The following is a 142392-nucleotide window of genomic DNA, read 5'->3' on the forward strand; positions in this document are numbered from 1 at the left end:
TAACTGAAAACAACTGTGTAAGAAGTCACTCCATAATCTACAGAGGGTAATTTTGTTTGGCAACAGGAGGAACTAAAAAAAATCATGACAAGACAAATCTCTTCCCCTTTCATGCGTCTGCAGTGCACTGAAGGGTTAAAGCAACCCTGTAACTCTGGGATGCCTCAAGACATCAAAGGCGGGTGAACACAACCAGGTAGTTCGAGACTGAAGTGAGTAAAATGGTTGTAAGGCTTTTGGAGGTGAGATGGATATCTCATTCCCTGCTCTCTTTCAAGTAGGATAACGACTGTTTACTACTGTAAGTGAATTCCAAGGAGAGAGATCTTAAATCTGACCAAGGAAGCTGTAGCATAATGCAGTTCCTTCAGTGCAGTATCTCATGGCAGAACATGATCAGTGTTCACCCTTATGACTCAATGGAAGCAAACTGCATTTTACAAAGACATCTGTCAGACATAATTTCCTGTAATTCAACCTAGACTGCACATGGAAAGAATATGTGGTTTGAGTCTTCTACTTTCTTAAGAAACTTCCATCAGGATGCCTACTGGGAAGGGAAACCTTTCAATCCACGAAATACAGCTTTTGTGAAAAACAACAAGTAATTCATATATGTTACTGGCCATGATTTCAAATCAAGATATAGATTAGGTTTGGGGTTGTTGGTTTTTTTTTCTTTTTTAACAGAGCCAGAAATTGCCCACTGCTTCCTGGCATCCCCTGACATTTTTAGAAAATAAATCTCACTCCAGAAGCAGAAATTTTACCTTATCAGGTATTGAGGTCATATTATATGCTGCCTTTTTTTATTTTTTTTTCTGGGAGTGGGGGAGGGTATTTCCTCCTGGTATCAGACTGATTAAAACCATCTGTGGATGCCATTAGTGTGCCTCCAAATTCAGGTACTGACAGAAGAAGTTTGCTTCACTTAACCCGTGAAACCACTTTAATAGCCAGGGATCATTGGAGGAAAGAGCAAGCTCCAGGATGAAGGTTATTATGTTACCCTGTCTGTAGGTATCTTTGGAAAAACCTTGCTGTAAAAAAACAAAATTAATGTAAACATATATAATGATCGAGAGGCTATAAATAAGTCTTAAGAATGTCTGATAAAGTCAGACTATTGTAAAAAGTTTCAGAGAAAAGCAGTGGGAGACCTTAAAAATAGAACATTAAATCCTTTATTCTTAAGAGTAGCATCTTGAATCCTTTTATACAAACTGTGATTCAGTATTTCTGAGTTTTCATTACATTTCAACAGCAGGAAGGCATTTAAAAATCTGATTTTAGACCCAGATCAAAGCTGTACCATGCCAGAAACACCCCTGCATGCTCCTGGTGTCGTCTCTCACACTCCAGGAGCACTGTGCAGTGAGCAGCAGTGTTTGATTTTTGTGTGCTGGTAGGAGCCAGCTGACCTGGGGCTGCCTTTACACACCTGCATTACACAGGGGAGCCCCAAAATTCACAAGTACCACGTTTGCAGAGGCAGTCTTTTCATATTAGCCCCCCATGGCAGGTGTGCACAAACCCTTCTCTTTTGGGACTATGACAGAAATGGAATTGAACTTGCTCCTGCTCCTGCATCTCCAATGGGCTTGGAAAGCTGTGTCCTCCCCGGAGAGTGGTGGGCTCACAGCTGGTGTTTTGGTGTTTGGGGCAGGTATTAGAGGTTCCTTGCCACAGCAGCCAGACCTTGGCCAGTGCAGAACTCAACAGTGCTGCAGTTTGAGCACTGAGGTTGGCTCGCTGGTGGAAACTGCCCAAAAATTAAGAAAAAACAAAGCAGAAAGTTTAAGAAAAGCCTTTAAAAACCTGACCTGAGGGAACAGGCTGACAGAAAGAAGTTGGAGTTCTGCTCCTGCCATGAATGTTACTGCTGGAATGCCCTGAAAGCAGTGCTTGATGGCAACAAAGTAAGGAGCCCTTAGTTCCTATGGGGAACTGAGCTTTTGCCTGAGTAAGCAAACCCCATGTGTGACATAGACACTGATTTGTGAGAGAGAAATAGCAAAGTGTCAAGGGCCATGTCTGTGGAAGAGGATCTGTTTAGAGATTTGTATATAAGGAGAACTGGAAGGTGATGGAGCAACTTTTAATTTCTTAGGACACAGCAGAGTAGCCAGCACACGGCTCCTTTGGAGGCTGCTGCTCCAAACACCTGCCAGTGCTGCTGCCCTGCTTCACCAAAGGGTCTGAGCTGCTTCTCACAGCTGTGTCCAGTGATGTTAAAGTGTTAAAGTTAATATTGCTGCAAGGTTTTTGGGCATCTTTTCGTACACGTCAAACACATTTGCTGTTCTAAAATGATTGTGTTTTGTTGGTGACATGAACTTTGTAAGCATTTGGAAAGAAGTTATTACACTCTAAGTATGGTCATAGAAACAGCTCTTACTGCTTGAAGCCTCAGCAAGCAACTTTTTATTTTAAAAATGTTTGAACAGCCTTCAGGGAGAAGAGACTTAATTATGTTAAAGGACAACAGATAAACGCCTGTAGTTTTTCCAGGCAGGAAGACTGGACATCAAAGCAAAGTGATTCCTAAGCATTGAAGCAATCAGAATCTGCTACAGCCTCTCAGGAACAACATTTTTTTTTATGTCCTACATAAACTACTTTAAACTTAATAAGTACCACTTTAATGAGGAAGAGCAGGTGCTGTGCTGGGTAGGATGACAAGAGGACATGATTGTAACTGTGTCTTACTGCACTTTCCTTTTTTAAAAGCCGTAAAAATCCCCCAAATGCCCTCTGTGCCGTTGACTCCTCAACTGTTCTTACTACATTGGTGTGATCTGACTTCCTCTTCAACTGATGTGCCTGCAAATAATTATTTTTTGTATAGTATTTAATAACATTTTTACTGAGGATTAGTCAGCTATTAACATAGCAAACTAATAAAAAACCTGTTTTATGTAGAATCCTGTTATATGGAAGCTTCTGAGATCCTGTAAATAGTTGTACCTCCTACCTTCTCTGAGGTGCTGTGTTTCTAATTCTCCTGACTGTGTGGTAAGAGCAGCTGTTGGCAGATAGAGTAGATTTAAGGGTTGAGGCAGATATGCTACTTCTGTAATCTTAAGTCTGAGAGTGCTTTAGAGCTTTCCTCTGGAAACAGACAACAAAATTGAAACAGATTTTAAAAACTAAAGGACGCCACAGGCAAGATGATGTGATAGCAGTAAAAATAAAATGGATTTTGAAGTCCTGTTCCTATAAGTGTCTGAAGCTTTTCCTGTGATGTACAGTCATTCCTGTGGAAATTATCTTTGTTGCCTAACCAATGCTGTGGTTCTCCGACACCCTGTGTGATGGAGGTACCCACTGTAGCTGTGCATTCACACAAAGTGAATTTTCACAAAGTGAAAAATTGGCTGAAGATTTTTCTTGACTTTCCATGTGTGCAGTGGCACCTGCAGTTGCCTTTTGGCTCGATGGTAGTATTGAGAAAAGCAAGACTTTGCCTCTTGAAGTGGGCGAGGGTGTGTATAAACGGAAAATGTGTCCAAGTGCTGCTGTATATTAAGAAAAATGTGATGGATATAATGCAAAGTGATCTCTGCAGGCTGCTCTTTCAAGCTTGCTGGTTGTGGTTAACTGAGGAGGCAAAATTGAAATTAGCATAGCTTTAGCTGAGGCAGTTGGTGCACTCCCATTGCCCAGGTGTGCTGTGCTGTGGGCTCTTTATCCCCAGGCTGCTGCAGTGGTTTGTGCACTGCCAGGGGAGTAAAGTATTGCCATGAGTGATGGTTGGGGTATTACCTCGCCTTCAGGACACACTGCTTGGTCCAGCATGAGTCCAGTCAGTGCCCTGGTGTGTTGCAAAGGAATATGATACTCCTGGGCATTGTATCCAAACCTTAGGAGTATTTGTGAGACACCAAATCTGTTAAATAATAAAAGCATCATGCTCAGGAATCTCTCATCAGTGTTTGAGGTGGAGCTGACCCATCATGTTCATGACAGCAGACTAGCTGGACTAAAGGTGCTCTCATACAACTTTTTTTAAGGGAGTAGGGAAAAAGAAATACATAAAATTAAGCCTTCATTTTTGAAGGGGAGATCTGTGTTGTGAAGGCTGTCCCCATTGTAGGAGCTTCTCGATGCCCCTGCACTTTTCCCAGTGGGGGTGGCAGCACATGCTGGAGCTGGAGCAGGGGCATGAGCACCACAGGCATTGCTGACTGGACTAGTCCTCAAGACCAAGTTAAAGCTGCTCTCTCTTCTCCTTTAGCTCAGTGAATACCTTTATTTGGGGTGCTCATCTTCTGGCCACCTGCTGATGATCAAGCCTGTAGGAATAATTTACCACCAGATTCAAAAGCCACTTGGGCAGGAGAGAGTGGCACCGTGGACAGCATGACTGCGCTAACTTGACACTGTATCACTAATAGTGTCATTAAAATGCAAAAAAAAAAAAAAAAAAAAAGCATTTCTAAAAGTGATGATGAACTCTGGTTAAAAATCAATTACTGCCACAAGAAATTTTGGTTTAAATTTAAATATCCCTAAGTAGATTATGTCTATGATCCTGAAGATGACAAAGGGGTTTTAGCATGATAGTAACCATTTCTCAGTGCAGATTTCCTGGCTATGGTTCAATAATGAGGCAAAGCTCCTGCCCTCCTACCACCGAGGACAAGTGGTGTGGCATGACAGCACAGTGAGGGGCTTTCTGGGCATCCCACCTCGGTGTCCTGTTTCAGGCTGGGTACTTCAGAAACTTCTTCACATAACACACTCTCTCTTCAATTCAAATGATTCTTTTTTTATTGAGGGGATAGAAACAAAACATAAACTACCATTTTTAATGCACATTTTTTAGTTCTTAATTTTCCAGCATTAGTCCCCTCAAAGCCACATCAGCTCTAATTCTAATCTTAGGAAAAGAGATTCTCTTCTCTTACATTTCTTCTTCTGGTAAGGGAGGAAACTAAATGATCAAAGGATTGAAATTAATTCAGGCTTGCAAGAATACTCACTTGCAGTTTCAAAACCCTTTCCAGCTCTTTCTTTGCTTTCACATTCTTGTCAAGGAAGGTGTGGGTGTATCTGCTCTGATTTGCTGAAGAGTGTTTAGCCCTCCAGGACACAAACTTAGCATCTCTTCATTCCCCCCCATTCTTGCACTTGCTACATCCTAACATTTTTACTTGGGATGCTCTTAACTGGTGATTGATTGACATCCCTTTTGTTTACATGTCTTTTCTAGATGTAAGCAAGAGGTAAAGCTGAAGCTTTGGGGATACATCAGCATCTCCAGGAAAATCAGAACTCCTTAATATTCTCTTCCAGACTAATCTTATCAAGACTCTTTCCAATGTGTGGTGGCCAGATTAATCTGTTGATAGTCTGGTTTCACAGGGTATAGAGCCTGGTTTCCTGATTATTTTCTTCCTTGTAGTGGATGATTCATATTGACAAAATGGGTGAACTGTAACATCACTGGGTGATGTTGCATTTTGATTTAATAGGCCCCTGTGGTTGTGTCAGGAACAAAATAAAACACTATTGATTTCAGAGGCTTGATCTGTTAATGCCTTTGCAGCTATGACAGTTGAAAACCCAGTGCATTCCTGGGGAAAAAACTCTACTTTGTCAAGGCGGTTTTGTTTTATAACTTGTTTCAGGGCAATGTGGTAATGTTACACAGTATCTGATTGCCATGTGTCTGTAACACCTTAAAATCCTTGAGTTTCTCACACCTGGTGTGTATGTGAAGGGGAGCAACCAGAACAAAAATGTCTGTACTCATAGTGCTACTTCTGATCAGCTCCTTCTGGATGACAGGGGAAATCAGTGCTCTTTGACTGACCTCCTGTTAGTCTCCAGACCATATTCAAAGCTGCTTTTTTAGGGTTTTGGTCCTGAATTGATAAAATCTGCTCTTTGTAACTATCCTTCCATTTATGCCTCTCTAGAATTAGAGCTCTGATCTATGTAGATATAACCTGGACTGTTTTTTCAGCATGATTGCAGGTTGCTTCAGTTTTAGTTTTGTTTACTTGCATGGAGCAAACAGCTTCAAGTCTGAAAATCTGAAATAAATGCTGAGGGCCTGAAGTCGTGAGCCAGGTCTCAGCTGCAGAAAGATATTCCACCCTATAGCTGAAGTTTATTATCCCTGCTGCTGTACTACAGCCCTCCAGGTTTGGCTTCATCCCATGTTTTTCCTTTCATGTGCGGTGCTGGATATTTCTAGACTGTCATTCACTCCTTTTCTCACTTGTCACCCTTAAGCAAACAGCAAAGATAAAACACAAAGTCTAAAGAATGTTTATGTTAGAAGTTCCTTGAAGCTGCAGGGGAATGAATGACATGTGGACATCTATATCTCAAAAATCGATGAGATGCAAAAGCTGAAGGGCAGGGAGATTAATGTGTGATGGAAAGGATTTAATAGTCTTGCTGGTTCCATGCCCCTGCCTAGGGGCAGGTTTTGTCACAACAAAGCAATTGCCAGCAGATATTTGTCTAGTCAGGTCTTAAAGATCTCAGTGATGGATGTTGTCTCACCTCTCTGGCCACTGTCAAGGGCTCCATTGTCCTTACGAGTAACAAACATGCTGAGAGATCCCACACCAAACATCTAATGCCAGTCTTTTCCTTCGGAATGAGACTTAGTTATTTTTTGGTTTGCAGGTTATGGAAAGCTGACTGACTTCATACCTCAGTCCTCCAACCTCTTATATCATTATTTGCATGTCTCTTGCAGTCTCCTGAAAATCTCCAGGTCTTTTCACGTTTTTTGAAGGGCATTCTTTCTGGTTATGCTCTTGGCTTTTGTCTGAACACTTGCCAGCTGGTCCATGTCTTTCTTGAAATCCAGCCTCTAGAACTTCAGTTCACTGGATTGCCCAGGGAGGTTTTGGAGTCTCCCTCCTTGTAGATATTCAAAAGTCTTGTGGGTATTTTTCTGAGCAGCCAGCTCTAGGTAGCTCGGTTTCAGCAGAGAGGTTGGACCAGATGATCTCCAGAGGTCCTGCCCTGCTCACCCATCCCATGAGCCTGTGATCTGAGGCTTTGCTGAGTGTCACAATTTTACCAAGGTTCAGTGAGGGCTGAGCATGAACCAATGCATGCCCAGGTGGCCAAAGAGGCATCCTGGCCTGGATCAGCAATAGTGTGGCCAGCAGGACCAGGGCAGGGATTGTCCCCCTGTACTGGGCCCTGGTGAGGTGACACCTTGAGTGATGTGTCCAGTTCTGGGCCCCTCAATTCAGGAAGGACATCGAGGGGTTCTGGAGCGTGTCCAGAGCAGGGCAATGGAGCTGGGGAAGGGTCTGGAGTCGCTGTGAGGAGCGGCTGAGGGAGCCAGGAGTGTTTAGACTGGAGAAAAGGAAGCTCAGGGGTCACTTTATTGCTCTCTGCACCTGCCTGAGAGGAGGTTGTAGCCAGGAGTGGTCTCCTCTTGGAGTAACAAGTAATAGCACAAGAGGAAATGCCCCAAGTTGTGCCAGGGGAGGGTTAGATTCGATATTAGGGAAAAAAATTCTTCACAAAGGGTTGCCAAGCATTAGAACAGGCTGTCTGGTAAAGTGATTGAGTCACCATCCCTGGAGGTATGTAAAGGACCTGTGGCTGTGGCATTTAGGGACATGGTTTAACGGAATTGTAGAATTCTTAAGGTTCGAAAAGACCTTTAAAATGATCAAGTACAACTGTCAACCTAACACCAGCACCATGTTCACCATTAAATCATGTCCTCAAGTGCTATGTCCACACGCTTCTTCAACATTTCCAAGGATGGTGAATCTCAGTTGTGAAGTTGGCAGTACCAGGTTAATGGTTGGACTTGGTGATCTTAGAGCCTTTTCCAACCTAAACTCTTCAATGTTTCTATTTAAATACACCTTCTATAGAGAGGGAAGGTGAAGTGTTTGTAAAAGTCCAGGAAATTATGGTTAATTTAAACAACCAAATGTTTTCCCTGTCATGCTGTCCTCAACTCAGTGAAATTTGTTCCCTTGTCTGTCTTTTTAAAAATGTAATTCTCTGTTTTATTGCTGGCTTTCGGTGGATTTCACAATACTTACAGCAGGATTAGGACCTCATTATTGATTGATACTTAACAATTGGATCGCCTACATGGAGCAATATTAAGAATAATCTGTAGAATTATAATTTTTAAAATCATTCTTCAGGTTTCACTAAATGGGAAAAATACTTGACTAGATATTCAATCTCTGCAGAAATTAGAACTGCCTGAATTAGACCAATAAATGAACAAAAATATCTTTAAGTGCTCATGCCTACAAGTTTTCATCCCTTTACTAGCAAAGTAACACTGTCTGTAACTGGCTGAATTAGGACATGTATTTCTCAATCCTCTTTCTTGGCTATAGATAAAATAGTGACTGCTCCAGCTGCTCTTATGAGCTACTACCACATGCTATGGGTTGTGCCTTGTCCTACACAGTAATACAGAGGAAAAAAAAAATTTAAAAGTGAACCAATGTTCTCCTGTATGCAGTGCTGGTACATGAGTAAACCAGAAACCATGTAATCTAAGGAAAACTAAAGAAACCATGTCTTAAATTTGATTTTAAATACTTTAAAACCCCACAAAACTTCAGTTAAGTTTTTTCCTTCCTGGGAATGATTATCTCTGGGAAATTTGTCGAGCATGTATTTTTACTGTGGGGTAAAGCAGCTTGTAAGCACAGGTCTGGTGTGCCAGGGAATGTCTGTCTGTGGGCAGCCTTTTATTTAGTATCATATCCCTGAGACATACACTTAAAATAGTTTGGAATTTCCAGCTTATTTCTTGCCTTTGGTGCTGGTTTTGTCCACATGCTCCTGTCTTCTTCCATTCTGTGTGAAATGGCCTTCTTGAAGGCAGAGATGAAGATTTTCCTCTATGAGACACACATACACCTGGGTGGGTGTTTGATTTTCTACTGGTGTAGCCCTTAACAGACCTGCAACCTCAGTGCAGTTTGTTGAAGTATGTGATCATATTTTAACAGGCAGAAGACGTGCATTTCTCATATGTACCTTTCTACATACCCCCCTTTTCTATATTTAGTTTCTCTTTTTATTCAAATTTATTCTCTACATTTAATAATACATTCATTTTAATTTGAAGTCAAATCTTAAAGCCACTATTAGAACACAAATGTGTTTAGGAAAATTTCTTCAAGAAGCCCATATATACCTTTAGCATCTGTTAGTGACTTGCTGTGAATTAAAAAGGCTTGAATATGGGTCTCCCTAGAGGTAAAAATACTGTGATGAAATCTCTGCATGTCCTTTGCAGTGGAAGCTTCCTTCTCAATTTGTTTAAGATATTAATGGATGTTAACATTCCTGACTAAAGTCTGTGACCCAGCTGTCTAGAATCCATGTGCCTTTTTCAGATGATGAGTGGTACCTCTGCCAGGTGACACTCCTGGCCCCAGAAGAGGAGCTTCTGTCCTGGGGCATGTACCCGTACCCGTACCTGGCACGCGTCGATCCCGATGCGCGCAAGGGCGCTCTCATCTACCAGCTCGTGGCCCGCTACAGCAGCCATGGAAACACCACCTCTGGCATCACTTACACACTCGTTGCAGGTAGGGCTGGTCTGAACAAAAAGGTACAATTCTCTTTACTTACAGATGTTTCTTACAAGTTCCCATTTTATAATTTCATTGGTAGATTTTTTCCTTGGGGAATCCTTAAAGACCCAGCAAGTAGGAGCTGGAAGTGCTGGTAGTAAAAGCAATGTGGATGGGAATCTTTCTTGTTGCTATTTTCTTTGCATATTTTGAAATGGATGGCAGCTTTACTATTAACTTAAGGCTCTATTTCTTACTCATTCTTATTTCTTTTACACTGTACTGGTCAGCAAAAGAGTGTGAGTGAAAGATAAGGTGAGCAACTGGAAAGCTAAAAAGAAGTGCATACAAGGACATAGGTGGATGAGTTGGGGATAGCTTACCTTGAAATAGTGAAGCCACAAATGTTCCTGCTGTGGGGCTTGTCTCAGAGCAGTTTGTGCTTGTATTGTAGGTGGTGAGGAGCGATTCCGAGTGGATAAGGACACTGGCATTATCATGACGACTGGCTTGCCTTTGACATGGAACAAGGAGTATGTGGTTACTGTGGAAGCCTCTGATGAACATGGCAACAAGAGCCCCTACGCCTCCGTTTCCATCCTGGCAGGCTCCCGACCTCCACAGTTCACCAACATGTCCTACAGTGTATTTGTCCCTGAAAACACTCCAGCAGGAGAAAAGTGAGTTGTGTTTGGTTAGGTGACTCCCTCCATGCAGTCTGAGAGGAGCTTCACAGAGCACAGCAGAGTGAAACTTCTGTGGTTTTACTTCTCGAGGCTAATCATATGCATTTGCCTATTACACTTTAAAAATAATGTTGTGTTTTCTAAAAGAAATTGCACCTCTTCTGATATTTGAGTCTCCAATGTGACATGAGTTTCCATGTATCAGATGTAGTCTGGGTGCTGGAATTATTTTAGTGCTTTTGGGATCTTAGTGCATTCTTATCATGAATTAGAACAGCTAAACTACAGGCTATGCATCTCCTGATGATTTAAACAAATACTTGAAAAATAGTATTTTAACTAACCAGATCTGGAGTTGTTTGTGTCCTGTTTGACTTGTATTTCAATTTCTAGAAAGACAAGTCATTGCCAGACTCTTGAGATAACAGCACCAGTGTGAAGTACAATTAGATAAAGCTTCATCTCCAAGGGGCTCTGCTGTTGCATGAAGAGCAGCTAAGCCAAGAGATGCTGGGGAGATGCTCTCAAGCTGGCTCTGAGTTTATTGTCACTGTTCAGCTACTTGAGAGCAGAATGGGCTTTAAGGGCTCTAAAGAGCAGGTGGAACAGTGCCATAAGGCCTCTAAGGAGCAGGAAACCTCAAAATAAACTGATGACCTAGGAAAAATTGCTGGAGATGTGCCACTAATCCTTAAGAGAGACTGAATGAGAAGGAGGAGGGAAATTTCTCTACTTCCCAAGAGCTTTTAGTGAGATGAGCTAAAAGTGTATTATGCTGGTGAAAGACTGGTGTGAGGGGTGGAGCTTCAAAACATAAGTCACAGTGGGGAGGCAAATATTCCTTTGATGTCCTGCCAAGGTGGACAGCAGGATCTGGAAAGCCCTGTGCTCCATGGGTTTCCCATCCATGTCTAAACCTGTTTTTCTGAATATACAACTACAGAGAAACTCAGAAGTTTAGTAGGTCACTTACTTGTGAATAACTGAGAAACTGGGGGTGAACCAGTAACTGCTGTCATGCGTTTAAAAGGCTAAAATAGGGTAGAAAAATATGTTTTAGTGTTAGTGGGGGTTGAAATGTGTTGTTATTTCAGCACTGCTACGTCACTGAATGAGTTTGGTGAGAGAAGAGGAGGTAGATGGGCTCCCTGTAGCAAAAGGGTTTTCCAGTTTGAATACAAAGCTGAGCCAAGCATTGACAGAGAGTGAGCAAGACATCTTTCCTCACCCTACCCTTCTTCTCTAGCTGCTGAGGAGACAGCTTTTGTTGTTATTGTTTCGAAGCAAAGGTTGTTCTCTGGTTCTTTGCAGAGTAGCAGTTGTTGAGGCAGTTTCTTTCCAGAGCCAGCCTCTTTCCTACACTCTGCTGACAAATCCCTCTGGGCTCTTCCGAGTGAGGCAAGAGAGTGGAGAGCTCAGCCTGACCCACCCCGTGGACTACGAGAGTGAGCACCACCTCTACCACCTCCTCCTGAAAGCCATGGAAGTTGAGAGCACTCTCAGCAGTGTGACTGAGGTACATGGATCTCTTCACGTCCTGCCCATTGTCTGCAATCCTTGGTAGGATTGCTCTGGGAACAGTTACACAGATGGATAACCCAGGAGACTGTGAGGATGCTGTGGAGGGAGGAGGCCTTGGAGAACAGGCAGAAACCTGGGCTGTGATCTGAGTTCACATCTAGGCTCTACAAATACCCCTTGTTGTTACTTTTTGGCTTTGCCTCCCATCTCGGGAGTAGAGGAGAAAACACTTCTCTGTTACAGGAGTAGTGTGAGAAGAATAGCAATAGAAATAGAAAGAGGTGCAAAGATGGGGCAGCAGCAAAAGCACTGACTGTCACTGCAGTGTCCTGAAAGAAGTGCTCTTTTAGCAGTGCAGAAGCTAAAATCCATTCTCAATGTGTCCTTTTTCCTCAGGTCATGGTCCATATCACAGATGAAAACGACTGTTCCCCTGAATTCCAGCGCTCCATCTACAGCAGAGACAACGTTCCCGAAACCATTCCTGTTGGGACGTCTCTTCTGCAAGGTGGGGACCATCCTTTCATTTCAGCCCTGCCACAGACCTGTTAGTTTGTTACCTTTCCCTGTTCTGGCCATGAGGAAGTGCTCTCATCCACAGGCACTGCCTTTGTAAGATGTGGATGGCAGCTTTCCTGGCCGTCTGTGCATGACTTTTAGGTATCCTGGAAGTAGAGTTGTGAGTGTCTTTACATGAGGATCGCTGTATTGTGCCCAAGGAGAGATCCAAGGACAGTTAAAGCAGCTGATAGGAAGTGGCTTAGTGTCCTTTAAATGTTGTAGCTGTCTTTTAACTCATCTGGGTAATCTTTTTGTGTCCCAGAAGCTGCTGCAATTAGTTTTTCTCTTCTTAAGGTGTTAAGAAAAAAACAGGGCTTTTTAAAATGGTCAGCTAGTTTTGTCAAATAGGCATTAATGTTGTATAATTGACTTTCAAAGTGTTAAAGGAAAAATGTTTTGAAAGCCTGTGAACTTATATTTATGGTTGTGGCTTACCAGTCATCATCCCAAGCTTGTTGTTTTTAACATGGCCATGTGTCCCTTCTGTATAAACCCTGAGTGCACAGATGACATTTTTAGAGGCTAAAATAGTATCCTGATAAAAGACTTCAGGGGGTCTGATAAGCCCTGAGAAGTGAATATGTGCCAAAGCAAGACTTAGCAAAAAGACAAAAATGTAAATTTCCCAAAGCTGGAGCTGAGCTCTGCAGGTTGCAGAGGTGATAAGAGGCTTAGCTTCCCTTGTGTAAGGGGGCTGCTTTCTCTAAATATTTTCTAAGAGAGTTCAGAACTTGTAATAATTTTTAGATTTAATTGCTCTTGGGAGGAAAGAAATTGGTCAGAATAACCAAATCTTAAAATTTTCCTTAAAGAGATCCATGTTCTTCTGTCCAGAGGACTTGCAAAATTCCACTTGTGGGAGAAAAATAATGCCCCATGTCTAAAGCAAGCAGAATGTCAAAGCTGTGCAATTGCATTCCATGTTGTTGTCTGGCCATGTGGGGTACATTTCAAGAGAAAGAGCCATCTTAGAAAAGAAAGTGTGAGATGGACGTATAGTGACAGTCAGTGGGAATGGGTGTGTGAAGGCTGGCCTGCTGTAGAAGGGCTGAGCAGGGCTGTTGGTGGCTGCAAGGAAGCTGTACTTTGTGCAGCATGAGACCTGTGCCACTAACTCCGACTGCCAAAGCAAGTATCTCAGGAAAAAAAAAGACAAACAGCTCTTACCCTTGCTGTAGTTCCTTGAGGTGTGGGATGTTGCAGCCTCAGAATGACCCACAAACAAAAATAAATGCAAATATGAGACAGCTTTTTCCATTCTGGGTATGCCTGTAGCTGTTGGTGTCAGTGAAAAAGGTAGTGTGATACATGCTTTTGTTAAAGATGTGGATGATATGAATGCAGGTTTTAGTTATTAGCCACTTTTATTTTAGGACACTTGGAATCTGAAGCACTGAGGGTGCTCTCAGAAGGGTCCTCAGCCTTCAGCTGCATTGCTGTGCCAGCAGAGCATGGCTTGGAACTTTGACTGGCATCTCAGTCAGCTTTTAAACCAGAGTTAGCTTGCACTAATCTAGTTCAGAACATGTGCACAGACAGCACTGAGCTGCTTGTGGCTGGCATATGATCCTTAAAATATCCTTTGCAATGCACACTGGTTTCCAAGATGGAATGAAATGGAGGGGAATAGAATTCCCAGTTGCTATTGGGAAGTAAGGCATGTTTCTGTCTTGTACAAGTAAGCACCACATTCCTTATTTGCCAAAAAACATTTGGGGGAAAAGAAGCATATCATTTAGCACACAGAATGTGTTTTTGTGAGTGGTTACAATGGTTCACTAATAACTGTAGATTAAATCAGAATTTTTCAAATCGAATAAGTTTTTGACGTTCTGCAAGCCTTTCTAAAAACAATGCTTAACCACTGTATTTGACAGATTTAAATCACTGTCATTTTAGTCTTTCTTGAGTTTTTAATTTATTTTGTCTGTCAGTGCAGCAAGAGAGTGATTAACTCTAAAGCCCTTGATTTTGTAGTCTGTTACACACACAAACATTTATTCACAGCAGGATTTGGAGAGATTTTAAACAAAATGTTGCAACCACTCTAAACATCCTTGTAAACAAAGATGAGTAACTTTCCACAGACAGATGTAGTTGACATTTTTTGCAACTAAGTAGAACAGCTCTTCAGTGTACGTTTGAAATCATTATCTGCTCCTTTCCTGTTGTGAGTTATGATTCTGATAGAGATGTGTTATTTCTGCCATCCCTCTGTGGATGATGCTGCAGCAGTTTGCTGGGATGCCCACGCACTGCAATCACTGTTCTGCTTCTAGAAGGCTGTGAGCTACCACAGTGACTGGATCCCATTGGTAGAATAAGGAGTCTATTTATTATCAGTATGGGTACGATGTGAAGCCTCATTGTTAGGCTAGAAAAATTGCAAGGTAGTTGGAGAGGTGAGCTTCTGCTCTTAAAAATCACTTTTGATGCTATGCTGTGAGCTCTAGGTCTTTGTTGTGCCAATTTGCCGCTTCTGAGCAGATGGGACACTCAGCATACTGAATAAACACTTACTAGGGAGGAATGTTTAATCACTCTTGGTACCTTGAAGCACCAGGTAATTAAAAAGGATATAACTAGCTGGCAGCTAATTAAATTTGAACATGGCATTCCTGCAAAGAGCAGGAATCAGTTTATGACTGATACTGTTCAACCAATGTGCATACTGATTGTGTGCTAATTACCAGTGTTGACTGCTATTTGTACAAAGTGTTTTGTGCAGTGCTGGGATCACAGCTCTCTTGCAAATTCACCTGGCTGCGATCAGGTTGGAGCAGAGGGAAGCCTTGTTTTGATTTCTCACTCCCAGCATCCTGCTAAGTTCCCAGACTCTAACCACAAAAAAAAAAAAAGAAACAAACAAAAAACAAAAAACAAAAAACCAAAAAGCTTTTATGGATGAAACAGCCAGTTCTCAAAAACTAGCAAAAAATTAGAGTTGTCTTGGTGGGAAACAGCATAACCACACCTCCTTTGCAGTATGACTGTTCTGTTAAATGTGTTCTCTAATAGTGCTTGCAACAGACTGCGACTCTGGCTCCAACTCTGAGATCTCTTACTTCATCCAGAGCACTGATTTTTCCATCTCACGTCACGGGGTCATCAATTCTAACCAGAGGCTGAACTTTGAGCGAGCAAACCACATGTACGAGTTTGTGGTGATAGCTGTGGATAAAGGACACCCCCCCCGGACGGGGACGGCGTCGGTGCGCATCCGAATGGCCAACGTCAACGACGAGGCTCCTGTCTTCTCCCAGTCCGTGTAAGGCACCTTGAACACCTGCCTTGGCTTTAAAATAGGCTGCTCATACATGTAACCTTAATAGCACTTGGCTAAATGGTCACTTGTTTTGTGCAACTGTAAGCACCAGGGAAATTGAGGGGTGATTTCTATACAGAAAGGCTTTAGGAGTTGGACTTTCATTTCTAGATCGTATATTAAAAAAAAAATACATCATTTGTGATACCAGTATATTGACTTTATATAGAGAGAACAGAATGCATCAAAGACCTATCTATACGGGGAATGATTTTGACTGTGTTGGCTCCTTGGTCTCACAGTGATTTTCCATGCATAAGTAGGTGACAAATAAATATGGTACTTAGCAAACACTAAAACATAATTTTAGCATCAAGAGATTGTAAGTTAATTTCATGAGCCCCTGCTTGTTTAAGACTCCTTTTTCTTTCCTGTCCCTAATCAATACAATTTCTATTCTTTGCACAATTTTGAAGTATGAGCATGTTTTAAATACAAAACATTCATATATTTATTTACAAAATTAGGTACTTTTTTACATTCATCTCTCTAGTATCTGACGCTTTCCATTAATATATAGGAACATAAGAAACACTGCCTGGCAAATACTAGTCCTTTTTCCCAATTTTAGGAGATATATGATCCTATTTTACAGTACAATGTATTATGGTGCATACTGTTATCCTCTGAAGGATCCTTCAAAATTATGTATACCGAAAGTACAGGATTACAATCCTAAAATAAGTACCCTATGTTGAACAAAGAAGACCTAAGTCATATCTTAAACCAGTTTAAGATTCCATGGTTGGATGCCCAAAGCTTTAAAAAACTATTCATAATGAATGCATAGTCTTTCTGATGGTTTAGCATGGTGATGGTTATTCTGATACTCTGTGTGCTGCCATTGCTCCCTTATGTCCATCAGTTACAGGACTTTCCTTTCGGAGGATGCTGGTCCTGGCACCTTGGTGGCTACTGTTCGGGCAGAGGACCCTGATGGAGATGGGCTGCTTTATTTGATTACAGGAGGCAATGAGGAGGGCAACTTCGAGCTGGATAGACAGAAAGGTAAGGAAAGAGGTTTAAGAAAACAGTTAGTTACTGTCTATTCTGTATTGACTTTGCTCCATCTGTATGTCAAAAACCACAAGAAAACACCAAATTTATATAATCCACAAATGGGGGTGTTTTATATTGGTGAGGATTAGATCTTTGATATGATGGTTGTTCTTCAACTATCAGCCAAAACTTGGGACCCTGGTCCAAGGCTGTGCAGACTAAGATGACAGGTTCTTGTGCTTTGCAACCAAAATACAAACTGAGCCAGCAATACAGTGACAGAGAAATGTCATGCTCACTTGATTTTGTGTATTTACGCAGTAAATTAAGATGACACTTTATGTTTCCAAATTCAGGTATCATTAAACTCCGCAGAAACCCAGCACCCAGTCTGAAAGGCCCACAGTACACCCTGAATGTCACTGCCATAGATGACAATGCCTCGGGGGGACCCACTCCTCTCAGCAGTTTTGCTGAGGTTATTGTAGGAGTTAACGACATAAATAACAACAAGCCTGTCTTTAGAGAGGTAAGATGCCTTTCTGCAGATACTCTTCTCCCATCTAAGCTATGACTGGAGTAATAGAGTCTCCATAGCTACTGGTGATTGCTGGTGGGCTGAAGGATCTGTGTGTGCAGAGCAGAATGAACTTGTAAGTGAACAGCAGTCAGCTTTCTTCATAGAGGAAGTGTAAAGTCTTCATTCTCCTTTTTCCTTCCCCCTCCCTTAAAGATTGATTTCTTTGTGTGTATAAGTAATAGCAGTGACTTTCTTCCAAGTTTTTCTCACACCTGCTGGAAAAAAAAATATTGACACTGTGCAGCAAATTCATGTGCCTCTGTGTAATATTTAGGGTCGGATGTTTGGGTGTATTTTTAGTGCGCTTACTACAGTGGCAGCACCTGGGTTCTGGAGAATCAGCCTCCAGGCACGCATGTGCTACAGGTAGAAGCCTATGATGCAGACCTCGGCATCAATGGAGAGGTGAAGTATGGGCTCATGCACCGAGACGGAGCTTCCCTAGGCTTCAGCATTGACCCAGACACAGGTCAGTAGCTTCAGGTTACTGAGAAAAAGTGAAAATGGCATTGTGTTGTAATGAAAATGCTGCTCTAACAGTATGTCCATGTGGGTCCTGCTTAACAATGTAACTGCAGGGTTAGCTGTGGCAGTTTATAGGGTAAACTCTGGAAAATGCTCAGGGTATGTAAATAGCCATGCACTTTAGATTAGATTAGATTAGATTAGATTAGATTAGATTAGATTAGATTAGATTGGATTAAGGTTGTAGTGATTCAAATCCAACCTGGCCTTGAACACTTCTAGGGATGGGGCTTCCACTGCTTCTCTGGGCAACCTGTGTTGGGCAGTGTCTCACCACCCTCACAGTAAAGAATTTCTTCCTCATCTAAACCTGTTCTTCCTCAGTTTAAAGCCATTACCCCTTGTCCTATCACTACATGCCCACAGACCCTCTCCAGCTCTTGTGTAGGCCACCTTTAGGTACTGGAAGGTGATGTAAGTTCTTCCTGGAACCTTCTCTTCTCCAGGCTGAAAAATTCCAATTCAGTTTGTCTTCACAGGAGAGATATTCCAACCCTCTGATCATCTTTATGTCTCTCCTCTGGATTCATTCCAACAGATCCACATCCTTCTTATATTGGGGGCCCCAAATACAAATTAAATAGGGAAACAAGCCACAGTTCAATAAGAAGATAGAAATGTGTTCTGTATCACTTACCTTCCTATTTGGATCATGGGTAGCTATAAAAGTGCAGAGCAGAAAGTGTGATTTTTACAGGTTAAGTTTATTCTTCCCTATAATGTGGCCACAATTTATTTCTCATCTCATGCACAAATAGGAGATCCAGTGCACTGCAGGCAAAACCCTCATACCAGAACAGGGCAATGATGTCTTAATATGTGATTTATTTCAAATGAAGATGTTCTATACTTGTTGATGTTTCTATAGTCAAAATAGGAAAATGGGATATTGTTATGTCCAGGACTGTGTAGGAGACTGGAAGCGACTACAACAGAGCTGAAGAGCTGAGCGTAGCAGAGCAATAGGTCTAGAAGTAGCCTCAAAAAGGCCAGTTTGAAATCTGCTAACCAGAAGAAAATAGCTGAGGTAGGGAGAGACTTGATTAGTAGGGAGGAAAACTTGAAGATTTAGAGAAAATTGTTTGATTTATCCACTATATGATTTTACCCAATTTTAATCTGTTCAATGAGGCAGCCTCCAACTCCTGTAGCAGAGGTCGCTTTGGTCACATCATTTGTGTTCTCTGTGGTGTGACTCTTCCTCGAAGTAATAATGAGCTGGTTCAGTTACTTGGACGACCACTGGAGTAAACCTTAGGAGGCCCTTCTGTGAAAAGGAGAAATTCCTGTGCTCCTGAGCCATGAGATAACAAGATATTCAGACTGAGCTTCTTACCAGGGCAGCAGGAGAAAGGTGACATGTGACATGTGAGGAGAGACAGGAGAACTGGAGATGGTCTGGTCCAAGACATGCCTTGCAGGGTCAGTGAGGATCAAGCTCCAGGGTTGTACTGGGTGCCGTCAGAGCTTCCTTTTGCACAGGAGATGTGCAGATTCCTCTCTGCAAATTCAGTCCTGAGGCTGCGACAGGAGGTGACAGGCAGGCAGCACAGGAGGTGTCTGTGTTTGCAGGAGCCATCACCACCACGCAGAGTTTTGACCGGGAGGAGCAGCGGGAGTACACTCTGTGTGTCACTGCCACGGACCAGGCGCAGGAGCCGCTGATCGGTGTGTGCCAGGTCACCGTCCTCATCGCGGACGTCAACGACAACGACCCCAAGTTCGAGAACAGTCGCTATCAGTGTGAGTGCTACCTTGTCCCACTACTGCCACATGAATCTTGTCAGAAGGTTATTCCTCGTAACAGCAGTCAGCTGGTTAGGTGACCAGTCTTCCTTTGTTGCCCACTAAGCCAGTTACTGTTTAACCCATCATCAGTGGAAATGTGCAGAATTAACCAGTCCTCTTTAGTCATTCCAGTTATCTTAAAACATTGACATAATTCACTCCTACAGATGAGGCAGATCTGATCCCTTCTCTTTGCAGCTTTTCTCTGCTCAGCTCTTTTCCACACTGAATTTTTATTTGATGTCCCAAAACAAAACATGACATCCTAGCTGGAAAATCATCAACCCTGACTAGAATACAATTGTCATCTGTGTCTCTGTAGCACATCACCTCTGTTTGAATAGACTGAAGTGGCATTTATGTTATGTCAAGCAGCACAAAATCCTTGGTTTCTAGGCTGCCTTTGGCTGGGAGCCAGTGCCTGTTGTATCTGTCCTGCTGAGCTAGATTTTCCCATTTGCCCCGGTGCCATTCCCTTTTTCATCCCCACATGACATGCTTTACATCAGTCTTTTGTTTAATTTGACTTGAGGCTTCTCCAGTAGAATCCTGCATTTCATTACCCTTGGACTCTCTACATTTAATGTCATCCCCAAGTCATGAGCATTATCTCTAGTTGTTGGATTAGAACAGGTCCTTCCTTGAAAAATTGCTTGAAAGTGAAAAAAAAAAGTGTTGCTGATATATCTGCCAACAACTTCATTTTGGAAATTTTTTGCCACTTGTGTGGAAAGGTCATGGAGGGCAAAGCAGTGACCAATGCCTTATTAAAATGAAGATGGCTTATAAGAAAATTGTCTTTAACATCACAGATGCCAGCATTTCAGAAGGATAAATTGGGTGTTTATATTTTAGGACTTTAACATGCTGGGAAATGAGCTAAATATACATCCACACTTCAGAGTTATGTACAAGGACAGAAGGAAAATTGTGTTGCACCTTTTAAAGAACCTTGTATTGACTAATTCTAAGCACCACATACATTAAAATGTGTAGATTTGGAATGGTCATTTCTACATTCTTACCAGCGTCTTCTGCAAGTCTGGCCAAAGCAACACTGAGAAGTTGAATAGCAATGATCTTTCTGGAGAGAAATATTTTTGAGCACAGCAGGCAGCTGAGGTAAAGGTAGTGTTTGTGCAAAGATTAACCTTTCTATTCTATACCATGATACATGTCCTTCAGGTGAAACTGCCCATGATTTTTCTTTTTCAAAAGCTGTGAAGTTGAGAGGTTGCATTTATAATTATGGTGGCTTCAGCACTTCTGAGGAACAGGCAGATATTTTTTCTTTTTCGTGAACAGAGTACCAGCAAAGGTTCTGAAGCAAAGGCAGCTTTTTGAGATGACAAAACTGCAGATAATGAGGGCACGTTATGCCCAGCACTTTCCCAGCATCTCTACATAAGTAATCAATGCTTGAACGTCACAGAATTAAAAATAGCTTCTTTCCTAACAAGATCAAATGCCATTAGTCATAGGTTTCTATTCGTCCTGGAAACTGCTGGTTCTTTACTCTCAGAACTAGGATGTTGGTCAAATTCCTGATTTAGCCATGCATCTTATCATCTGTCTGCAAAACAGACATTAAAGAAATGCTTAACTGTAGTAGGGATGGCACAGTAAATGTTAAAGTTGTATCAGCAGCAAGCAAAGCACATGAAATGAGAGTACCACCCTTCCAAGTAACTTTGTCTATTTTCTTACAATGCAATTTAACAGATTTTGAATGCTAAAGACAGCATAAACACACACACATAAAAGCATAAACACAAAAAAAGAGTATTTTACAGTGTTTTTTTGGCAGTTAATTCAATTTTCATTAATCTATCTTAGTGCTGGTAAATCTCTTGTGAGATTAGCTTTGTCTGTTACTGACATGCCAGAGACAATTAAATGACACAGGGATGAGTGAAGCCAATTAAATCTCAAATTATTGTTCATGGAGCAAGTGGTTGCTGTTGTTTAAACTTGTACTGCTCCACTACTACAGACTGTAGACGTTTAAGAAGACCAAAACACAAAATATGACCACTCCATAAGTAGCATGCAGTTCTGATTATCCCACCTCAAAAATGCTAAAGGAGACACATGTAAGGGAGATCAAAGGTATCAAAATTTCTGAACAAGACATGAATTAACAGTCTGACTGAGTTGCCTAAACCCAACTGCAACAGCCTTCCCACTGTCAGTTTTAATACACTGAGCTGATGGAGTCTTAGTATAAGGAAACAGCTCAAAAATATAATCAGGCAAGTACACATAGCTAGGAGGAAATGGGACTGGATGGCTGAGGACAGAGGGAAGAACTGGACCAAAAATCAATGTAATGTAAAGACTACTGTGAAAGAAAGACAGCTGGCAGGGACGTGATAGCTTCATATAAAACTGTGCCTCACAGAAGTGGAGGGAAGCAGGAAATGTCTGCTTATGATTTCCCATCATTTGGTTGGTGTCTCTTCTAGAAATCAGGTTTTAGGAAGACAAAATTAATTACTCTTCTGTGCAGTGGGCTCTTCAAATGTGTGACTTTGCTATCAGATTTTTAGATGACAATTATCTGAGCAGGTTCAAAGAAGGATTGGTGTCTCTAGAACTATGGGGAGAAAGACAGGTGGATTTCTGGGAACAGGGAGTGAAACCTAAGGAAAGGGCATAAAATGAGCTTGTCCTGAGCAGCTTCTCCAAAGCACTGGTGGGGTTGGAGACATCTTTGCTGTGACCTGAGTCTTTATGCTTTGCAATTACCTAGTGCCTCCCACTGGCAGCGCTGCCAGCACCACTCATAGTCAAGATTAATTCAATTCACACAGAATTCCCTTTGGTGCCAGCCTGTTTTTATCATCAGCTGAGCCCAGCAGGCTGGGCTGTGACCTGAAGCAGGGGGCATGGAGCCACTGTGGGGCTTGCCAGTGGATGGGCACAAGTGCTGGCAGCAGCAGTGTCAGTAAATCTGCATCACCTGCAGCTCACTTAACAACTCAGCATGGCACGGGAGAGGGAAGGGGAAGCTAAAAGAGGACTACAGACACTGTTGGTGACAACACTTTATAACCTGCCTCACTGCAGAAATCTTTAATCTCTCATGAAGGCAACAATGATATTTTACAGGGGTATTTCTTTACAAATACAGCCTGATAAACCAGAGCAGACCTGCTGACAATACTTCTGTCTTTTCACAGACTTCCTTAGTGAAGACACTCCAGTGGGGATGAGTTTCCTCCGAGTTGCAGCTCACGACAGTGACCAGGGTGTGAATGCTGCTGTCACATACTCAGTGTTAGAGCATCAGCTGGAATACTTCCAGATCAACCCCAGCACAGGCTGGGTGTATGTGAATTGCCCACTACCCCAGGTAATGTGAGACTCCAAACCCTCAAATCCATTGCAGAGGGTTAACTGCAATCCCTTGGTTTGTACAAAATGGTTTTCAAGCGTCCTCTGTGTTTGTTTGGCAGGCAATGCGCATTAGCCGCTACATTGTAGCGACAGATGGAGGGAACAGGAGCAGCACGGTGGAGCTGACGGTGACTGTCACCAGTGCACTGAGCCAGCCACCCCGCTGGGAGCAGAGCACATACTGGGTAACCATCCCCGAAAACACCATTCGTGACACCAAGATTGTGGTATGTTCAAAGCATGATTTCTTACCTCCCTCTTAATTTCCACTTCCTTCCTCTCTTGTGCTCCAAGTCAGGAGTACGTGGATGCCCGCTCTGCAGCCTCACTGCGTTGCACTGTCCCTTAGGAGCCTTTACTACTGTGTACTCATTAAATTTGTCAGGTGCACCTGCCACAGAATAGGCTGCCATTTCAGCTGGCAGCAGTTTTCCCAGTGAATTCTTGCACAAATGGCCCTCAAGGTGTGCTTGTACAGGAGCAAGGCTTGTGTGCTGCCAGAGAAGGAAATTCTTCAATGTTCCCACCAAGAGCCAGCTCCTCACTCCTCCATCCTCAGTGGGCTGTGCTACCTGCTTGTGTCTTTCCTAAAGCTTTTCTCAGTTCAGCACGAGAGCATGCAGTGACATAGTTTGCTTCAGACTCTTCTAACTCAAAAAAATTCCTTTTTAACTCATAGAGACTTAGTCTTTAAGGACGGTGCCTTCTGTATATTGCTGCATCATTCTTGCTTTCCTCCTCCTGTATGTAATATTCAAGCACTTGCAAAAAATTTAGGGTTAGGAGTTTTTTCTTCTGTAACTTGCTGGGTAAAATGTACAACTCACTGAAGAAAGGATCTCCTTATGGGCCAGCTTTGCTTTGGAAGGACAAGAGAGGAGAGATTTCTTTTAGCTATGCTGGAGCTCTGGCTTGGCACATTTACAGGCAGATAAATTTCCTGTTGATTTAACACTTGCATCAAATCTAGATCTTGTAAAATAAGACTCAGCTCTGTAAATGTTTCTGTTTTATCTGTTACCCAAGTCATACAGGCATGTGTGTTCTTGGAGAACATACACGTATGTATGCTTCTGCCATATAACTGAACACGTAACACTTGCAGCCCTGTGCTTCATGAATGTATGTGGTGGCTCTTTTCTTCTTCAGACCATCAAAGCCACATCCCCTCTTGGTGATCCCAGGGTTACGTATAATCTGGAGGAGGGTCAAGTTCCAGAGACTAACATGCCAGTTCGTTTCTATCTGAAGCCAAACAGAGCTGATGGATCTGCTTCTCTTCTAGTCGCTGAACCACTTGACTTTGAGACAACTAAGTTTTTCACCCTGACAGTCCGGGCACAAAATGTAGCAATGACTCCTTTAGCTTCCTTTGCCACTGTTTATGTGAATATAACAGGTAAGCTTTGCTGCTGTTCAAAACAATATTCTTATTATTTTTAGTATAATGCCACGAATTAAGGTAACATCCGTGAAATGCCAAGCCACCTCAGAATGCTTTGTACATTTCTATACTGTAAAAAGTTCTGCAGTCATTAATAAAGGTCTGCCTGAGACAATTCCTAAGTACAACTATCAAATGTGGAGATGTGATAGTGCAAAAATGGGCTGTCTGAATGTTTAGGCAGCACTCGTGCCTGGTTCTGTAAAGGTAATTAGAAAGATTTTCTTTCAAAAGGAGGAGAAATCTAGTACTTGTTCCCGAGCTATTGAAAGGAGATGAGTATTACTGGAAATAGTCTGTGCTATAGAAAGAGAAATAGCCCATATAGGCTGGGTTTATTTTGGATATCTGTTTAGGGGGTTTTGTTACGTTCAGAGTTTTCCATTGCATACTGAGATTACAGCTACAGAAACAAAATTGCAAGGATCCTTATGACAAGTGAAATTTTCAAAAATTTGATCCAAACCTCCTTATAGTAGGATCTTTTCATAAGGCTCTGTTCCAGTAGATTCACATAAAACTATAACTCTGATATTAATCGCTGCTTTTTGCAGGATTAATGGAGTTACTTTATTTAGGCAAACATTCAGATGAAAATATGAATAAATGGAGTCTCCAGCAAAAATATTTGTCTTGTCCACTACCCTGGAAATGAGAATGGGGTAGTAATTTGAAAGGGAATCCAACTTTACTGCTTCACTTTATAACGGCATTGTCCTGTCTTTCACAATCCACCAATGCAAAACCCCTTCAGGCTGTAGAGCAGAGTCTGAGCCTCATGGTAGGTTATGGACTCTATCCCAAAATGTTTTTCCTGTAGTGCAGTTATTGGTACCAGAATTTGGCAGAAACTTCATTGTGGTCGCAAGAAAAAATCCTTTTTCAGTAACTTTGCTGTGAATGAAAACCCTCCTGGTCCTCGCATTTATGGACTTAGTATATCTCTGGTCAAATCATTAGCCAGTACCTCAGCTGGGATTAGGCCACTGTCTCCCAAAAACTGCCCAATGTCTATAAAATGTCTCCTGACTGCTACCATGAGAATGGGAAAACCCAGAGCAGGATTGCTTATTACTATGAACAATGTACATTCTTCCTCCAAGCAAAATACAACTGCAGGGGAGAAAAACCAAAGCACAGTAAACAAAAATGTCTTCAAATATTTTCTTACCATGATCCTCATCACCTCCTTTTTCAGATGTCAATGATAATGTTCCATTCTTCATGTCTTCTAACTACGAGGTGTCTGTGCCAGAAGGAGCTGATGTTGGCACATCTGTGGTTCAGGTCTTAGCTATGGACTTGGATTCTGGCCTGCATGGAGAGGTTTGACCTTAATCCAGTTCTTTTCCTCACAATACTCAAGTGGTAGTATTGTAATTAGTGAGAATGTGCAGTCAGCAGATGGCAGGGTAATGAGCCACCAGCACTTCTTACAGCACTTGTCAAACACTTGTCTATCTTTTGGATGATGTTTTATCACATGGGATGCAGGCAGAGAAGATGCTGTTCGTGATCTCAGGGTCCTGCAGCGTGGCAGCTCATCCTGATCCAGCAATTATGACAAAGCACTGCTGCAGGATTCTCAGGGCTGCTCTCAAGACAAGTGCATGTGGCTGCAGGACATGTTTCCAAACTCTTGCCTCTTTAGCTCATTTTTAAATTGACCATTAGTGATTATTGTCAGTTATTCACAGCCATTTAAATATAGTCGATTAAATACCATCATTGGCCATCATAGTAATAATGACCCAGCCCTAGGAAAAAGCAGAATTAGGAAGGGAATTGCTCATTTTCTTTACATTTTCCTGAGTGATTTCTAAAAATCCTACTAGCTCTTCTGTGAAGAAACTCTAGCTAGTGGAGATCTGCTCTTCTGGAACTGTCATTTTTCAGCTTCTGAAGAGTAACCTGTGTGTAAAACAGTGGTGGTGCTCTAGGCATGACTTGGGGGTGGGGATGGAAATGGTGTTTTTTCAGAGAATGACCTTTATTAAACAGAAAAACGTGAATATCTTTCATTGGTGGAAGTTTTCATTTATGCAGTCTTGTTGAACAGGATCCAAATTATTAGGGTTTTTTTGGTGTTGTGGTTGTTTGGGTTGGTTTTGGTTTTGGTTTTTTATTGTTGGGTTGTTGGTTTTTTTTGAGATCAGAAGTACAGTGGATTACTAGAAGCTGAGGAGACACCAGGGAAAATGCCAGTCCATACATTATCTCTCTTTCTGTTATTCATGATCTTTCTTAACTGCTCCCACTGGCCACTGTTGGAGATTAGATATTGGGTTTGATGGGCCTTGATATCACTAGTACAGATGTTCTTCCGTTTGAGAATTCTGCACTTTTTACATCCAAATGAGCAAACGACTTAGAAAAATTGTGTTCAGATGATCTGCCTTTCCTCAGAGTGTTGCTACTTTGGATACAGAACCAGGTGGCTACTGAGGAAGGGGGAGGTCACAGCACTTGGACATACAAATGAAAATTGAAAATGTTTTAACTATTTCCTTTTTAGGAAACTAAAAACTTATGTTTTAAACGTTTTAACTATTTCCTTTTTAGGTTCACTACTTAATATTGAAAGATGCTAATGAGGATTATCAGTTCTTCACCATTGAACCTGAGACAGGAATTATTTCCACCCAGGCATCTTTTGACAGAGAGAAAAGAGCCTCTTACTTGATTGAAGTTCAATCTCAGGACTTATCAGAATCTGCTAGACCTGGTGTTCATGGGCAGCCCAACACAGGTAAGTAAGAAGGAATTCTATATTGGGCTTTTTAACTTTCATAGGCTTGCCAGGTATGTCCACCTCTGCCATTTCTGCTCCGTGTGTTCCTCTTGCCTCTCCTTCTTAGACACAGCCTACGTGAGGATTTTTGTCAGCGATGTGAATGACAACGCTCCAGCATTTCCTCAGTCAGTGTATGAGGTCAGCATAGATGAGGACAAGGACGTTGGAACTCCTGTTGTGACAGCAACAGCAAATGATGAAGATGAGGGTGAGTGGACCCTGCATGTTTTTAAATGTCCATTTAGCGTTAACATGTGTTTGTGTCTTCATGGACAAGCAGTTGTCTGCATTCAGGAGACAATTCCACAATTCAAACATTTGTAAAAGTGGGGAGAGAAGTTCTGTGCTCATGTGAATATTTTCTTTAATTAGGTGCTCAGGCTTGGAGTGCAAAGGTAAGTGAGCTGGCAATGTCTTTGGGGCAGAATGGAATCACCTGGAATCACAACACTGCTGTAACTTTATACTCACTCTTTCTGGAGCACATTTTGCTGACTCCTGTGATTTCCAGATCTCCCTAGGACTCAGTTCTATTTACCACTATTGTAAGAATATCAAATGTGTGCTTTTTGGTGTTTGTGGGTTAAATACACTTGTGGAAGAATCTGACAAACAGTGGAAAATGTGGGATGACATGGCCAGAAATTAAGTCAGGAAGAAAGGGAAAGTCAGACCTTCCATTTGGGCTCATACTGACACCAGCTGTGATGGTGTGAAGCTGCCCCTACAGTCTGGTGAGACTAGATGGGCAGAGCCAGTCCAACAGCCTGTGCCACTAGTCAGTCCTTGTCTTTGCATTTTGTTTACTTTTGTGAGCTGATCCAGCTCAACTTGCCCAAATCTATTGATTAAAAGAAGGCCAGCTGGTGACAGAGCCCAGATGAGAACCAGAGGAATGTGCTGCTGGGAGCAGGTGAGAGCTGGCTGTTCCTTTCTGTGGCAGTGCTGCATTGCCTGTGCCTCTTAGTGCCCATAAGGGAGGTGTAAAGAGGCCATTTGAAACCAGCTGCTGCACTTGGGAGAATTTGACTATAGCTGCTAGCAAGTGATGCTCAAACTCTTGCTGCAAATGTAGCCGAGTCCTTCCAATCACTAATGTGGAGCCCAGCCTTTTCCCTAGCCATCCCTACTCCTCTTGTCTTCTCATCCACAGCTGACTCACAACTTAAAAAGCTGAATATTCTTTGCCCCTAGCAGTTCACTTATTTAATTTAGGAAATGACTTTTTATAGTGGAATGCAATGTTTTTTTACCTTTCCAAATAAGTAAGCAGGAAGCACTAAACTTGTTGTTGTTTCTAAAAGTTTTGTTGTTGTTCCTAAAAGTTTTGCAGCAATCAAACAACTGCTGTTGCAGGCGGAATTTTCTAAGATTAATTCTTGCTCGAAATGGAGGACTTATGTTATATTTTAGCACCACCCAGTGGTTTAAAAAAAATAAAGGAATAGTAGCATTTGAAATGAAAGGCTTAGGAAACATTAAGTAAAAATAACTTCTTATATTTTCATTGTATGTTACTTTATTATTGGCAAATGAATGCACAATAATTTGGAGGCACACAATTTCTCCATTATCAATCAACAAGTGCTTGTCTGTGTCTGTAAATTATATTTGTAAATATAAATGCAAACCTAGCCTCCCATCTACCACACAGAAAACCTTCAAATTACATACAGAGGTCGTTCTGTGTATGTTCTTATGTTTTATCTCACACACATACACACACACACCACAACAGTCTGGGCAAATAAGGTTTCTCTTGGATACAGGTCCATTGTGCATAGCTGGATTGAGCATTCATAGAGTGAACAGGGGGCAATTGTTTCTTTCTCTTATAGGTGCAAATGCCAAACTAAGGTATCAGATCACTTCAGGAAATGTGAAGGGGGTTTTTGATGTGGAACCTGAGATTGGAACTGTCTTCATTGCTCAGCCTCTGGATTATGAACAAGAACAGCATTATGAGCTGCAGCTTGTAGCTTCTGATGGAAAATGGGAAAACCACACTCTTATCATCATCAATGTTGTCAATAAGAATGATGAAGCACCAGTCTTCACTCAGAATGAATACCAGGGCAGTGTCTTGGAGGAGCTCACAGATCTGCCCATACTTGTCCTAAAGGTAAAGCAGTTTCCACAGAGCAGGGCAAAACCTGCTTTGTTCAGCTCAATCCCATCCATGCACACAAATCCAAAAAGATAGTTATTTAGGGTGAGTGAGGCCTGGTGTTAAGAATTAGCTAGCAACTTTCTGTAAAGAATAGAATAAAGTAAGCCTGGTAATTTTGCATGTTGGACTTGCTCTCTTGACCAACATAAATAACACTTGGTTTTCATCTTAAGGGTCATTTCCAAACTGATTCTGAATTTATGTGATTCAAAGTATTGAAAAATGTGATAACTTCCCTTTACAAAGAAGATTTGGCACATTTTGAGTAACTGTATAAGCACAGAATAGTTGGCATGTGTACATCATGCATGTAACAGTTAAATTTATGGTACCAAATAAACATTACCAGAGATTGTTCTTTGACTTCAGCTGAATCATCTTCATGATTTTGTTGTTAGAGCAGTTCTTGGTAGGCCCAACCAGCAATCTCCCAAACAATCCCTGGATGCAAATCAGGAGCTGGGAGTACTCTCTGGCCTGGGCTGAATATCAGCTTGGAGATATGGGCTGTTTTCACAGCAGTCTCTTCACTCAGACAGAATCAGCCTCTGCTTGCCTTTGTATTCCAGTGCCAAAGAATTTCACAAGAAATATTTGCTCAGCAGAACAGTTATTATTTTCACTTGATTCTTCCTACAGTTTTTTTCTCTTTCCAAAATATACTGGGGAGGAAAATGTATTAGTCTGTCAAAATGTCCTCTTTTTGTTTCTCTAGGCTGTGTGTGATGTTTATTGAAAGAGTACTTGAATGACTCAAACCAATAGATGCTGGCTGTTAAAATGCACGCTATTCATTTAGCCTGCACTGCAGTAGCTGCCGTCAGTAAGAGACCTGTGATTTCCCCTTTTCTTTAAACATAAACACTTGCCTGCTGTGGCTTGTTCCAGGTTTCTGCAAAGGATCCCGACCAGGCAGCAGATCAAAATGCCATTAACTATTCCCTGCACGGACAGGGAGCCAGCAGCGAGTTCAGCATCGATGAGAGCACAGGTGAGATCAGCGCACACAAAAGGCTGGACCGAGAGAAGCGATCGATGTGGCGCTTCCTCGTTCTTGCGACGGATGAGGGCGGAGAGGGACTGACCGGCTTTGCAGATGTCATCATAGAGGTGAGGGACGTGAACGACAATGCACCCCTTTTCCTCTGTGTGTCGGACGGCTGTTTCACAGGCCACATCCCTGAGGACTCTCCGGCTGACACTCCTATCATGGAAATGACAGCAGTGGACCTCGATGACCCCAAGGCTGGCATAAATGCTGTGCTGACATACAGGATCATTCAGAACGTCAAAAACGAAATTAATTTGAACTTGTTCTCCATTGATTCAGTTAGTGGCACCATCTCTACAGTGCTCGGGTCTCTGGACCGTGAGAAGGAAGACAAGTACCTAGTGGTGGTTGAGGCCAGAGATGGAGGAGGGCTCACTGGGACAGGCACAGCCACGATTGTGGTGACTGACGTAAATGATCATGCTCCAGTCTTCCTGCAAAGCATTTACACAGCATTCGTCTCTGAGAATGCAAGTATAAACTCTGAGGTGGTGGTGGTGTCTGCTGTGGACAGAGATGAGGGAGAAAACGCCATGGTGACGTTCAGCATCATTGATGGGGACAATGACCACAAGTTCTCCATAGAGACAGATGAAGTCAACAACTGTGGGTTTATCCGACTACGCAAACAGATTGACTTTGAGAAACCTCATGAGAGGGTGTTCAATTTGACTGTGAAAGCAGAGGACATGGATTTTTTCAGCATCACTCACTGTGTGATCTATGTGGAGGACTCGAATGATCATGCTCCTGTCTTCTATCCCCAGTTCTATGAAGTGGCTGCACTTGGGGAAGATGTACCAGTTGGTACCAAAGTTATTCAGGTTTCTGCTGTGGACTTGGATTCTGGCCTGAATGGGAGGGTTTTTTTCCACCTGTTAAATAAGTCTGATCCAGGTGGCCAGTTCTCTTTGGATAGTGATGGATGGCTGATGGTTGCAGGATTGCTGGATCATGAGACAGTGGCTCAGTACCAACTAATTGTGATTGCCACTGATATGGGACAGCCCCCTCTGACTGGCAGTGCCACTGTTTTGGTGACTCTGCAGGATGTAAATGACAATGGGCCAGAGTTCGAGGCACACTACAACCCGGTGGTCTGGGAAAACACAGCTTCTCCACAGGTTGTCCAAATGAATGAGAGCTCCACACTGCTGTATGCCAAGGATCGAGACACTGCTGTGAATGGAGCACCTTTCTCCTTTCGCCTTCTCAGTGACCTCGATAGCCTGACCAGCTTCAGCTTGCAGGACTTCCACAATGGAAGTGCCATGCTCACTGCACTGCGTACCTTTGACAGGGAGGTGCACAAGGCCTTCTACCTGCCCATCCTGATCACAGACAGCGGGATGCCACCCATGAGCTCCACCAACACACTGACCGTGAACATCGGGGACCAAAATGACCACCCTCATTCTGCTGGCTACATGGAATGTCTCATTTACAGCTATGATGGTAAATCACTCCCTGATCTTTGCTTCCAAGCGTGACATAAGGCCAAAAGAGGCAGCATTAAGTTTTACAGGAGGACTCTGTCCTGTTCCACATAAGCTGATAGTGGAGTTACTACTGAAGTTTGCTTAAACCCCAACAGAGAGCAGTAGGTATGTGGGGCACAGGACTCTGTGCTACTTATTTGTGGAAGAAAGTGAGCCAGCCTTGAAGAAGGAGCATAACTGGCTACTTTACTTGGCACCTTTCTGTCAAACTTGAGTAATGGTGTCTTGGTTTCAGATAAAATTTTTCAGCAGCATTAACATATCAGGGGAGGAAAAAATTACTAAAGTTCATAATGTTGTTGAGAAATGATGAGTCTGAATGCTGAGAACCTTCTGTCCCTCCTTAAACTTTTTTCCTTCTCCAGACTGAATTGAATTTTAGTGAATACACCTAAACTGAACTTATATGTAAACTGCTGAAACATTCATCTAGGTCTTCAGGTGAAAAATACTGTTAGGGAGGAATTTTCTGTGAATGCCACCTGCACGCAGTGTGGGAGAAGTTATCTGTCCCTTCTTGCTTTGGCAATTAGGCAGCAGTATTCTTGTGATCTGGTGCCCCCCATATAAGCCCATCAGGAAAATAAACCACACAGGCAAAAATATTTTCGGATGTTTGCATCCATGTTGGCTCAGGGCATTCCTTCATCTTCTACTCTGCTCTGTGTCCTGTGGTTTGATAGCACATTAAATAGATTGTCTGTTGTGACACACTAGGAACTACTTCTGAGTAGATGCTGAGTAGATTCACGTTTATTTGTACTGAAACGTTGTACTGCCTGTTGCATGATTACTCAAGTTTAGGTTATTGTTAAATGGAAACCAAGCCTATTTCTATTTGCTGAGAAACTCCACCTGTCGCTTAAATACCAAACATTTTCATTAAGCCTGAATTCCATTTTAGCTGTTTCTTTAAAATCATCAGTACATCGGTTGATTTCTGGGAGGGAAAATTTAAGACCTCAGATCTTTTACTAATTAAAATATAAAGGAGAGACAGAATCAAAAGGATCAAAAAGAGACAGAATCATTGTATGTTACATTCATGTCCTGTGGGAATCAAATACCATGGCATCCTGTGTACTGTCTCCTGCAAAATATCCAGTGAATGTCGCCACAGTTGCCATAGATGTACAATTTTCTCTCCTCGCATTCAGTTCCTTGGTTGTCGGGGTTTGTGCTGTTCCTTGTCACAAGGTGAAGTCCTGTATTTATCCTCTGTATATCCTTGATTCCTTACTCAGTAGGTTTGTGAATTCAGATAACTATGGACCTTTGCTTCAGAACTAAGTTTTGCAAATCCAGAAAACAGTAATTTGTCTGTTTTACTGAGAGGATGCAAAACCAGGAGAATATCTGCTGCTTTCCATCTCACCCCAGTCTCATCGTTTACTCAAAACAAGCCTGGCCTCTGTATTTTGGACATCTTCTCTATCTTGCTGTAATTTCTATCTTGCTGTAATTGCCATTGTTTTTTGCCCTTTATAACCCAGTCAGCATTTTGTTTGTTTATGCTGCCAAACACCAGTCCCTGTCTGAACCACTTTGTAAGTTGGTTGGATAATGCAGATAAAATAATGAAAGTTCTCAGAGGTGGCTTTTCATTTTTCCTTTCCATTGCTTTTCATTGCAGTCACCTGTAGAAGTAAATCTATGTAGTCATACAGCAAATATGTGATAAGCAGGGCACCATGTGGCATTTGAAAACTGGTGCACATCTCTCAAGAACTTCCACAAGTATTTTTGTAGAGGTCTTAGGCTTACAACACATGTGCTTAGACCAGTACGTGTGAGAGGTCTGACTGTGCCACTTGTGTGCTGTGTTGTTCTAGGTATTCTGCCCACGACTGTACTGGGCCAGGTCAGTGCCCCTGATGCTGATGACTGGGATCACAAAATCTACCAATTTGAAGGGAAAACATCAAGGTATTTGGAGAGAAAAATAGGAGTTGTGTAAATTTGATGGGGAAATTGAGCACGCACTAAATCATAGCAAATATTTACACTGACTTTTCTTTTGAAAACAAGAGTACTAAAGCATTTTGTTGATTAGCCACTTCTGTGTGTAGGTCTCCAAAAGCCCTTCTGAGTGTGAGTAAATAACAGTGCATGCTGAACCAGTCTGTGTCGCTCATTGCCTCATGGGCCAGAATTCTAAATTCCTCTTCACAGTCATATCCACAATCTGTATCAGTGAGCCACTACAGGAAATATACCTACTAACTTCTAAATTCCTCCATCCAAGCTCCTGGTGTTTCCACATCACCACTGGTTTTAAGACCTTATTTATACTAGATAGATAGACTTGGAAGTGTCTGGATTGTGACTGGGGCTGAGATGTACGTGTGCCACTCAGAGGTTTTGACAGAAGTGTCACTCTCAGTGAATGTATCTGCACTAGGAGTTTGCACTGTTTCCAAAGTTATGACTATTGCATCTTTAGTCTTCCTGTACAGTTAACACAGCATAGCAGAAGGAAGAAACCTTCATGATACACTGGTGAAGAGTCATTAGGAGCCAACAGGAGACAATGTAAAAAAATTCTGTTCTGCTCTATCCCTTCATGAGGGAACACATCTGCTTTCTTTGATAAATAGGAAGTGGTTTAGAAAAACCATCAGTGATGATAATTAGTACTTAGCTTTTGAACTTCTCATAGCTTGTTCCTTGGCTTAACTCTTATTACAGGTACTTTATCCTTAATGATAACTCAGGTTTGCTGACTATTAAAGAAGGAACCCCACCGGGAACATACAACATAAGAGTTAGAGTCATTGATGGAGTCTGGCCAGATGTTATCTCGACTGTAAAGATTATAGTGAAGGAAATCAAAGATGATGCCCTCCAAAATGCTGGTTCTGTACGAATAAAAGGTAAGCAGTATGCTCAAGTACAGTCTATGTATTTAATGTTACTGCTGTGATACTTAGAATTCTGCTTAGAAAGCTCTTAGACATGGGATGAGAATTAATAGTTTCCTAGGTAAGGGTTTGAAAATGCATCTTTGCATGGTCGTCTGATGCTGCATTTCTACGGAGGAAAAAGACAGCAAGGGCATGTCCTGATTTCTATACCAACTTTTCAAAACCCCAGCAACTTATATTTCATAAGAAATACTTCATTAGAACAAGTGAAATTCATCAAATTCTTTCAACCTCTGTGGAAAAGTAAAATCTTCTTAAACATGTTTCTGATTTAAAGAAATAATTTTTAAAAATTGGAAATTAATAAAAGTCAAAAAAAGTTTTAGAACATATAGATTTAGCAGAAGCAAGCACCAAAAATGTCAGAGTCTAAAAATGAAAATACTCCTGAATTGGCAGTTGAGTCCATTTTCTACAACCTTATGATTTATTCTGCGATGCTCCTCTCTTCTATCGCTGCAACAGTTGCAAGAAACCTGTGTGTCAAGTTTTCAACTTCTGTTACAGGTATCACACCAGAGGAGTTCATATCCCAGTCCCCTGAAAAACAAAGTAAATACTACCAGATGAAGAAGCTGCTTTCAGAAATTCTCTCAGTTCAACTGGAAAATGTTCACATTTTCAGTGTACTGAATAGCCCAAGTCCAATCCAAGGGGTTGATGTTTGGTTTGCAGTTTATGGTCCACCTTACTATAAAGCAGAAAAACTTAATGGCAATGTAGCAGCTTCCAGAGCCTGGGTAAGTACCCATCTTGTGTGTGAAGCCACAGCATCTTCTCATTGTGTCTATTCAGGTAATGCCCATTGCCTAGTGAATGTGAACAATTAGAATGTTGAGGGAGTAATGTGTGAGAAGAATAGATAGTTTTGATCACTGAAATCAAACAATCCTTTTGCACTTATACTAGAAGTTTCAAATACAGATGTTTTGAAAGTCAGACTCTAAATTCTTATGAAGTCACCTAAACACAAGACACTTTTAAGACTCTAAACATGTTTTTTCCTATTGAAAGGACTGTGAAACACTGTATAAAGAATGTGTTTGGCTTTTGCCTTTCTACATGATGCCTTAATGTTACAATTTTTAGTTCTCTAGTTGCAACTCCCAAACCAACTCCAAACGTTTCAAGTTTCTAGACTTAAGAGTAAAGCAAAGTAGTAAAAGCACCACTCTCCAGTACAAAACCGGGTCGGAAAACTGTTTAAAATTTTGTTAAGTTCCTTTCCCCCTAGCAAAAAAAACCAAAACAAACAAACCCAAAAACAACAACAACAAAAAAGAATCCCAGAAACGTTGAAAAGAGTTGAATTATTTGCCCTCTTGGAAACATGTTGGTGGAGAGCTGTACCAACTCATTCTTGCCAGAAAAGATTTCTTAGCTATCCAGTGCCAATTCCCAGTATCTTTAAGTTAGAAGTTCAGATTAAAAATATAGTTCAGATGCCGTGTAAATAATGCCTCAGAACCATTAGTGATAAAAATTTTTCCACTCAGTCTCTAATAAATATTGACAGTATTTTTGCCCTCGAAATGCTTATTTGCTCTGTATCTGACTTACACCAAGACTTTGGCCTTAACAGATGCCAGACTGAACTGCCTTTGGCTGTATATGGTGAGGTAGACATTGGAAGGAAATGGCACAGCAACCAGTTTTGAAAATAAATCAGACTTGGGCTTTTCTTTGCTGTCATTGGTGAACTTAGTGGAAAAGTCAGATGAATGCAACTAATTGTTATTGTTCTTCTTCAGCTGGAAAGCATTCTGGACATAAATATCACCCAGACTGGCATTGATGAATGTGTGACTGCAGACTGCACTCATAGCAGTGGATGCATCAGTAAGCATGAACAGAATCATGTACCAACCATAACCACAGCTGGAAGCATTTCACTGGTGTCTGTGACAGTCCTGAGTCGTGCTGTGTGTGGCTGTGCTGCTCGGGAGAATCCTCATCTTTCCTGCTCCTCATACCAGACAAACCCCTGTCTCAATGGTGGCACATGTGTGGATACTGTTTTGGGCTACAGGTTGGTAAAGCTTCATAAGGTGTGCAAACAAAATCCATGTAGTGCAGACTGTAAGGAGGATGAGTTGAAGCTTCAGGAATCATCATTGCATGTCTTCCCACTGTGGCAGATCTAAGTTTTGTTACACTTCACACACAGGTCTTGCAAAAGAACATCTATTTTCAGGTTCATATATTTTATGTTCAACGTAGTCTCCAGGAAAACCTTGGGCATATTCCAGGCTGCACCAGTTCCATTAATGCCATCCTGCAAAATGCTCTTAGTTTGTGCAGCTTGCCTTAAACATTTTAATGCTGTCAAAGGTTTTAATTATATCTCTTACATCACTTCATAACCTTTTTCCCCCACTTCTTGCTTCACTTGTTTCTCCAAAAAATGAGATCTCATAGATAATACAGTATAAAGATGAGGAAAATTATAGGACTGTACGAGCTCAGTATTAGCCTGATCCTCTTCCAGAATGTGGTCTCCAACAAATTTGCTTAAAAATAATCATCCCAATATGGGAAAGCAGGAACACTGGCCAGTCTTTGTAGCACCCTTGGTAGGGGTGACAGGACCCAGACTGAAGCTGCAGAAGCTCTTGTCATGCTAAAGTTCTCAGTTGCTGCTCAGGTATAATCAGAGAGGGAAATTTTGCTGCCCAGAAACTCCAGGTAGGCTCTGTCACCCATCATTTGTTCAGCTCTGAGGTTTCTTTGCTTCTGCTCCATTTTCAGTAGTTTTGTGTGCCATCTTTTCCTGCATCCTACCCCCATCACTCTGCTCTCAAAGGTACTAGCAATCTATGGGAAACAGAAACTAGGGAACAGGAGCACAGCTGATCTCCCTTCCTGTCCTTCTGCCCATTTCTGTTGTTCCTTTTGTTTCCCACGTACAGGTTCTGTTACTGTCATACTGTAGCTACTTTTTTTCTACAGAGTATTAAGGAAAGAACTCCAAGCCTCTCATTTGATAGTGTAAAAGAAATAAACTAGCAAGTATCTTGCAATAAGAGTGAAGACACCAAGATCTATGACTGCCACACCCCACTTTTTCTGGGTGATATTACCCTTCCTGTGGAGACTGATTGGACGCAAGCAGATTTTTTTCCCAGTGGAAATAATCAACCACTGCATTAATCTCTCCAGGGAGGTGGTGGTTTACCCAACAGTGGACACTTCTGAGCTTCGACTACCAGGATGCTAGACCATCTCGTCTAGATCATTCTTTTGCCAAGAAAAGTTGGACCAAATTATACTTGAGTCCCTTTCAACCTGGCATTCTGTGATTCTGTGATTCTATGATTCCTTTGCTTTTCCTGTCAGCATTATAAATTCTTCAGACAAGCTGATAAGTAAGCTTAGTGAAAAGTGTGTTTTTCTTTTTTTATGCTGAAGAGGTAAGAGGTTTTCATGGGCTTTATATATTACAATAAGTCCATAATTTACTCATAGAATATCATTGCAGAGACATATTATTATAATTTAGACTAAATTTATATTGTATTTGTACAAGCAAGTAAAAAAATATTGTAACAGAAATTTTGCTCGTACTTTACCTGTACTATGGAGTCCTGTGTTTAAAGTGGAGAACCTTGTTGTCGGAAGAGACCTTTGCAACTTCTGTTTGAATGATGGATATTTGCTTTTATTTTTTTAATTAAATAGATGCAAATGTGCTGCAAATTTTCATGGACCAGACTGCCAGCAGACAAAACACAGCTTCACAGGCCACGGTTATGCCTGGTTCCCTCCTCTTCAGCCTTGCTTTGAGAGCCGCATCTCCCTAGAGTTTATCACTGAAGTTGTTGATGGCCTTCTGTTGTACCATGGACCAGCAACACAAGGGCAGCCTGGAGAACGGGAAAATTTCCTTGCTTTAGGTTAGCACCTTATAAAGTGTTTGTGGTTGTGTGAAGGTGAGATTCCACTTAGTCCATAGGTTTGGGGCTTTTATTTTTTTTAAGGCTCAGAAAGTTACTGTTGGAGAATGAGGAGAATGCACAATAGTTTGCCAGTATGCCTAATTCATATCTTTGTGTCACTGTTAGAAGCTGGACTTTTTTAAGCTGTCTGAAGATCTTCTCCAACTAAAACCTAACTGCAACAGTCATTTTGACTTCATTTAAATGAGAACATGGTTACTGCATATCCAATAAGAGTCTTTCCCTTGCAGAACTCTCTGGTGGTGTCCCATCGTTGACTGTGAGCCACAGCTCTGGTGAGCTTTTCCTGAAGCTGTCACAAAAAGTTAATGTTGCAGATCGCCGCTGGCACAATATTAAAATTATAAATGATGGAAAGGCAAGTGTAAATATGGGCAGTCCTGTATAAGCATTAATTCATGTACCTAGATATTCCTTCCAAATCCTTCCTCCCTTCTGTAGACTCTTATCAATCAATCAATCAATCAATCAATCAATTTTCCATCATGTCTGAAACAGCAGGGGCAGAAGTTTGTTAGTTTGGACATCCTCTTAGTCTTGAAGCAGCGAAGCAGAACAAGGCCTGGAGAAGTCAGTTATGAAACTGGCCATGCTATTTCCTTTGTTTAGTTATCCTGCCTGCTGCTTAGGCAACAGAGTTGTGATAATCCAGGGGCTTAATGCTTCCTGATGTGATTGAGTGAAATATTTATGCTTTATCTGAGTGAGAAGCCCTGCCCCACCAAGAGACTTTATATGTATAGCACAAATGAGGTAGATGCACTTTTGTGTACAGGGAATATCTTGCTGATATAACACTGCTGAAGGCATCTGCTCAGCTCCCCCTTCTCTCCCACACAAGACAAGCTGAAGGGCAGGTCAGGATCTGGGATGCAGTCTGATGGACCTTCTGCTCTGCTAGGTTATCTCTCTGTGTTCTGATCTTGCAGAAAACTCCAAGAATGTCCCACACTCCCTCTACTATGTCAATGACTTGGCATGGTCATGGCAGAGTCAGATCTTTCTTCTGTGTGGCTCTTTAGTTATATGCCATGTGCAATAACTTTCAGATTAGTATGTGGAGTATTTTATTATTTTAACAAAGTTTCCTGCACTGTAACTGCTAGTTACTATTCTACCTTCTGCTAACTGAAAGAAAATATGTAAAAAATATATGCACATGAAAATATATGCACATGAAAATATGCAAAATATATGCACATCTCTGGATATAATTGTTTTAAATAATACCTTTTTCTAGGAAGTGAAGTTGATTCTTGACAACTGCATGAATGTCTCGTTTAGAGACGACAGCAGTGTCACTAAGAGGATTTCCCAAATGGATCAGTCTGCCTGTGAAGCCTCTGGAGAGATTGTGGGATCTCAAAGGTAAAAAAACCGCCAAAACAAACAAAAAAAAAGCAAACAAAAACCCCAAACAAACAAAAAACAAACAAAAGAGCTCAAAAGAGCTGCAGAAAAAGGCAGGGGTGGGGTGGTGAAATCTTCCAAGCTGTTGTATTTTGTGTTCCACTGATTCTTTCTTTCCCTCCCTCCTGTTCAGCATGGGTAAGCTCTTCAGTGGCCATCAGCCCCTGCAGCTGGGTGGAGTTAAGAAGACCTTGCTTTACCACAACTCACAGAGGCACTTCAGGGGGTTTGTGGGCTGCATACGCAATGTCATCGTTGATAGTAAGGTAGGGCCACAAAGATCAGTTCTGGATTGACTGCTGATAATTGTAGGCACCTGCTGTGATGGTTTTCTTTGACCTTTTCCAGGTCTATGATTTACAGCACCCTGCAGAGTCCCTGAACAGTGCTCCTGGCTGTGTCCTTATGGATGAAATGTGTCAGAGTGGTGGGATGGCCTCCTGCGGTACCCATGGCAAGTGTGTTGGTGGCTGGGATTTCTTTCACTGTGACTGCTCCCCAGGATATGCTGGAGTAGCATGTGAAAAAGGTACTGCAAGTTCTAGGGAGAAATTTGTGGTGGGGATCTGTGGGAACAGCATCAGACACACTGCTCCAATGTTCAAAGTTATACTGCCATGACTTTGAACTGAATAGAATAATAATACCGTGCTCTACTCTGGGAATGATTTAGATCTTCAAAGATGTCAAGATCCTACAACTCTTGCTAAATAAAGATAGTGCCACAGATGAGGGTTATGTTAAGAACTGCTTTATTTTGCAGGGCAGGGAAGTGGTCAGACAGGTTGTTTTGTCCTTTTTATCACCATCTTATTTGTCAGTGGTGAAAGGGGAAATATTCTGCATTGTGCCTTTCTCCTCTGTTCATGCTGATCACAAAATGAAATTTAATGAACATGTGGGCATAACCCTCTTGTTATCTTCAGGCCCCATTTCCCATTTATAAAATGGTGATAATTGCATTTGCATCTGTCATTGGAATGAATTGCAAGTTCAGCAACACCCTTAGACCACAGCAGTGGGTGTATGTGGGGGCATGATATCAGGCTGCCTGTAACAAATGTGTTATCTTGTACAAAATCAGCATGAAATATGTATCAGAGAACAAAAGCTTCCCATGGTGGATAATGAAAACCTCAGAGTTGTAAGAAAGTGGAAAATTTTAGCACAATTCAAAAACTTAGGAAATAAATTATTTAACTCCTAGTAGCCCACACCTGTGTTCAGGTGTGGGATATGCACTTGAAGTTGGTTCTGTTTCCTCTATCTTAAAACCTTCATCAGCCAAGCAAGAATCAGAAGGGAGTGACAGGTGTTTATTGGGACTTTACCTGCCTGCCTGCAAGGTACAAATGATGTGCTTGATCATAACAGTCTGTAAAGAGCACCAGTGGCCCATAAAACTCTGGGGGCTTTTGTTGGAAGAGAATTATCCCCTCAGTCCTGTAGTTTGAGTGAGCTACAGGTGAGGATGAGCAGCAGTGAACAGCTGGAAAGGAGTCCTTGCAAGCTAGTGTTGGATTAATATGTTGGAATTTATGAATAGGACAATGGTGCATTACACATATCCTTTCAGCTCAATGCACTTAATTTTCCTTCTTGTATACAGAAAAATAATACCCTGTACAGGCAGCCAGACCCTCTCTTCTTTCTCCATCTGCCACACAAGACTTAAAAAGTGTGACAGTAAATTACTCAGTGGAAGCTCTGTTCAAGGAGGGAGAGGACTGGAATTGTAACTGGCATGGTCCAGGCCTGGAGCATTCACTGTGTAGGATGTTCATAATGACCACAAAATTGGTTAATATAGTTAAGCTTTTTCTATTACAGACAGATGATACTGGTTTATAAACATCTGCCTGGATTCAAATCCTACTCTGTTTTGCATTATTTTGCTTCACAAGCCCAGCTGCTGTATTGGTTCTACCCTTCATTACTGTGGGACAAACCAAGGGCTCAGAAAGTAATTGTTCAAAATCTGTAAGTCATATCCTGATGTAACAGAAGAACTTTGATTGGCGCCAGCTTCTTCTAATATATTGGGCTGCAAAATGCTGGTATGCAGCTGGTGCTTTATGAATGACTGTGACATGATCACAGCAAGGAGCAGACAGCTGAGGACAGGAGTCACTGGAGCACCCCAGGAAAACCCATCCCTGCTCATCAGCTAGAGCCTGTAGCTACAGAGACAGTGAACAAGAGAGAACTGGGCTAGGAACAATAATGTTGAGGGGAAAACCTAGCGGAGAAGAGAAAACATGCTTCAGGAAAGGAAAGAGAGAAGGCAAACAGTGAAAGAAAAAGAGAGTGCAGAAATTAAGTCTCTTGATCATTTAATATTTCATGTCCTGGGAACCAAACTAAATGCCCCAGGATGAGCTGGGTACTCTTTGGATGTCTACTTGCATGACACTGATGTCTGATGAGCCATTGGTGACCCAGCATCTGTTCTGTATATTAACTAACTTGAACTAACTCTTTATTTGGTGAAAAGAAATTCCTTTTTTTCAACTAAGCTTAACCCAAAAGCAGAATTGCTGTCAGCTAATGAGATTGAAATACGTGCCTTCTCTGCAAGAGCATCAGGACTTGGGTAGTTTAGTGATGTTTGATTTCCACAGAAGTGTGCAGTGCAACTTCATCAAACTCTGTGCTGGACCCTGGGTTCCTCAGAGGGATAGGGAAACAAATAATTTCAGTGCATTTTCCCTAGTTAAAATAGCAAGCACTAACTTAATCTCTCTTTATAGTTAAAAAATCTTGTGCCTTCCCTGAGGCTTTCTCTTGTACCAATTGAAATAGGAAGTAAAGTGTGTATTTTCTAACAGTGGGGGTTTTAACCACAGGACTAAACTACTGAAAGAAACATTTGATTCTTTTCTTTAGTTGTTTTTCTGGGGGGTTGTTTGGTTTTTCTTTTTTTTCAGAACAACATGAGCTACTTTACTGGAAGATATGATTCAGATTTTTAAAAAAAGTGTTTGGGCACAGTGTAGGAGTGATTGGGTAGAACATACAGCTTGTAACAGGCAGATTGCAAGAGATAGTATCTAATTGTCCTTTTCCTGCCCAAGTTCTGAATCCTGAATTTGTCTATTTTCTCTTAATTGCCTTTGAAGTGGGACAGAGGTTGCTTTCCATGGTGCTTCATTGTATTGCCAAAATTCCTTAAGAACTTAAACTCTGGCATTCGGAGCTAGTAAATTCTCAAAGAGCAGAAATCTGAGGCAGCAGCCATTTCTGAGGTTTTCCCTTTGATTTGGTGTGCTGTGCTCAGTTCTTCCAGAATGGGCTTTTGGACGGGACAGCTGGATCCATTACGAGCCAAGGAGCATCCTGAGCACTCGAAGCACGCGGATCCAGCTGATGGTGCGCACCCGGCTCTCACACAGCACCCTGCTCAGCCTGGCCTCTGCACATGGGAGAGGACACATCCGACTGGAGGTGAGCAGAGCTGCTCTGCTGCAGTGCTCTTAATTTGTCATGGATACCACAGTGAGGGGAAAAAGATGCAGTTTCTTATTAAAGACACCTGTTCCGTAATGTAATAAAGAGTAAGAATTTTCCTTATGAGGGTAACTACTATCATTTGTGTTGTCCTTTTCAGTATTACTCTTTCGTGGCATAAATTCCAGTTTGCACTGCCTGTAAAATGTCCATGTGAACGAAGAAGATTCTTCTGCTTGTCCTACTTGCTTTTTCCCTTGGCTTCTATTTCTCCCTACCTGTAAAACTTGCCTCTAAATTTTTGTTGCTGTTGAAAAAAGCTCTCTCTGGACTATATAAGCTAGAGAGAGGCTAATTATTCTAATTGGAACAGGAGTGTCAGCTGGGAAGATTTAGAGGTAGATATCATGTGAGTTGAAGAGTGGCATGTAAAAAAAAGAGTTGATAATTCCTGCACCTGCTTGTGGTAACTTTTATCTGGGAATAAAGTACTTAAAAACAAGAGTGCCATTTCTATTTTAAAAACTCACATCCATTTTTTGAGGCATGACTGTAATAACATTTAGAAGTGCATTTCTGTTATTAAAGGTCTTTATCATCTTCTTTTAGGTCGTTGAGGGTTTCTTTAGTGTTAACTTCAGTTTGGGGGACAAAAATCACTCTTTGAAAATGAGAACATTACGTATAAACAATGGCCAGTGGGTTCTTCTGACCATGGAGCGCTACAACAATGAATTTACCCTGCGTGTTAACAGTGGTGGAGGTGATCAAGAAGTCACCTCTGTCTTGGGTGTGAATAGATGGTTTGAAATGGATTGGGCAAGCATTGTGCTAGGAAACCACCTTCCAAGTCATTCAGAGAGTGATTTCCAAGGTAAGTGATATGATGGATTCCTAATAGGGGGGAATTAAAACCTGAAAGTGGTATCTTTGAGTGTATTGGATAGTCTGAAACCCAGGTAACAATTCCCACATGGACTACTATGCCCCTCCCTTACTGGGGAATTCAGTGTTCAACCCTATGTGCCATTTTATCTGGTTCTAGTGAAGATGTGAGATTTCCTGTAAATATTAAAAAATAGCACTTCAGTTTTTTGTTTCATAGAATCATAGAATGGATTGGAAGAGGTCTTAAAGATCATCTCGTTCCAAACCCTCTGTCAGGGGCAGGGACACTTCCACTAGATCAGGGTTTCCCATTCCTCAAGCAGTGTACTCATGGTGTCATCTTCACTCCTGTTTTTGCCTCAGAAGTATTTAAGGAACAGGCAAAACAACTCTTGGCAGGAGGAGAAAGAATTGCAAGGCAATTTGTGGTGCTCTCTCCATTTCCTGGGGTTGAGCGCTGAGACTTTGCGATTGTGGTTCAACAAGAAGACAGCTTTTTCCATTCTGTTGCTTTTTATTCAGCCTCACTTTTAAGATTGTCTTAAATCTAGATTAATTTAGTGCAGCTGTTCTGATTCATAGCAGAGTTCTGCTGAACTCTTGTATTGGTACAGTGCAGCTCTCCTGGAAAAGTATTGTTGATCTGTAGATTGACCAGAGCAAAACAGACACATGCTCTGTAGCTCTCCTAAAATAAAACTGAGGAGTATAAGGATGTTTTTACGCAATGTTTGGAGTCTTCTGCACAGCTCTAAGTTTGGCTTATTTGCTGGGGGCAAGGCTTGAGGTGCAGAAGTAGCTAACAATGTACTTTTGTGCATACTCCTGTGCTTTGTTGCAGGTTGTATGCGTGATGTCCAGCTGGACGGTCATCCACTCTTGGTGGAAGGCAGAAGCACAGAGTTTGGATTAATTTTGAGGCGACAAGGGGTCACCATGGGATGCCATTCCAGTGCCTGCAGCAGCCAGCCCTGTTACAGCCCCTTCCTTTGTGTAGACCTTTGGAGAAAATATGAATGCCGGTACATGAAGCTTCTGTTTTCATCCAGGGATGGCTGGGAAGCTTTCTTTCCACCTTTGACCAGGCAACTTGCTTCTAATGGTGAAATTCCCTGTGGCTGCTGGCCAGAAGGGCCATTCTGAGAATAAATCCTTCACTCCATCTTATATCCTATCACGGACTAGACTTGCCTTTGTCTGCAAGTCTGGTATGGAGCTTAATTACTCCACCTTTTTTTTCGTGGTGAGATCACCAGAAAGCCAGTGAGAAAAAGAAATGTCCTTTGATAAAAGGTGGATGAAAAAGCTTTGGTCTGTCCTCTGTATGAAAATAGTAATATAGTGTATATATACACTTATAGTGTATATGGACAGTGTGTGTGTGTGTGTGTCTACACATTGATATATATGTATATATATGACATATATAAAAATATATAAATATATTGTAAATACAATACATATTTATATATATTTTCTGTAAAGAAGTTGAAATTAATCATAATTTGTGTGAAGCAATGAGACTTTCAAAATTAGATTGTCACAAAAAACTCAATTCTAAAATTGGCATCCCAGAGCCAGAGCCAAAGCCCAACAGCTGTTATCCTACACTGTGTGTTTCTTCGAGAAGATTCACTATTTATACAAAAATTTCAAAATATTTATTAAAATATACAAATCAAAATACATGCATTTCTGTTTTAAAAACCCAAACATAAAATACACACAGGACTGAGAGAGTCACTTGAATTCCTGGAATTCAGACAAAATTTGGCACTTATGAAATCTGGTGATTCTTTGCTAGAAGAGGCTGTGAGTTGGTTTTAACTGTACCAGGGGACACTCCATTCTCGGGACTGCTTCCGAAAGAACAATATGAAGTTTTTGCCATTTTTTCAGTATAATTTCTTCTTTGGATTGCAGAAAGGAAGTGACCTCACACTGTACCTCCAGGGCCTCTCTAATTACACACAAGAAGAAATCAATCATAAAAGACGAGACTAGTCATTTTGAGGAGGTCAATGACATTTCTCCCCAGGGTCCAAATGAACATTACTAAACTTATACCACATGCTTGCCAGCTCTTTTCCTATTGACCTCAGCTGTCCATTTTCTTTTAGGAGCTTTGATTAGAAAATAGGTGTAAAAAAAAGGGTTAGCCAGGAAGTGATGGCTCCCTCTTTTAAGGAAAGAGTGAAGCTCTTCTGCATATCTTCTGGATCAGGAAACCAGAACATATGTTCATATTTTCATAAGTCTACTAACTCACTAAGTTAGATTTTCTATATATTTCAAACTGTCAGTGTGTATTTGTGGGTTGCTTGAAAATAATTGAGCTTTAAAGAAACAGTAACAAACATTCAGCTCCAGATGCTTTGCTTGCCTATAAGATATCATCTGCTTTGGTTGTTCAGGTGCCCAGCTGGGAAAGTAGAAGTGACTGACACCCTTACAGGGCTTAGACACTGTACTTCATCCCCTTGTGGACACTGGACCTGTAGGAATGGGGGTACCTGTGTGGCTCAATCCCAAGACAAGACTATCTGCCAGTGCCCTGAAGGTTACAAGGGAAGATGGTGTGAAATTAGCCAGGTGAAGGCTGGAAGACCTGTTGGACTAAGCTCTGGCTCTATTCTGGCAATCAGCATGTGCCTCCTTGTCTTCCTAGGTAGGAGATCATGTACCCTTTTTCCTTATTTTTAATCTTGTACCTGTTCCAGTGAATTAAGTCTGATTTACCTTTAAGTGTTGTGATCAGCGTTTCGCCTTTTCTGGACATCACTATTTGAGAATGCTAAGAGACAGACAACAGCACATAGTTAGAGTTTACTTGTTTTTTCAATTAAAGTTAGGATTTCTCTCTTCCAGAGTCACTTATTTTCAATCCTTCTTAAGTAAGAGCTTTCCATCTTTATGTGCAACTCTGTGTGCAGCCACATCCATTTGAAACTCCCACCTACCCTGAGCCCTTACATTTGTAGTAGGTAGGACCTACAGCTACATATGCTCTTCACATATTAGGAAGGAAGAGATCTTCTAGAAAGTTCACGGTCTTAAAAGGCAAGCCTCATTAAAAGTGTGGGCAGAGAGAGATGTTCATAGTGTGTCCTTTTTCAGCTGCACTTTGGCTGAAAGATTAATGACACCATAAAATCGTGTTCATGTGGCTAAACTGCACAAACATCTTGTAATAGCAAAAACTCCATGATTATATTACACTTGTAACCTTCATTAAAACAGTGGTTTACTTACTTTGGGTATCTTATTTACTCAGGATTGGTGAAAGGCCAGAGATTGGCCAAAATGCCTTCTATTTAAATGGATCCCTTTAGGTAAGTAAAATACCCTTTTAATGAAGTTTATGATGTAATATACATAGATTATTCTTTACATTCATGAATTTAAGTTGTTTATATATTAACAATACTCTTTTCTTACCTGAAAATTTAGTTGTCAAATTAAGAGTTGATTTAATATCTGAGGAATCATATAACTACATGTTTATCATGCAACATACTTTGTCATACATCATATAACAAATATGTGTCTTTATTTCTTCCAGCACTCTTGGTTTCCTACACAGTGTGGAGTCAGTGGGGAAGTTCAGGGTTTCGGAAAGGAGGAATTTACCACATTCCTGAAGAGCGTGAAAGCTGGGAGGATGTTAGAGAAAATGTCTTCAATTATAATGAAGAAGGGGGTGGAGAGCGTGACCAGGTATGATGCAGCTTCAATCCAGCTTTGCAAATCCAACCTCTCCTCACTTTCCTTTCCCAGACCTTTTAATTAACTTATTATCAAATTGGCTTTTTTTCTTCTCCTTTTTTTTTTTTTTTTTTTTTAATGTGAAGTCCTCTTAAGTGGGAGGCTTCTATTTCAACCCAGTCTGTACTTTTAACGATTCTAGTCATGTGTGCCCACTTTCAAGGGAGCTGCTCTAGACACATCATGTTGCTTTAGCTGAAAATTGTCATTGCCTGGAGGGATTTGGTATGATCTGAAATTAGTCCTCCAAACTAGGCACTCTCCTCTTCAGATTGTAGAAAACTCAGAGAATTCAGTCTTGTGTCGCCTTGTGTTGTAAAACATTTTTTTGAATCAGTTTACTTTTGAGTTATTTCTCTCTGATATTTGCATTCTCTTTGTTTCCAGAATGCTTATGATATAGATGAACTGAAGAAACCTCTCCAAAAAATTCCCCACTCCTCCTTACGAGAAGCTGCTCCACACTCCAGGACACCAACTGGCCCAAAAAGAGACTCACTCCCAAAACATGCACATCAAAAGCAATCAATATCAGCTGTTACCAGCATCCCAGACTTCAAGGAATATGTTTCTCAAATCATACGGGATGCAGACAGTGATCTAAAGAGCCTGCCAGCTGACACTATTCATTTTTACTGCTTGGAAGGGCAATGCTCTCTAGCAGGGAGCCTTAGCTCATTAGATTCCATTAGTGGGGATGAAGATCTAAATTATGATTGCCTCCAAGAGTGGGGGTCAAAGTTTGAGAAGCTTAAAGAACTCTACGTGGTCTCAAATGAAAATTTGTAACCGGAGTTAAAGGAACTTGACACATTGTCATGACATATGGAGACTACTTTTAAAAATGCCCTTTTTTATATATAAGTTACATCAAGTAACTTACATGATGCAAGTTTTTAGTTACAATAGCATGACATACTCACTTTTCACAGGAGTGATAATCTGAATGATCTTTTTATATGCACTGTACAAAGTTATTTCATTACATAAGCGCAAAGACTTTTAAAGCATGAATTTTCTTGAAAACCTTGGAAAGTAGGATATCTATAGAATAGTATTATAATATCCTTTTTTATTTGTGTAGACCACAGTGACTTACTAGAATTATCCTGGATGCAAGAACTTGAATTATTTTCTCCCTAGTGTTAATATGAAACCTATCAGGTGGGTAACAATGTATAGAGCACTCTTTTTTAAAATTGAATTAATTTTAGAATGTGAAATAATTATTACCAATGTTAAATATAAAACATTTACAATTTCTGGTTTCTTGTCAGCTTTTGTTGTATCCTCCTAAACTCTGCTCTTCCGCGACATGACACACACCACCTCACTCACAGGCTGCCCAACTCTGTGGGACTTTTTCTGTCTGACCATTTCTCCAATTACCTGTACAAAGGGGAAAAGAGTAGCGAGATCCCACCTGTGAACATGACTTTGTGACAATTTTACACTCTTAAAGGCAGTTGTGGGACCTGGAAAAAGTTTCTCTTCAGTAAACTTTTATGTCCAGCTTTGCTTTTCACATGGAACCCTTCTTCAAAGAGTGCAGCTGGAAAACAGGAGAGCTGATAGCAGGTGTGAGGACAAGCTAGAAGGGCATCCAGGCAAAAGCTGGAACTGAATTTTTTCAATCAGGACAATCATTGTAAAAATTGGGATCCTCCAAACAGAAAGCATGGGAAACCTGGCCTCTACTCCTTTGCCTCCTCTCGCTCTCCAAAATATGACTGGTTTTAGTATGGAAAAAAGGGAATCAGAAGCTTCTGAAATCTGACATTGACTTAAACACTGAGTTCTGTGACTGTGGGTAAATCACCTTGTTCTTTCCCTTTCTCTCTTAACCTCTCTGAAGTGGGCAGCTCCCACTGCACAGGGTGGTGTGTGAATGTTAATAGTTGCTTACAGAGTGCTTGTAACCTCTGAAGCGCCGAGGGTTGTTTAATTGTTTTCAGCTCAGGGGGATTTTTTAATTACCATGATATTCGCCATTTGTTTTTTATCAAAGTCTTGACATTTGATTTGATTTATAATTAAGGTTTTAAAATTTGATCTTTCATCACGCTTCATCATTTTACTTGGAGTAAAGAATGCAAATGTAAATTAGTTTTGTACCTAGAAGGAAGATTTTACTCTTAGTGGAACAAATAGTTTACATCAAAAATTGATTGAACAAAAGTACCATGTGAACTGAATAAAACAATTTCCATTCATTTCATAAAATTATTTATATTAATGATACTAAATTAGTAACATTTATTAGAAAGATTTGGAGAATGAGTCACCATGAGTCACTCCTTCATGCCAAAACCTCACATGGCTGGGCACTGATTGCTCTTACGAAGTTATAAAAAACAAATATGGTGGATATATTAACGTACAGCCACATCTTGTTTAATGTAAATTATTCCTCCTTTCTAAAGATATATGTGTAGTGTAGTAAATACAACATTTACAAGGGATATTATGTATGTTGTTGCTGAAAATGAAAACTGCTGAGCCAGAGAACTTCAGTAAGGTGACTCTTCCAAGTGTTGAATTCTTACAATATTTTCGTGAAGTGGATACACACTTTTATTGCTCTTTATTAAGTTGGCTCTTCTGAACTCGGTATCAAGTAAAGCTTAGCATAATTATTGGTAAACTGCCTCTTCCAAAAGAGACTAATTTGAACAATGTGCTACAAATCATGCTAACAGACTGTGATGTCCCTGAGAGTTAATTTGTAATTCATATTCTGAAACTGAACATTTTACATATGGATGCATTAAACAATAACTCAGGAAAGCTGAAGCAGTAGTTAATTTTTTCTCTCAAATAACTGAACACACAAAGTAACATGCACAACAGAAGATAAATTGAATTGAGCTCAGAACATGTAATGGACTTCTGTCCCCATGGAAGATGAGAAAGAACTTTCCTCTATCTCTTTGTATTACTTAGAGAAAAATGCAGAATGCTTACAGCTGAGAGCTGCATGTGACAGCCCCAAGAGTCACACCATTTGCCTGAAAGCATGGTCCAAACATTTCTTGAACTGTCAGGCTTGGTGCTGCAATCACTTCCCTGGGTAGCCTGTACCACTGCCCAACCACCCTCTGGGTGAAATACTTCTCTGGTACTGTAATATTATTGTACTTAATCATAAATCTACGTTGTAAACCTCCTGTTCAGCCTTTGTGAACTCTTCTCTTGGTAAAATATTAGAGAAACTCAGCCAAATTACTGAAATAGATAAAAGCTTCTGCTAGTCATCCTGCTTGTCCCCAGGACACATATGTTCTAAGAACAGGGATACCCAAAAAGCTTCAGAACCAGATCCTGGCTAGTTGCAGTTGAGAGAGTGGTGCAGTCGAACATAGACTATGCAAATACTGACACCTTAATAACATTGGAAGTTGTTACTGCTGAAAGAGTAGCTCTTCTGCCACCTTCATTCGTAAGATGGACATGGACCTGATGGAGCAAGTCCAGAGGAGGGCCATGAAGTTGATAAAAGGACAGGAGCATCTCCACTATGAAGAGAGGCTGAGAAAGTTGGAGCTGTTCAGCCTGGAGAAGAGAAGGTTGTGTGGAAACCTCCTAGCAGCCTCTCAGTAACTGAAGAGAGCCTACAGGAAAGCTGGAGAGGGATTTTTTGTCAGGAACTGTAGTGATAGTGATGCCTTGGGTTTTAGCTTTTATATTTTTCAGAATCTCTGCTGCTTAGTGTGTAACTCTGAAACTTCATGTTGGGTGTTGGTTGTTGGTAAGTTCTCTTTGCAGGGTAGTTAGACAAAACAGTCCCTCTCTAGCTAGAGAATCAATGACAACCAGTACTCAAAAAGCATAAACAACAGCGAGGGCAGGGGGCAAGCCAGAGGGCTGACACTTCATAGCCTGGGGCTGTGAAATATCCCATCCTATTGTTCATCCCAATATGTGAATGAACCAAAACTTATAAAAGTGTAAAGGCTGGTGACTGGGAGCCGTCTTGGATTTGATTTGGGTGTATCTCTGGCAGGCCTCTTGCACTCCCCAAAGTGTATCCTTTCAATAAATACCTATTTTATCCCTTTTGCTCTGTCTAGTCTCTGTTCCAGGTCAGCCTTTCCAGGCATCAGTTCTGGCATCCCAGAACGGACCTCAGGGCATCTGGAACACCCATCTCCTGACCACCCCCCCCGCCCCCCACCCCAACCCTGCACAGGAGGAGTGGATACAAACGGAAAGAGGGGAAATGTAGGTTAAATATTAGGAAAAATTCCTAACTATGTACATAAAAGCCACACTATGAAAAGCCAGTGTCCATAAAGGAGGCAGAGAAGTCCTGCAATTTTATTCTAATAAAGGGAGAGTCCACTGGGCCAATCCCCTGCAGAGTCTCTCTTGAGGTTTTGGAGGATGCAGCCTCGTTTTATCCTAAATTCCTGACCACATGTTGCCCTCTTCCTTTCCACACTGAAGAGGTACTCAGAAAGTACAGCCTTCCCAAACCGCATACCACATATTCCCCCAAAAACATGTATTGTCATTTTCCCCTAAAGTTTGGAAGTTCAGACTGTGGTTTCTGTGGATCCACCAAATGTTCAGAACATTTGGGCTCTGCAATAGACTTTGCACAGATCCATTTCTCCTGATATCCTAAAGTCCAGGAATTCAAAATGCCTGGTCAAAACGCCTGGGTTCTGTCACAAAACTGTACAGTTTGATGTTCCTAGAGACCCATTTCAAAGACAGTAACACTCATTTCTCCAAAATCTCCCAAATCATCTCCTCAGGGAATCATTTGTAAAGACATAAGCACCCATCTTTCCTATCAGGAAAGGGTGGTGAAACACTGGAACAGGTTGCCCAGGGAGGTGGTGGATGTCCCACCCTGAAGTGTCCATCCTGGAAGGCTGGATGGGGCTCTGAGCAACCTGGTCTGGTGGGAGCTGTCTGTCCATGGCAGGAGTGGTTGATCCTTGAGGTCCGTTCCAACCTCTTAGCATTATATGACTCCATGATTTAAATCTGCCTCCACGGATCAAGGTTTTCTCTACCCTTTCATGAGGCATTGGGGTGCATGGGCAGGAGCACGGAGGGTGAGCCATTTATCGGCCTGAATGCCTACAGGAGACGCCCTGGAGGGACAGGACCGCCGTGGACGCAAAGGGAAAGGGACGGCTGCGGGGCGTGGCAGGGGATACCATCGAACTAGTGATTTCGGGAAGAAAATCACCGATTCCACAAGGGAGCCAGGCTGCTCTGCCGACAGGCCCGGCCAGCCGTGCGGACCGCGGCCAGCCTCGAACCCGCGGCCCTCACGCAGGGCTGCGCCGCCGGCGGGCGGGGCCGTGCGCGGGCCGCCTGCGAAGGGCGGGCCCGGCGGCCATCTTGTGCAGCGGCCGTGGTGGTGGGTGCCGAGGGGCCGTGCGGGGCCCCTGCGGAGCGGCCGGCATGAGCGCCGAGGCGGCGGACCGGGAAGCCGCCACCTCCAGCCGGCCATGCACGCCGCCGCAGACGTCGTGGTTCGAGTTCGTGCTGGAGGAGGCGCTGCTGGAGCAGCATCTGCAGAAGCCCTCTCCCGGTGCGTGCCCTGCTGGCCGCCGCCTCCCCGCGGCCTCGGGTTCGGCCCGGCCTCGCTGCCCGGCCCCTCCTGGGGCAGGATAGTTCCGAGGGCTCGGAGCTCTCGGTGCGGGGTCTCTGCTGGGGAGCGGCGGCAGAGGGAGCCAGGCGCTGCCCGCGGCCGTGCGGCGGCATTTACCGCCGGCAATAATGCTGTTTTTCTTATTTCGCATTACCTTTTTTTTTTAATAACTTCATTTCTATGTCTCTCTTGTCTGGTAGATCACTTTTCCTTTCGCATATGTGACTGTTGTGTGCGGAAGTGCTGTAGTTTGTTGGGTGGGAAGTGCTGCTCATGAACATCATTGCGGTTCGCATCTGGTTTTCTCCCATTGAGTCTTGTTAGTGGCAGGAGCTGAAGTCCTCCAAAAGGTTAAGTGCTGAAATTGCTCTCTGGACCTGGAATAAATAGAAGTCTCGTCGGATGTATATTATAGGAAAGTGACCATATTTAAGAGCAGCTGATCTTTTGACAGTCATGAATATTAGTCATCTGTTTCAGTACCCGAATTCTGCGAGGAGGTGGAGGAAACAGGAACACCTGGGCCAGTGTTGCCGCTACAAAAAGTCAATTTAAGCATAATCTGTCTTAGATCTTATGCTTAGATCTACGCTTAGAGTTTATACTCTCTTTTGTAATTGATTAAGTAAATTGGTAATACACATTTTATGTTTCACAAAGTTCACTGAGAGTGTAATAGTTACGGTTTGGCCTCTTTTCAAAAGAGCTCAAAGGTATTGGCTACCTTATTGTAAGGGAGACATTTCGGTGCTTTTTTGATGCTGTTGTTTAACCAATCTGAAAGTATTTTCTAAATGTATTCAGAAGTAGCAGCAATTGCTTGTAAATATACTTTATGTGCAGAGGAGAATTACAAGGAGATATATAGTTTTTACAACAGTTCACTTGTGACTTCATTAGGCAGCATTTATTTTCAGTAGATTCAAAGTATTGAAACATAATTAATACAAAAGAGTGAAAATAAATAAAAGTGTGAGAGTGTAGCTACCATGGTCAAGTGAACTTTAATGTTAAGCAAAGATATTTTAATAGTCTGATTTGAGTCAGCACATGCAGGACAGCATTTGGGATTAGAATCTACCAGGTAACAATGTCAGCACTATAAACACCGAGGGTAAAAGAACTGTGTTCATAGCTAGGGAAAATAAATATTTTTGGGCTTATGAAGAATTTGAGGAGTGGCTGTGTTTTTTTGCAGATCCACCACCTGTGCAGCTGATTGTTCAGTTCTTGGAACAAGCTTCAAAACCATCAGTGAATGAACAGAACCAAGTCCAGCCACCACCTGATAACAAAAGAAACCGCATTCTAAAACTTCTTGCTCTCAAAGTTGCTGCTCATCTGAAGTGGGATTTGGATGTATTAGAGAAAAGGTACAGTCTGTACATCTTCATGCTAAGTTTGCTAAATTGAAGTGGCTTGAGATATTTTCTTTAAAAAAAGGAACTCTGTCTCGCTCCCTTTTGGGTGTGACAGTTGAAATCAAGTTTTATTTTAACTGAAAGTTAGGAAACGGTTTTAATAAAGGCAGTGTATCTAAACAAATCAACTGTATTAGAGAGGAAAAATAGCATGTCTTAGACATTAAGATACATACATGTGAGCTTCATAAAGATGAACTGGAGGTTATGTTTTCTTCAGTGACAAAAGTAGTGTAAGTTTCCTCGTTCTGACATGGTCAAGATTGGGAGGTCTTGCTCCAGTTTTGTTGATGTGAAGAATTCCATGTATCTGTGAACTAGGTTACTGAAATGATTGTGGTTGAAATAGACAAACCCCAGCTTTGGATCTTTCCTTTAGAAATTTCAGCTGAAGAATGGTCTGATGAGCTAGAACAGTTGAGAACTACTTCACTTTGTGCAAATTAGGGAGCTGCACTTCACAGAATCACAGGATGGGTATGGTTGGAAAGAACCACAGTGGGTCATCTGGTCCAACCTCCCTGCTCAAGCAGAGTCATCCCAGAACACATGGCACAGGATTCTGTCCAGGTCATTCTTGTTTACACTTGGCTTCCTGTTTACACCTAGGTAATGGCAAGAGTTCCTTATTCATTCACACAGGTCTCTTTCCACCTTTATCTGTAATTTAATGTGAAATCTTAAGGGGATAGTAATTGCCCTGGTTCTGACTTGCATGGAATTGTAGAATCATTTAGGCTGGAAAGGAGCTTTAAGATCATTGAGACCCTTGCCAAGTCCACCACTAAACTATGTCCCTAAGTGCCACATCTGCATATAATTTAAATGCCTTCAGGGTATGATGGTGATTCAACCCCTTCCCTGGGCAGTCTGTTCCAATGCCTGAGCACCCATTTGGTGAAAAACTTTTCCAAAAATTCAATATAAACCTCCCTTAGCACAACTTGAGGCCATTTCCTCTCCTGCTGTGACTTGCCTGGGAGAAGAGACTGACCACTCACTTGCTACAGCCTCCTTTTGGGGAGTTGCAGAGAGTGATAAGGGCCCCTTGGAGTCTTCTTTTCTTCTAGCTAAACACTCCCAACTCCTTCAGCTGCTCCTTGTAGAATGCTTCTGATAGAGCACAAGACCTAAAATTTGTTAAACAGAAATCCTGGCTTTAGCTGCTACAAGTGTAGTTTCACTGCTTGTTTTCAATACTACTTGCAAAGAATGCAAATTTTTCACAATGTCAAAGTAGTTTGGCAGTATTTGATCTAATTTCAAATAATGTCTAAATTAGTAGTAGTATTTTAGTTGTGTTAAATTATACCACAAAAGCTTGGAGCAGTGCAGTCCAGCCTGCCTGTCTTATTTTATTAAATAGTTCTGTCCCAGCTAAGGTATATTTTACTTCTCTCTATTAAAAAAGTTCCTGGCCTTAACTTCGCTATTCACCTTATGTGAGTGAAATTTCATTTGTGATGGAAATGGTAGTTTGCCTTCAGGGAGTGTGATCTGGGGCTGCTTTGAAAGAACTTATTATTAGCTGGGTCGTGCTGTTATAGGTAACTGGATTATTCTGGTAAGGTGCCTGTGTGGGCTAATGCAGTAATGCAGAGTAGTAGTTCAGTTGTCAGGGCAGCTAAAATACTACTTGGGCCCGTCCACTTGGGCTTAATTTATGCATCTAATACTGGTAGCTACTTTACATACTGAATCTCAAATGCTGAACAAACATCCATGTGATATTAAGTAATAATCCAGTACTAAATAGTAGTGTATATTGTTTAATATTCCATAAGCAGATTTACTCTGTGGCATATCTCATACTCTCTCTTTTATTTTTTCATAGCTTGTCTGTTCCTGTATTGAACATGCTACTGAATGAACTTCTGTGTATCAGCAAAGTTCCCCCAGGGACTAAACATGTGGATGTAGATCTGTCCAGCTTACCCCCAACCACTGCAATGGCAATACTACTTTACAACAGATGGTAAACTACTGCAAGGCAATAAGATAGAATCATTACAGAACAAAGCAGTGTTTTCTTTTATCTGTATAAATTCTATGTAGAAGGGGAAAGAATCCTAAAGTACTAATAAATATTGTGATCTGTTGCTTGGTTATAGTGAAGGAGCTGAGTCTGAAAAGCTATTCTAGAGTTGGTATTATTCCCTAAAAAATAGTCAAGATAGTGATTTGAAATCTGTCCTTACAAATACAAAAATCTTCGTCTTTCAGCTTTTTATGGGCATAAGAGCATTTCTTTGCTGGTAGATGTGCTCTTGAGTAAAGGATGTATTCTAATGGTGTAATGTTTCTGAAATGGTAAACTCTTGTTATCAAGAGGCCTGTAATCTGCTTATTACACTTCTGAAGCTAATACCATTCTTTGTTTAATTTTTTCCCCTGTGTAGGGCCATAAGGACCATCGTTCAAAGTAGCTTTCCTGTAAAGCAAGTAAAACCTGGTCCACCTCAGTTAAATGTGTAAGTTACAGATATAATTCACTTGGATGTTATGGGTATTTTGTAGTCAAGAATGTAATTTCTGAGTGGATTAAATCATGTTAATAACATACAGTTGCTTAAAATGTCTAGTTGTGACGTGGAAAACTTGGATTTAGTTCAAGTATATTCTCACTTTGCTATGAGACACACTTGATACATATACTTGTCTGTTGTTCCACTCTGTCAATGTTATAATCTCTGTGACTTTGTCATGGCATGAAAAATCATGGGAGGAATGGAGATGGCAATTTGCCTTAGCAGAATGTTTATGCTCTAGTTTAGGTAGGGTACATTTCTTGCATTCTTTTGCATTCCTAACTTAGAGTATCTTGCATAATATGGTTGGTTTGAAGCATTGTGTATGATAATTTAAGAAATAATAAAGTATTTTCATTTGCTTTATTAGGCAATAATTTGTAATTTAAAATCGGTTTTGCATTTTGTCTTCTAGAAGCTGTGAGGCTTTAGTAACAACTTGTCCATGACTTTTATGTTACAGATTTCTCCAAAAGTTGGAAGTATTTATATCTAAGTGGTGCTTTTCATATGTTTTACGTTAATTTTATACTTAATCATTAGACCATACTTGTTTGACAGAGTCTGTTAAATATGTTGATTAAGCACACTCCTCTTCCTCCTCCTTATTTTCCTATAAATCTTATATTGTCCTCTATGTAAGGGTCTGATCCTGAATTTAAAAAAAAAAAAAAATCTGTGTGGGAAAATAATTTTAAAATACTTCTAATTTTTTATGTAAACATGTGAACACACTTCTGGCCCTGACATGTTTGAGAAGATTTAAATGTCGAAGCTTCATGAGGCTTGAAGCTGTGGAAGCTTCCTTCATTATTGTTTTGCTATTGAATTGGTATTAGCAATCTGGTCTTTAAAAAGGCATTGATAACTTTGCAACTTTTTCTTTCATTGAACCACATTCTCATACAAAGCTATATTTTCATTATATAGTTCTGTATTTCAGGTATAAATAGATAAGAGCAGTCAGTGGTCCTGCATAATGATGTTCAAAATGTAGTTAAGCAAAACCAAGCTATTGAATGAATGAATTATTGTGATCTAGAACATGAAATAAAATAACGTGCCTAATAACTGAATTCTTTACTTCTTGTGTCTAACTTGCAGTATGAATCATATTCAGCAAGAAAAGGAACTAACTGAAAATATTTTGAAAGTGGTGAGACTCTTTTTCCTTATTTTTGCTCGAATTTCCATGTAAATATGAATTTCTCTGTTGTACAAGAAATACAAAAGCCAATTCTACGTGGCATAGAACAGTAGTGTAATAACTTATTTAAAATCCTTTTACTGAACTGTTAAAATTGTAGCATTAACTTAAACCCAGAGTTAAACTCAAAACCAAGAGGTTAATTCTTTTAATGTATTTAAATGTATTACAGTTGAAGGAGCAGGCTGCTGATTCCATCCTGGTCCTAGAAGGAGCACTTAAATTAAACAAAGATCTTTATGTTCATACTATAAGAACTCTGGATTTATTGGCCATGGAACCTGGTATGGTGAATGGAGAAACAGAGAGTTCCACAGCTGGACTGAAAATCAGTGCAGAGGAGATACAGTGCCAGGTAGCTCACATTTTGTACTAAAGCTTAGAGTTTATATCTGTTTCTTTAGAAAAAGTGTTAAGTAATGATTTCGAGGTAAATTGCAGTATTTTTCTACCAGTGTTCCCTGTGTTGTTTTGAGGATTGTCTTTTTTGGTTTTTTGTGGGTTTTGTTTGTGGTTTTTTGTTTTTTTTTTTTTTTTTTTGGTAGTCATGAAATAATACTGGCTTCATTTTTGCATTAGTAGAACTTTTTAAAATCATTGTAGATATTGTGGCTTCCCAGCAACCTCACTTTTGTCCCCTCAATCCCCTGAAATAATCTATTATATGACAAGGACAACTTACTGCGTTGTTTTCAATGATTATGGGAAAATCGTTCTTTAATTTTGTAATGTTTGTACAGAATTACTCAGACTGAGATTGCAGTTAAAGAGGAAGCAGTTGAAGTATGTGGGGTAAGGTGTGCAGTGTATGTTGGTAAATTAGATAAAAATAGGAATAGCTTAAAGTATATACAACATTTGAGCTGAAATACTTAATCTTAACTCAAAACATGATGTCCAAGATGGTGTGTTTGATATCAGTGCTGTTTGCAGGTTTGCTATGATTTGGGTGCCATCTATTTCCAACAAGGATCTACAAATGCAGCTGTTCATGAAAAAGCTAAGGAAAAGTTTTTCAAAACAAAGGAGTTGATTGCAAAGGTAACAAGCGTTCTTTTAACATGTGTATTCAACTCTTCTGTAAAAAAACCCTTGTCTAAATTATTGTTTCCTTCTTTAGCAGTTTAATAACTCTTAATGGTACACAGAGTTTTGAAAGAAATTTCCTGAAGTTTTGACAGTAATTTTTTTTTCATGTTGTGTCTGTTTTGAAATTATATTAATTGATTGCAGTATATTGCTGCTTTGTTCTACATTTAGTAATGAGTAGTCTTTTACACAAATTGTATTGATGCAAAAATTGCAGAAATAACATCTCCAGTGCTAATAGTAACTCAACTGAACAGTACATCGTGTGTCCATGGTGATGATGTGTTTTTTGAGGAAGGTAACCATACAGCACTTCCTATTTTTTTAATCTAACTTTTCCTTGGAAATCAGATTGCCTATGTTTTGAAAAAGTACATCTTAATTTATAAGTAAGGTATGCATCCTTTTTTTATTTTGCTTCATATTCATATTTCCAAAAGTGCAGAACTCCAGTTTTTATTTAAATAAAGTGTGTACCTGCACATTCTTTTGTTCTTTTACTGTTACTTGGGGAAATTGTGAGTCTCTGTTTCTGAATTAAACATGTTTCATAATACTTCAGCTGCTAAGATCTGATGTAACTCTTACTTTTCAGAATGGTTCATCATCACTTCATTTTACCATAGATGAAGAACGGTTAGCTGGGTATTGTCAAGCCTGTGAAGTTCTTACCTCATCTTCTGATGATGCATCTCAACAGGCGACTCCATATAGTCAAATCCACAGCTGTATGAAATCTGGCAAATATCAGGTAGGATGCCTAAATAAACCCACATATGTTTGAGGGGTTTTCTTATCGTTCTGTGTGGATGTTTCTGTTTGAACTGGTACAGATTTTAAGAAATTTTAAATGGTAATTTAACCATTAACATACTGTCTTAAATCCTATATGTTTAGGAATATAACATAATCTAGTGCATATTAGATTAAAATATCTTGGATTCCATACAATGGTAATTAATTCCTGCCAGCTAAGGGGTTTTCAGTTAGATTCTAATTCTTTGGGTTTCAGGGAATGTTGCTACTTAGATGTGCAAGTTTGTTTTGGTTTTTTGTGGGTTGTTCTTTGTTTTTCTGATGATAGAGATATTTTTTGGTTACTTGATTCCTTTTTAGTTGTTCTGTGAATTTTAATATTAAATATGGATGTGAGCTGCTTCTCTTAGTTTGATCATTTTTATCAGATAAAATAATTTTCTGTCTGTTTCTTTTGGATTATGCATTGACTATTCCAACTGTGGTTTTGTTACAGGACTTAGTGAAGATATTCCTTGAAGATAACCTAACCCTCAGTTTACCTGAACAGTTTAGACAATCAGTGCTGAGAGAACTCTTCCAAAAAGCTCAACAAGGGTGAGACATTAAATAATGATCAATGTTCCCTGATGATGAAGGGTAATTTTCATTAGTTATATCTTTTGTGGAAAGTATGTAAAATCTCGTAACAACTAAATACTTACATCCAAGAAACTTCAGCTTTCATTTCTGTTAGCAATAGTCTGAACTACATTTTACATCACACCACAGCTCCTTGGTTGGATATCAGTGTGGCCATGTATGGAAAAAACATAATGAACATTAATAGTTAGTTTTATCACTTTACTGATTTAAAAAAAAAATATTCCACTCTTTGTTTGTCAGAGCTATCCTGTGATGTTCAGTTTTGTGTTCATGCAGGAATGATGCTCTGGATGAAGTTTGTTTCAAAGTCTGTGTGTGCAACACAGTCTGCGATGTATTACAAGGTCGAATAATTGATATTCAGTTTTGTCAACTGTTCCTGAAACCCAGCAAAGAGAAAATAGACTTCCTTCTTGAGGTAAAACATTAATCTAAAATTACAAAATGGTATTTAGTGAGAGATTTCTTTCCCTGCATAAGTATTATTATTGCAAATTTCTGAAGGAGAAAAATGTAACTTCTCAAACATTATTCAGCTTGTTTGCAGTTAGTATAATTCACTCAGTGATCAGTTCTGCTTCTGTTGTTCATAGCTGTTTCCATTTGTTGGGGAGGACCCAGTGGTGAGCTATTGCTTCAGCTTGTATTTGAAATTGCTGCTATTCCTGACATTGTTAAATTATATGGAGATATTGCTGAATATTTGTTTTCGTGGAACAAAGAATCAAATTCTCTAAGACTGAGAGAATGAGTAGAAAAAGTACCCATGGAAGAGGCCCACTTTTCCCTTACCAGCTTTGTTGTAGAAGTTAGCGTGTGGTAAAGTGCTCCTGAGTTACTGTTACATATGAGACCTCCACTGTTACAATGAGTGAAGCTTTTTAGGAAACTGTTATTGCTTAAATGAAACTTAATCCTTTTGTTGCTTTGCTGTTATTTTAATGTCTGTTATTAATTTGAGCCTAGTTCTTTTGCTTGTCTCTTCAAGTATGTGGCAAAAATTAATTGACAGTACTCTCTACTGTACAGCAAGTAAAAGCTTACATCAAATACTCATATTGGGACTGAAACATACTTATAAAAAAATTCTTGCAAGCTGACAAATACAACTATCTATTTATTTACTGGCTTAAAAAATACCCAAGTCCTAGTGAGTCTTACAATTTTGCACTTAGAAATATTTCATTTTTAAACTCATGTGCTAAATGATCTTGTGATGCTGACTGATAGTGTGGCATTCAGCATTGGTGCTTCTGTACACCAGAAGAATAGGAAAAAGGAATGTGGATTATGTCTGATAATCAGTTGTCTGAAACATCCTATCTTGTGTACATGTTGAAGGAAACCAATCCATATGTGATGGCAATAGCTTTTATCAGGTTTACTTCAGGGACAGTCTTACTTCACACAGTTGTACTGAGATTTCTTTATCAATCTTTGTCAGTCAAATCTTATCTTACTTTCTTTGGCTTACAAGAAACTCTTGAGAGCTGGTCTCATCTCTACAATTAGAGTAACAGAGTTACACAGAGCAAAACAGAAATACTGTTTTGATTCTAGATTGATTAGGGGAGCCAGCAATGCTGCACTTGCTTTCCACCCAAGAGCACCTGAACAGATTCAAAAATTACAAAGCAAAAACGACAGGCCAAAAGAGTTGGGGTTGTTCAGCCTGGAGAAGCAAAGGCTCCAAGGGGATTTTGGAGCACCTTCAGGTACCTAGAGATAACTGTAAGAAAGCTGGAGAGGGATTTTTTGCATTTTGCTGTGGAACAGGATAAGGGTAATAGGCTCAAACTGAAGGTGGCAGGTTTAGATTAAATATTAGGAAGAAATCCTTTACAGTGAGGGTGGTGAGGCAATGGAGCAGGTTGCCCAGAGAAGCTGTGGATGCCCTGTGCCTAGAAGTGTTCAAGGCCAGGCTGCATGGGGCTTTGAGCAATCTGGTATAGTGAAAGGTGTCCCTGCCCATGATCCATGGAAGTCCATAGGGACTTTTAGGTCCATGATCTTTAAGGTCTCTTCCAACCCAAACCATTCCATGATTCTATAACTTTGTTGTCTCACTTGAGATAGAGGTTTACTGGTTGTTACTACTTGTGAGACAGAAACCTGGTCAGTAGGACTGGCTGTAACTAAATATTGTAAATGTTCCAGGTTTGTTCAGGGTCAATAAACTTGGAAAATGCTTCTGAAGAATTGAAGAGAAGAATGGCAGCATTTCTCAAGTACGTAACTGTATTAAAATGACATGAATTTGCACTTTGTAAGCAACGTAATACAGCACAATAAATATTTTGAGAACTTATAACTGGAAAAATAAGCCCTTTTTTCCTGCTTATGTACTAACATTTTTATTTGTTTAGAAACTTGTGTTTGGGCATGGAAGATCTTCAGTTTGTCTTCATGATTTCATCTCATGAGCTTTTCATAAAACTGCTGAAAGATGATGAACGGAAGCTGCTCATTGACCAAATGCGGAAGAGATCTCCTCGAATCAATCTGTGCACAAAACCTGTCACTTCTTTTTATGATATCCCAGGTAATTTTCACAGCATTTTCATTAACTTATGAGCAGACAGTGTCCTGTTTCCATGATGAAAACCTTCAGCTTATGAAGTTCAGGTCTGTTCTCAAAAAAGTTTAGAATGTTTTTAGAGAAAATACTTCCTGTTGTTAGTCAGTGCATGTCCTACTTGTTCAAGAAGGTGGCTGTTGCTTGCTTGTATCTCAGGTGGGTGTAATAGATAAGCTCAAATGAATGTATCCTAGGTGACAGAGTGAGAGAGTATAGCATTGGTTTGAACAAAATGTGGCTGTGGCATCTGTTCCCAGAAAGGGAACCCTGCCTCTGGACTTGCATAAACTAATGATGGATGTGACTCTGTGGTAAGCTGGACCAGGAGTGCCATCTAAACGAAATTCTAAACCTACCAAAGTAAAACAGATCTTTTCAACCAGTAATTTCCCCTATACAGCTGGCTGGCTGTGCTGCTGCACAAGTCAAAGCTAACAGGAGGTGCCAGATGAAGCTGGAAAGGCCTTACCTTTTCAGCTCTGATGCAGTCTTGCAGTAACTTAAGCCAGTTAAGACAATCTGTATTTTCACTAGAGCAATATACGAACACACTTTTAATGCAGATCTTGAATGTATTTCTTTGCAATAGCAAGAGTACTCAGAGCTGTTGGAGTGAGGAAGGGGACTTGCAAGCAGCCCTTTAGGTCAGGGTGAAGGTAGCACAAGGTATTTGTGGAAGGGCATAAAAGGATGGCTGGACCTATGGAAGCATGATGTATCTGCTTTTCTTACTATGTTCTGATTGATGTGTTATATACTGAAGAATTGTAAGTATCTACATTGAGAAGAAATGTGCTGGAGACCTTTTTCTTGTAGCTTCAGCAAGTGTCAATATTGGCCAGCTTGAACATCAGCTCATACTGTCAGTGGATCCTTGGAGAATTCGCCAGATCTTAATCGAGTTGCATGGTATGACCTCAGAACGCCAATTCTGGACAATTTCTAGTAAGGTAACTTAGTTCTTGTGGTCAGGAGAGACTGTAATTCAAGGACTGGTTAAATATCATGTTGCATAAAATAAACATTTTCTCATAGATGCTCAGGGTGACTTACCTTTTCCCTCTCTGCATAGTGGTGGTTTAATAAGGGCGATGATACATATCTAAACTCACATTCAGTGTGGAAGAGTATTGCAACAAAACCTATAACCTTTGTTTTAAGAAATTACTAGCTGCATCACAAGCTTTCCTTGTGGGAAAAGATGTTTTCATAGCTTTTGCTTTTAGTGTTCTGACTAGATAGCAATATTGTTTTAGTTTAAATTTCTGTCATTAGAAGGTGGGAGCAGGAGAGAAGGAAGACTTTGCTTAAGTAAAGATTTCTTGTCTTTTTTTTTGTTTCTCCTCTAAATTATTGCATATTCAGGATGTGAACAAAAGGTAGTTGGGTGTTTTTATTGTATTTCTAAATGAGCCATGCATTACTTGTTGCATTACTTGCATGATTAGATGTAAAGACAAGAGTTGGCAGTCGTTTTCAATATTTGGGGTTTGTTTCTGGTGTTTTAAGCAGTGATGTGTGAATTCTAAAACTTGTTTCTGTGCAAATGTCCTATGCATTTCTCTCCCAGTGGGAAGTACCAAATGTTTACGGAAATGTTATTTTAGGAATCAAAGACAGTCTGACTAGGGATTTGGTCTACATCCTGATGGCAAAGGGATTACACTGCTCTGCCATTAAGGTGAGCAAGGCATCTGAACTTACTGGTTGGTTTGGACAATTGAATCTTAATGAAATGGAAAATTGGGAAGGCATTTTTTTAGAAAAAGAACTGAAAAATTGGGAGGTGAGGGAGGTGGTGTGACAAGCTCCATGTGTTGTACAATGGTTAAGTATTTCTGTCTGTCGAAGTTCCATCAGCAGAGCAAAGATATTGGCTTTCCAGTGAGTTGGGCCTGGAGATAATCAAAACTTTATATGAATGAAATTATGTTGTCTAAATCATGTGGCATCTAAATCCTCTGGTGATTTGATTTACTGATATGAAGTGCTGTGCTTTTGAATAAGTCTACATAAGGAATATATTGGAATGCTATTCTATTTTCCTTGTAATTAACAAAATTGCTCAACTGCAGCTAAAACAGAATTGCACCAAACATACCAGTAGTTGTGTGTTTTTGCTTAAACTCCTTGTTTTGTTTTCAAAAGATCTGGAACTCTTAAGCTTAATAGCAAGTCCAAAGGACTCATAAGTAGACACTGTGAGATGCTTGAGCAGTTCTGATGCTAATGGATGCCAAGGCTGGTTCAGCCAGGGCAGAGCTGAATGTACTTTAGCTTGTAGTGTTTTCCCTTATGAATTCATTAGGAATCATTAATGCATATAATTTTTATTGCAGGATTTTGTGCATGCAAAACAGCTTTTTGCTGCTTGCTTGGAGCTTGTGACAGAGTTTTCTCCAAAGCTCCGTCAGGTCATGCTGAATGAAATGCTGCTTTTGGACATTTACACTCACGAAGCTGGAGCTGGTGTTTCTGGAGAACGCCCTCCTTCTGATCTTATAAGCAGAGTCCGAGGATATTTGGAAATGAGAGTACCTGGTAAGTACATTCCTGTCTTTCCTAGGATACAGTAAAACACAAACCTTGAGAGAAGAGGTAAATCCACAGCAAAATAAAACAACTTTGTGTTGCAGATTAACCACTTAGGTATATAAGTGGAAAAACAACAGTGACTTTGCTGCTGGTTTTAGTAAGTCTTTAGAACATTGGTTTTTAGAAGCTGGAAATGAGCATGATGCCTAACAATGCTAAACATTGACAGTTTCTGTTCAGTGCTACTTAAAGGACTTGAACATGATAAACATGTCTGCACTTCTGCCTGTAAGGTTTTGCTAGTTGTTAAAGCTTTCTCCTGGTTTCACAATGAGAGCGTTATATTGTACTGTTGTGGTTGGATGAAACTCTTGTTGCTCCTGATTTCCAGAGGTGAGGTGTCTTGTAGGGCTAAGCATCATATTTTCCTGTGAGAGCTGTGGAGCAAAAATAGCTGGTTAGAGGGTATGGGATTTACTTTTCATACAACACCATTTTACAGCACTGTTTTCTCAAAAATAAAAAAGTTAAACAAAGAATCCCTTTCCTTTCAGATATTCCTCTTCGACAAGTTATAGCTGAAGAATGTGTTGCCTTCCTGTTAAACTGGTGTGAGAATGAGTATTTGACCATGCAAGTTCCACTACCTCTGGTTCAGACTAATCCTTATGTGAAGGTATTGAGTGCTCAGTCTCAAAGCTTTCTCGAGCTGTAATTTACTTTTTTCTGTTGAAGTATTTTGTATTTTTCAAAACAAGTAGTCTTCTGCTCAAGAGTGTGGGGTTTTGTGGCTGTAATGAATTAAGTATGGGGTAGAACATAGTAGTGCTAAGCAACAAACATGTTTAGCACTTGACAAAAAACATGGCAACTGTGCTGCAGGAACATGTGAAATCTTGGCCCTTGTTGGCTGCCAGGTAAAGTTGGTTCCATCAGGTGTGTGTGGTTATGATTCATGATTGAAATGCTGTAGCACTTCCCTAAAGGATTCTCCTCAGCTGGAATTCACCCTAGATTTATGTAGGAGGTATGACAAGTGTGCAAATTTCTGGTTTAATGCCTGGCTTCTCTGTTCCTAAGGTACTTGGGCACTGTAGGAGTTCCATTCTTTTACCCAACAGCAGTTGAATTTTTGGAGACGTTCAAGCCCTGCCTTATTTGAAACTATGTTTTCAAAATTGTTTCACAGCAATGTTTTAACTTCTCAGGCCATGGAGCAGAAGGCAGGCATATTTCAGGACAGGTTCATTTGCTCTGCTTACCTATGATACTTTCTAATTTCTGTTTCGAGGTTCAGGTTTTTTATATAACATTGTGCCAGTTTCAGTTAAGAGTAATAACTATATTGAAGTTAAGTGAGTTCTAAAAAACCTGTCTTTGTAAAACAATATTCTATGTGGTTTAGGTTTTATGCAGTGTGTAAGTTTGTTTTCTGGAGCTTGTAATAATGAAATACACACCAAGGAAGCTAATAAATGGAAAAATACTCTGTTTAATTCCTGTTTTCTAGCTTCTTCATCACTGTTCTCTGCTGCAAAATTTAGTTACATTGCTTTGTAGCTCATAATTTGAAATCACTTCCCTAGCCATTTTAAATGCCAGTAATTCCTTTGCTGTAGCTGATACACAAAGAAGCCTTAGTTCCTGTGTCTTTTCTGTTGCATTGCATAGTTGGGCCAGTTGCTGGCTGCTACGTGCAAGGAGCTGCCAGGTCCCAAAGAAAGCAGACGCACAGCTAAAGATCTCTGGGAAGTGGTTGTACAAATCTGCAGTGTATCCAACCAGCACAAACGCGGCAATGATGGAAGAGTGAGTTTGATAAAACATAGGGAGTCTACACTGGGTATTATGTACAGGTATGTTTTCTAGATGGCATGAATGGTTTGTTTGATCCCATGTTGTCAAAAATTGTCTGGATTCCACTATCAGAGTGATGGCAGCAGCTTAAGATCTGAGTAAAAATCCTGTCCACAGTGGGAGCTGGCCATTAGCAGGGATGTATATGCTGACTTCCATTTTCAGAGATGGAAAAGGAGTGTGTGGGAGGCAGTTGTCCAAGCTGAAACTTATATGGCTGTGCTCCCATTATAACCAGTGCAGATCTTCCAGTAAAGTCAATGGCATCTAGAAGGCAGTTTAGCTGATGGGCTGGAGGTGTCTGCTTTGCAGCAAATAGAATTACTCTGTATCAGTTTTATACTTTTATAACTGTATTAAGCACATAGCTCACTGCATGGATATCTATACTTAGCTTTGTTTCTGTGTCTAAAGCTAAATGTTACTCAGTCTTGGAATGAAATTCTAGTTCAGCTAAGCTCTGCAAAGAGTAAGAAAATCAAATTACTCAGGTCAAGAGTTTACTTTGTCAGACTTCTTGTCAGCCTTAGCCTCAAATGACTGATTCGGGACTCTGATTTGTCCAGTGATCTGGTCTGTTCTGAAGTCTAAGCTTAAATACAAATTATCTAATGTGGTACAGTTTGGCATGTGTGATTATATTGAACAGTTTCCACATAGGAGCCTTGGGCAAGGTGCCTCTGTCAAACCTCCTGTCTGTGTCTTTGCCTTCCTTGAGCTAATCAGGTTAACATGTGCTAAAGGCCAGCTGCGTTTGCTTACGCTGCTGTGGGGCAGCTGTAGGAGGGTACGGACGTGCTGTAGCTTCCACTTGTGTACTCTGGCAAGGGAAAGGAGTACAGGTGTACTCCAGGTTACTGAACCTTTCCTGACCCCTCTGATTCAAACAGTAAAGGGCAGTGACCCTGTTGTTATTATGGAGAAGAAGTAGTGAAACCTTTTCTAAAGGCTGTCCTTGCCTGGATTGTCTTATGGTGACAATTTTTGATGTTCATTACAAGGAAATTGAAGTACATTATAAATGATCACTCTGTACCCTCTTCTGCAAGTGTGTAGGTCATTGTGGCAAACCTAACTTGGGGAATTGCAGAACAGTTCAGTTAGTTTCCCTTTCAGAGTCAGTGATTGACTTCTGTGATTTTTCATGCCTTTTATTGCCTGATACAAGAACATACCTCTTTCTTAACCTGCTTTTAGTGTAAAATTTGCTAGTTATTGTATTAAAAATGAATGGGCTGCCTGAACATTTTCGTTTACATGCCCTGCATTTGTAAACTTAGAGATAAAGGGCTATTTTAGCAGGTGAAGAAGTTGCTCTACTGACTCTTGTTTTAAATGTGCATATATTCTTTATTGTGGATGATTACTTACATGGGTATTTGTGTCCCTAATTTAGGAGTGAACTGTTGTCCTTCATCAAAAAGCTTCGGGTAAGTCACAGTGGTGTTGAAAATGTGTTTGCAACCAAAAGTTCCTTTTGGTGTAGTATTTTTCTGGACTTGTGTTAAATTCCAGAAAATCTAACAGTTACATGGGTGTTTTGTATGGGTATTATGTCTGAATTTGCTATTCCTGGCATACAGCAGTATGGAATAGCTTGTAAAAAAAATTACCCTGAATTCTGATGGAGATCTGTTTACATTGGGAGTGTATTTTATTGCAGCTGTCATGAAGCAAAGCATTCCTTTTGGAGGGAGACAGAAGCTGCTACATGCATCATACTAAGCAGCAGAAGTAAGAAGGAGGGAAATTTGTTTATAGTTTCTGGGTTTATAAATGCATAGAAAGTTGTAGTAAACCTAGCTTGAGGTTAGGTAGTAATCACAGGAAAAGCATAAAGATGTGTAAAACAAAAGTAAAGTTTATATCCAAGCAGTTATTCAGAAAAATCTGAAGTAATTAAAAACTTTCTACAGAACATTATTGCAGTATCTTTGTGTTGCAGGTCTCTTAACAAAATATTGTCCTATTTCAATAGGAAATTATAGTGATGGCAGAACTTCTTACATAATTTTAAAGCTTAGGGAAGAAAGTGGAGTTTTGTGAGTTCATGGGAATACTTTTTTTTTTCCCCTACAGGAGCCATTGGTTCTAACTACAATATTGTCCCTGTTTGTCAAACTTCATAATGTTCGGGTTAGTATGTATCATCAAAGTCTTCCTTGGTTTTCTTGAAATGTTTCTTGTGATTTCTTATACCATCTTTCTCCTCTTAGGAAGACATTGTGAATGATATTGCAGCAGAACACATTTCTATCTGGCCCTCATCCATCCCCAAGTAAGACAATGATGAAAAACACTTCTCAAAATACTGTATGTGGTGGGTTTGGTCCCAGTTACTGTAATTCTCTGTGTAAATGCATCACTGCCCCCATTCTGTCTCTGGGAAGGTTGGTTTGAGGGCATGGAAAGTTTTGTTCAGTTTGATGGTCCTAATGGAGATATAGGGAAGAAGAAAGAGAAGAAAAGTTTTGGTTTTTTTTAAACTGTGTGCTTTATTGAACTGTATGTAAGTGAACTATATAATACTTATATATGAAATCGTTAATATTTTTTGAGATGTGTTTGAATAATAGTCAACATAGGAAGTGGCAAATGGTATGTATTGATTTATTCTGGCTGAGTGGAAGTATATTTCTCCACTGAAATTTAGAGGCTCTGTGGGGTTGGATCTCAGAATCTGGTTTAGTTCTGGCTTTTTGTTCAAGCCTGTGAAGGCTGTCTTTGTTCAGTCAGATTTACTGTATTGTAGCAACAGTAGTCTTAGTCAACACAAAGTCTATTCTGGAGATATTTATGCTTCATACTTAATGCAAGGTGCCTTGGACTTGAACTAGAGAGAAACAAATTAGTGGTTAAAAAATAAAGCAATAAGGTAGGAATTATTTTTCTTTCTTTTTTCCTTTAGTCTTCAATCAGTGGACTTTGAAGCTGTAGCTATTACAGTGAAAGAGCTGGTCAGCTATGCCTTGACTATCAATGCAAACAACCACTTCTGGTTAATTATTCAGGCAGATATTTATTTTGGTAAGTGAAACCAATCTCTGTGTTTACATGTGTAGAGGTACCTTGCTGCTCTGAGATTTGTTTGACATAACTCTCCTTTTATTTTCTTTCATGAAAAGAAGTGATACATGAGGTTATAATCTTTAGAGGCAGTGGTGTAGGTGGATTTGTCTGGGAAGGTGTCTAAGCCCACAGATAGACTGAGCTGCTGACAGGTCATGCAGCCTTGCTTTTAGGATAAGAGAAACTTTAACAGTTACCCTTAACTTCACTTTTCTAGTGCAGTTGGTCTTTGAGTGGTGTAATTGTGCAAACCCATGGCACTTGAGTGTTTTATAAGTGAATGGAAAGTTATGAATAGTGGTTGCTTTTAAATGTAGAGATCAGCTTCAGTGGAGCACAAGATGAGCAGGGTGGAGAGGATCTGTATTTTATATAGGGAAGTATCAAGGGTTTGTAAATGAGGAAGGGTTTGTAAACGAGGAATAGCTACAGCTTTATGACCCTTAGGGTGAGAGGAGGGGCCTTAATCCGGTGTTCAGTGCTGTCATGTTACACGTGGGAGAGTGACTCAGGGTTATTTCAGTGTTTATTGCCTGTACAAAGTGCAGCAGCATCCCGGAAGGAGGACATTTATGTAGGGAAGCTGGTACTTGAAACAACAGTGGTTGGAGCAGTGGCCATGGTCTGTATTTCAGCAGCCATGGGTGAGCAGGTTGCCCCTGCCACAGAGCCCCGGGAGGCTGTTCCCTTCTCCACAGCTCAGGAAGGGCTTGCTGGGAGCAGAGGTAGTGCTGAGCCATAAGAGTGCTGTTCTCACTCACACCCACTAAACTCCTTCACTGCCCCTTGTGTGCTAAGCTCACTGAAGACAGACTTCCACTCTAAGGTTGATAGATTCAAGATCAACTACCTGAAAAAATAAAAAGTAATCCCAAAAAGGCAGAAATCTGCTGTGGTGCTAGTTTCCCTGATTGTGTAGTTTTTCCATCTACCACTGTGTAACCACTTTCTGTGTGTCCATGCTTTTGAAACAATGAAACGCAAGTTGTTTTCCCAGTGGAATTGAGCTGTGAGATATGCATCTGAGTAATTCCATAAACAATTGATCTGAGTATTAAATAACTGCTGTATTTACTTTTGAGACCTCATTTTGCTTTTTTCCCTTGGCAGCAACTAATCAGTATTCAGCCGCCCTTCACTATTACCTACAGGCAGGAGCTGTGTGCTCAGACTTCTTCAATAAGATGGTGCCACCAGATGTGTACACAGACCAGGTGAGCTAAAGTGGGATTTACAAAAGCCCCTCTTAAGATTCAGCATCCTGATTCTATATAGAGACAAAACTGCCCAGCACACACACATTCCTGTAGCATGTGAGGTGTTATATCTTGATGCATTTAGGAATACATGTCATTGGTCCTTTCTCTTTTTTGGCTTGTTGCTTGAAAGCTGTAGATAATCTGAGAATTGTCCTTTGCTGAATCACAGAAGGCTTTTCCATTAGTTCACAGAGCCTGCAGAGCTGTATGCTGGGAAAGCACTGTGGGACACCAGTGGCATAGAGAGCAAATGGAAAAGCCCAGAGCACAGTCAGTGTGTGGTCTGACTGTCCCTGGCTCCTCCCTGCAGAGCCACAACATGCTGGGCAGGGCTGGGGCCAGGCCCACTAAGGACAGTGCAGCAGCCCTGCCTCACCAGCAGTGCTCACCTGAGCTCCAGCTGCTGAAACCATCTGGCTCCTACTGTGCTGGAAGTCTCTGTAGTGATGAAGGCTCAGTTCACCAGTGGATGTGCTAAAGCCTGGGAGTTTTTAGGGGGTAGAAGAATGTGATAGCTATTTAGCTGGTCCCTTCAATTAAAGAAGAAAACAATAACAAAAATTGCAGTTTGTATTCCAAAACAGGCATTTCAGAACATGTTTTGTTTTTAACGTTTCTGTAGGTGATAAAAAGAATGATCAAGTGTTGCTCTTTACTCAATTGTCATACCCAGGTAAGAGGTGAAACCACGGCATTAACTAAAACATTTGTTTAGGAATACTTATGTAGGGTATAACTTAAAAAAGACTGAATTCAACTTCCCTTGGAAATGCAATCTGCAGTGGAGGAGGTTTTGTTACCTTTGCTTCTAGGACAGTTATAGGAGCAAAATTAATAAGTAAATAAGCATATAACTGGAAATGTAAAAAGTAGTAGTCTGGGTGTTTTGTCCTACTTTTCTCTGATATTGAAGTTTTTTTTTTTTTCTTTTTTTTCAAAGAGAAGGTATCTGTGGGGTAATGGGGACCTGGTCATGTTTTTCCTAACTGCAGGTGCTCTTGCTGTTCTTTGGGGTCAGTCTTTCTGGAAGTAAGACAGGTTGTATTAGGCTCTGCTTTAAAAGCTCTTAAATGCATTTGGAAACCTGGAAGCCAAGTCAGTGCCTTCTGATCTGACTAAATCCCTTTTTGTTTTAGCTGTTGCTACTGTTGATGTCAGAAGGATCTGTGTTCAGGTGCTCAGAACTTGCTTGCTCTGGAATTAATGTCTAGATTAGGTCTAGAAAAGGAGTGGAATGAACAAGGCATGGTGTGGAAGGTTTGTTTGAGGGGAATTAAGGCTGTCAGAATCATTGTGAGCCTTTCCTTACAGGTAGCTATTTTGTGCCAGTTCCTCAGAGAAGTAGACTATAAAACTGCTTTTAAGGCACTGCAGGAGCAGAACAGGTAAATGTTACAACACAGTTTATAGATGCTGAAACACAGTATGTGACTGTGTCAGTTAACCTGCCTTGTCTTTCAGTCACGATGCCATGGATTCTTACTATGAATACATCTGGGATGTCACCATCTTGGAGTACTTGACATGTATCCTTTTGCTGGAATACCCCACATACTGGATGTTTACAGCTGGGAAAAGTCCATTATCTACCTAAATGACTTTTCTTGACTCATCCTCAGATCTCCACCACAAAAGAGGCGAGACAGACAAGCGGCAGATAGCAGTAAGTTAACCCAGTGTGTTGGGCTTTCTTTAAAGTCTTTTTTTCCCCCTGAAATCACACTTCTGAAAAGGTGGTTTTCAATTCCAGTTTTAGTTTTGTCAATTGTTTTAGAATCTGAGTGCTTACATAAAATTGCAGCTGTAGGGGTGGGGTGGTAGGGCATGTTACAGAAATAAATTGCTTCTGGAACTAGTGCTGAAAATGCCTTGAAATGAAACAGCTCTAGTGGAAGGCCTCATGCTGGTTGTGTCTCCTCTTTTGTTTCAAGATAAAAGCCATTGGCCAGACAGAGCTGAATGCCAGCAATCCTGAGGAAGTCCTACAGCTTGCTGCACAGAGAAGGAAAAAGAAGTTTCTTCAAGCAATGGCAAAACTTTACTTTTAGGCTAATGCTGGACATTACAAAATGTGCAAAAGTGAAAAAATCTTTCAAGACTTTATTATTTTTAAAAATTCATTTAAATTTTTATACAACATTTACAGTCTAGTATCTTTCTTCTTAGAAATAGATGAAATCTTATAATAAACCCCTTATTTTTACAAACTGTACAGAAGGCTGGAAGCAACTGCAGCTAGTTCCACAATGGCTTGTTTCAAAAAGACGTGAATTCAAGTTTGCCAAGTTGTTGTGAGTGTAATGTAGATGTGGGTGGCACTTGATGCTCTAGTGCAGCTCTGTGGGCTGCTCAGTGTCATGTAACACTTGTCCCTGGGTGTGCGGCACACACAGGAGCATCATAAAAGAGGGAGGAGGACTGATGCCCTTCTTTCCCAGTACTGCCCTTCATCACAAAAGTGACTCAGAGGTAGTGAATATTCCAAGGAAAACACAGTAGTTAATGCTGTTTATAAACACTGATAACATACAGCTCCATAGTTCAAAATACTGTTCCTATGCTGTGAGTGGTTGTAGAGTACCTGTGACTCTGTTTATTCCATACCTTCTCCAGTTCTCATGCTGTTCCTTTTGCAAGTAGGTGGCTGGGGACTGTACTTCTTCCAGTTAGGGTTACTGCAGCAGCAGAATTTTTTTGCTGGTAGTCTTACCTGAGGTCAGTGATAACACTAAAACTGAAGTTTGTGGCAGGCCTAAAGGGCTTTAAATTCATCAGCCTCCTGTGGAGCTGGGATTTGATGCAAGGCTGGCTGCACAGTCCTGCACACACAGAGTGGTTTCAGAGGTGGCAACTGCTTAACCACAGGTCTCTGTAATACTGCACCTGAGCTGGGGGGACTAACTGACAGGAGTGAGCTCTGACCTTAGCAGGAAAAGAAAAAGGGACAAGAAGAGGTAATAGGTACAAGCTGTCAATATTCTCCTGCTCATCTAACCCACATTAAAGCAAGTCTGCCATGTAAGCTGAGTGTACAAATCTCGCCACCCAGCCGTATTGAGAATGTACTTGAAAGTTATAAGTTAAGAATTCAGTTCTCACCATTAAGTCACATAAGAATGGACCAAAGGGGTCCAGGCTCTTGTGATAGCAGGGTGCAGTGCTCAGCTGAGCTCTTTTTGTCAAGTCTGTAGGAGGATGCTGCTCTCAGTTTCCATCTGCTGTGTCTTTTACTGCCCAAGTCTTGAATAGCAGTAAGGAGCATGGGTCACCTTTAGTGTGGTCTTGATCTGAAGCACCAAGTCTTGTTTCTGAATCTGTTCATGACAAGTGACTGTGTTTCATTTCTTCTCTGTGCTTTTGGGAGGGGTTATTATTCCTCCTGTTGACACAGGTGATAACTGCCCTGGGGCAGTAGACACTGCTCCACTGTTCACTTCTTCCTGTGTATTGGGGAAAAAAGACAACAGTTAATACCTGTGACAAGGTCTCCTTTTTGTGGCAGTAGGAGGCAGCAGTGCTTCCTCACACCACTCATACAACTCAAGTGCTCCAGAGTCAGGATACTGAGAAAACCACAATGACATTGCATAACTAAGTGAAGATTATTCTCTTATAAACACCTCTCCAATACTGGTAATGCAAATATTTGCTTATGGCCTGGGAGTGGTAGGGTAAATCACATGTTGTTTATAGCATCACTGGTGGTTGGATACTCACTGAGGTGAGCAGGGAGGTGCTTTGGCCACTCAGCTGCCTCAGGACAAGAGATGTGTAATGAACTCTCAGCTGCCCAAACTGCACAACCACTTACCAGCATGTCCAGATAATTTGTGTGGGTCTGGATATTGTGTCGATCTTCCGCTGCAACCTTCTTAAAGTTCTTCAGCTTCACAGGGACCTTTTTTGCCACATTCACAAAAGGAACCATCCATTGTACACACTCTGAAATGCTGTCCCAATCTAAGCCTAAAGGGTAGAAGAGAATATATTTAGAAATCATGGGGGAGTTGCACTGTGTTGCAATATGACCATGAGTTAAAAAACACAATAAATAATACTGTAGATAAAAATTCAGAAACATCCTCCCAGAAACAGCCGACATTTCTTTGTGCTTGTTACTTAAAAGGGTGGTGGCTGTGCAGGGTGAATGGAGGTCGCAAAGGTTGTTGTTGCTTTCCAGGAGAGGCTGAAGTGACTTGTGGTTTGAACACAAGATTGTGGGTCATGCTATAAAAACATACACTGGGTGCTGCTGACAGACATGCATTACTGCTTGAGAACTACACTTCAGGAGAAAAAGCAACCAAATATATAGCTAATGATCTCCCAGACACCTGAAGTCACAGAGCAAGTATTAGCCCAAAAGCAAGAAAAATAAATGTTTCAATTCCTTAGCAAAAGCTGCACTACTGAAGGTGTTTCCTTCTTTTGAGTCTTTGTAACATCTGAAATTAGAGGGGGAAAAAACCCCATGGAACAAATACTAATGTCCATGTACGTTTTGGTCTTTGGCAGCTTGGTAAACCAACACCCTCTTAAGCAGATTTGGGCCTGTGACATCTTCTGTAATTCCCTGCCTAACACAAGATTTACAGAGGCATCTTACCTGAAGCTTTTTTAACGATTTCAATTGAGGTATAGTGGCAGAGCGCTGCAGCAGCTAGTGTTCTGTACTGGAAGTCCAAAGAATTCACATCCAGAATACACAGGTCTAAAAGCTGAGGAAATAAGAGTAAAAAATTTTAACAAGCTGGTACTTTGCATGATCCTGTCTCAGAGAGGGGCATGCACACAGCAAGTCCTCCTACAGCCTCTGCCCCGGAAGAGGGATGAGCTCCAGGAAGATACTGTCTTAAATTTAAATACTACCTAGGGCAGTATTTACAGCACTGAGCTACCCAGCCTCAGTAAGACTCTCTGAGGCTGGGCTCAACAGATGCCCTTACAAATGGAACCACAGCACTTCCAGAATAGTCAAAACACTCCCCAGGCTGCCTTCTTGACAATTACACAGAAACACTGTTAAGGGCAACACAGGTACAAACAAGCTAGAGTCCAAAATTATCCACCTTCCTCTCAGAGCTGTCACTGCTGTTTATAGAATGCAGGAGTGCACAGTGATTAAAGAAGTAAAATGGATTTTTTTTTATTTTTCCACCATTCAGGAAAGTCCTAAAAGTATGTAAAAGCAGGGAGACATGAAATATAGGAGTACTTGTCCTCAAAACTGAATTTCTTTGGTAGAGTCAAACTTGCATGTTCTTTAACAAAGTAACAGGCAAGGGGAAACAAGGGAACACTTAGAACAAAGTGGATTTCAGGGTGTAGGGTTCAGTAATGCTTGTCATTGCCCCAAGAACCATTTTCCAGCAGTTTACTACCTACCTGGGCTATTTGAATGAATTTTTCCTGAGAATACTGAGGTAGCAGCACTTTTGGAACATCCTTCAGAGCATCCACTTGAAGATAGAGGTTCAGCCAAGAGACAATTGTCACTGGACAGAGTTCCCATTTTAAAGCCTGCAAATATTTAACAAATAGCTTAGTGCCTTAAACCACTCAAGGATAGTTTTGTGCTCTTCCTACATCTCTCCTGAGATTATTAAATTGCATGTATCCTTAAAAGACACTAAAAATTATTTACAGGTTCAAGTACAAATAGTCTTTTTAGGTTGCATTCTCACTGCTTTTTGAGAAGGTTGTGCTAGGATCAGCACAAATCTGTATCCTTTTACCTGTGCAGTTGGGTTTTATATGTCTTCCATTCAGAAGCTAGGGAATTAATATTATTTCCTGAAGCTTTTGGGCTAGCTGTGTGAACCTGAAGCTCATATCTATTAAAGTAGAATAAATGTATAGAGTTCTGTGCTGGTAAAGATGGATCCTTTCCAACATGAGGAGCACTGAGCAGTGTGGGGTCTTTGCCTGTCTCTCCAAAAGCCCCTGTTCCTGGACAGCAAGAGATGTTGGCAAGTGCAGTACATGACAGGGACAGCCTTCCAGCCTGCCTGTGGCTGGCTGCACTGCTAAGAGCTTTTACATTCACATAAGCATGAGAAACTTGCCCTTTTCTACCAGTCAGGGACTGCATCCCAGCCAGGGTGTCACAGGTCCACTGCACAAACAACAAAAGCTTCACTATTGTGCAGAAACAGGGACAGGTTCCTTTTTCTAAGCAAATAAATGGCATTAAAACACAAGGCTTAGCTGCAGAGTCTTTCATCCAGCACTTACAAACACAGCAAATTCTTACCTTTAACATAATAAGTTCCATTCTTACAATATCATCTTCACTGCAAGCACCATCAGTGACATAAGCGAATTCCTGTATTTTAGGAGCGTAGATTTCCTTCAAAGGGAGAGAAAATGAAGATGAGGGTCTTACAGTTCTAAGAAAGGGTGAGAAGATACTGGGAAATACTTTTCTGTCCATATGGACATCTTAACATTTGTTATGCTTCAACAGTGGTTTTTTTCATTATATGAACTGACATGAAACAGGATAAGGAGATAACATATAACCTATTTGGGTTTTAGTATCTGTTGTATAATGCAATGGATTTATTGCAACTCTTTGAGCTTCTGGGGAAATAAATGCTGACCAAGCAATCAGAACACCCTTTCATTTAAAGATCTTTCTCCTCAACCGTTCCAATGCTGTAAAAACATACATCATCCCAATTGTCCTACAGATGGCTGGCTGGTAGAGGTTACCTGCAATGCCAGTGCTGATGTAATTACATAAATTAAAAAAAAATAATAAAAGAGAAGAGAAAAGCTAAAATAATGAGAGAAAAACCCACAACCAGCCACTGTAACTGCCAAAATCCACGGTGAAGAGATGGCTAAGGAAATTTGCTAAGCCAGTCATACCAACTGGGGCCAAGTGTAGTTTGGTGTGTAAGTAGAAGAGAGCTTGCCAGCAGAACTGCTTCCCTACAGCTGGCTCTGCGACCACAACGGCCCCATGCACTTCCTTAGGACAGGGGACTGCTCATAGGGCACAACCTTGCTTTGGGAACCACAGTGAGATCTGGGGGTTCCAAGATAACAACTTAATCCCAAGTTTTCCTGTCAGTCTAGCCTACTATGCATTATCCAAAAGTATGCTCTTGGCCCATGGATGCAGCACATGTATATAAGGTATCACCATCACTGCATTTAAGACTCACACTCCACTAAATGGAGGATATCATAAGGGTATCAGTCTGATGTAGAGGCAGTTTGAGACGTAGGCTTGGTTTTGTTCAAGTCCCACACCCATTCCTGAGATTGTTTGCCAACTGCTGTATATTTGGAAAAAGACAAGACAAAACAAAACTACTTCTAGCACATTTGCATGCCTTTTAAGTTTTATGTGGTCTCCTTCCCTGCTGCTGGAGAAAGGGAGGACAAAAACTACTCTCCAAGAGACTGACAAATGCACAGTTGAAGGAAGAGAAAAAAAATTTCCCCTTCTGACCTTCAGTGTTACACATACACCATCAAGTTCAAAAGATTCAGACATGAAATAATTGTTATCACTATCTTTTTAGTTACTCCAAATTCAATATCCTCCTCCTGTAATAGAGGTTCTTACCTCAAGTTTGGAGGCAATAAATAATGAGGTAATTCCTATGAGCTGAAGCATGCTCTTATTAATGTTCTTCTGTGTCAACATGAACCTATCAAAGAAGTCTTGAGCTAGGTAGAAGGTTTCCCGGTGGAGTGCATACACCTCACACACCTACAGCAGGGGAAAAAAACAATTCAGTTTTCTGTCATAAAACTGTGTATACACATTGGAGTATTCAAGCTTTAACAACAAAATGCAGGTTCATCTTTTGCACACACGAAGGTTTGCATACCAAGGTATGGTAGAATGCAGTGGATAGCATGGGATTGGAAAAGGTATTTCCCATGCTCCCACCTAAATGTGAATTGCCTATGATGTACTAATAGATTTTCAAAAAATACTTTTTCCAAATCAAATAGCAACCATTTTTCCACTGAAAGAAAAAAGCCTGTTGAGGAAAAAAAACCAACAAAACATATACACCTACACATACATACACTAATTACTAAGAATACTCTAAAGCCTCAAGCTTAAGTCAAATCCCCACTGAATTCCCAGTAGGTCTGTCCCAGGGCAGAACCACTGCAAAATCAGTCTTTGGCTCTACAGCAGAGAAGCCTGGAAGCTCCTGCTGGAGGGGGCTCTGCTGGCAGGCCAAGAGCACTGCCTGCAGCCCCTCGGGCACACCGACAGCCTCACTAAGCAGGAACAAAACTGCAGGAGCCGCCATCTGCTCCAATCCCATTGCTGGTTTCCCTGGCAGGGAGAACTTTTAATACTCGCATTGTATCGAAGTGTTTCAAATGCCACTTCAACAAAAAAAAGAAAGGAGAGTGCCCAGACCTGGAGATCTTAGGGAGAGCCCTACTTTTTCATCTAATCTCTAATTGAACTGGGAGGGGCTGCCACATATCCAGGTCATCTGCAACTCCATACCCCTTCCACAACTAGAAAGCAATTAGATACCTACTAATTACTTACAATCTACGTTCAGTAAAGAACAAGAACAGAAAAGAATATCCAAGAAATAGATCCCAGCTGCTTCATTATTTTACTTGGATACAGAGTCAGAATAAAATCTCACGACTACAAGCTATTTCCCAAGACAACGTTGGAAGCTCATTTGCAAATTAAAGCCCTTCCTGACCACCAAAAATGCAACTGATTGGCAGAAATAGCACAGCCCCACTCTTTTAGACCTGATATATTTGCCTGATAATTGATGTGTTACTCTGATACTATTAACAACTGCTCCAAAGAAGATTCAGAACTAAAACTGTATAGACGAGGCCTGCTCATAAATAAATGGCAGTTTCTATAGAATTGTATTTCCCAATCATGATAACACTTAGTCATGTTCAGCAGTATCTGTTATAATGTTACAGAAGAGTGTTAGGAACTACTGAAGAGGTCTAGAAGTTGCTGGGATTTAAATTCACTGTAGCATATGGAACCACTGAGCTGGACAAAAGCAATGCCCTTGTTGATATTTTTGTCTGGAAATTGGATGATTTCCTAACTCAAGATTTTTTAAAAAGCAACAAATTAATTTTACGGCAATATGTAAATTCCACATAGGAGGAACTAGTAAAGTACACAATTTGAATAGGATTTTAAACAGAGTGTATTTAAAAAATACTTTCATTTTTCTTGAAATTCCTTGCTAATAAGATTTATTTGTAACCTATTCACATAAGAAGTTGTCTATATCAAGAACCTTTTACCTGTCAGCCACTGATAAATTCTGCACTCTTCATATGACAAAATTGAAAATTCACTATAAAATTAGAAAATAGCATCATGGGCTGACACTCAAGAGCTCTTGACATGGTCAGGGTCATAAATCCTCAATACAAATGCAGTTGTCTCATGGCTTAGATACAGTCTACCCCATAAGTTAGAGATCCATAACTGGTCTGTGTACAGCTATTGCAATACAAGCATCTCAAAACTAGATTTCTCTCGCTTGCAGGATGTAGGGTGTCATGAGCAAAAGTTAAACACTTTTGCTCACTGTCCTGGGGGAAAGTTCAGTGCCTTCTGCCTGGGAAGGCCCAGATGTAGCTCACCAAGAGGATCAAAAGCAGTCACTTGTTCTGTTGCAAAACCGTTTTGCCTTTTTTTATTACTGTACATGTTACTATTAGATCTTTCTGTAAAAGCTGTGTTTTTATCTGCCTACTTCACAGGCACATTATACAGTAAAGTAACTAAAAGTACACACCTCTAAGAGCCAGTCTAGCAGTATTGATCTCATGTGAGGTTGCAAACTAGAATGTAGTGATGTGAAGTGTTTGCAGTGAGCATATCTGTTCTCCTTCGTCAGAATGTTGAGCCAGACATCTTTGGAATTTCCCCAGCTATGGAATAAAGTTACAAAAGCATTATTAAGTGTACACACAATTCACAAATTAAAAAAAAGAAACAACCATTATTCATCGCTTACAAACATTCAGAAACAAAAATAAAAATTCCACATAGTATAAGATCCTTATGGTAATTGGAAAACTGCAGGAATACTTGGAACGTTTTACATTACCACAACAGCAGCTTGCCAAGATCACCAGCAGGTCCAGTTCTACAGAACAGGTAGTAAAACTGAACATGTGGCTCTCAAAGTTGCACGTGCAACCAGAGTTTCCTATTTTGCCTAGTTTGGTGGCTGTTCAGAGAGCAAGATAAAACCAAACCCTCCCCCCAAAAAAGGATAATATACTCCTCCTCAGGAAACACAAAGCATACATAAGTTGTCCAGTTAGCTTGAGAAAAACTGGAGAAGGTGTTTGAAAGTCACTCATCCATCCCTTTATTTCCTAGCTTACTTCAAGGCTCAGAAGCAAGTTATTTAGAGAAAAATGAGTTCTTTATTACTAACTTAAAATTTATTAGCACTCTAGTCTGTTTGGGAAGATGATGCCTATATCATCAATATAGCCTTATTTGTAATTGTTGTTATTAAATGATATGGGCTTTTTCTTAGACACACTTCTCATCCTGCAGGTACTAAGAGGAAAAGCATGTTAACCAATGAAATTATGATTTCCTACTGAAATTTTTGGAGTTATGCATTTACCTTCCCCCAAGCAGAAGCAGAGAGACAGAGCTGATCCCTGGTATTGCCTACAAATTTTAATCCAGATCAGTTCCATTCTGTTGCCCTCATAAGTTAAAAGCTAGGGAGATATTTGCTTGTTTAATGCACAACTCTCCCTTTAAGCAGACAGGCATTGAGAAATGAATTACGATCTTCTTACAGCAGGTTTGGGAAGGATAGAGAAGGCAGGAAAAATAAATTATCTTCTTATTCAGCTAATCAGAAAGGATGGAGTTCAGCTTTACTAGATGCCTATCAACAACAAGATTAAGAACCTTGCATGGAACTCTGTATCTGAACATGCCTTTGAGGCAAAGCATCACCTGGTGGTGTCTCAAAGTTCTGATCCAGTTTGGGCCAGAACAAAAAGAAGAAAAAAAAAAACCAAAAAAGGTGTATCTAGAAAGGTTCTCTTAAAGTAATGCTTCATGTTCTGCTTCTCATTCACCTTGGCAGAAATTTTCCTTAACACATTGCAGTACATTTACCATCTCTTTCATTAAACCCTAGGCTGATACAAACAGCAACTGGGTACTTATCTAACATACCCGAATGTCTAGGAAATGCTGAAACTGAAAACTACAATTTAGTCAGGTAAGCTCTCTCTCTGCAGAAGGGCAAATGTCTAGAACTGTGACTGCACCAAGCACATTGGATTGCATTAGCAAGCTACCTGCACAGTTTTATTTGACCATTTTTAAGTTCTTTAAGAAAATTTTGTTAAATATTTTTGGCCAGTCAGTTCCAATAGCACTGAAAGAAGTTTAGTTTAACCATTATGTGCCTCTTAACATCAAACACTCTAAATGGTTAAGTTATAAAAACACAGCTCTGAAAGGTGAAAACTATCTGTCTGGTGTGTTTATAAGATCATAGGGGGAAATATCCAAATAATCAACCCAAGAATTTCTGTCTTTTGCTTGTACATCAAATCTTTTGTGGGATAAGGAGACAGGTAGAGGTGCGTATCATATAAGCACAATACAGCAGATTTTATTAGAGGAGTTCAGATATTAACAATTACTGCATCTGTTAAACTTACTTGAGTTCTGGCAAAGGTGATGGATTTATGAAGAGGTTCCTGAATCTGTATTTTTTGAATCTTGAGAAGTCAGTGGTTACTGGTTCTTTGTGAGGTGTTTCAATAATTATGCAAGGTGAGATGCCTCCTGTTATCGTGGGGGGCCAACAACTCTGCAAAATAAACAAGGTATCTTTTAAATGCTGAGTTTACCATGAGAGCAAGAAAGACAAAGAGTAGATTACAGTAACAGAAACAATATATATAATGTACACCAGTCTTTTTGAATCTCAGCATTGATCCAAGTACTGAAACCAAGAGAGATGAAAATTAAATGCCAATAAAAACTTCCACAGTCAAGATAGAACATGTATAAATAAATTGGATGCATTTGGGAACTCAGCTTTCAGGAAGATGACCATCTTTAATTTATGGACACAGAAGTAGCCTGTCCATTAGTTGAAAAGCTCAGTTACAGTAAAAAAGGCGAAGATATTAATTGTTACTAAAACACAAGACATTAGGCTGCTAGTCCTATCTACTTATCTATTCAGAGGGAAAAGAAAAGAGGGGGTGGAGGTTCTACTGTGTCTCAGTGGAAACTGAGCCACTTGTTATCTTCCAGTTTAGTGCTCCAGAGAGGAGCCACCCACCTCGGCTCCAGAGCTAGATACCCACTGAGCAAGCAGCTGCTGTGAATTCTCTCTCATCTTGCCAATGCCAAATATGGGATGCAATGACTCAAAAGGAGAAGAGTGCAAAGGTATTCATGTAGAAAGCCTTAGAGAAGGAATTCTAGATTACTGTAGTTAACCATAACTCATTTCACTAATGAGTGTATGTATTGGTTGTATGTAACCAATACCCCTGGAGCACATAATGCTGTAATGGCTGACAGCCTTCAAAATGGTGACACACAACTTTAATTATTCTCTGAGGAGTTGAGAGGGAATCCCAGTCACAAAGAATGGCAATACCTGTCCCTGAACACAGAAGCTTTTCCTATACAGCTGACTTGCAAGGTAAGCTACACAGAACTCCTTAGTATATTTAAACTTATTTATAGCCAGACTGAAGTATCCCAAGAGTGAAGTTACATATTCCAGCAGAATTGACCTTAATGCATGCAGCCAAGCAAAAAGGGAGGTCCTAGTCCTCCTTCACTAAAGTTCCACCTCAATGCTTGTCAGACCCTCTGCTGGGTTGATTTAACTCATTAACCTGGCAAAACTTAAATTTATTTTGTAGTGCCAAATTAGTAAGATGAACCTGCATACTGCTTCATTCAAAGAATAGAGCAAGGCAGGGGATGGAGTGCACAGCCAGCTACCAAGGAAGAAGAGACAGGGAAGCAGGATTTCCCCCTTTCAGCAAAGATAAGTTGTAACACTTAAGTTTCACCTCAGGTAGATGTGATGTAATTATGCAGCATTTTTTCCAACTCAAGATTTACAAAGACAACTTCACAATTGCAAGAGTTTCACTTTACCATAGGTGTAAGTCTCATTTACTTTACAAACAGAATAACTACAAATAACATTGTTTCCAAGAGAAAGTTATAATGTTTTACTAATCTGCTTTAGGTAGAAAACAGGCCTGTCATGTTTAAGAATTTCCCGTGTTAGTGAAAACACACTCCTTAATTGATTTAAATAATCAAAAGAACTGTTAAATGAAAGATGGCCTGCATGGTTATGAATCTTAACTAAATGGCCATGCAACCACACCTAAAGTTAAAACAAGTGTAGTGTTCTTGTCTAGACTTGCCTCTAGGCCTTACCTGCTTGGTATATGGAATTGTTCTGAAATATCTGGGGTTATTCTCTTTTTTTCACCCTACAAACCTTACTCTGCAGTGGGTTTTACAGTGAAGGACCTTTTATCTGCAACCAAGTCGTGTAAAAAAACCAAAACAGATAAAAAGGTGCTAAGCTCCCATAGTTTTCAGTATCTGAAAATACAAACTTGCCCTATTCAGTACTTTCTGATGTAGAATGCATGATTTCACACCCACCAACAAACCAGACGACTCCCTTACCTAGTTTGAAATGGTATTCAGGACTGAATTACCTTAATTTCGTATTGATGTTTTTTAGCAATTTTCCCATCTTCTTTTTTCTTAATCTCCTGCTGAGAAGAGAGACACACATCAATGCATCTACAGTAGCCAGCGCACCCTCCTAAAGCTCAGGCAAACTCTTGCTACCCTTGCCCCACTTTATAAGTCGGTAAAGTAAAGACGGTCCCATCCAAATGCACTGGAAAGTTTTCAGTATCATTCAACTTTCCAAGTTGATCAAATTGCTCACCTCTGCTGTTCTCCTTTTTCTGGTCTGGAGATAATCTAGTGCTTGCAGTTCTTGTGAAGCCTCTTCTTGACAGGACAGTGGCTGCTGCTGTTTGGCTTGCAAACGGCTACTGCAAAGAGCAAAAAGACATTAGACATTAGGAGAGCAGCAGTTGTTAGATCAGTACAGATACTGTTAGTACAATGCCAAGAGCTTACCTGCGCCTTGACATCTTCTTCGGGCTATAAGATCTCTACCTGGAGCAAAGTAATAGGATAAGCTCAGTTAGTGCATCCTCGCAAAATCAGAAGCAAGTTCCCTACTTTGCCTTGTGAACTCATCACAAAGAGCAGCATGGTTCACACAGTTCAAACAGTATGGCACAAGTACTCCACTGGCCTGAGGAATGCCCAAGCAGAGTATGACTGAGGTATATAAGCACGCACAGCTCCATGTCCTGCTATAGGGTGCCCAGGTATGCCATCAGTTTAGCTCAGGCTGCCTGGGGGTGGGGGCAGGGAAGTTATAAAGGGACACTTCCCACACAAGAGGATGAGGGGAGTCCTTGGGGCTGTGACCCCTCTAGTCCCCCCACACCCTCCATTCCAGGCACCCACACAGACACACGTTTTGAGGCTGCCGCTCCCTCCGGGACGATGCCCCCCACACCTGCCGGGATGGCCGGGCCGCGATGGGCCGGGCCGGGCGCCGCCGCCCGCGCTCCCGCCGCGCCGGTTCCGCGCCAATTTCCAGCAAGCGGGGAGGCGGCGGCGGCCTGTGCCGGGGTCAGGCTGGGCTAGGGGCACCGCTGGCGCCCACCCTCCCCTCCCGAGGGGCCGATCAGACACCCACCCGCTCCCGAGGGTGCTGAGGGGACGCGGGAGGGGCACGACCGCCGCCCCGCCCCCCCTCGCGCTCCCGCCTGGCTGAGAGCGCGGCTCCCTCCAAAACCTGAGGGGGAAGGAAGGGGCTGCCGGGACGGCGCCTCACACGCGGGGACACCCACCCCCCGCCGGGACACCTCTCAGCGGGACCCCCCGGCGCAGGGACCGGGGCTGTGAGGGGGTGTCCCCACAGGCACCCCGCTCCAAAGGCCAGGGTGGGGGAGCCGGGTCCCGCCGGGGTGCGGCGCAGGCGGGCGGTCGGGGTCAGCCCGCCAAGCTGCTCGGCCGGCATCCCCGCCCCCAGCGCGCCGGGCTCCCTCCAAAACCGGGCAGCCCGCCCCCCAGGGGCTCTCTGCTCTGGGGCGGGGGGCAGCCGATGGCGGGATCCCGCCGGCACCCCGGCCCACGCGCTGCTCCCTCCGGAGTGCCAACCCGGGCCATCGCCACTCTCCGCTCCCTGCGGATGCGGCCGCCCGCGGGGACATCTCCCCCCAGCCTCTCCTCAGCCACTCTCCCTCCAAAACGCTGCCCTGGCGGGCGGGCAGCCCGCCTCACCGCTCCCGGTCACGGCTCCCGGTCACGACTCCCAGTCACAGCTCCCGCCGCACCGCTCCCAGCCACGGCTGCCAGTGGTGCCCTCACATCCCCCACCACCAGCACCATGTCTGCCGGTACCGGTGCCGCCGCCACCACCACTACTACTACTATCATCACTACCATCCTCAACACCGCCACCGCTACCATCATCATCGATACCACCAGTACTGCCGTCATCATCAATATTATTAGCAGTATTATTATTATCATCATCACCATCCCCCAGCCAGCCCCCGTGCTCACCGGCGGGACCCCCGCGCACCTCCGCCGCTGCCGCCCGGGCCGCGCTGCTCAGCTGGCGCCGGCGCCAACCCGCTATATAGCGCGGCCAGGCCCGCGCTGCGCATGTGCGAGGGCGGCAGGCGGCTCCCCCGCCCGTCCGCCGCCCGCGTCCCGCTCGCCCCAGCGCCGCCCCTGTGATGCGGGGCCGCACCGACCCCCGCACTCCCCGGGACACCCCGCGCCCCGGCTCGGCTGCCCCGGCTCCGCCGGCAGAGGTGTCCGGGAGAGCGGCAGGCAGCGCGGGGAGGAACGCTGCCATCCCTGCCGCCCTCCGCTGCCCCGGCACCTCTCCGCCGCCCGGCATCGCAGGCTGGAGGCACCCCCGGCACCATCACCCCGCTCCGGTCCGCTCCATGGAGCCCCGGGCCCCGCCGAGAACAGCGGCGGCTCCGCGCGCCCAGCGGGGCTCAGCCCGCCCGCCCCGGGGCGGGGCCGCCGGCGGAGCCGCCAATGGCAGCGCGCGGAGCCCCGGCAGCGTGCGGCGGCCCGGGATGTAAACACGGCCCCGCCCGCCCCGGCTGTCAGCCCCCGGCACCCGCCAGCGGCCCGGCATGTAAGCACGGCCCCGCTCGCCCCGGCCGTCAGCCCCCGGCACCTCGCCGGGCTGGTACCGACACCCCGCACCATGCACGGGGGTGGCCGCCGGCAGCCGCGGGCTGTCACACAGCCCACTGCACGGGGGCGGGGTGGAGAGCAGGCTCAGGAATGGCCTCATCGCTCTCTACAACCGCCTGGAAGGAGGCTGTAGCCAGGTAGGGCTCGTCCTCTTCTCCTGAGTAACAAGTGACAGGACAAGAGGACAGAGTCTTAGGCTGCACGAGGGGAGGCTGGGGATGGACATTACAGAGAATTTCTTCACAGAAGAGGTGATTAGACATTGGAATGGACTGTCCAGGGAGGTGATGGAGTCACCATCCCTGGAGGTGTTTAAGGAAAGACTGGATATGGCACTTAGTGCCATGGTCTCGTTGACAGGGTGGTGTTGGTTCAGAGATTGGACTCGATGATCCCAGAGGTCTTTTCCAACCTAATTATTTCTGTGATTCTGTGCCAGCTGAAGACAGGCCTCCTCCAAGCACAGCCTCCATGACATCCCATGGACAAGCCCTATGCCCTACAGAGCAGCTTTCCACACCTGCCAGGCAGGCCCACCACTGCTCCTCAGGGTGCCACCGTGTCCAAGGGCAGCAGGGCCCACTGCAGGGGCACCCACCCTGCAATCCTCTTCTCTGGCAGATGATGTTGAAGCTTATCTTCGGTGCCAGCACACCTCCTGTTAGCATAATTCAGTGGCTGCATGGAGTTTTATTAATACATATTCCAAAAACCCCAAAATAAAATCCACACTACTCTACAAGCAACCAAACCCCGCAGCACCACATACCTAGCAGTGCTGTAAGCAGACATTTTTCTGTGTCTGTGCAGCCTATACCCAGTGCAGGGCACCTACAGCCATTTTGCTGATGAGGAACTTTGCCATTTTAAAGGGCAAGAGAAAAAGCAGTGCAGCCCACCAAGGCAGAGATGTCACAGTAGGGACAGCAGTTTAACAGGTCTCAAGTTTTGGGCACCGAGGGCCATCATTCAGGTGTGTGTCCTTACAGCACCACATGAAGTGGGGACAACAATTCCTGCAAACTTCACGTAAAGCACTGACGTGCAGAATGGACATTGCAGCAAGCCAGCCAGCCACCTCAGCTCTGCAAAATGTCTGTTCCAGACCTTGCCATGAAGAAAATCTGCTAGTTGTGGCTCAAAAGAAATGCCAAAAAGCCCAAAACTCTCTGTCATTGAAACAATCTTTTGTCAACTGAATATGCTGCATTAGCTCATCACAAGAAATCTAACTCATGTCATAGTTCAGGATGCCTGCAGTAGACATGCAGGTATATCTCTTCTTGTTGACTTCCACTGAAATCCACCAGCAAGATTCATCTTGCTGTCTGGAAGTTCATCTCCTGCTCCACTGACTACAAAGAAAAGGTAGTCCCCTAAATTTGGCCAAACTTGACCTAACTGACCTCCTGCCTTTAGCTGACTTGCTGAAGTTGAAATACTACCATAGCTAATTTGTTAAAAACAACCGAAACTTCAGCTAGCAAGAGAAGAGTGACAAATTATCTTTTTTCCCTAAAAAAACCTCTACCCTTCAGAGATGCTGGATTAGGGCTTGTTGGCAACCAGGCTCTACGCAGAAAATTCGGTTTGGTACATCAGGAATAAGTTCCATGGCACATTGTGGAAGAAGAATACTGTAAAGGGAATGGTAGCTAAAAATTTAATGGGTCAGGTTGGCCATGAATAGGTCTCAGCACAAAGACTGTAATGATTACACTGCTCATTTTTCTGGACCTTTTGATGTGAACTGCTGCAGGTCACCTGCCACATTTTTGTGGTTTTGATTCAGTACTGGAAAATGAACCAGGTCCCATGAACATTCCCCATCCTGCCAGCAACTTTTCCCATATATTTTCACCAGTAAAAAAATCCCACAAAACAACCAACCATACCAAACCAAAACCCCAGAAGCTAATACGCAATCAAATCCTGCAGCAGACAATGAAATTAAAATTTTAATGCAAGCTAACACACTGACCTTTTGATGTGGCAATAAAACTGAAGAGAGTTAGTCCACTCCAGGACATTTCAAGTGGATTGACACACAGTATATCCTCTTTCACTGTGTGGATGCCTCCTTAGAGAAGATGAATGTCAAAGATTTTTTTAAGCTACTAGAAATATACCACTGCTGAGCAGTGTTTGTGCTGGGATCTGTCAAGTCCTTTTCGATTAGTCCAGTGATTTGGTTTATTTTGTTTGGTTTTTTTGTTTTTGTTTCCCCCCTCCCCCCCAATTACCACTTGTATGTATGTTCTAGAGAAGGTGTTAAGGCCTTCCTTACAAGTTTACACACCTGTGGTTGTTTTTCTTGGTTATCCTTTTATGGATCTATTTGAAGGAGCCTGGAGTCTACCAAGGATCTAAAATGCACAGATCTAAAACTATGAGGATCCAGTTACTGTGTGCTCAACATTGCTCTTCTCTCAGGGAGTTTCTGAATCCGTTTGGTTGATCCCAAGGAAAGAAGCAGGATTTCATCAGAACATTTTCACACAGCTCCATTGTGATCTGGGCACAAAAATAGCATGGAAGATCACGTTCCATATTCCTCCTGCCTTGCAGAAAGTATATTGCTATGGTCATCTGCTTGTGCTGTCAGACTTTGTCCTTTTCAGTCACAGCCATTTTGTCAAAGCTGTTTGTCTTGGTTTGAAAGACAGGTGCCTGCTAAGAAAGGCAGGAGCCTCTCTTGAAATGGAAAATGTAACCCCCCTCCCTCCAAATTACTATAATTTCGAAATTAAGGAGCTCTCAGGCAATGATATAGGGATAGGAATAACAGTTCTTTACTAGGAAAATTAAAATAAAAATAAAGTAATACACAAAACCAAAACACTGACAGAGTCAGTCACGGTGTTGGTAGCAGTCTGATTAGATGGTGGCTGCAGTCCTCTTGGATGACAGATGTGGTTCAGTTGAAGTAGCAGTCCTGTAGAAAGGTACAATTGGAAAGCTGTTTTTTCTTCTGGAATCCAGTGGAAGAAGACTGCTCTGATGTTCCAAATGCTTGACTCCTCCCCCTGGCTGGAGCATCTCACAATGGGATGATGTAATTTTATCAGTCATGCAGTGGGACTCAATGGCCAATGACCAATTAAGAGAAAATACCTCCCTGGAGGAAGGATGGGTCCTCGAAAAGATAAAGAGCACTGCCCCACCTCGTTTTCATAGATGGCCCATTTACAGAAGAGAGTTCCCTCAGAGATAAAGAACACTGCCCCACCTGGTTTTAAACAGATGGTGATAGAATATATACCTTTGGTTACATCCTGCATTGCCACCCAAGACAGTTAAGGGACAGGCCTGCTCTTGTGTGGATAAACTTCACCGTTTTTAAGAGGAGTTTTAATGTTATTTATGGCTCCAGCTACATAGCCTAAACAAAGGACCATTAAAGCTTTATACCTCCTAAAGAGAAATGCTTTAGCAGGAAGTTGCACACTTCCATAAATATATTTTTTCCTGTTGAAGAGCATGAGACAGCTTGAAACCCTGAGGTTAAAAAAACTCTTGTTTTCTATTAGAACCTACAATATTCTACTTTCCTGCTTGTTTCATTCAGAGACCTTTCCACAGAATCACAGAATGGACAAGGTTGGAAGGGAACACAGTGGGTCATCTGGTCCAACCTCCCTGCTCAAGCAGGGCCATCCCAGAGCACATGGACAGGATTTTATCCAGACAGTTCTTGAATATCTTCAGTAAGGGAGACTCCCCAACCTCTTTATTTTTAAATAAGGCATAATGCAGTTTAATATGCATTAAGGAGTATTTTTAAGACCTTAGAAGTTTGATTTGTTTTGTGGTTTGTTGGGTTTTTTTTTCCTTATTTCGTGGGGAGAGAGCTCATGTTACAGTTATTAAGAACCTGTTAGCTAAAAAATAGCAGAGTAAACCTTCAGTCATAAGCAAATGAATATATCTTTCTAAGGCAAATACCAGCAGAGAGCATAGGCAAAGACCAGCTATTGATAAGCATCTTGTATGACAATCAAATCAGCTTAAGACATCCAAACTAAGAGTTTTAACTAAAATATAATAACTGAGAATTATTTTAATAATAGAGGAAGAAAACTCAAGTAGAGATCAAGAATAAGTAACTAGTTCCCTTACAATTTACTGTGTCAAATCATGAACAGTATAGCATGATACAAGGATTTCCTCTTTGAATGAAGTTTTTGAAGGCGTACTTTGACAGGAGGTGGGGAGTCAGAGTTGCCAGCCTTTTAAACTCACATTCAGGAGTAGGTGCTGTCACTTCACAGCAGTTATAAAGCCAACCAATGGACTATGTCCTTCTGGCTCTTGCTAGTAGCCTCTTCCTTTCTTCTCGAGATCATGCACCTTTCCTTATCAGAATGAAGCTTGAAAAAAAACAACAAAAAAACATTCTCTTGTCCTGAAAGCCCTTTTATGTGGAAGGCACTTTATTTATGTTCATGAAAACTCATATTCATGTCAGAGACCAATAGCCTTTCCTGTATAAAGATTTAAACTCCTGCTGTGAACACACCAAAGGTGAAACACCTTTAAAGAACAATTCTTACACTTCATCTCCTGAGCAAAGCCCACAGTCACACCCCAATTGAGACAGCATCTCTCCAGTAAGGAGCACCTCTAATAGCCAAGCGTTGAGTTTGTCTTCACCTACCTCCTCTGTGTTGAATCTCTTATCTGAAGCACAAAGAAATAACAAGACACACTTCTCTCATATTTTCCAGTACTGCTTAACAACTGGTCTGCAAGTGTGACACCTGCAAGTGGGCCAGGAAGTAAGTGTAAGTAAGAGAAAATAAAGAATATGGAGTCACATAAAAGAGCCGTATAGAACACAAGTAGGACAATAATATAGTATTTTTAAAAACTGAAACAATTTATCCTAGGGCCATCTCCTAGGCATGTAAGGAGACACCTCTTTGCCCTGCTGCCAGGAGAAGCAGACAGCTGGCTACAGGGGAAGGTCTTCTTCTTCCTGGCTCTGCCTGTGACCTGGGAGTGTATGTGGTTCTTCATCCAGACAACTTCCATCACCTCAACAAACCTAAAGCTGCCAGGCCCTGAGCTCAGGACTTTTCATCCCAAGCCTGCAAGGTGAAGGGTGTTTACTGCTGATGCTCCTGCTTTCAAGCACCATAGCAAACACCTTTTCAACACTTAGTGACTAAAACTTCTGATTCCCCATAGCCTCAGGCTTAGCCATGTTTAGGGGACACCATGAATCTCTCCAGAGGTGAAGGTGATAGGCAGGAGATAACTCCACCCCAAATTGTCTACCATTAATAAAACATATGTACATACTCAGCTGTTTGGCAGTTTGTCACCAGCCATGGAAGTCATATTGTCCTCTCCATTTAAAATAAGACACATTTGTAGAGTTATAGAATATTAAGGTTGGAAAAGACCTCCAAGATCTTTAAGTCCAGCCTTTGACTGAACATCACTTTGTCAACCAAACCATAGCACTAAGTGACACATCCAGCCATTTTCTTGAACATGTCCTGGAATGGTGACTCAAGCAACTCCCTCGACTTCTGACACTAGGGAATTGCTGCTCCTGTGCCCCTAGGAAGTGATGTTTAAAAAGTGACCAGGACTGACAGCCCCTAGCACTACTAAAACCTTTCCCAGAAGACTTTTCTTACTAGTTCCCTGAACAGCCTGAAGTCTTCTCTCCTCATGTCCAGAGTAGAGGTTTTGCACTTGTCTTCCTGTCAACAAGGATTTTAAACTCATGGTTGCTGTGGCCAAGATGGCACCAGTCACCATGTCACTCACAAGGTCCACTCTGTTGACAAGCAGCAGATCAAGGAGGACATCTTTCTGAGTCATCTTCCTTAGTACCTGCTCCATAAAATTATTATCCAGGTCTTTTAGGAATTTTCTGGCCTAGGTTGTACCAGCTGTGTGATGCTCCTAGTTAATTTCCGGCAGGTTGAAGTTCCCCATAAGGACACGAGCAATTGATATGGAAGAACAATTTGTTGATGTCATCATCCTGTGTGGCAGGTCTATAATACACTTCCATGATGATATCCTCATTGTTTGTTTGCCCCTTGACTCTTACCTAAAGTCTCTCAACTGTGCCATTGCCAACCATGAGCTCCACACATTCCAGCCCTTCCATTACATACAGTGCCAACCCCTACCTCTTCTGCCATGTCTAACCCTCCCAAAGAGCCTGTAACCATCTAACCAGGTCAACCTGCACCCCCAGGTCCTTTTCTGACAGGCCACTTTCCAGCCACTCTTCCCTAAGCCTGTAGCACTACATGGGGTTATTGTGATCCAAGTGAAGGACCCAGCACTTGGTCTTACTGAATCTCAGACCACTGAATTTGGCTCATCAATCATTACTCAGTCTCACACTGTAGATAGAATGGCTAGAACTGAAATTCACTGCTGAGAGTAGACAAGGGGATACTTCTGCCCATGCCAGTCCCCCTTTTTTAATTAAGATCTCATCTTCTTTGTTTACCTTGCAAAAATAGACAGCTCTTGGCTGATAACCACATATCCCAAAAGCCTAAGGCCTCCTTTTGCTTTTCCAGCTTTCTCTGCTGCTGATTCCCTGTAGACCTCCATTTCAGGGAATCTACAATTCTTTTAGCCCTCTGATGGATTTATTTTTGTGCATAATGGTATTTTTATTATACTGTTTAACTTGCCTTGCTTGGACACAATTTGAAGTTTGTAGAGGAAAAAGTATAGACCTGTGGCACAGCCCATGTCTGCAAGCTGAGATCTGAAGCCTGCTCCTGGACACCAGCCTAGTTTTGTTACTCTTATCTATTTGGAGTTTTTTGTTGTTGTTATTCCTTTTCCTTAGCTTACTCGTGAAATTACAATAGTTATTTCCCTTATTAAAGTGTTTGAGTATTTTTCTATCAGTCTGCCCATAGAACTTTTGAACAAGTCAAGAGACTTCTGAAGTATTAGCTATATAGCAGTAACTCCAGAACAGTATGGCTGCAAAACATATCCTGTTAAGTGTCAGTTCAGTCTCATTTACTCTAAGACTGATAGATCATGACCACACCATGGGAACAACAGTGCCACAGCAGCATCAGTATATTCTTTTGATGAATCATTCCTACATATTTCAAAAAGCCTAAACCTTCCTTGCAAGTATCACTCAATAACAGTCACAATATTTTGTGGCTATAAACATGCACCAGAAGTCAATGAGACAAAGAAAGCAGATACTGAATGACTTGATGATGAAGCAGTATAGTAATTATGGTTCTCTCTGACAGTTAACACTGATGAAGGCACTCTATCAGAGACATTCAAGGATTTATACAGACAGAAAAACTAGATTGTAAAGTGAGAACTTAAGCCAATAGCTACATTGATGCAACACTTCATACAAACATTTTTGCTTCAGCACAGAGAAGTTTCAAAAAACACTAGGTCATGGTGTTTTGGAGACTGTCCAAGCCAAATTTTAAAAGTTGCATCAGGTCTGAAATAAGCATCCCCAAAAGGAACACTATCAGCTTAACTATGTTAGGTTATCTGTAGAGATAAAATGATACAAGCATAATTGATCAACCTTTCTCCCAAAGAATACTGTACAGCTTTCAGCATAGACTTGCTGCTTTGATAAACGTACAGGACAAAATCTACATTTCAAAGAGAAAGATTTTACTCAGTTCTTGCTCTGGGAAGATGGATGCTTTGTTGCACAAATACCTTTTCACTGCTGTCAGCAGATAATTTTGTCACCCTTATTTGGTGGGTGAGAATTAAATCAGAAGTTACTTGTAACACATCAGCCCATACAAATCTGTGGAAACCTATATCCAATCTCTCAGCTGAGAGAGCTGGCTGATGTAATTTCAAGGCCACTATCCATGATCTTTGGAAATCCACAGAGATCAAGGATCTCCAATGACTGGAGGCAAAAAGCCCCACTCATTCATACAGTTCCAGAAAAAGACAAAATAACAACATGGAGAAGATTACTGAGGCATTTCTTACATCCAAGGATTTCCTGTATTTCAGCTTGCACACACTGCCTTTTATCCTTTCATTAGGCAGCACCAGAGAAGAGTCTGGCTCTGTTGTCTTTATTGCCCACTTCAGCTGTTTATATACCTTGACAAGATTACCCAGACTTTTCTTCCCCAGCCTAAATAATCCCAGCTCTCATCCTCTCCTGGTTATTTCAGTCTCCAATCCTATTATTCCCTAGCCTCTTACTGGATACTCTCTAGTATATCCATGCCCTCTCCTACTGGGAGCTCAGCACTGGACATGCCATTCAGATGTGTCTCACTTGCCCCAGGTGAGGGGCAAGATCACCTCCCTCCCCTTGCCTGATGCAGCCCAGGAAGCTCTGGGTTTCTAAGGTCATGAGGATGCACTACTGGCTCATGCTCAACTTTGTGTCCACCAGGACCCCCAGGGCCCTTTCTGCCATGATGCTTTCCAGACGGTTGGCCTGGCACCTGGGGTTTTTTTTGTTCCTCCAGGTACAGGATTTCATATTTCCCCATACTGACCTCCATGAGGCTCCTGTTAACCCATTTGTCCATGTTAAGGTCCTTCTGAATAGCAGCACAGCCCTGTAGTGCATAAACAACTTTGCCCTGTGACCCAGGTCCTTAATGAAGGTTTCTAACAGTGTAAGGATCCTGCATTGATAGGGTGCACCAGTAAAAACAAACTTTCAGCTTGGCTTCGTGTCACTGATCACAGCACTTTGAACACAGGGTTCAGCCAGCTCTCCACATGCCTGCTCACCATCTGCTTCACACAGCCCACAATTCATTGCTTCAGGAAGATGCTATGGAGGTCAGTATCAAAAGCCTTGACAAAGGCAAGATTAACAACATCCACCACTCTCCCCTCATTCACTGAGCCAGTCATCTAAGGCTCAGTACTATAGAAGGCTGTTTGTCAGGCATGCTTTTCCTTACATAAGTCCATTCTGACTACTACTGATCACCTTCTTGTTCATTTTGGAAATTGTTTCCAGGACTATCTCCTCCATTACCTTCCCAGACATCAAGGGAACAGTCTTGCTCCCCTGTATCTTCTTGTCTGCCTTGAGGATGGGAAAAACACTTGCTTTTCCCCAGCCCTCAGGCATCCTGTCCATTGCCAAATCCTTTCAGACAATTAAGAACAGCTTCACAAAGACATCAGCCAGTTCCTTCACCAATCATGGTTACATCCCATAAAACTGTACAGTGCATTTCTTACCTTGAGACTTCTCATCCAAGGGCTGATCTTCATTGCTTTTGCATTTCCCACAGGCATCAGGAGCCTGCAGTCCCAAAGGGTGGTCTTCCCAGTAGACACCAAGGCAAAGAAGACATGGGAGTACCTCAGCCTTCTCCATGTCCTTGGTCACATGGATTCTGGTCCCAGTTAGCAGCAGGCCCACACTTTCTCTGATCTTTCTTTTGCAGCTGGTCTATCTGTGGAAGGCCTGATGCCTTCCATGTCCCTTGCCAAGTTCAGCTGCAGGTGGTTTTTCTTTGCCTTCCCTAACCCCATCCCCAGGCATCTGCACAGCATCTCTGCCCCCTCATAGGATACCTGTACCAGCAGCTTTCCATACAGATTTTTTCATGGTGGTTCATGGCAGGAAAATGAAAGGCAGTGGGGCATGAGTTGAAACAAGAGAGCTTCAGCCAAGATACAGAAAGAATTCCCCCACCCCATGCACACTTCATGTGTGTTTTATCTCTGTCCTGTTCACCTCCAGAGTTCCTGTATGTTGATCAGGAAAGGCAGCAGTCACAGAGATGTGCAACACTGCTCGGATGCACATTATCACCTGATCAGCAATGCAAACCAAGTCCCAGAGCAACTGCTGCACTGGAGCAAGCATTGAGACCCTCAGTAGTTGTACCTGCCACCTGAAGAAGATGCTCAGGCACCTGGATTTTCACTAACCTGTAACATTAAAGAACAGACTGACAATTTTTAATAGGCCATTTTTTATTGAGAGTTAAGATCATGTTTCCCCACAGTGTGCAGAACACACTATGAAAACAAAATACAGAAGATCACTTCGGTAAATATACACTGGTTAAGCAATGCTACTTTTTTTTGGCAAAGTGCTGTATTTTGTCTGTTTTCAGCTTGTGTTAAGCTATTAAAAATAAGAGCCACACATTCTTCCATATCAAAAGGACTGCTACAAATAGAGATGTGGCTCTGGAGAAAAGCTGCCATATATGCATAGACTGATGTACAGTATTAATCCCAACTGAAATGTCCCTTTTGAATCTTCAAGTTTGCTGTGTAGAAGGCACAGTTTAAAATGCAAATCTGTCCATTGACCAATACATATGAAAATACAATTTCTGCAAGATTCATGAATATCAATCAGTATGAGACAGTGCAAGGCCTCCACTTTTACAAGAAAAAAACACACACTTTAATACAATTCAAAAAACCATATAAAAAGCCACACAGCTCACTATTAAAACAGAAAACCAAAACAAATCTAATTGCCCAATAGCTCCAGGCACAAAACAGGGCTAGACCAACATAAATATGTAAAACAAATTAACAAAAAGCCATTGATGTAGTACTATCTCACACAATAATATGGTTTCCAATATTACAAATTGAGAAGCACAGCTTTGTGCAACAAAATAGTTTATATCCTGAAAGATATAGGTTTTCATCACCAGAAAGTCATCTAGTAATGCAGTATAAAAAGATCAGTATCTCCCAATTCTAGGAGCAGTCTAAAGTTGCATTTAACTTGCCTACTGAGAAGAACAGACCAAGGCTCTCATTTTAATGCCTGGGAGCCTTAAACTCTCAGCTCCATCTCCCCATTAGGAGTTAAGGGATTACTTACTCCTTCCAACATAGAGAGGTGGAGACTCCATCTTCCTTCATTGCACTTTAAGAAAATTAAAGCTGAAGGAAAGTAGTTACTTTTATATAAAGAAAAGTAATACAGGAAAGCAAAGAATTTTCCTGAGCTAGAAAGTTGGCAGCAAGGATAAGGAAGTTTAAGCTAGACAAAAAGTTGGAGTGATAAAGGTAGATAATCTGAGGCAAGTAAGAGTACTTGTGAACAGATAAGAGACTGGTGAAACTACAGCTATTTGCAGATAAACCAAAGTATTTGGACCACATGAGAATTGTTGTATGGACATAGGTACATACTGCTAAAAAGCAGTAACAAAATATCTCTTTTGGAAACTCATGATGTGACCAATTTTGTTTTCCTTCAATTTGTCAACCCCCCTCACCAAAAAACTAGTGCATCCAGGAAAGCACCTCTTGCTTTTATACATTTAATTATTTTCAACATCCCTTTGTGACGTTAATTGCAGTGAAGCAGCACATCTGCAGTGAAACAGGTTATAAATGCTGTTCCCTGTATGCTATGTAGGTCCCACAACAATTCCAGCTGCAGAACATACAACAGTACCACTACATCAAGATCAATCTGAATTGCTGAGGTTTTGATTCAGTGAAATTGAAGCATCTGGCTGAGTTTAAATACTTCATAGGCCTGGAACAATTCATACTATTGACCTTGCCTTATTTCAAAGGCTCCTCACATGACTCCTTTTACCATCTTCTGTGTAAGGACTACTGGAAGACACAGCTGAGTGTAATGTTAACACTGTATTGCCCTAGGCACTAAACGCAAGGGAAAACAGCAAGTCACATTAAGCACTGGCAAAAAAGAAGGTAACCTTACTTTTAATTTCCCCCTTTCAGTGCAGATTTCTGCTTCCTTACTTCCATATCCATTTAATCTGCTTCCCAGACTGATCTATCAGGGTTCAGCATACCACTGGCTGCTGTGCAACACAGCTTTTGTTAACAGGTGAACTTTACCTCTAGTTGTAGTTGGCAGTGCCTGCCAACTTCCAAAACATCTTGCACAATGTTCTTAAGAAAACTACTTGATCATTTTGAATGGCTTTTCTTTCCTGTTGGTCCATAGAATTGCTATCCAGTCCTCCTCCCTCCAAAGGGCTAGGAGAACAACCATGGCTGATTGATCAATTAATTTTTATATACTGTTATTGCTGTGTTTAGCTCAGTATCCACTTCTGCCTGCCTCACACTGCCCTTCATTTCCAGTCTCCATTAACTTGGATTTTATTTTCATAGAGAGAAAATTTCAAATAAAAGCTTCTTTCTAGCTACTTCTGAGCTACTCTCAATCAGTAAATATGAGACAACTTTTATTAGACAAAAAAATCTAATACCAATTTGTAGCTCAAATAGCTGTCCATCAGCCTGACTTCTTTGAAGAGTAGTCAGCTACTGATAGGATTAAAAGAATGGTCAATCCACCATCTTTTTCCTTTAACTAGACTAGAGATTAAATAAGATAGGGTAGGGGAAATACATGCTTCAAAGACAGAAATAGAGAAACTAAAACTTTACCTAGTAAAACCCAGTTCAGTTCTCTGTGTTGTACATCTGCATGTTACACCCAAAGGTTCACTTTTCTTCCCACTCCACTGTAAGGTACTATATCTGTAACACCAATACCATGTTGTACTGTAATAATATTGGTGGGACATTTAACCCTCTTTCAATATCCATATCAAGTACCCAGCTCACCTACACAGACCCCACTAACACAAGTAAGTTCTAGGAATTTAGATGAGATGTCCTTCTTGAAACAGCTCAATGCAGCTATGTAATATCCACTGGCAGCTATAGTATTTCCTTATTGGAAAATAATCATATATGCTGAATACAGACAGATATACAAGCTGTCAAGTACTGGTCATTAAAGCACGTGGCTAACCTCAATTTCTAACTCCATTTTGATTAATGCAAAATGTAACTGATTTCCATTTCAGTTAAGTTTCCTTAAAATACCAACTAAGAACCCATCTATACATCATAGTTTATAAAACAGCACACAAACTATAGTACTGATAGGCTTCCAAGACACTGATATTTAACATCAACATTTAGAACTTGATGCAAGATGTTTGAAGATTTATATAACTTTTGAAAAGAATGCAACACTAGTTACGATTGTGTTTGAGGGATTGACGATCAGCTTCAGATTGACCACACTTACCTACACAAGAGTAACCTAAGGAACAATTAGCCCATAGATTAAAACCACAAGAACCATCAGTAATTGAACTGACGCTGGCAAGGCTGGTGAACAAACAGTCCGTTGTGCTTGATTTGCCGAGAGTGGCAATCCCGGGTCAGGTTCAGGCGACGGAGACTGTTTCTGTTGAGATAGTGTCTTTCATTATGTTCTTTTATCCAGTGGGTAGGACGAAAGCTCTTGTTTTTTTCCAGAAAAGTTGAACTAGTAGCAAGAGCCGTGACGTAGCAGTGAACACGCTGTCCTGTTTCATTTCGGGCCTCCAGTCTAAAAATGTAACAAGTAGGTATCAGTCACCACTGAGGTGCTTTGGAAAGACAAGCAAAATAAAAGCTAGAACATGGACATCAACGTCCAGCACTTCAAAAGGGTACCCTTATTCTACTGGACAAAGATTTGGGCTGAGGTGAGGTCAAGCCACTTACTCACTGCTAAATCACTTTCTGTGTGAGGGCCCCACAACAGCCTTAGGACTTGTGGTGTTTTACTCTATCTGCTCTTTCTTCCCCACACCACCTCCCTAAGCCCAAGATACAGTACAAATCAGAAATATAAGGCAATGTGTGTCACAATGCTCCAGCTTTAGAAGACTTGAGTGTTATCCACTAGGCAAAGTTTGGTTTAAATTCATCTTGAACATAGGTGGTTCAGCCTGAAATCAGAAGCACACTAACAAAAGTGCATTTCAATTGTCAGCCACACAAGTAAATCCAAAGGTTAATGCAGAGGAATGGAAAGGTAGACCAGTTGTGACACACATGAGAAATAACTTAGAAGGATTGTTCCTCAACCAGCCCCCTAAATTTCATGAGCAGCGAGTCAGCAGTTTTGGCCAACCTTTGCTTCATCATGCACTAGTGAAAAACAAACCAGCAGCCTATGCAAGCCATGACTGACATATTGAAAAAGGACTTCCCTACTTGACAGAACAATCACTGGCATTTCCTGAAACTTCCAAAGTAAAGTTTAAAATAGCCTAGCCATTTAAAAAGCAACACAAAACCCTAATCTGAGTGCTAGAGCTGGTGTGAGACCAATGGCAGCAGTTTCTTGCTTTCTCTCTCCCCACTCAGGGCCTAACAACCAGTTGTCAACTGTGCAGTGGTGCCCAGGAAAGATGTTTGCAAGACCAGGAACTTGCCCAGGCATGAGCAAGAGGTCTATCTTTCAACACTAGCATGACTTTATCATAAAGTCTCTTCTGAAAGAGCTTAACTTGCAATTATTGTATGATGTCTCTGTAGACATAAGTACGGTCTGCCATGGCACACCCTTGGTAGCCTTAACTCTGGAACTCTGCAGGTGCCTGACACAAAATAAGCTCTTCTGCCTCCTCCCACTCCACACTGGAGGGAAATACATCTTGTTAGCAAGGGAATACTTCCTTCCTTCTACTTTTTTCTTATTTTAAATATCCTAATCTTGCTTTTGGATCCTTGATTAGCTTGATATGACTGACTGAAGACTAGAGACTGCAGAACAGTCATATGTGACATGCTGGTCTTCCCCTTTTTGTTCACTGGATATTGTCCTAAACCTAGCACTTGAAATATCAAGCAAAAAATAAGTAAATAACAAGCACAAATCAATTCATAATGCCTTGTAAATATATTCTTTGCAGATTTCACCAGTTTAATTTACCTGAGGGTACGTGCAAATATGGGACTACTATTTTCTAAGTGAAGTGATCCCTTAGTACATCCAACAGTGCTGGAGGTGGAACTGCAAGTGAAGCCTTTCTGGGGTAAGCTATTAAGGAGCCAGGAAGCCACACCACAGTTATTGCAACCTGTATTTCCTAAGTATACCCTTAGCTAGCAAAGGGCAGAAACTGTTAATACAAACTGTTGTGGTTTTGTTATGGAAAAATATGACTAATCTGACAAATAGGGAAGTTTATACAACATCCTTTTGCTTTGAAAGGAATTTAAAATAAAAAAACATTTCCTCCACAAAAGGAGAAGGACTGGTTTAAACTTGCTGGCTGAAGATACTTAAGGTTTTCCTCCCTTTTTATCAAATACCCTTCCAGTAATGGTTTGCAAACCAACACTCTTCTATTTGTCATCATAAAGTGACACTGAGATAGCAGAGGTGGTTTCAATTAGCTAAACAGCCACCTACTCTTCCAAAATGCAGCATTTTGGTATCCTGGGTGCATTTGGTAGGCTGGCACTAGTAAGCTCCATGCACTGAGAGAACAGAGTTGATGAGTCTCTATCATATTGTCAAAAGGGAATTTTAGAGAGGCTGTGTCTTAAGCCAGACCATCACTACATACATTCTCTGCTGCACCTCCAGGGTCTATTTTGCTAGAAAGCAGAAGTGTCCTGCTCTTTGAGCTACAGAACCACACCTCCCAAGAAACATTAAAGGCTTCAGACCCCCAACCCAATTATTTAAGTAATTTTTATGCACTTAGCATTTTGGCTTGTTAAAGCAGATGTAGTTAGGCTTGATCAAGTAATCATTTGGCACAAAGGTTAGTCCTAAAACCAGTATTGCTTTGGCAGACAAGGCTCTAGAGGAAGCAGTGTTGCTAGCAGCCTGATCAAACAAAAAGCACTGTTCCAAAACAGCAGTACTTACTGTGCCAGTGTGCCTTAAGCAGCTTTTCTTGGCCCTACAATATTAAATGGCCAACCATTAAACCACTAGAGACTTCATAACAGCTTTTGAAACTTACTGCAATATCAGTGTAACCAATGTTCCCAAATTCTGTGGTCTACCTCACTTTAGACTTAAATCTCATCCCAGTTGTCATACAAAATACCCTGTACAAGAGCCTAGATCCTCTGACAAGGCAACAGCACAGAGTTCAGTGTGAAGAAAATTACACATCAGCTGAAGAGCACACCTCTAGCTTCCCCACACATTAAAGCAGGTTAACTGTACTGTATAACACAAGGCAGGGTTATTCTCTGTATGAATTTACATAAGTATCCCCAGTTCAAGTGACTGAAAAGCCAGGATCCAACTTTTGAGTGTTACTATTAATTGAAAACTGGTATTTTAGATAAAGTGGCTTACTGTCTTTTGCAGATTCCTTCAGACCCTCATTGCAAAGATGTTGTCTGTTCACAGTTTCCCCCAATTTAACTTAACCTAGATTAACATCATTTGTCCTCTCCAAATAATTATACAAATCCCACAGCAAGATCAATAGTATCAGCACTATTCTTTAACATTATACAGCAGTGTGTCATCTCAAAGTCATCTGTTTCTTTAAACTAAAAACTTAAATATGGCAAGGGGCTGATCAGACAAATCAATACCTACAGCAACTCAACCCCTATACTAATTTCTTCCTGTATATCAAAGCCTAGTATACTGTGATTTTTTTTTTTTTAGTATTATTGTTTCTAAATTTAAGAACTAGATGGTATGAAAAGTCAGTCTCTTATTAACCAGGATTCACAAAACACCCAATTATTTCAAAAGCAATGAACACAAGGGCAAGTGGAGAGTCATAATGGCAAAAAAATACTCTATTTGCATACAGCCATGTATACTATACTGGTATAGCTGCATACACCAACACCAAAGAATGGCAGTACATGGCAAATACACCTCTACAATAGGCACATAGATTTTTTAGGACCCAAAACCAAAAGTACTTCTTACTTTGCCAAAAATACAAGTCTGCAGCTTGGACTTTCACATTGAGAGGACTAAGTTTTGTGAATCTTTCAGTTTGCTTTGGCTCCACAAGCCACTTGTGGGTAAATTTAATCCTGTCCCTATCTATCACTAGGTTGAGGAATAAAAAAAACCCTAAGAAGCCTCCCATCTAAACCCAAGCCACTTCCCTGCCAGGATCATTAAAGTTCTATGTTTCATCTCACAAGGTGACTGAAAGAGTACTAAATAGCAGTTATGAAAAACACACAAAGTTGTGAAGGGGGCAAAGTGCTTTCATATCTATGTTACTGGCTATAGAGTTAACTGCCACCAGTTTGCACAGGACTGGAACATACTCTGCAAGGGAGTAATAAGGCTCCATAAATATTTACTCTAGTGCCAAAATGCATACCCAATTGTTTGCCAACGTGGCCATCTTGTATAACATTTTTCTGAGCAGGCCTTACCACTCTACACACATTATGTGGTATTCATGCTTTATTCACCTACCCTGAAACTAGCTAGAAAATTCAGTATTAAGTGTCTAAGTTTACCAAGGAGAAACCAGATATTTTCAGCACCAGAGCTCCTCATCAAGAGGATTCAGACATACCTGGGACTACTTGGGCTGTGAAACTCCTCATCCCCACATGCAGTCTCATTAAGGCTGTGGCAGGTGTTGTGGACAGCATACACAGACATGCTGGGATGCTCTATTAAGAGGTTCTCCATCGGACTGGTCTCCACTTTGATAGTGGTTAATCCACCTGCAGTAAAACATGGGGGAGGGGTAATAAACCAGCTCTCCTCCATAGGACATGACTCAAACTGGATGAAGCAAGACTCGCTGGCCTCTGGCAAGTGTTCCAAGGGCGATGATAAACAAGAGAAGACAGGCGAGCTGTCCGTGGCTGATGGTTCAACAAGGTCTGCTTCCTCCACAGAGCAATTAGTGCAAGCGTCTGCTGTAGGGGACCATTCGTCAGTGGAGAGGAACCCACGGATGTTGTTGATCGCAGGAGGTTGAGAACACCACAGTTCCATATAGCCAGAAATGGGATATGAAAAAAATAATTTAAAAAAAAGCCCTGTTAGCACATACACAAGTTTTAAGTTTTAAAAAGCAGGGGAGGGGAAAAAGGAGCTCCCAGACAAGCCATGTTAGACATGTGAAACAACTGTTATCAGTAAAGCTATATAATTGCGAAAGGAGTCAAATATATTTTATTTGTACAAGTGGTTTTGCTGAAGCCTGTGTCAGGCTTATAAACCTGACATCATTTTTCTCACCAATTTACACAACATGTAACATTTGTTTGGATGACACCCTGCACAGTAATCCCACACTGGTTTTGTTAAGATAAAGTTTCCCCAAGCTACTGGTTTGTTCACATGCAAGTAAGACAAGCAAAAGTCAGAGCAAGACAAAACCAGAACTTATGTCTGAAAGACATCTTACCTATAAAGTCAACCAGAATCCATTCGTCATCTTCTTTCTCACTGAACTCTGGCTTTTGGCTGGACAAGCTATCAATCTCTCCCATGAGCATGTTATTTAACCTCTGGAACATTACTAAGGCAGGAACAAGACTTTGGCTGGTAAGTCTTTATATCCAAGGTTCAAGGCACAGCTCACACTACTAGCAGAGTGGCACAGACTTGGGACTAAAGTGCATAGATGCTTTATCAGCTTAGGTACAGGAAAAGCATGACTTGTAAACAGTTTACGTGAAACCTGTAAAAGATGATGACAAGCATCTTAATGACAAAACCACAGGTAACATCCCTAGGGAAACAAACTAAAAGCTCCTTGTTAGTGCAGTCTGAGGTACCAGTGAACATTTTTCCCCAAAGAAGAAAGGCAGCTTCACTGGCATTCGCCCTCCCCTCCCAGCTAGATACACACAGAAAAGCCAATCCTAAGTCTCTCTTGGGAGCTGACTGCCTTCATTTCAGACCTCCTCCCCAAGAAAATATCTGTTCAGCTGTCAATCCCACCTTCTCCTAAGGGAGGAGAGGATTCTTGTACAGGACTCTTTTGTCCACACTCCCCCAGCTCCCTCCCTGTCTTCCTGCATGTCAGGGAGACACCAAAGGCAAGGGCATATTTTCTGCTCCAGAAACTCATCTCATGTTGACACAGAGGAGCCCCTGTGAGGGTTCCCAGGGAAGCCCAAAGCAGTGTTTCTTCTCTGTTCCATCATACACATCTCAGGGCTGCTGACTACAAGTTAACACAGTAGCAAGGCACATCCCGTCTTCAGGTTCAAAGTACACCACAGTTAACAGTGAGATCATTTTCACAGCAACCACCCAACTAGTCATGTATCCTAAGTCTAAGGAACATGGAAAAGTATGGGGTATGTTTAACAAAACCAGTGCTTATTTCTCAATTAACTCCCCTAAATCTACATGTAATTGGTCACCACAAACCTGACCTCTGCATCTGGCGGTTAAAACAAAATTGTATTAGTACCACGAAGCTGAATGTTTAAACACCTCAGATCAGCACACTCACAGCCTTTGATATTTATGTATAAGCCAATAAATAGAAGCCATTAAAGCAGGTGAAAAACTAAAAACTATGGGGAAAATATTCACCAATTTAACTACAAGTTATTTTTGGCCATAGCAATATTTGAATCATCACAGTAGGTCAGAATTATTACAGGTTAAATACCTGTTTAATAATTAAACTCAGAAGAATATATCCATGTAAGACAGTATGAGTGCCTGCATTCAGAAAGGGAGCAAGATACATGACAGTAGACAAATCCAGGTATTAAAAGATATAACCCAGAAAGAATACTGTTTATATATAGGCCAGTATACCCTGCTTCACCCTAGAACTGTCAGGCCATACTAAAGAGTCATTTGGGCCCCTTGTGTCATCTTATCCCAGGAAACCAGACCCCATCACCCACTTGTTCAAGGTAAGGACAAGCACTTGCTCCATGCAGCACTGCTCCTGTATACATTTATGCAGCTTCCTCCTTATTCAGACAACACAGAAGGATAAGAGCAGAATTATAATAGTCTTGAGGAGCAATATGAAAAGGTACAGTAAAACTCATGAAGTTATGCACTCTAGTTCCTCAAGAGAAGAGACTGACTAGAGGACTAGAAACAACAGGCTCAGTTGCAATAGTAATACAGGTCTATTTTTAAGTACCACACTTGAAAATGAAACATCAGGTCTCTCCTAAAGAGAGCTACAAAAATGATCAGAAGTCTAAAGAAAACCAACAAAATTTTAAAAATTGGAAAGCTTAATAGAGGGAAGAAAAAAATTACAACAGTAGTCAATTATGTGAAGAAAGAGGCAAACACTTATTGCCTTCTTTTATTCCCAGAGCAAGCAGAAGTGGCTTTAAGCAGCAGCAAAGTTCAACTTTCAGTGGTTGCCAGCAGGAAACACTTTTAACCATTAAGGTTGCTAAGCCATGTATGGCTTACATAAGGAAATGCCAAATGCCTACAGTGTTCCTAAGCACCTTCTCAAGAAGGTTTGAGTGCTTCAGTTAGAGGCAGAGCTTACTACGGATAAGGAAATGAACTCTAAGTGAAAGCTTGAAGAAGGTAGTTTTCCAGTTACCTTCCACATCCTTCCCTCTCTCCTGGCACCAGGCCTATGAAAAAACGAGTTTGTTTTTTCTTTAGGCTAACTAATAAGCCATTGCATGGCTGCTGATCAGCACTGGCTTTCCCTATACTCCCACACATGTGTGTTGCCTCCTTCCTAGATGAAGCCTGGAGGTACCTTCAGGCAGAGGCTGTCTTTGTGTTCTGTGCACAGAGACGAGCAAGATGAGAGCTCACATTCCCTCTAGAAAGGCTCCCAAGGCATCACAGCAACATAAAATAATTAACCTCTACAAATAAGAGATCACTATTCCCCAGAATGTGAGTGAAACAAACCTCAGCTTTTGACCCACAAATTACTCTCTGTAGATCAAAAGCAGTTTGTCCCATTTTTCCCTTCCCCCACCCCAAGGAGGATCCAAAAAAACATGTGAATCATTTTGTCCTGGTTTCATCCCCAGCTGGGCTTAAACCACGGTACATTTAGAAAGTGGCTGATGCTTTGACATCCTTTTGGACAAGCGCCTTTAAAAAGGCCACGCTTGTGTGCTATTGTGCAAGCCAGACAGCAAAAGAGAAGTTAGGCTGTTCTCAAGGGCCATCGTCCGGGGAGGAAAGCAGGACAGACACCCAGAGAGGTTCCTAGACAGGAACTGTCAGCTGCAGGAAAACACAAGCCTGGGAGCAACTGACTCAGCTACAGAAATGACTAAGAGGCTGTTATAGATAACACATCCAATGAATGTCAACAATACAGTATCGCTGCAACTAAAAAAGTTTTTTTCCTTTTTTTTTTTTTTTTGTTTCTAACCCAGCAAAAGAGATGGAATATATGCTAAGCAAAAAGAAAACACAACACAACCAGAAAAAGACACCTCCCAGTTCCAGCGCAGCCCCTGTGTTAGCCGAGCCGCAGACCCCCCGCGCCCCCACCCCCGGGCCGCCACCAGGAGGCTCCACACGGCCGCGTCCAGCGACCCGGCAGAGCCCCGGCAGCTGCGCACCTTCCCGGCTGCGCTCCCGAGGCTGCCCGGGGGCGGGCGGACGAGACCACCGCCTGCTCCATAGCTGGGAAAACGCCAGAAGCCCCCGGCCTCGGCGCCTTCCCAGCGGAGAGAAGCCGGGATGGGCGCACGGGAAAACGGGGGCTCCGCCGGTGCTGCCTTCCACCGCTCCGACCGCGGGAGACCATCACACCCGGGACACCGGCAGCGCGCTCGGTGCCCGTAGCTCCCCGCAAAGCGAACTCACCCAGACCACGGCCAGTCCAGCCCCGCGCCCGGCCGCCTCCGCGGAGCCCTTTGTTGTCAGGGCCCGGCGCAGCTGACGGACCGGCCGCCGGCCACGCCCCCCGCCGCTCCGCCAATGGGAGCCGCCGCCGCCTGTCGCTAACGCACGTGACGGGCGGGCGGGGAGCAGAGGGGGCGGGGCCTGGCGGTTCAGCCCCGCCCCCTCGCCCCGCCCCTCGCTGTGCCCGGGGCCGACAGGGAGCGGGGCCGTGGTGGCGGCCCCAAACCCTGCCGTGAACGGGGACGGCTCCGGCGGACTGGGCTGCTCCTGTGACCAACCTGGCCTTGAGCTTCCAGGGACGGGGCAGCTGCAGCTTCTCTGGAAAACCTGTTCCAGTGCCTCACCACCCTCACCGTGAAAAACTGTATGGTCTCCCTGGAGCCTTCTCACAGCTAAACAATCCCTGCTCTCAGTCTTTCTTCACAGGAGAGGTGCTCCATCCGTCCAGTCATCTTGGTGTCACTCCTCTGAACTTGTTCCAACAGGTCACAGAATCAGGTGACAGATGAAGTTGGAAGGGAGCTCAGTGGGTCACCTGGTCCAACCTCTCTGCTCAAGCAGGGCCATCCTAGAGCACATGGATAAAATTGTGTCCAGATGGTTCTTGAGTATCTCCAGTGAGGGAGACTCCACAGCATCTCTGGGCAGCCTGTTTCACTGCTCAGTCATCCACAGAGTAAAGAAATTTTTCCTTATGTTCAGGTGGAATTTCCTGTGCATCATTTTCTTCTCATTGCCTCTTGTCCTATTGCCTGGTGCCACTGAGCAGAGCCTGGTCCATCCTCTGGACTCCCTCCCTTCAGAGCCTGATGGACATTGGTGAGGTTCCCTCTCAGGTGCCTCCTCTTGAGGCTGAACAGGCCCAGCTCCCTCAGCCTTTCTTAATGAGAGACATGCTCCAGTCCCTTGACCAACTTTGTAGCTGTCGGCTAGACCTGCTCCAGGAACTTCACACCTCTCCTGTACTGAGGTCCATATCCTTCCTGTGCTGGGGATTAGATGCAGGACTCCAAGTGGGGCCTTATGGGAGCAGAGTATAGGAGAAGAATCACATCTCTCAACATTTATTAGGCTGAAGCACCTTAGCTGGGCTGTAAAGTTACCAAGTCACAGATGTAAAGTCCTAGAAAACTCATGCATTAGATCACTTACCCCATCTTTTTAGGAAAGAAAAAAAAAGAAAGAAGAGGCAATTAATGTAAATGCAGTACTTTTGTTTCAGCTGCTCATTTCTCAGAAAGGAATTTCTGGACAGTGAAGTTACAGTCAAGGAGAGCTGATGTGGCTGTGCTGCACGCCTTCAGTCACTTAATATAACTGAGTATATCAGAAAGTTAATAGTCACTTCAGACTGCAGTGAGTGCTGGATGGACAAAGATCTGTGTCCTTCAGAAGATGCTGAAATGAATCAGTGATATGTAGCCAAATAGCATTTTACATGAAAAATGTCATACCAATTTAGTATTTTTCATAGTTTCAGTTGTGCTGTGGAACTTGGTTTATTATAAAATAATATTATTTTGTAATAAAATATTATGTGTGCAGCATGAGTATCTCCGTTGCTAGAGTCCAGATAAACTTGATCTTTTAACCTCAATGTTTAATGATATCTTTCTTGTCTACTTTTTTGCTTTCTCTTTCTTTTTTTTTTTCCCTTCATTTTCTTGTAAGGAGAATGCTTCTCTATTTAAAACAAAATAGAAAAAGTAGATTTTGGAGAAATGCTGCAAAGTGCCCTCCTCTGGCTGGAATAGGCTGTGTGAGTTGACCAAGAGACTGCCTAGCTGTACAATCTGTAATATTTTCGCAAAAGCTTCAATTAGCTTGTATTTGATTATACTTTTCTATGCGGAACTAGCAGTTCCTGAATTAAAATATCAACTTTATTTTTGTAATATCAGCACTATCAAGGGACATAAACAAATAGTATATTGATTGAGCTTTCAGTTTATAAGCTGAAGCAAGAAATGAGAATGCCTACAAAGTCTCTTCAATTTTCAATGATAGCGGCTTCAGGATAGAAGGGGGAGGGGAGAAGCAGTGCATATCTGCAAATTCAAGATAGGCGAGACAGAAAATTAAATGTACAGAATAAATGCCCCAAAGGACTAATCTGTATGGCAAAATTACATAGTGTTAGAACACGTTAATTAAGGTGATACAAACCACTTAGTGTAGACAAGAACTGTCATGTTTGGCAGCTGGGTTACCTTGGGTCAACCAAAACAAAAAATGTCAAAGCCTTAGTCTTTGTTTATACTGACTGTTATATTAAGCATTACATGTTAATCAATTAACATAATGTATTTTTCCAGTGTAGGCAAGCCCTAGGAAAGCTTGGGTTGTAATTGAAACACAGACTCCTAATGAAGATAAAAAGTCACTGTTTATATTTTTGAAAGTCCCCTGAGAAGGAATAGAAGCTCTCCTCTCTCTGTAGTGTTGCTCTCAAATTCTTCCATTTTCCTTTCACTTATTTCTTAATTCTCTATTGTAACAAAATGGTGGAAACAATGAACTTGCTTATTCTTATTCTCAAATATCATTGCTGTTGGCAGGAGAAAGGCAGTTCTGAAAGTTACTCTCTTTCTCAGCCTGGCAACCATCACACTTTTGTTCCATATCTGACAAGTACTTAGGCATATGAATGGTTCATAATGAAATAAATTACGTGTGAGGACTCAAATACCTGCTGAGCAAGAGCCCGGGTATTTCACCCTGTGCTGAGGTCAACGATAAATTTTCTGGTGATTGCAGTAGTGCAGCTTGGATGCTTTATCCAAAGCCTTTCAAATCAATTAGCCTTTCTGTTGATTCTAATGGTTAGAGTAGGTCTTCAGCAAAAGAGATACAGTTGCTTAGGTCTGGGGCTTGCTGGACGCAAAAATTGACTCAGAAACTGGCCTTCCTTTGAGGAATTTGATGTTTATATTTGTATTACAGAAAATATTCTGAAGAGATCTCTGCAGCAAGGGAACCATTCATATTCCCAATAACATGTGACCATGCATGATTCTGGATTTATTGGCATAAGTTAGCAGAGAGCACTTTCTTTGTACACATTGTACTTTCTATGTGCTCAGTGGCAGCTTAATGGCACAGACATTGCTGCTCTGTGTGTCCTGGGAATAGTAAACAACTGGGCAGCAGTCCCCTGTTATTTGAATTGTATTGATTTTTCAAGATCCTACACATTAATGCAAGGCATGACCTATTGTCTGGGCTCCCACTGCGATGAAATACTGCAGCAGTATTGAGCAGGCACAATATGTGTATAGCCATGGAGTAGAGAGTGACCTTCCTACCACAAGACCTGCGAGTTACAATGAGTGCATTGAGCTTACAACAAAGCACTGCCATGTGTTGTGCCCCTTGGAGAGGCCCTACTCACAGTCGTGCCTGTTTCAAGGGTAGGTGAGAATGCAGATCTGTCTCTGTATTAGAAATACTGAGTAGCGGGAGGGAGAACCACACCAAACAAAGTTCGCACATACTAAAAAAATCATCTCTAAACTTTGGACAAGATATATCCTCCAGACAAAGATAAATAAGAATTCTTTCCAAACAATATGTAAAAACCAGCTTGATACCACTCTGAGTGATTTACATAAACATACCTATCATTCCCACACAGAAAGAATCTGGTGTATCAGTACAGGAACCTTCACACCTGTCACCTTTGCTGATGTGTGCCATTGTTTTAAGGTCAGTCTAGCACAGCTACCAAAATGGACGTATCAGTTTAATGATAAGTTAGAAACCGATGCTCTCAACTTAAGCCTAGTAAAGAAGTCTAAAACCTTCTGCCCTACAGCTTCCATCTGGCTGTGGCAGAAAGTCCTGTGCTGTATGGGAAGAGATGTGTGTGATACTGCAAGATCACAGCTATCAGATACACCCTGGTATATCCTACTGCATTATGCAGAAACATCCAGGGTTTCTAATTTTAAAAATATCTCAAGTTTATGATTAACCACAATGAAATACTGTTGTGTTGGTTTAGACTTTTTATTTGTTTTTCCTATGGAAAAGATACTAGCTACTGTTCCAAAGAGCCCAAACTTTTCCATCCAAATTTAGGTACAAACACTTCAAACCTGCTGCTTAAAGCATGAACAGTCTAAACAGATCCAAGCCTAAAAAAGCACAGTCTGACATTTGTGTGCTTGTCCAAATGTCAATCCCATTTTTGAAGTGGACTTCTAGATTTAAATATCAGTCTCAACTAAAACAGGCACTTACTTTTCTGCTCTTCTTCCCCTGACTTTATTTAGTACAAAGATTTCTGCCACACTGGTTTCAAAATGATAGATTGATTGTTTCTGCTATAAGTCACAAGTTTCTAATGCTGTTTTCCCAAACAGCAAAATTACAATTTGAGTAAGAGCAGGCCTTTCCAGACTTTTATGCAAAACAGGTGTTAGAGACCTGTTACTCTATTTCTACAGAACGAATTCGGCAAATTCAAGAATCCAATTTTGACATGACTAGAACCCTCATGATTTGGCTGAGAAAGATCCAAGGAGGCAGAAATTACTGGATTTGATCCTTTAAGACAGACTGAAAAAGTTGAAGGATTCCATTTTAAGAAGAACAATTATCTTAAAACATCCAATCTGTTGCCCTTTTCAGCGGAGTGCATTTTAGAAAAAAACTCATTTTCTTTCAAAACTGTCAAAATACAAATCCTGCTTTTCGTATTGTTTGAGAGCAAAACCAGGTATAACTCTGCCTTCAAATTGCCATTGGCAGGAAGCCATTATAAATCATAGCCAGATTGAAAAAATAATGGTAAGCTTTAGCTTTTTCTTCTTGTCAAAATAAAAATCCTCTTAGAAGTCGGTACAGATTTCAATGGTCTGAATAATTCTGCTTTTTTCTAGAACACCTTCAGTGGCAGCATTTGAATTGTTAGCTTGGGCTGAAGCGTGTTGGGCATCACAGCAGGTAGTGCTGTACTGCAGTGCCAGCCAGCAGAGAGCTAGAGACAGATGCCTCTTCTTGTCATTATGGGAATGATTTTTCTCCTGAGCCCAGAGGCATTCATTAAATATTTTCCATTGAGATTGTCTGTCCTCTCTCATATTTGTCTCTTGTACTAGAAGAAGTCCAGTGCATTTTCATTATTCTTGCCTGAACCTGTCCTCTCTTTCAGCACTCAGTAAAAAAAGACCCTATTGTACCTCTGAGTACAGCCAGGAATACTTTTCTACTGTTCTCTTCTTTGCCATGTGATTAGAGAACCTTTCCAGAAGCAAACCTCCCACCTAACACAGCCAAGCAAAGTGTTCTTAACATCCAAAGGGGAAATGACCCATGAACTTTCACTGTGGCACTGAACATGCATTTGTTACACTTATGAAATTCTTGCATGCTTCAGATGTTGATGAGTTATTACCCATGGTTATTAAACCTTCATTTTTTTGTTCTTCATTTCAGCAGTGATGCTAGGATGATAGCACCCCATAGTCAATGTATAGGCTTCTTGATCAGTTAATACAGGTTGTTTAGGCATAAATTATATTCCTTGATCATATAATTTATTTTCCTCTGCTGGATTTACTTTTTAAAGATTGTCAGATAATGTTCAGTGAGAGAATAAACAGTGTCTGTCTATATCATATCTTTGTTGTAAATCATGTAGGAAGGACGGACAGTGTGCAAGATCACTTCCTCCTTAAATTGTCAGCTCAAAACGTTTTTTTTGTGTGGTTAGCCATGCTTAAAACCCTTCCTCGAATTTTTTCTGCACAACCTCAGAGTCAGCAGACACACGGCTCACATCTCTGAGGCATTTTTAGTCTCACCAGTGATCCATTTGTTTCCTTTTGGCTCTCCCACTGATTCATATGCTTCCTAAAATAGAGCCCACTCTCTTTGTTCTGTTGTGACAAGTTACAAAAGAATTAGCAACATCAGTTTTGCACCAAGTAATGTGAATCATATCATATGCTTAGATGTACTTGGATTTCAACTGTAAGATTCCATCTAATTGTAAATTATCATTATTTTGAAAAATTTCTTAGTCTTTTCAGGGTACAAAGCCACACACCATAATTCTGCATTGTTATTCTTTTCATCCATGAATACTTCTTACAAATACTGAGCCAATGTTCCTCACCGTAACTCAGACCAGTCCCAATTTTAAAAAAAAGGCCAAATACTTCTGAGAGGAAAACTAATAACTAATAGCTAATAATGTCTATTGCAATGGAGGCTGAAGTGATCATGGTGGATAAAAAAGACATGACCTTTCCTGCACCCAGGTCTCAGGCACTGCATTTGTAACAAAGCAGTCAATACTTCAATGTCCTTAGCTTGCACGTTCCAGCCCCATTTTAACATGGGTTATATACAAATATATATGTGTGTCTTTGTGTGTTTCATAATTTATTTATGCAGTGCATTACAGCATACATGCATGCATGTTTATGTAGCTCACATACATGAACATCAGCATTCTGTGCCAGCTGAGTGTGGCTGAATGAATGAATAGTGTAGGAGGTCTTGTCTGTGGGATTAAGCATCTTACAGGAGCCAGGTGCGAGCATTATCCTTGCATACTGAATCTCTGCAGCTCAGGATCTAATATTACATCTATTTTTTCAGATAGCATTTCAAATTGGTCCTCAACAATAATGAATTTATGAGGTCTCAGTCTCTTCAAGATTTGTGATAATGAAGCCTTCAGGCAAGGGACAGATTGTCCTTTCCACATGCCCTTCCAGTTTGGAAAAGTTAGCATTCACAGAAAAGTTTAGCTTTCCTACATCACAATATAACTCCCCAGATGACAGCAAAGGTTTTAGTATAACTTGCTAGCAAGGTCATGTTGTCCAGCCATTACAGCAAGAGATCTATAGCTCCAGATTTAGTTGTTAACCTGATGCGTGGCTTAGGGCAGACTACGTAACTCTGCCCGAGTTCCTCATACCTAGGATGTGGTCAGGCAGCCAGGCACTCCACTGGGATGATGCAAGAGAGGTGTTTGCACTTAACCCTTTTTACTCTAGGCTACCTAAGAACTTCTCAAATGGCTGTAAGTTGCTGAAGTAGAGCTGCTCCTGGGATATTCTTCCAGCTGATAATTAAGCTGGTGTGAGGTCCAAAACATAGAGACAGTAATTTAGTATGCTTCAATTCTTATACAAATATACCAAAACAGCACATTCTTGGCCATGAGTGGCAGTATGACAGAATGTCACAACTTGAGAATGATGCCCTCCTAGCACCTGGTATTTCCCAGGGCTCAGCCCCAATAGTTGATGTGCTACAAACCATTTGTTTCACCTGTGCCAGTGCTTCCAAGGCATGCTACCCAATGTATTTTAAAGATACATCTTTCATCCTGCTGTAGTTAAAGTGCTGAAGTATAAGAAATAGTTTTTTATGTTAAAAATTCTGGCTGAAGTAGGGCCTTCCAGTGTCTTCCAGGGTTTTTGGAAAAACACAATGAGTGGTTGTGACTGAGTGTGGAATGTATTGTGAGAAAACAGGCAGTTCAAGAGAACAGATAAACAAAAGACTCTGAAGTTGAAAGAACCCTTTTTCTCTGTGCCTGAATTTTGGACATAATATCAGTCAAATGTCAGTGTTTGAGTTATTAAAATGGTGTAATGAGATGAAATAGCCAGAGCTGCAAGGACAGTAAACATAACTGCACTATTATCAGGACAAGCTGAACTTCCAATGGTGCAACAGGTCAAACAGTTATAATCATAACATCGTACCTGGAACAGAGTAAGTGGACGGGCCACATCCAGGCTGCCCATGAACATCATGTACCTGGGCGCTGGGACTATAATTAGAGCAAAGCTGAAGGTTCATAGATCCCAGGCATAAGCCAGCATGATAAAGTTTAAAAAAATTTGAGAGTTAGATGGAAGAAATATAAGCTTAGCATTCAATTAACCAATTTCACACCAGTTAACTACATAACTGGATTGTTAGTGAAAAAATAAGAGGCTTTTTAAGAACAGGAAATCCAATATTTTATTTCTGGTCAAGAATAATCCACTGCAAAAAGCATAGACTGAGGAGAAAATTAGTAGGGAACAGCCCTGAAAAATATTCTGGATGTTGCATACTCTTTCAAAAAAAGTAAACTACATACTGAGAGGTACAAATATAAATAAAGGCAATAAAATACATGAAGTGATTCTTCCACTTCCCTTAGTATTGGCAAGGATCAGTGGGAACTCTGCAAGCCTGGCTTGGGAGAGATAAAACATTCATCATGCTACAGAGGAGAGCAATGTGTATGATCAGAGCTCTAGAAAAACACAAATTACATAGGAAGACTGGACAAATAGGAGTTCTTGCTCTAGTGAAGAGAAACCTAACAAAAATGTGAGAGCAGTCTTCAAAAATAAAGATATTGCAGATTAATAAGACATTCCATTGCAGCAGAAATAGGCTTTGGTTAGACATTAGGAAAACTTTCTAAAAATAAGGCATTAGGCAAGATTGCCTGGGGATTATAAATCTTTTTAAAAGAGATCAGAGAAAACTTAGTAATCACAGAGATAAAATTTATCTGTCTGTAAAGAGTGGGATGGCATAGATAACTTCTTGAGATACCTTTTCATCTCTATTTTCTATGTTCATCCACAAGATGAGTGTTTGTTTTTTTTCAGACTTGCTTGTTTATTCATGCTAGTCACTTGCTTCTTCATCTTAGAAATGGAAATCCCATTATTCAGTCCCAGTCAGGGCTGAGTTCAGGTTTTTCTTGTACTCTGTAGCAACACAATGTGACTGTTCAAGGTGCAAAGACATAAAGAGAAAATTTTAAACTGTGTTAAATTAATAACTATGAGCAAACAATCATACCAGACTTATCATTGGCTTCAAATCAAAAGAGTTCATGAAAACAAATCCTAAGTCGTGAGTCTTGGGTAATTCACATGGTCCCTTTGACACTTCAAAGAGATTGTGATGCTTGGATGAGATGTGCAATTTTACTGGGACAGGCAAGACAGAGTCAGGAACAAACCATTTGGATCCACTCTGCAAAGCAGCTGCTCCCACTCTTTCCACATGGGAAGCAGGAGATCTGCCACGGTTTCACTGTGCTGCCAGCACCATTGACACTTTCATACATATCCACATCCACTGCCAGCAACATGAAGTCCCTCCCACACAAAGAAGGTGGCAGGTGGATTTCAAGTCTGCCAAGAGTGCTCCCACTGAATTTTTTACTGGGGTCTTCAGGAGGAAGACTTGAGCTCAGCCACACAGGCCTCTTCTTCCCATTTGCCATGGATGCCTTTGGTGGTTTTTTCCCTCCAGTGCTCCTACAGCAGTGGAATCAAAGCATTGAACATCTAAGCCTTCTGCCTATATTCTGGAAGATTTGGTCAACATTTGACTATGTTTCTGTCTCAATGTAGTTTTGGTTACTACTGAGAGAATTTTACCTTGGCATCAAATTATTTAAACTCTATTACAGTGATCCTTGTTGTGACATGTTAAGGCACTTACCTCCTGAGCAAGTGCCTTACAAAAAGGTTAATGTGCATCTATTTATTATGATTAATATTATTTTGCTAAATATGGAGGGCACTTTGGCTGCCCTCCCCCTAGGTTGCTACAGCAACACACATCTGCAAGGAGTCATTCTTCTAATTGTGCCAGTTAGGCTTATATAAGGGTATTTCAGTGATCCAAATGCTGTGGAAAGCACAGTCTGAAGTCTGGCTGAAGCAAACCTCATGCTCCAAATGCTAGTGAAATTATTTTAAACTTCCTTCTGGTGTAACTGTATTAGTCATAGTGAGCAAGAAGCAGTGCTCTCTGAAGAGCAAGTGCAGTGCAAGAAGAAGTAGCTCTCTGAGCTGGGCAGGTTGCTTTACTCTCTGAGGGAAAGAAGCACAACAGGAGACTTCTGAAATGCATCTCTGAAACAGAGAAAAGTGAGCTTGCATTTTGTTTGCAAACATTATTTTGCTATCAAGGAAAGGAAATGAGAATGCAAACCCAGCATGTAAAGAGTTAATAAGATTAATGATTAATACTTTACATCTAAATGGTGCCAGATTAATGACTAATATGCATAACTTTTTGAATAAAGCCAACCTGTGAAATACATAGAGGTGCACAGGTTGGCAACCGTGAAAGTGCAGCAACCGTCTGATTGACGCCTTTGAATGGAGCAATGTGAAAACTGCAGGGCCATGTGGAAACTTTGCAGGCAACAGCAGAATCTTTCTCATGCAAGAAAACTGCTGTTTTCCACACAATAAAATTAAGAAGTTTGTAATAACTTGCTACTTATTTTATTAGCTTTATCCTCCAAGGGTGTTTTTGCAACACAGATCATGATGTGTGACTAAGAAACACTTTGTGAAAACCTGGACTACTTGAGATGGTTGTCATTCAAACACTAGCAAAAGACACTGATTTGCTGTTACATGACATTATAACACCACACTTGACACGTTTTGCCGATGTGACTCATCTAGAAGTTTCCTTGAGACCGGCTATTGGAACACCATCCAATTGTAATAATTGCTGTCTAAAACCTCCTGAAACAAAGAAAATTATATCTTTAAAAAGTGAGACAATGATGTCTAATTACAGCTTGTGATGGTCATAAAATAACTGTCCAAACATAACAGTACAATTGTTCGAATATGTAATTATATTTATCCAAAAGAAATTTAAAAGTTTCAAAAATCAACACCTTTTCCGATTCTCATCTTGTGTTGCAATGGACTTACTGGTCAGGCTGGAATATTACTTATTTTGTAGAATACGGAGATACAATCTTTGCATACAATGTTTTCAGATTATACAGTCACAGAATCATAGATCAGCTAGGGTTGGAACGGACCTTAAATATTATCACCCCCCTGCCATGGGCAGGAACAACTTTCTGTAGGAAAGTATAATAAAGTCACTGTGAATAAAAGTTTGTTTTTCACGCAAAAAAACTGGAAAATGGGAAAAAAAACCTGGAGGCAACAAAGTAACTCACAAGTGCATATTTGTATAAGATGGACCTTGAAAGGTCTTTATATTAAAAGGTCATAGTGGCTTATATAGGGTAAAAGATGACAAAAGGACCCCTTACACTCACAGACCCCAAATCCCAATGCTACCTGCATTTAAGAACTTCCTAACTCTAGGCTAAAGTATGAATCACCATGTTGGAGCAATTTATTTTACCCTTGCATCAGGCTACCTAGTGCTGCACCCTTTGGTTAGGAATTAGATTGTGGAGCAGAATGTGAAATGACACCACCAAAATGCACTGGGCTTCCCTTTGTCAAAGAGGGGGTGGGGAGGAGGTAACATTGTGTAAGAAAGCAACCAGAGAGGTTCCCCAGCTTAGCATTTCCAGAGTCAGCACTGACCTACATTGACATGCCTCCCAGAACCGAAGCTTTGCCATGCTGAAAGGATTACTTCCCCGTGGTTTTCAGTCGTCAATCTTCCAACCTAAAGCTCCTTTCTCCTTAAGATTCTCAATAATTGTTCTGCTTCAACAACCAGAGAATCACCATAAATCACCTTTCTACAGTACTTTTTTCCCCTTCTGTGCTCTCTCAGGGTGTTTTGTCATTGATCTTGTCTGCCCTGCAACTCTTTTCACTATCTTAGCTGCATTTAATTAGCATGACCATTTATAATGCTCAGAACTGGAGTGTTTGTGGATTTGAAAAGAGTTGATTTCTAAAAGGTGTCTTAGAAATGCTTTGAGATTCCATGTCACCAAAAAAATGTGGGGAAGTGAAAAGCAGGGCAGTAGCTAGGCATCTCATTCTTTCCAGCAAATGCTGTACTGTCCTAGTTATTATGCTTGGCTGATAAGGAACACTTTTGAGGGTGATTGTTTCTACTTACCACTGCAAATTTCAGTATCAAAATTCCCATGTATGCTTGTGCCCTGAAGCCCTCTGCAGAAGATCCTCCTGGCTTCTGCCCAAATGTGTCCCCTCTCCTAGGGCCCCCGGATCTGACAAATTACTTTGTCCGAGCAGAGCTGGGAGGGATTCTCTTTGAGAAGTAAGAACACAATTTGTAAGAATGCTCATATGGATGGTTGAAAGAGTAGGATCCCCTGTGAGATGGAGCAGAACCATGTGACAGGGTGGAAGCACTCTGTGTGACCTCTGAGGAACCAAGCTGAGTTTCAGAAGGGGACATAGTTACCTGAGATAAAGACTAGGCAAAAAGCAGTTTAACTGGACAGTCAGGTTGTTGATCTGAGGAGCTGGAAGTGCCCAAGTTTTTGTCAGAAAAAATACCTAGGACACCCAAGATCCTGCTTCTGCATTATCTCAATAAAGCTGGCTGCCACAGGACCTTTGGCACATCACCATCCCTTACCTCAAGAACCAATCCCAGGAAACCTCATATTCCCTCAGCAACCATTTTAAAATGAATACAAATAGAACAAATGCTACATAGTCTCAGGAGCCTAGGCAGGTGTCTCTACATTGTATTCTACATTGTCCCTACAATTGCTCCTTATGGCCTACATGGTATAAAATTGTCAGATCATTTAATGTTATTTTAGTTGGGTTTGCAATCCTTCACCCTTGCACAATGGGTTTCAAAAAGAAACTTTTTTCAAAAAGAAGCTTGCAGGATTTGGGACAGTGTCCTGTTAAGCAGCTGACTCTACAGCCTCTTCTCACTGGGACTGCTGACACCTGCCATGAGGGAATGGGATGTAGGATGCAGAGAGGAGGAGAGGTTAGTTTCATATCCCAAGCAGGGAAGGAGACTGCCACTGGGACACAGAGACCAAAAGTCAAGATGCAATGAATCTGTCTGTGTCCTTGTAGCTCTACAGGTTTTGAACATGTTACTGCCAGTCATTGGTAACAGATGAGCTTCCCAAAGCATTGTCTCATGCCTGGCAACTGGCACACTGCCTGGTCTGCAACATCCTAAGAGTGTCTGTTCTGCACAGAAAGTTTTTTTTCTGAGCCCTTTTACAAGCTGTTACAGGGGCCTTGGAGGCAGCAAGGGTGCATGGGTTGCTGTAGCACTGCCAGCAAACCTGTAATGTTTTGCCCAGCTGCCTGGCAGCACATGCAACCCTGCAAGAGTTTGGAGCCTGGTTAAAGTTCTTGAACAGGTCAAGGGTTAGGCTGAACTGACCATAATAAAAAGGAATCCCCTCAGGCCACCAGTTTTTTAAACAACAGAAGACATCAGAAGTTCCTGGCTTGTGGAATGTGGAATGCCGTCATCTTGGGCTCTACCAGGGTAACCAGTTTATGAATTATCCTTGCTGACTGACAAGGCTTGGGCAGATCAGGTGAGGGATCCTTCCTAGCTCTTGCAGACTCCATATGACAAACAGCCAAAGGAATGTGGGTCCTAATTCTGTCTCTTCTTTTGGTGAAATGGCATTAAGTAAATTATCTGGCAGGTCACTCCTGATGCCAAATTCTACTCTTTACATCATTCTAACACACAAAAGTAACAAGCCCCAGCATGCCTGCACAGGGAGCACAAGGCAGAGGAAGAACAGTAGAAGAGGGAGGTGTCTGTATCCAGCCACAGCAAGTGTTGCTGATCTCATCTCTTCTGCCTCAGTTAGCAAAACTGGACACAGGCCTGGGGATCTTTCCCAAAGGGGACAGCTCTCATACCACCCTGTATCCCCATTAATATGCAGTGGTGATGTGCCTTGTGCACAGAAAAGGCCCCTAGATGTGAACATTGGAGACGCAAGTCAGTTAAGATGACCTGGTCCAGGACCATGAAGTGTAGGCCTCTCTCAGAGGTGACCATTGCAGACAAACATGTGTTGCCACAGGAACTCAACGACAGGACTTCAGAAGCCTAGCTGCTAACTCTGTGCTTTAATTACTCAATAATGGTTCCTCCTGTATGTTCCTAAAAAAAGAAAACATAGGGAAGTGGGGAGACCTCAGTAGAACATGATAAGGTTCTGGAACAAGTTGTTCTCTCTACTGTTGTTGCCTCCTTTCCCAAATGCCTAAGGCCTCTCTCACCATTCTGTATCTATCACTTCTTTCCAGGCTTGTCAGGGACAAGTCTTAGTGATGCAGTTTCTCATTACTGACCTTCCCGCCTCCTGAGTGCCAGTCTGGTTTGCAGGGGTCCAAGCAAAAAGATGTAAACAAAAGCAGTGTACACAACAAATACACCTACCTTCAACACAGCAGACACACCATTTAGGTCAATTTAGGTTCTGGTGAAGAAACATTAACTTGGTGAATTCCACTGAAATCATTGTTATATTTGCAGTTGACTTCATCTGCATGCTCCAAACAAGTTTGCACACCCTCAGCTTCCTCTCTTTCTCATCTCCCTCCCAACAGCTTCACAAGAATTTCAAAGGAAAGGTTGGCAACTTGTTGAAAGAACACAAAGATCCTGTCCTTGCTAGGCAGAGAGAAAGTGCTGGTACCTGTCTGTCAAGAACTTGTGGCTTTTCAGTTTACATATTTCTTGCTAACACTGTTTATCCAGGTAGCACAGATGGGGCGTATCATTTGGCAAGCTTACCCCTAAGCTTTTTACAAGAAGGATGATAACAGGTGCAAGATAAGGGATAAAACCAGACAAAACCAGGATTTCATTACAAATACATTTGCATCCAAAGCAGCAGTAGAAGGACTTGGCTTTACTTTATCTTTAAAGCACACACTTTGTGAATTCCATTCAAATATTCACTGTATTTGCATTTGATACTATGCATTTGTAACTGTGTCACACCAGACAACCACATGGAAACAAAATGTGTTTGTGTGGGTTTACAGTCCTAAGCAAGGGTGGCCAAGTAAGTAATCTCTTCTCATGGCAGTATGGAAGTTCTACCATGAGTGCTGAAAAACTAGGGACAAAATTCCAAGGAGAATACATTGTCCCGCAGAGGGCAGGATTTTTGAGGGAACTTGTTAGAATAATAGCAAGGGCTTCTTAAGTCTGAAGGTCTTATTTTGATCCCAAAGTTGAAGCTGGGCAGTTATGATGCACTAAACACTTGAAACTTGGCCCCAAGTTCTGCATCTGTGTGTTTGTGTGTTCAAAGAATGTGGCGCAGCTGTGGAGAGGTTTCTGATCAGAAACAGTCAGTAACCCACAGCAAGGAGAGGGACTAAGTTGATCAGCTGAAGCTATTCCTTATTCTGAACTACTCTCTGTAGAAGTCCTATTTTAATCTGCTGTCTGAAAAGAGATGAGAGTAGCTTAACAAAAGATAGGTATAAAAAAGTTGCATGACACAGTTACACTCACAAGTCTGCATGCAGTCTGAATCAGAAGTAATTAGAAATCAGTAATATCTGGTGTATTTACTTGATGGTGTATGTAAAGCATGTTGATAGATCCATCCATTTGGGAGTATACCTGGATCCCAGGTAAAACCCCAGGCAGCTTGGGATATCAGATGAGCAGCCATTCCTATTGAGTGAAGTGGTATACCCCCATGGTTGGCAAAGGTGCCAGTGGATAAGGAAAAATTGCTGTTTCCTTCCCCTCTGCAGGACTGTTGCTCCAGCCCAGTCCCACAGAACAAAGCCAAGGAAGCTTGTAGCGGTTCTCACTCTCTGTAAACCACTGAGACCTTTGTCTCCTACTGCTTTTAGCACACCACCTTGCACAACCTCATTTGTGCTTGAAACTGGGAAGTGAAAGAGCACAATAATAACAAGAAATAAACAAAGGCTTACCAGGAATCTATCTACAGAGAAACATTCCAAAAATAAAAAATGCAGCAGCAAACGAAGATGAAACCCCTTCACTGCAAAGATTGTGATGTTTAAAGTATGAAAAATGGAAAAAATGTGATTTAAAGTGGCCCATTTTTTTTAGCACACACATTAATGTATTATTCTTTACCCAGGACTGAAATGACTGCCATTAAACTAATTTTCTTAGTGTTCTCCTTAAACAAAGATTATTGGTTGAATACTTCTAGTAGTTCAGGTAAAAATAACTGCATATGCCTATTCACTGTGGCATGGAACTCGACAGGAAATACTATTGTTAGTACACACGGATTTTTCCTTAACTCTGATATTGGAATTAATTCAGGATTATTCAGAAAAGGAAAATGAGAGAGGGGGAGAATATATCCTTAGCCATGTGAGTGTAGAGAACAGACCTGTCAGATCTCTGTTCTTATTTCTGCTCTTGCTGATAGAGATGAGGGATCCTAGTGACTGTGCCCCATATCCCAGTTAACACCCCAACTTCCAGTCACTGGATATTCTGTGGGAGATCTCTCTCTTCCCTGCTCTCTTCTCCTCTGCATGAAGACTTCTGTTCTACATAAGTATATGTAGACTTTCTAAACTTCAGCCTCTGTTTCGCCAATGGGATGCTGAGGGGCTCTTCCTCTCATTTCTCTGTTGACAAATTATATCTGGATGTTCTTATAACAAGGGTGGGCTAAAACTGATCAGTATTTCCTTGACACAGAACTTGATTTTTTTTTCCAGAAATGCCAGGTTAGAGTAATAACTGAACCATGTCTGCCGAAACCAGCCATTGCTGTCACTAGCACTGCTGCTCAAGGATTTCAGTTTTGTCAGAGGAGTCAGTGGGACAAATACTCAGTTAGAAGTACACATCAGAGAGGTGGTGACCTTTCAGCTTTTGAGAGAAATATTTAAAAAGGTGATGGAACGTGTTTTTTAACACAGTGAGATAATGAAAAACAAGTTTGTGGCTGACTCTTACAAAGCTTCAATTTTCATACACAGTGTTAAAAACTTGCTAAAACATTAAGCTATTACTCCCACTGAGCTGGCGGCACAAAAAGCTAACCTTATAGAATCTATAGAGTCTTGAGGAAGCTTTTCAATAATTACACATGACACTTGGAATATTTGTTTAAAGAAAAAAAAAGTACTTTAATAAGAACAGTAAAGGTACAGAACAATAAGAAACAAATGTCACTACACGGAGAACAAGGTCAGGATTAATATTTTATATAAACAACCGGTTTATTCTTTTCTTACTATGAGTTTAAATCAGTTTAGCACCCTTTTCGTTCGGAGACTAAAAAAAGTTAATATTTTATAAGATTTATTTATAATACCCTTGAGGTTTAGAGTATGTTTATGTAACCCTTCTGCCAGGAATTGGCAGCAGCTGAAAGAGCTGGATTCGTTTATCTAGGGGTTCTCCCTGAAAACTTAAACAACAGCAGTTTCAGCCTCCACCCAAAGCTAAATGACCTTCTTTGGGTGCCCTGACAAACAATAAATCCTGCTCAAGGCATAGCAAGGGTTTAAAACAAGGTTCAGACTTTCAAGACAGAGAGAACTTTAGACATGAGAAAAAGGGAAGAAGAAAGGCTCAGAGTAAACCCACAAGGGCCACTAATCAGTAAAATAAATAATGTTTAAGCGTGATCTCTAACCTCCTTCTCCTCCTCGTCTCTGTAACACAAAATAAAGGCTTGCTCTCATTTCCAAGTAGATGCCTTTTCTCTTGAATATCACTGCCCACTCAGAACTCTCCCTGTATTTGCTGCATGGCTTCATTTTGCAGCTAAGCTCATGCACATACATATTATTGCCCACAACCCAGGAGAGCCCACCCTCTCTCCAGCCCACAGCCTTTTGCTCAGCTGTCCATGCAGTGAACTAATTTAAGACTACAAACTGGCAGAAAAGGAACTCATTAAAATCAAAAGTGAGCAGTGGATGGGTCTCTGCTGGTTTAACTCCCTGTACTATAAAATGAAGATCAAAGTTGGCACCAAGGAAGAGGATGGCACAGCTGGGGATAGAAAGAAGAGCCAGACTGCCGTTGTGCCTCTTCTCACAAGAGCTAGGCTGGGCTAGTTACTAAGAGGTTGGGCTGGTGTAGTTTTAAGATGAAACTGCTTTTAAGCATAGTGGCATTTTTGTATGAATCTGCTGTCTTATCCTCATATAGGGCAAATCTTGAGGAAGCTGTTTTGTCCATGACCATATGGCTAACAGAGTCATTCTGTCTCTAGATAAAGTTCAGACAGCCTGTACAAGTGAGGAACCCCTCTACCAGCTAAAAGGAGGAAATAGGGCTTCTGCTGCAAATCTTAAATACAATTTACCAAGGATGGAAACCTGGGCCTAGTTTTGCTGCCTGGGCAAAACTGCTCTGCCTTTCTCCCTCACACAGTACACTAGCCTGAGGCTTTTCCCAGTACCACAGCTGCTCCTATGCCACACTGCCCAAAACACGGAGGCTTTTACAAATTCAGCTTCCTTGAGTTTTTTGGGCACCAGGTTTAAAAACTTAATCACAGAATCAATTAGTTTGTCAAAGACCTCTGAGATCATTGAGCCCAATCTGACCAAACACCACATCAATTAGATCAAGGCACTAAGTGCCATGTCCAGTCTTTCCTTAAATATCTCCACGGACAGTGACTCCACCACTTCTCTGGGCATCCCATTCCAATGTCTAATCACCCTTTCTATGAAGAAATTCTTCCTAATGTCCAACCTAAACCTCCTCTATCACAGCTTATGCTAATTTCCTCTTGTGTCATTTGTTACCTGTAGCCCCACCTGGCTACAGCCTCCTCTCAGGCACTTGTATAGAGCATTAAGGTCTCCACTGAGCTTGATTTTCTCCAGCCTAAACACCTTCAGCTCCCTCACCTGCTCCTCATCAGACTTATGCTCCAGACCTTTTACCAGCTCTGTTGTCCTTCTCTGGACATACTCCAGCACCTCAATATCTTTCTTGTAGTGAGGGGCCCAGAACTGGACATAGCACTTGAGGTGTGGCCTCACCAGTACCGAATACTCTCACTGCCCTGGTCCTGCTGGCCACACTATTGCTGATAGAGGCCAGGATGCCACCGGCCTTCTTGGCCACCTGGACACACGCTGGCTCATGTTCAGCCAGCTGCCGACCAGCGCCTCGAGGTCCTTTTCCGCTGGGCTGCTTTCCAGCCGCAGTGCTGGAAGAGCGGAAGGGTTGTCCTCGGGAGGCGCTGGAGGCTGAGCACGGGCCGCGCTGTGCCGGGCGCCATTGGCCGGCACAAAGCGCCGCGCGCCCCCTCAGCATCCCGGCCGCGGGCGCCCCCTGGCGGCGGCCCGTGCGCGGCGAGGGGCGGAGGCACGGCCATGGCGGGCACCATGGCGGGCACCATGGCGCGGGCAGTGCTGCGGCACGGCGGGATCGCCCACCGCCTGGCGCGGCCGCCGGCGCTCGGCGGGAGGGCGGCGGCGGCGGGCTGGAGCGGCCCGGCGGCTGGAGGAGCGGTGCAGTACTGCGCCGAGCTGGTGCGGTGAGTGCCCGCCGCGGGGGCCGCAAGCGCGGGGGGTGCCCGCTCGGCAGAGCGGGGCGGCGAGTCCGGCCCGGGAAAGCTCGGCAGCTTTCCGACGGGAACGCGGAGGAGTTCCCGAAAGGATGACTGGGATTGCCCAGGCCGCCCTCGGGCTCTCCTGGTCCCGAAAACAGCCCGCGTGGGCCGGCGGGACCACGCCGCGTCGGGAGCATGGAAACCAGGCGCGCATTTAGGCCGCGTGGATGATTCAGCCTGCATACAGAATCAGTGATTAGTTTGTGTTGGAAGGGACCTTTGGAGATATCCAAACCCCCCGCCTAGAGCAGGTTACACAGGAACGTGTCCAGGTGGGTGTTGAATGTGTCCCGAGAGAGACACTCCACCACCTTCCTGGGCAGCCTCCCAAGGCAATGCCCTCCCCCTCCGCCGCCCCTCCATGGCTGCATTCCTTCCGAAGTATGGAGCCTTTCTGTTTCCTTGTATCGGTGCTTTGGAGAGCGAAATCACCGACGTGGTGATGTTTAGAAACACTGAGTGTTTTCAGATCTTGGCTGCTGAGAAATAGCCGTGCTTCCTGAGTGCTCCTTGGAAAAACAGCCAAAGCAGAGGACATCTCCATCTGGAGCAGCCCAGTACATTCTCTATCCTAAAGGCAAGAGAAAGGCTATGTTTCCAAAACATCTTCTTTTTTTTTGTCATACCTAAAATGCTCCAAGAGGAGCAGGAGTGCAGTCAGACACTTCCAGGTCAGGCCACTTTTCCTTCTTGGATTCTGGGCCATAAACAATTTGTAGGGACCCTTGGCTGCTTTGCCGCTCTCAGGAATTCAGTTCTTTGTAAAGTAAGATGTTAAACAAGTCTCTTAGTAAAGACCTAGGTAATTTCCTTTGTATACAACAGTATTTGAACAATACTCTTGTTCCAGATGATTGACAAAAGCTGGGAGAAGCGTTCCATGTGTGTATAGAAAGAGTGGAACAGGATTATCTTCTCCAGACCGGTGCTTGTAAAAGACAGAAAGGTGTGTGTGGTCTGCAGTAATGTCTGAGGTAGGAAAATGAAGGGAAAGAAGTGGGACAATCTTAAACGTTCAGTGTATCACCAAGAAGCTGACCTGTACAGATGCACCTGAATGCAGTCACATTGCATTTTTCATGATTTTCAGAATACAGCTTTCTTTTCCTAATTATTCTACCCAGGATTTGTTTCTCTGATACTCAGGAGACCAGAGGCTGTGTGTACAGCCAATATACAGGCAAAGTTAACATCTGCAGGTGAAATGTTTCTACTAACAAGCAACTGTGAACAGAATAGTTAGGTTCCAATGAGATAGTTGAATTAAAACTTTTTTTAATATGTATTTTTGTTAAATGATAAAAGGACTAATTATAAAAATACTCAAGCATTCAAAATAATAAAATGAAAGGTAGTTATGCTTTTGGCATAATTTAATTGAAGCTGCTATTCCCAGTAGCTCAAATATTGCATGGAAATAATAATTATAAAAAATAAGTGGAAGGAATTATTCAAACAGAAATAAAACACTTGGGGCTATGCAAGTGTCAGCAACTCCCTACTTCCGAATTTGAGTCTCCAACACATTAGGAAGTACAACTGAGTTATGCCTTAATAATGTAGATTTGTTTTTGCAATATGGAAGATGCCCTTATTCTTGGGTCTTCCTTTTTCTGTTAAACAACTAAATTCACTTCAAGTTATTTGACTAAAAGTATGTTTCCCTTATGGGTATGTTTTATGTCTCTTACTATGATGTGTGCTCTCAAAGATGAGCTTGTGGATTGATAGCTTTATTATAAACTCATTGTAGGGAAAGTCCAGTTATGACCATTACTACTTTTTTTTCTGTCTGTGGGCTCATATGTAAGCTTATACTTATTTGAAAACTATGAAAATAACCTGACTTAAGGTCATTCCCTCCTTTCTTCATTCCTTACACTGATGCATGAAGAAGACTGGGGTGGAATGTGATCTATAGTAATATCAGTTTTATTTTACTGAAGTTTAATGGATTTGCTACACTAAATTTTTAAGCTTGGAATAATTGAAAAGGAAACAACAAAAACCCCACCACGTCAACACCATTACCACAGGGAAGACAATTTTCTGTATTGTGTTGCTGTGTACTCTGTGTGATGTATTTCTTTGTTTCCTTTCTGAAAGTGGAGGTGGTTCTGTGTTGTGTGAACAGCACAGACAGATTGGAACTGGGAAAATATGGCTGTAAACCATACAGCTCCGTCTAGGGTGAGCAATACTGGGTATTTCTACAGTTAATCTTGAAAAAAATACTAGATTTTGAGCTGATAATACTTTTCAGAAAGTGTCTTAACTGTAGGAGGTTTAATGGATCTGTTCTGTAATAGGAAGGTGTCCTTTAAAGTCTACTACAACTCAAAAATGTAATTTGTTTGGTTGATATTTCTGCATCAAGCTCTAAAAGAGTTTGACAACAGTTGTGGAAAATAAGCATTTGCCAGTTTTCAGCTGCTGTGTGTTGTAGGGTTAAGCATCTCTGTTAAACTTTACTTCCTTTTTGTATGATGATAAAAGTAGCAATCCTAATTACCCTTGGGTTTAATTTGGCTTTCTATTTTAAGATCATATTTGAAAGAAATATGAGTACATGCAAGAACAGCAAACTTAATGAAAATGAGTGCATGTGTTTTCCTTGACAACCTGCTTCTCCACTCTCCCGGCCAGACTTGGAAGTTCATCTTGTTCTAAGGAAGAATTAGGTTTCACACTTATCAGAAAGTACACAAAAATGTTGTTCAAAACAAGCAGTTTAGCTTTTCAGAGGTGGTCAGGTGTTTTTGTTAGCTGGAGTGGTTTTGTAATTTATGATTCTGAGCACTGTGTTTTTAATTTTGTGGCACACCCACGTGGCCAAACGAAGGCACATCACTCCGGGTTGGCAACGAGTTACCTGTAGCAAAACTGCCAACTCCCAGAGGTTTTATGTTTTGAATATAGTTGCCAGTAAACAAAAACTTAATGGTTAAGCAAGCACTCTTCTGCCAAGCTCCAAAGCATAGTCTTGTAAAGAAATGTGGTTTCATGTTTGGAACAGAAATCTGCAAGTGGGACAATCTGGATTCTCTTTGCAGTTCTGCCACAGCCTTGCTTCATGGCTTTAGCCAGATATCTTGAGATGTGGATTTCAGAAGTGTACTGAGAGTTCGGACAGCCTGCCCTCTCTTTTGGACTTGGTCTTGCTTTAAAACAAGCCTAAAAGCTGTTACTTCTGCAAAGCCAGGCTTTTGAGCTATAACTTTCTGCTACTCTTTCAGGAGTTCAGTGCTGTGGATTAGCACACTCAGTTGACTTAGAGCTGTAAGTAACAAATGTGCATTTTGATTCTTTTATAGGAAACGTGACTATGAAGGGTTTCTGTGTTCTCTGCTGTTGCCTGCAGAATCTCGAACCTCTGCTTTTGCCTTGAGAGCCTTCAATGTGGAACTGGCTCAGGCAGGTATTAAAATACTCTGGAAATTTAAAATAACAATTTTGATATTCTAAATTACACTTGTAAGTACTCTTTCTGTAGCAGGTGGTGTTTTGCCAAGATTAACTTTTATACTGTCAAGGGCAATGAATAAATAGTGCAGTACAAACCTCCAGTTTTGAATGGCCCATGGAAAGTACCCAGCCTGCCCTATTATTTTGTTTATGTGTATAATTTTTATGACTTTTTTCTTTATGCATATTAAAATTGAGTTATAACAGGCCGTGGTTCTTGAAACTGTTATGTGATTGCATCTAAATCCTGACTTCACATGCAGTTAATGGGTGAAGTGCAGCTAAATCCGAACTGTAGAAGGTCGGCCAAAAAATGGGATGCTATTACAAGGACCAGGTCTTTGTTGGCAGAAGCGAGGTGATGAAAAGTCTGCAGGAGGGAAGTTTGTTGTTAGAGAGCTGTGGGAGAGGAGTGGCTGCAGTCTCTCCTCTTGGTTAGGTGGCCAGAAACTGTCAGTGCTACCAGTAAAGTTGGCAGTGCTTGCCAGAAAGGAGTGATCCAGGAAATGAACTGACCACGCTGGCCAGCTCCTGTAGGGTGTGCTTCTGGCAACCATGTGTGCCCTCCCTTGCTGCTGCCACCACTGCTTTTTTTCCTTCAGGGAAGAACACTAAGGTGAGGGTTGCCCAGAACTTAATCTCTGTGGGTTTTAAAATCAGGCTGTGGTGAAGATTTTGCATTTACTCTATGTGGTGTTCTTAGGCTTTATGAGAAATAAATGTCAGGTCAGAACTGAGCTCTTTCCCTGCTGAGTTTGACAATGTCCTGTGTCTGTCTTTTCAGCATAGATAGACCAAGTGTCTTAAAGACACTGAATTTCACTTCAGATGTATCCTTTCCAGATTAAAGACTCCATAACTCAGAAGACTACAGGTTTGATGCGGATGCAGTTCTGGAGGGACACTGTGGAGGGCATATATGGCAATAATCCACCACATCAGCCTGTTGCTACAGAATTGTGGAAGGTAAAATACACCTCTCTTGTCCTAAAATTGGCTTTAATATTACTTTGGGAAGTAATGTTAAGTGTTTTGTGTGTGCTGTGCTGCATCTGTTCTAACAGCACTGTTTCCAGCACAAATCCAGAACACAGCCCCATAAAAGTGCTGTGAAGAAAATTAACTTTATCCCAGCCAAAACCAGTACAGTATTCAGATATAAGTAATTCAGATTCTGGGATACCGATTGCAACTCTCTCCAGTAGCTAAGACTGCCAGTCGTACTCCTTTCTCACAAAACGGAAAATTGGTTTTGAAGTGGAAGAAGAATGGTCTTTGTTGAGATTTCACCTCATGGGATGACCAATATAATACAATCCAAACAGAACTGCTTGCAGAAGAAGATGATGAAAAATAATTCAGAAAAGTATTTTTAGGAGCTCTGATAGCTCTGAGAACTGCAGAGCACAGGAGCGAAGTAACAATTCAATGTGACTTGGTGATTTTTGCAGTCAAGATGGGATTTTGTTTCCATATTTCGGCCAATACCCCAAGACCTATTTGAAGCCCATGACTTCACAAATGTCCAAGAATGTCATTGCAATTCTTAGAAAAAAGGATTTGGAAAGACACCTAAACTCACAGGTACCACAGAGCTGTGTGTAGAATTAACGTGTCTTTGCACAGCATATTCTATGTATACTTCTTTGTTGCTGTTGAGTTCATGTGAGGACAATGTGATTTTCTAGAATAAATTTAATATATGATATTTAAATGTGTACCTGAAGTTTTGTATATCCCAGAATATTTGCATTTAGGTTCCAAATTTTTATGTAATAAAGTAGATAAATAGCCTTTAATAGTATTTCTAGTATTATTAATGGCTCAGCTCTTGGTGACTTTAATATAAACCTACACAGCAACTGTATGATGCGTGATCTTACTTTTCTGTCTATTTTAAATATATGAAAAATGAAGCCTAATTCTCTGTTCATTTCTGTGGAAGAAGACAGTTTTTCAAACTTGAGAGAAATGAGGACCTATGTGTTTGAATCAAGGTAACTCAACATGGATGTAATTTACAAATTGGGTAATTTAGCTGAGTTGAGTTTGGTCCTTTAAGTCATGATCTGTTAGTATTTCAAGGATTTCATTTACAAAGTGATACTTGAGGTGAAAAAGTGAGACTCAAAACCAGCATTTGTAGTTATAACTTAAAAATTGCCTTTTCATATACCAAGTACTATCTCAAGCAGAATTATGGAATCAACAAGATCTAGTCTTGTCAAACCTTGAAAAATATTTACTGATATGATAGATGTAAGGAAGAAGTTTAAAGTGAACTGTAAGGACTAAATTGTGAGAAATCTGCTCCATAATTTTTTTTGTAGATGTTTTTATGCGTGATTGTAGCCTTTCTGGCAATGTGTTCTGAAAAATTAAAAGTGTGGAATTAAGAGGATTGAAGGTAAGTTGGTAGAATGAAGTGGCACAGGAAGAAAGTCAAATATAAGACAAGAACCAAAAGAAGAATTCGTGAATATGAGATGCTGTGACATTTTTTTTGAACAAACCCATAATATTGATTGTATTGCTTTGTTAGCATTCTGTCTTTACGGTATGTATTGGTATGTTGTGCTGATATTTTCTTGAGAGTTTACAGGGGAAATATTTTTATTGCTGGACTCTGGAGGAAACTGTTCTTTTTGGAAAGTGAACACAGTTATCTGCAAATATTTAGTGGGAACATATGACTCCAAGAAGAAATTAATTTCAAAAACATTTTTAAAGAATTGCTTTTAGTTAGCTGGCTTCATGTCTGGTATTTAATTTTCTGTATGCAGCAACTTGCAGTAAATGCCAATTGTAAATTTTTGTATTTGTAGAAGATTCTCATTTTCCACTGACATGCCACTTTGATTTTACCGAGTGAATACAATTCTTGTATTAAATACCTGAAATGTATTTCAGCCTTCAGAATGCAGAACTGCCATCACTTTGTATACATTAACATGGAGGTTTTATTTGATAATTTTCAGGCTGTCAGGAGGCATAACTTGACTAAAATGTGGTTCATGAAGATCATAGATGAAAGAGTAAGTATTTACCCTTCAGAGTCTGATTCTGGCTTTAGTTGTATTTAGGTTTTCGTTTCCCTATTTTTTATATGTTTGTGTGTAAAACAAAAGCTTATGCAATTTTCCAGACAGCAGTATTTCTCTTTAAAAATGATACTGGTACATTTTTTAAAATTCTTCCTTGATGCTACTCTTTATAGTTTATGCTCTTTTTGCTAAAATGGCTAATAGAATACTTTGTTTATTTTTGTCTTAAATTGATGTAGCTTGTGAGTTCACGTGGATATAAAATCTCAAAAATTAATTAACCTTTCTGAACCCTTCTGCCACACTTTCACGCTACTCCGTATTGTGGCTGTTTTTTCTAAGCAGTGGTGTAAACTGGAGCATTCAAATCATGTGAAGTTTAAAATAGCCACCTTTTTTCCTAGGAAAAAACAAGATTAAGAATATCACTGGTACAATAATGTAGCTGCAAACTCTGACACAAGGACAAGAATGAAAAGCAGAGTGCAGGAATCTCCTAAGCTAATTTTGCTGCTAAAGCAAAAGCTATAAATTGTGAAGCTATAAATTGAACAAATTGATGATCAGTTACTTGCTGTGAAAGACTTCAGACTTTCTTAATGTTATGACTGTTTTTTAGTCTTAAGAGTGGTATGTTTCAGCCACAGAAACCCCTAGGACAGGAGGAATGCTGGAGGATGTTATAGTTTTGGTTGTATTTCATTATTTTGGGTGTATTCTTTATTAGCGCTGCTGAGTTGTTCAGAGGGCTAGAACACCTCTCCTGTGAAGACAGGCTGAGAGATTTTGGGCTGTTGATTCTGGAGATGAGAAGGCTCTGGGGAGACCTTAGAGCACCTTCCAGCACCTAGAAGGCGCTTACGAGAGCTGGAGAGAGACTTTTGATAAGGGCATGTAGTGATAGGACAAGAGGGAATGGCCTTGAGGTGGAGAACTTTAGATTAGATCTGAGAAAGAAATTGTTTACTGTGGGGATGGTGAGGCACTGGAACAGGTTACCCAGAGAGGTTGTGGGCTCTCTATAAAGTGTTCAGAGGTTGGGTGGATCTCTGAGCAGCCTGGTCTGGTACAAAGTTTCCATGTCCATAGCAGGGAAGTTGGAGCTAAATCATCTTTGAAGTCCTATCAAAGCCAAACCACTCTATAATTCTATGAATCTATGGTTTTTTACATGACTTTAACTATTTTGTGCATTTCATACATTCATTTTATGGTTTTAAAAAATACATTTATCTAAATTTCTCTCTGCTTCAGATACGAATTAAATATTAAAATTGACAACCCTATATATAAGAATACCATATGATGTTTTCTTTTGGCTGTTTCTTTTTTTAATGTAGAATTCTGATTTCGTATTACTACAGAACGTTGTATTTGCTCCTGTAAGCAGACTTGGCTGCAGGCGAGCAGTTATTTGTTAGGGTTGCTAGACGCTTTAATGACTGCATCTATCTGAGTATATACTGTCTCACTCTGTCTCTCAATTTTGTCTTTTTTTGGTTTTGGTAGTGCATTGGGTTGACATGACTGTAGTAATAAGCCTGTACGTACAGCACTTATGTTTGTGTTCTACTGAAGCTCTGTGTTTATATTCCAGGAGAAGAATTTGGATGATAGAGCGTACCGTAACATCCAGGAGCTCGAAACATACGCTGAGAACACTCAGAGTGCTCTCTTGTACCTCATCCTGGAAACCCTGGGTAAGTGTTTTCCCTTTTTCTGTTTTGCTGATGACTCATTAGTGCAAGTACAATATTTTCTGATATTTCAAAAAGCCCTTTATTTTTCCACTAGAGTTTAATTTCAGTAGAAGTTGTCCTGGGTAGTACTTCAGATATCTTTTGAATGCTGAACCATAAATGTGGAATTGTACTGTAGCTGACCTAGAACTCTGTGCTTTCCTTGGAAGCTGCTCAGTGCAGATCTCATTGAAGTGCAGTTTCCTACTGTTCTTTGTTGTTTTGTTTTCTCTGTTCTTGCTCCTCTTAGAGAATGTAGTAAATTCAGCTCTTCACTGTATTTTGATTGCCCTACTTGTCAGAATAGAAAGTGCTGTAGGTATCCTGCAGCTGTTGTTCTATATTGCAGTGATGGATACTGATTATCTTGAAACAGCCAACTTCCCAACCTATAAACTTGTTTTGGTGATATTGTAAATTTGGATCTGAATCCTCTCCTCTTCCTAGAGGTTAACTATCAATAATTGAAGAGCTAGAAAAAATGCAACAAAGATGATTCCTGTGATCAAGAGCTACCATCTGTGTCATGTCTAATGTAAGAACCACAGATTGGGAAAGAATTGTTCATTTGTAGTGAAGAAGAGGGTAATTTTCATTTAGGTGTCTGTTGCATTATGAAAGTATTCCCAGTATGAGCTTGGATGTAAAAAAAAGGTGAAAATTATTATTATTATTATTATTATTATTATTATTATTATTATTCAGTGTTTAGTATTGTAGTAGCAATATTTTCCTCTTGCTTATCAGACTAATCTGATGAAAGGCAAATATTGATGTCAAAAGAGTTAAAAAATACAGGAAAAAGAGAAGTAAAAAGAGAGGGGTGTGAGTGAGTACATTCTTCTTTGAAGAATTGAGGAACTTACTTCTTAACATCTGATGTTTGCTTCTTCAGTAGGAAATCAGTGAAATGTTGCAAGCATCTTCCCGAACCCCTTATTGAAGAAATGTAGGAGTATGAGAAATGCCAGTGTCTTCCATTCTGAGAAGTCCTGAATAAGTTCAATCATGCTTGCATGACTCACTCCTTGTACAAATCAGATAAAACAATTTCTGAAAATCTGTATGGAGACTCTGGATATTCTAAATGTTCTATTGTCATGTTTAATTTTTCTTAAATACACAAATGTAACAAAATATCTAAGCAAAAGTCTCCTTCACTGCATATTAAACAGTTAACTTCTGTGATTTTTTTCCCTACAAATGGAGAAACTAATCAAACACAGCCCCTTTCTTGGTGTTGCCCATCAGCAGTGTTTTCTAAACTGGTGGACCTGGTTTCATTCAGGTCATGTTTGCTAAATTTCTTGTGCTTTTTAGACTCTATTCCTGATCAGTCTGCAGTTAGTGTGTATCTCTCAGCACTAGTGCTGTTTTATTCTTGCTGATTTCAGGTTATTTCTTTTGTTAAGCTCATTTTGACTGGTAATTGTGTCATCTGAAGTCCTGGTACTTCCTCTCAACTCCTGTCATTTAAAAATATTAATATTTGTGCTCTCTAACGAATTACCCAAATAGTTAGTAAATAATATCCATTGATTCCTCCAAGCCACACTTTGCTTTCTGCTGCCATTGCCAAAATCAGTCTCTGTAGTGTGGGTATAGTCACTCTTTCACAGAGGATTCTGAGACTGAAGATCCAGACAGGCTCCTGCAGTGAATCTGGTACCCCCAATGTTATTTCCAGATGTCAGTTAGGCTCATCGATCTGTAATTGTTGTATCTTCATTTCTTTCTTTGTAGAATGCTGCTTCTGTTAGAGTTTTTATAAATTTTAATTTAGATTTTCATTTTATCTCAGCTCAGCTTTATAATTGGTCTAAGCCAAGCTTGTGTGGTTCTTGCCATGAAGAGCAATGGTACTGCTCTGCCACACTCATCTCCCTCTTTCAGTTCTCACAATTGTGTGACTGTGCAGTAACTAACATTAATATTCCATTGTTTTGGTGGTCTGATTCAGTTTGTGTCATTGCTTCTGACAGCATAAGAGAGGAGGCAGAAATATGGATTTGGGGGGTGAAGCATAGGAACAGTCTCTTTGACTTCACTACACTGATTAATCAGCTGCAGTTAATCATGAAACCACTTCAAGCATTAATACTTGTCAGGAATCTCACACTTGAATGACTTTTTCTGTCAGGAAAAGCAGTTGTTGGAATACTGTTATCCTGGAAGAGGATATGGCAATGAAAATGTGTATCAGTGTGTTACATCTGGATAGGTGCTGCTCTGCTAAGTATACCCTTTGCAGATACAGCCGGCAAGACACGTCTTGCTCCTGGATGTGGAAATGAATAAATTTCCTGCTGTTTTGCACCTCTCAGACGAGATCTCAAGGCAGTTTATACACATGGACAGTTCTATCATGGACCAATGCACGTAGCTTTCCTAAAGGATGACTGTGATATGCATCAGAGAAGACCATGCCCCTCAGAAGGCCTGACTGCATGTTTCTAAACATATTGTTTCTGCAATTTTAGGTGTGAGGGACATCCATGCTGACCATGCAGCCAGTCACATTGGGAAAGCACAAGGCATAGTTACCTGTTTAAGAGCAACTCCGTATCATTGTACAAGACGAAAGGTCTTTCTTCCCATGGACATTTGTATGTTGGTAAGAGCAGCAAATAGTCTGGAATTGAACAGTGTAGTTTTTCTAACTGTGTTGCTCTAGGAAGTGAGATCATAATTTATTATGCCAGAAAGAAATGGTATGTTTTTTCTTATTTTTACTCATTCTTCTGTGGCCTGCTAATACACGATTGTCACCGTTTTATATCTTTTGGGAAATGAGAGGAGTGATCTTCAAGAAACTCAAGACTTCTCTTTGGGGTTTGTTTGTTTGTTGTTATTAAATGTAGTAGTATTTTAGGTTTCAGGAATTTTTCTAATAATGCATAAAACGCATGTATGCAATGGGGCTTTGTGTTTTGGGGTTGGGTGTGGGTTTTTTTCTTTTTCTATCACCATAAAGGAAGCACTGTGAAAAATTTTACTTTTGAACAATCTTCGTGTGCTTCTCTTTATTACCTTTTCATAATGTGCTGGTGGTTTGTGGAGGTTTTTCTGTTCCATATTTGACATTTATAGGCCTATCTTCCTTGCATTTCTGTAGGAGATGGTATAGTCCTCCAATTTAAACTGTACATCAAATTTGCATTGATATTTAGAAGATCTTGCATTTTAGGTAAAATGCGATTAAAACTCAGAATTTTTCGTTAGTATTCCAAGGGTTAATCTGTAGGCATCTCAGCTCCATTTCCATTTTTAGATGTTAATGCTGTTCTTTTTCAAATTATTATTCCAAAATTTATGCAATTATGATGATGCCTAAGGTGGTTGTGTTAGTATTTTCTGAATATAATTTCAATACAATTAGAAGTTTGGATTGCAAGTTTGGTAATGTAGGCAGCTGCAAAAAATGTGGATACTAATATAGGTCAGGGTTGTAAGACTGCAGAAAGGAATTGCACTCGCCTTTCAGCCCTTCTGGAACTGCATGTTATGGGAGGCCTTCCAAGTTTTCAGCTTTTCAGACATAGCCTGAAAAATTCAGTCATTCCTTGCCATGGAAGGTATTCTGCAGTGAAGCTGTAAAAACAGCTTGTATCCCTTCTGTGCAGACAGTCGTGTAAGCATTTCATCTGCTTGCAAGAATTGTGGAGCTCTCCTGAGTCTGTACTTCCTGTGAAGCCTTTCTGTCCACCTTCATACAGCTCTCACATGCCTGAGTGTTGTTGAGAGGAGTGGGCAACTGGTGCCATTCTGAATATGTCATATTCTGTCTTAACATTGGTCACTATAGCCGAAAATAAGTTTGGAGTTGGCTTTTTGGGGTTTGGAAGGATTCTTTTCTGGTGGTTCTGGGTTTTGTTGGTTGGTTGGTTTTTTGGAGATGGCTTTATTTGATGTTTTTTAGGTTGAGGGTTGGTTGGTTGGTTTTTTTCCAAGCTTGGGATATGCACACTAATCCCAAGATTCAAAAGCCAGCACGGCTTCTGTGGTAGCTGTTACTGACTTTCTTCTGCTTAATATTGATTCTTGGATTATGGTTTTAAAAATTAGGTATCTAAACTGATCTAAATCCCTCAAACTTTAAAATCCGACTTTG

At 41.3% G+C, this 142392-nt stretch overlaps 5 protein-coding genes across 19 annotated transcripts in view; 3 read left to right on the forward strand and 2 right to left on the reverse strand.

Moving 5' to 3' along the window:
* Positions 1-8140: 8140 nt before the first annotated feature.
* On the forward strand, positions 8141-52333 carry LOC106860693 (neural-cadherin-like). Of its 3 annotated transcripts, none has more exons than XM_088177384.1 (32): positions 8159-9557; positions 9997-10222; positions 11540-11744; positions 12146-12257; positions 15329-15578; positions 16501-16643; positions 16991-17163; positions 17515-17683; positions 19312-19482; positions 22710-22882; positions 22986-23153; positions 24076-24325; positions 25569-25696; positions 26933-27119; positions 27229-27372; positions 29003-29286; positions 30223-31840; positions 33717-33810; positions 34573-34757; positions 35316-35548; positions 36560-36837; positions 38487-38701; positions 38995-39126; positions 40009-40132; positions 40308-40440; positions 40523-40703; positions 43452-43618; positions 44231-44495; positions 45351-45531; positions 46924-47177; positions 47784-47841; positions 48072-48210. In XM_088177384.1, exons 1-31 carry the CDS (start codon positions 9428-9430, stop codon positions 47825-47827), a joined length of 7017 nt encoding a protein of 2338 aa, XP_088033510.1. In that variant the 5' UTR covers positions 8159-9427; the 3' UTR covers positions 47828-47841; positions 48072-48210. The 3 variants fall into 3 exon arrangements, 2 of the variants coding, with proteins under 2 accessions (XP_088033510.1, XP_088033509.1); XM_088177383.1 differs by lacking the exon at positions 47784-47841 and adding an exon at positions 48662-52333 and having other exon boundaries at positions 8712-9557; positions 48072-48226; XR_015808033.1 differs by lacking the exons at positions 40009-40132; positions 40308-40440; positions 40523-40703; ... (4 more) ...; positions 47784-47841; positions 48072-48210 and having other exon boundaries at positions 8141-9557; positions 36560-36647.
* A 1284-nt stretch (positions 52334-53617) lies between these two features.
* On the forward strand, positions 53618-74968 carry INTS8 (integrator complex subunit 8). Its single transcript, XM_014879815.2, has 27 exons — positions 53618-53825; positions 55084-55258; positions 57141-57281; positions 57706-57777; positions 58939-58990; positions 59214-59396; positions 59975-60082; positions 60726-60881; positions 61383-61483; positions 61808-61949; positions 63689-63759; positions 63898-64073; positions 64926-65059; positions 65680-65790; positions 66449-66650; positions 67199-67320; positions 68316-68500; positions 69898-69931; positions 70581-70637; positions 70718-70779; positions 71410-71528; positions 72681-72784; positions 73452-73502; positions 74141-74214; positions 74291-74355; positions 74449-74492; positions 74761-74968. The coding sequence occupies exons 1-27, from the start codon at positions 53696-53698 to the stop codon at positions 74875-74877; spliced, it is 2988 nt and encodes a 995-aa protein (XP_014735301.1). The 5' UTR covers positions 53618-53695; the 3' UTR covers positions 74878-74968.
* On the reverse strand, positions 74564-88583 carry CCNE2 (cyclin E2). 7 transcript variants are annotated; one of them, XM_088177427.1, is made up of 12 exons: positions 88512-88583; positions 87006-87044; positions 86809-86917; positions 86570-86626; positions 84521-84672; positions 82609-82744; positions 80409-80555; positions 79083-79178; positions 78215-78349; positions 77436-77547; positions 76641-76795; positions 74564-76269 (listed from the first exon to the last, which is right to left on the reverse strand). In XM_088177427.1, exons 2-12 carry the CDS (start codon positions 87017-87019, stop codon positions 76168-76170), a joined length of 1215 nt encoding a protein of 404 aa, XP_088033553.1. In that variant the 5' UTR covers positions 87020-87044; positions 88512-88583; the 3' UTR covers positions 74564-76167. The 7 variants fall into 7 exon arrangements, with proteins under 7 accessions (XP_088033553.1, XP_088033549.1, XP_014735302.1 ...); XM_088177423.1 differs by having other exon boundaries at positions 86570-86629; positions 88512-88567; XM_014879816.2 differs by lacking the exon at positions 88512-88583 and having other exon boundaries at positions 86570-86629; positions 87006-87152.
* A 10521-nt stretch (positions 88584-99104) lies between these two features.
* TP53INP1 (tumor protein p53 inducible nuclear protein 1) lies at positions 99105-110795 on the reverse strand. 2 transcript variants are annotated; one of them, XM_014879821.2, is made up of 4 exons: positions 110698-110795; positions 107324-107599; positions 106478-106826; positions 99105-102510 (listed from the first exon to the last, which is right to left on the reverse strand). In XM_014879821.2, the coding sequence occupies exons 2-4, from the start codon at positions 107433-107435 to the stop codon at positions 102261-102263; spliced, it is 711 nt and encodes a 236-aa protein (XP_014735307.1). In that variant the 5' UTR covers positions 107436-107599; positions 110698-110795; the 3' UTR covers positions 99105-102260. The 2 variants fall into 2 exon arrangements, with proteins under 2 accessions (XP_014735307.1, XP_014735306.1); XM_014879820.2 differs by having other exon boundaries at positions 106478-106829.
* Positions 110796-129794: 18999 nt separating this feature from the next.
* Positions 129795-142392, forward strand: part of NDUFAF6 (NADH:ubiquinone oxidoreductase complex assembly factor 6) — a 17423-nt gene continuing 4825 nt past the window's right edge. The window contains exons 1-7 of one of the 6 annotated variants that reach the window (XM_088177453.1): positions 129943-129958; positions 130884-131007; positions 133348-133451; positions 134342-134464; positions 136477-136533; positions 138140-138242; positions 140762-140895. In XM_088177453.1, the coding sequence (XP_088033579.1) occupies positions 133431-133451; positions 134342-134464; positions 136477-136533; positions 138140-138242; positions 140762-140895 (438 nt within the window). In that variant the 5' untranslated portion in view covers positions 129943-129958; positions 130884-131007; positions 133348-133430. Of the gene's footprint in view, positions 129959-130883; positions 131008-133347; positions 133452-134282; positions 134465-136476; positions 136534-138139; positions 138243-140761; positions 140896-142392 lie in introns of those variants that run through there. The other 5 variants (XM_014879761.2, XM_088177458.1, XM_088177474.1 and 2 more) reach the window with 5 other exon arrangements.

This window comes from Sturnus vulgaris, chromosome 1 (genome assembly GCF_052056855.1).
Source record: "Sturnus vulgaris isolate bStuVul1 chromosome 1, bStuVul1.hap1, whole genome shotgun sequence".
NCBI lineage: Eukaryota > Metazoa > Chordata > Aves > Passeriformes > Sturnidae > Sturnus > Sturnus vulgaris.

Bases quoted from the DNA above. Each gene is read 5' to 3' on its own strand.
- LOC106860693 (XM_088177383.1), top strand. From the start codon at position 9,428: ATGTACCCGTACCCGTACCTGGCACGCGTCGATCCCGATGCGCGCAAG. The intron at 24,326-25,568 runs GTAAGCTTTGCT...CTCCTTTTTCAG, and splicing joins TGTTTATGTGAATATAACAG to ATGTCAATGATAATGTTCCA. The intron at 39,127-40,008 runs GTGTAAATATGG...TTTTCTAGGAAG, and splicing joins TATAAATGATGGAAAGGCAA to TGAAGTTGATTCTTGACAAC.
- INTS8 (XM_014879815.2), top strand. From the start codon at position 53,696: ATGAGCGCCGAGGCGGCGGACCGGGAAGCCGCCACCTCCAGCCGGCCA. The intron at 63,760-63,897 runs GTACGTAACTGT...TTATTTGTTTAG, and splicing joins AGAATGGCAGCATTTCTCAA to AAACTTGTGTTTGGGCATGG. The intron at 67,321-68,315 runs GTATTGAGTGCT...TGCATTGCATAG, and splicing joins AGACTAATCCTTATGTGAAG to TTGGGCCAGTTGCTGGCTGC.
- CCNE2 (XM_088177406.1), bottom strand. The intron at 84,673-86,569 runs GTAATTCAGTCC...TTTATTTTGCAG, and splicing joins AACATCAATACGAAATTAAG to AGTTGTTGGCCCCCCACGAT. The intron at 80,556-82,608 runs GTGTGTACTTTT...CCCCTGCTGTAG, and splicing joins TGCTAGACTGGCTCTTAGAG to GTGTGTGAGGTGTATGCACT.
- TP53INP1 (XM_014879820.2), bottom strand. From the start codon at position 107,435: ATGTTCCAGAGGTTAAATAACATGCTCATGGGAGAGATTGATAGCTTG. The intron at 106,830-107,323 runs GTAAGATGTCTT...GGTCCCCTACAG, and splicing joins GATTCTGGTTGACTTTATAG to CAGACGCTTGCACTAATTGC. The intron at 102,511-106,477 runs GTATGTCTGAAT...TTACATTTTTAG, and splicing joins CACAGCCCAAGTAGTCCCAG to ACTGGAGGCCCGAAATGAAA.